Source organism: Salmo salar, unplaced genomic scaffold, assembly GCF_965601325.2.
Source record: "Salmo salar unplaced genomic scaffold, fSalSal1 ptg000378l, whole genome shotgun sequence".
Classification (NCBI taxonomy): Eukaryota; Metazoa; Chordata; class Actinopteri; order Salmoniformes; family Salmonidae; genus Salmo; species Salmo salar.
Window position 1 is genome coordinate 20,969 of NW_027675366.1, and position 136,759 is coordinate 157,727.

The 136,759-nt window shown below is 42.6% G+C and overlaps 4 protein-coding genes, 25 non-coding genes and 1 pseudogene across 33 annotated transcripts; 3 read left to right on the forward strand and 27 right to left on the reverse strand.

Annotated features, from left to right (window-relative positions):
* The first annotated feature begins 7,602 nt into the window (after positions 1-7,602).
* LOC145875868 (deoxynucleoside triphosphate triphosphohydrolase SAMHD1-like) lies at positions 7,603-10,038 on the forward strand. 2 transcript variants are annotated; one of them, XM_082971670.1, is made up of 6 exons: positions 7,603-7,796; positions 8,066-8,205; positions 8,330-8,425; positions 8,588-8,692; positions 8,790-8,927; positions 9,123-10,038. In XM_082971670.1, the coding sequence occupies exons 1-6, from the start codon at positions 7,742-7,744 to the stop codon at positions 9,153-9,155; spliced, it is 567 nt and encodes a 188-aa protein (XP_082827796.1). In that variant the 5' UTR covers positions 7,603-7,741; the 3' UTR covers positions 9,156-10,038. The 2 variants fall into 2 exon arrangements, with proteins under 2 accessions (XP_082827796.1, XP_082827795.1); XM_082971669.1 differs by lacking the exon at positions 7,603-7,796 and having other exon boundaries at positions 7,815-8,205.
* A 12,285-nt stretch (positions 10,039-22,323) lies between these two features.
* LOC145875869 (deoxynucleoside triphosphate triphosphohydrolase SAMHD1-like) lies at positions 22,324-24,759 on the forward strand. Of its 2 annotated transcripts, XM_082971672.1 has the most exons (6): positions 22,324-22,517; positions 22,787-22,926; positions 23,051-23,146; positions 23,309-23,413; positions 23,511-23,648; positions 23,844-24,759. In XM_082971672.1, the coding sequence occupies exons 1-6, from the start codon at positions 22,463-22,465 to the stop codon at positions 23,874-23,876; spliced, it is 567 nt and encodes a 188-aa protein (XP_082827798.1). In that variant the 5' UTR covers positions 22,324-22,462; the 3' UTR covers positions 23,877-24,759. The 2 variants fall into 2 exon arrangements, with proteins under 2 accessions (XP_082827798.1, XP_082827797.1); XM_082971671.1 differs by lacking the exon at positions 22,324-22,517 and having other exon boundaries at positions 22,536-22,926.
* A 7,828-nt stretch (positions 24,760-32,587) lies between these two features.
* On the reverse strand, positions 32,588-32,659 carry trnap-ugg (transfer RNA proline (anticodon UGG)). Its single transcript has one exon. It is a non-coding gene; the product is annotated as a tRNA-Pro (tRNA).
* Positions 32,660-33,980: 1,321 nt separating this feature from the next.
* On the reverse strand, positions 33,981-34,052 carry trnap-ugg (transfer RNA proline (anticodon UGG)). Its single transcript has one exon. It is a non-coding gene; the product is annotated as a tRNA-Pro (tRNA).
* Positions 34,053-35,373: 1,321 nt separating this feature from the next.
* Positions 35,374-35,445, reverse strand: trnap-ugg (transfer RNA proline (anticodon UGG)). Its single transcript has one exon. It is a non-coding gene; the product is annotated as a tRNA-Pro (tRNA).
* Positions 35,446-38,158: 2,713 nt separating this feature from the next.
* Positions 38,159-38,230, reverse strand: trnap-ugg (transfer RNA proline (anticodon UGG)). The gene has a single exon. It is a non-coding gene; the product is annotated as a tRNA-Pro (tRNA).
* Positions 38,231-39,550: 1,320 nt separating this feature from the next.
* trnap-ugg (transfer RNA proline (anticodon UGG)) lies at positions 39,551-39,622 on the reverse strand. The gene has a single exon. It is a non-coding gene; the product is annotated as a tRNA-Pro (tRNA).
* Positions 39,623-40,943: 1,321 nt separating this feature from the next.
* Positions 40,944-41,015, reverse strand: trnap-ugg (transfer RNA proline (anticodon UGG)). The gene has a single exon. It is a non-coding gene; the product is annotated as a tRNA-Pro (tRNA).
* Positions 41,016-42,336: 1,321 nt separating this feature from the next.
* Positions 42,337-42,408, reverse strand: trnap-ugg (transfer RNA proline (anticodon UGG)). The gene has a single exon. It is a non-coding gene; the product is annotated as a tRNA-Pro (tRNA).
* Positions 42,409-43,728: 1,320 nt separating this feature from the next.
* Positions 43,729-43,800, reverse strand: trnap-ugg (transfer RNA proline (anticodon UGG)). Its single transcript has one exon. It is a non-coding gene; the product is annotated as a tRNA-Pro (tRNA).
* A 1,321-nt stretch (positions 43,801-45,121) lies between these two features.
* trnap-ugg (transfer RNA proline (anticodon UGG)) lies at positions 45,122-45,193 on the reverse strand. Its single transcript has one exon. It is a non-coding gene; the product is annotated as a tRNA-Pro (tRNA).
* A 1,321-nt stretch (positions 45,194-46,514) lies between these two features.
* trnap-ugg (transfer RNA proline (anticodon UGG)) lies at positions 46,515-46,586 on the reverse strand. The gene has a single exon. It is a non-coding gene; the product is annotated as a tRNA-Pro (tRNA).
* A 1,320-nt stretch (positions 46,587-47,906) lies between these two features.
* On the reverse strand, positions 47,907-47,978 carry trnap-ugg (transfer RNA proline (anticodon UGG)). The gene has a single exon. It is a non-coding gene; the product is annotated as a tRNA-Pro (tRNA).
* Positions 47,979-49,298: 1,320 nt separating this feature from the next.
* Positions 49,299-49,370, reverse strand: trnap-ugg (transfer RNA proline (anticodon UGG)). The gene has a single exon. It is a non-coding gene; the product is annotated as a tRNA-Pro (tRNA).
* A 1,321-nt stretch (positions 49,371-50,691) lies between these two features.
* trnap-ugg (transfer RNA proline (anticodon UGG)) lies at positions 50,692-50,763 on the reverse strand. The gene has a single exon. It is a non-coding gene; the product is annotated as a tRNA-Pro (tRNA).
* Positions 50,764-53,475: 2,712 nt separating this feature from the next.
* On the reverse strand, positions 53,476-53,547 carry trnap-ugg (transfer RNA proline (anticodon UGG)). The gene has a single exon. It is a non-coding gene; the product is annotated as a tRNA-Pro (tRNA).
* A 1,325-nt stretch (positions 53,548-54,872) lies between these two features.
* Positions 54,873-54,944, reverse strand: trnap-ugg (transfer RNA proline (anticodon UGG)). The gene has a single exon. It is a non-coding gene; the product is annotated as a tRNA-Pro (tRNA).
* A 9,852-nt stretch (positions 54,945-64,796) lies between these two features.
* Positions 64,797-64,868, reverse strand: trnap-ugg (transfer RNA proline (anticodon UGG)). Its single transcript has one exon. It is a non-coding gene; the product is annotated as a tRNA-Pro (tRNA).
* Positions 64,869-70,483: 5,615 nt separating this feature from the next.
* trnap-ugg (transfer RNA proline (anticodon UGG)) lies at positions 70,484-70,555 on the reverse strand. The gene has a single exon. It is a non-coding gene; the product is annotated as a tRNA-Pro (tRNA).
* Positions 70,556-71,893: 1,338 nt separating this feature from the next.
* Positions 71,894-71,965, reverse strand: trnap-ugg (transfer RNA proline (anticodon UGG)). Its single transcript has one exon. It is a non-coding gene; the product is annotated as a tRNA-Pro (tRNA).
* A 1,338-nt stretch (positions 71,966-73,303) lies between these two features.
* trnap-ugg (transfer RNA proline (anticodon UGG)) lies at positions 73,304-73,375 on the reverse strand. Its single transcript has one exon. It is a non-coding gene; the product is annotated as a tRNA-Pro (tRNA).
* A 1,338-nt stretch (positions 73,376-74,713) lies between these two features.
* trnap-ugg (transfer RNA proline (anticodon UGG)) lies at positions 74,714-74,785 on the reverse strand. The gene has a single exon. It is a non-coding gene; the product is annotated as a tRNA-Pro (tRNA).
* A 1,338-nt stretch (positions 74,786-76,123) lies between these two features.
* On the reverse strand, positions 76,124-76,195 carry trnap-ugg (transfer RNA proline (anticodon UGG)). Its single transcript has one exon. It is a non-coding gene; the product is annotated as a tRNA-Pro (tRNA).
* Positions 76,196-77,533: 1,338 nt separating this feature from the next.
* On the reverse strand, positions 77,534-77,605 carry trnap-ugg (transfer RNA proline (anticodon UGG)). The gene has a single exon. It is a non-coding gene; the product is annotated as a tRNA-Pro (tRNA).
* A 1,338-nt stretch (positions 77,606-78,943) lies between these two features.
* On the reverse strand, positions 78,944-79,015 carry trnap-ugg (transfer RNA proline (anticodon UGG)). Its single transcript has one exon. It is a non-coding gene; the product is annotated as a tRNA-Pro (tRNA).
* Positions 79,016-80,353: 1,338 nt separating this feature from the next.
* trnap-ugg (transfer RNA proline (anticodon UGG)) lies at positions 80,354-80,425 on the reverse strand. Its single transcript has one exon. It is a non-coding gene; the product is annotated as a tRNA-Pro (tRNA).
* An 11,490-nt stretch (positions 80,426-91,915) lies between these two features.
* On the forward strand, positions 91,916-91,987 carry trnap-ugg (transfer RNA proline (anticodon UGG)). The gene has a single exon. It is a non-coding gene; the product is annotated as a tRNA-Pro (tRNA).
* A 3,783-nt stretch (positions 91,988-95,770) lies between these two features.
* Positions 95,771-96,389, reverse strand: LOC145875898 (uncharacterized; annotated as a pseudogene).
* Positions 96,390-113,779: 17,390 nt separating this feature from the next.
* Positions 113,780-116,652, reverse strand: LOC145875870 (deoxynucleoside triphosphate triphosphohydrolase SAMHD1-like). Of its 2 annotated transcripts, XM_082971673.1 has the most exons (6): positions 116,439-116,652; positions 116,025-116,164; positions 115,803-115,898; positions 115,532-115,636; positions 115,297-115,434; positions 113,780-115,101 (listed from the first exon to the last, which is right to left on the reverse strand). In XM_082971673.1, exons 1-6 carry the CDS (start codon positions 116,491-116,493, stop codon positions 115,000-115,002), a joined length of 636 nt encoding a protein of 211 aa, XP_082827799.1. In that variant the 5' UTR covers positions 116,494-116,652; the 3' UTR covers positions 113,780-114,999. The 2 variants fall into 2 exon arrangements, with proteins under 2 accessions (XP_082827799.1, XP_082827800.1); XM_082971674.1 differs by lacking the exon at positions 116,439-116,652 and having other exon boundaries at positions 116,025-116,304.
* Positions 116,653-127,943: 11,291 nt separating this feature from the next.
* Positions 127,944-130,373, reverse strand: LOC123741587 (deoxynucleoside triphosphate triphosphohydrolase SAMHD1). 2 transcript variants are annotated; one of them, XM_082971676.1, is made up of 6 exons: positions 130,187-130,373; positions 129,778-129,917; positions 129,558-129,653; positions 129,290-129,394; positions 129,055-129,192; positions 127,944-128,859 (listed from the first exon to the last, which is right to left on the reverse strand). In XM_082971676.1, exons 1-6 carry the CDS (start codon positions 130,239-130,241, stop codon positions 128,827-128,829), a joined length of 567 nt encoding a protein of 188 aa, XP_082827802.1. In that variant the 5' UTR covers positions 130,242-130,373; the 3' UTR covers positions 127,944-128,826. The 2 variants fall into 2 exon arrangements, with proteins under 2 accessions (XP_082827802.1, XP_082827801.1); XM_082971675.1 differs by lacking the exon at positions 130,187-130,373 and having other exon boundaries at positions 129,778-130,167.
* Between the last annotated feature and the right edge of the window lie 6,386 nt (positions 130,374-136,759).

Consider the following 136,759-nt stretch of genomic DNA (forward strand, 5'->3'; position numbering starts at 1 on the left):
AATGTTATTACCTTTCCTGTTCTTCGTCAGAATGCACTCCCAGGACTTCTACTTCAATGACAAATGTTGGTTTGGTCCAAAATAATCCATCGTTATATCCGAATAGCGGCGTTTTGTTCGTGCGTTCCAGACGCTATCCGAAATAGTAAAGAAGTGTCACGCGCTTGGCGCAATTCGTGACAATAAAATTCTAAGTATTCCATTACCGTACTTCGAAGCATGTCAACCGCTGTTTAAAATCAATTTTTACGACATTTTTCTCGTAGAAAAGCGATAATATTCCGACAGGGAATCTCCTTTTCGGCAAACAGAGGAAAAAATCCCAAAGGCGGGGGCGGTCGGGGTCACGCGCATAAGCCAGTGTCTCTTGATCGGCCACTTGAGAAAGGCGATAATGTGTTTCAGCCTGGGGCTGGAATGACGACATTCAGCTTTTTCCCGGGCTCTGAGAGCCTATGGAAGACGTGGGAAGTGTCACGTTAGAGCAGAGATCCTTAGTAAATGATAGAGATGGAAAACAAGTTCAACAAATGGTCAGACAGGCCACTTCCTGTAAAGGAATCTCTCAGGTTTTGACCTGCCATTTGAGTTCTGTTATACTCACAGACACCATTCAAACAGTTTTAGAAAATTTAGGGTGTTTTCTATCCATATGTAATAAGTATATGCATATTCTAGTTACTGAGTAGGAGTGGTAACCAGATTAAATCGGGTATGTTTTTTATCCAGCCGTGTCAATGCTGCCCCCTAGCCCTAACAGGTTAACACTGCTGGACTGGTCTCCTGGTGCTGGGGCTGGCCTCATTACTGCTTGGGGATCCTGCTGTGGAGTTGAAGTCCCTGCTGCGTCGAGCCTTTGTCGTCCTGGTGTTGGCAGACCCAATCTTGGGCTCTCACTGACGAGTTCCGCTTGGTGAGGAGCTGTGAGGATAGATTGGCGTAGGCCCCGAAACTCCTGCTTGAGGTCTTCGTCCCTCTTCTCAACCGGTAGTTCAAACAGTTCTGGTTGTGTTTGGCCCCTTGGTCGGGCTCCTAGTTTCTCATAATTAACCTCTTCACCAGAAGATTCCATGGTATTCCACCCAGTTTCAACTTCAATTACCTTTTATGACAGTTGATGCTGCTGCTGTGAACGCAATCCTGTACGCATTCCTTTACCTCTCTTGTTGGAATTCACTGATTTGCGGTGCGCCATCCCACTGCTGCCACCATATGTCACGTAGAGTAGGCCAGAAGGCTAAACTGGAAAACCTAACCTCTATAAAAAATAAAAAGATGGCGGAGCCGCAAAAGTTCTTCTGTGCAAAGGTGTTTATTTACATAGTGATTCCGGAACAAAACAACAGTACTGCCATCAAACATATACCTTATGGGACAGCTTAAAAACAAAGCTGCCCCACCCACAGCTCAATCCAAAATGCCTCCCCATGAACTGAAAGAGAGGCTCCTTTTGTAGGGGTAGCCCCTCCCCTCAGAACAATTAACACTAATTAATTAAGCAATTACCTATTCAACATACAGTTTCCATTTATCTAAACATACCAAAATATATACATTGCAACACGTTTATGAAACAACATCACAATATAACATTTACAAAATTACATCACTACTGACAGTGTCTTCCAATATGCCCGTTTACATTAATGAGCCATTCCGGACAGGCACTACAAAGTAAGCCCAATTCCCTTAGCTCGGGTCCTTATCCAGCATACCTGGAAGCTACAGAGATGGAGAGAGAGAGGAACAGAACAAACAACCGCGCTCATCCATAACATCGATAAGTATACTAAATATTGCTTATATTAAATATGAACACCTGTCTTTATTTCTTTATACCCTAACTGGTTACTGAAGTAAGTGTGAAATGTATGTACTAAGATAGAGACGTTAACCTCTATGGGCTAGGTGGGACGTATCAGGTCAAACACTATTTTTACAGAAGTTTACTAAGGGTTGGTAACAGGCTGATTGGTCGGCTATTTTAGCCAGTAAAGGGGGCTTTACTATTCTTAGGAAGCGGAAGGACTTTAACTTCCCTCCAGGCCTAAGGGCACACACTTTCTAGTAGGCTTAAATTGAAGATGTGGCAACATCATCCGCTGTTATCCACAGTAATCTTCCATCCAAGTTGTCAGACCTCAGTGGCTTGTCATTGTTGATAGACAACAATAATTTGTTCACCTCTTCCACACTCACTTTAAGGAATTCAAAAGTATAATTCTTGTCTTTCATAATTTGTCACATATACTTGGATGTGTAGTGTCAGCGTTTGTTGCTGGCATGTCACCCCTAAGTTTGTTCATCTTGCCAATGAAAAATAAATGAAAGTAGTTGTCAATATCAGTGGGTTTTGTGATAAATTAGTCATCTGATTCAATGAATGATGGAGCCGAGTAGGCATTGTTATCCTAAAGGGACATAGTCATGGTAGCCAAAATAATGGCCTGCCCAGCATGTTTGTTGCTTAATTAACTCAGAAACCACACCTGTGTGGAAGCACCTGCTTTAACCTCTCTAGGGTAGGTGGCACCAAATCGTCCCACCTACGCAACAGCCAGTCTAATCCCGTGGCGCGATATTCAAATACCTTAAAAATGCTATTACTTCAATTTCTCAAACATATAACTATTTTACACCATTTTAAAGACAGGACTCTCCTTTATCTAACCACACTGTCCGATTTCAAAAAGGCTTTACAACGAAAGAAAAACATTAGATTATGTTTGCAGAGTACCCAGCCAGAAATAATCAGACACCCATTTTTCAAGCTAGCATATAATGTCACATAAACCCAAACCACAGCTAAATGCAGCACTAACCTTTGATGATCTTCATCAGATGACAACCCTAGGACATTATGTTATACAATACATGCATGTTTTGTTCAATCAAGTTCATATTTATATCAAAAAACAGCTTTTTTACATTAGCATGTGACGTTCAGAACTAGCATACCCCCCGCAAACTTCCGGGGAATTTACTAACAATTTACTAAATTACTCACGATAAACGTTCACAAAAAGCATAACAATTATTTTAAGAATTATAGATACAGAACTCCTCTATGCACTCGATATGTCCGATTTTAAAATAGCTTTTTGGTGAAAGCACATTTTGCAATATTCTAAGTACATAGCCCAGCCATCACGGGCTAGCTATTTAGACACCCAGCAAGTTTAGCCTTCACCAAAATCAGATTTACTATAACAAAAATGTTATTACCTTTCCTGTTCTTCGTCAGAATGCACTCCCAGGACTTCTACTTCAATGACAAATGTTGGTTTGGTCCCAAATAATCCATCGTTATATCCAAACAGCGGCGTTTTGTTCGTGCGTTCAAGACACTATCCGAAATGGTAAATCAGGGTTACGAGCATGGCGCATTTCGTGACAAAAAAATTCTAAATATTCCATTACCGTACTTCGAAGCATGTCAACCGCTGTTTAAAATCAATTTTTATGCAATTTATCTCGTAAAAAAGCGATAATATTCCGACCGGGAATCTGCGTTTCGGTAAACAGAGGAAAAAAAAGAAAGATGGGGGCGACCAGTGCACGCCCCTAAGCCCACTGTCCCCTGATCGGCCACTTGACAAAGGCGATAATGTGTTTCAGCCTGGGGCTGGAATGACGACATTCAGCTTTTTCCCGGGCTCTGAGAGCCTATGGGAGCCGTGGGAAGTGTCACGTTACCGCAGAGATCCTTTGTTTTGGAAAGAGATGTCAAAGAAAGCCAATAAATGGTCAGACAGGCCACTTCCTGTAAAGGAATCTCTCAGGTTTTTGCCTGCCATATGAGTTCTGTTATACTCACAGACACCATTCAAACAGTTTTAGAAACTTTAGGGTGTTTTCTATCCATATCTAATAAGTATATGCATATTCTAGTTACTGGGTAGGAGTAGTAACCAGATTAAATCGGGTACGTTTTTTATCCGGCGGTGTAAATACTGCCCCCTAGCCCTAAGAGGTTAAATACACTTTACTCGAGTTTCCATAACTTTGTACGTTTTTTTAAGTTAAGAACAAATTCTTATTTACAATGACTGCCTACCCCCGGCCAAACCCAGACGACTCTGGGCCAATTGCCCGACGCCCTATGGGACTCCCAATCACGTCCGGTTGTGATACAACCTGGAATCGAACCAGGGTCTGTAGTGACGCCTCTAGCACTGAGATGTAGTGCATTAGACTGCTGCGCCACTCGGGAGCCCTACAGTACCAGTCAAAAGTTTGGACACACCAACTCATTCAAGGGTTTTTTACTATTTCTACATTGTAGAATAATAGTGAAGACATCAAAACTATGAAATAACACATATGGAATCATGTAGTAACCAAACAATGGTAAAACAAATCAAAATATATTTTAGATTCTTCAAAGTAGTCACCATTTGCCTTGATAATAGCGTTGCACACGTTTGGCATTCTCTCAACCAGCTTCACCTGGAATGCATTTCCAACTATCTTGAAGAAGTTCCCACATATGCTGAGCACTTGTTAGCTGCTTTTCCATCACTCTGTGGTCCAACTCATCCCAAACCATCTCAATTGGGTTGAGGTCGGGTGATTGTGGAGGCCAGGTCATCTGATACAGCACTCCATCACTCTCCTTCTTGGTCAAATAGCCCATACACAGCCTGGAGGTGTGTTGGATCATTGTCCTGCTGAAGATCAAATGATAATCCCACTAAGCGTAAACCAGATGGGATGGCATATCGCTGTGGTAGCCATGCTGGTTAAGTGTGCCTTGAATTCTAAATAAATCACAGACAGTGTCACCAGCAAAGCACCATCACACCTCCTCCTCCATGCTTCATGGTGGGAAATACACATGAGGAGATCATCCATTCACCTACTCTGCGTCTCACAAAGACATGGCAGTTGGAACCAAAAATCTTAAATTTGGACTCATCAGACCAAAGGACAGATTTCCACCGGTCTAATGTCCATTGCTCGTGTTTCTTGGCCCAAGCAAGTCTCTTCTTCTTATTGGTGTCCTTTAGTAGGGGTTTCTTTGCAGCGCTTAGACCATGAAGGCCTGATTCACGCTGTCTCCTCTGAACTGTTGATGTTGAACTCTGTGAAGCATTTATTTGGGCTGCAATCTGAGGTGCAGTTAACTCTAATGAACTTATCCTCTGCAGAAGAGGTAACTCTGGGTCTTCCTTTCCTGTGGCGGTCCTCATGAGAGCCAGTTTCATCATAGCGCTTGACGGTTAAACTTTTGAAGTTGTTGACATTTTCCATATTGACTGACTTTCATGTCTTAAAGTAATGATGAACTGACCTTCATGTCTTAAAGTAATGATGGACTGACCTTCATGTCTTAAAGTAATGATGGACTGACCTTCATGTCTTAAAGTAATGATGGACTGTCGTTTCTCTTTGCTTATTTGAGCTGTTCTTGCCATAATATGGACTTGGTATTTTACCAAAAAGGGCTATCTTCTGTATACCACCCCTACCTTGTCACAACACAACTGATTGGCTCAAACGCATTAACCTCTTGGGGCTAGGTGGGACGCTAGCGTGCCACCCGTGGTGCACTCCATCAACAGCAGGTGCATTTCAAGAGCGGCAAATTTGAATCCAAATAAATGTCAAAATTCAAATTTTTCAAAAATACAACTATGTTACACCATTTGAAAGATAAACATCTCCTTAATCTAACCACGTTTTACGATTTCAAAAAGGTTTTACGGCGAAAGCATAAATTTAGAGTATGTTAGGACAGTACATTTACAAGAGTTGTGTGTAATGTTTTGTCAAGTCAAAGACAGGGTCACCAAAACCATAAAACCAGCTAAAATGATACACTAACCTTTTACAATCTCCATCAGATGACACTCCTAGGACATTATGTTAGACAATGCATGCATTTTTAGTTCTATCAAGTTCATATTTATATACAAAAACAGCGTTTTACTATGGCATTGATGTTGAGGAAATCGTTTCCCTCCAATAACCGGCAGTCAAGTCAGCGTCACAAATTAAATAATTAAAATTAGAAAACATTGGTAAAATATTATATTGTCATTTAAAGAATTATAGATTTACATCTTTTGAACGCAATCAACTTGCCAGATTTAAAAATAACCTTACTGGGAAATCACACTTTGCAATAATCTGAGCACTGTGCCCAGAAAAATACGCGTTGCGATACAGACTAGACGTCATGTTGGGGAGATCTAAAATCGAAAATACTATGTAAATAATCCATTACCTTTGATTCTCTTCATCAGATGTCACTTCCAGGTATCACAGGTCCATAACGAATGTAGTTTTGTTCAAAAAAGCTCATCATTTATGTCCAAAAATCTCCGTCTCATTAGCACATGATGTAAGCCAGCCGGACTTCTCGTCATGAACGAGGGGAAAAAATATATTTCCGTTCGTTCAAACATGTCAAACGTTGTATAGCATAAATCATTAGGGCCTTTTTTAACCAGAACATGAATAATATTCAAGGTGGACGAATGCATAGCCTTTTATAACGTATTGGAACGAGGGTACCCAACATGAAGTAGCGCGCCAGGTGTCTAATGGGACATCACCGTTCCATGGCTCTTGTTCGGTCAGATCTCCCTCCAGAAGACTCAAAACACTTTGTAAAGGCTGGTGACATCTAGTGGAAGCAATAGGAAGTGCCAAAATATTCCTAAACCCCTGTGTTTTTCAATGGGATAGGTTTAAACTCAATACAACACATCAGGTATCCACTTCCTGTCAGAAAATGTCTCAGGGTTTTGCCTGCCAAATGAGTTCTGTTATACTCACAGACACCATTCAAACAGTTTTGGAAACTTTAGAGTGTTTTCTATCCATATATAATAAGTATATGCATATTCTAGTTACTGGGTAGGATTAGTAACCAGATTAAATCGGGTACATTTTTTTTATCCAGACGTGCAAATGCTGCCCCCTAGACCCAAGAGGTTAAGGAAAGAAATTCCACAAATGAACTTTTAACAAGGCACACCTTTTTTATTTGAATTGCAGTCCAGGTGACTACTGTTAGGTTCTAATTTTTCAGAGTAAGTAACTCACGGACACTAGAGAAGCTTAACCAAGTTGAATTCTCCCCAAAGGGTCGTTACAGCTGTAATTCAGACACAGACATGGCTTCCCCCGTGGTGGTATTCAGACCCCACTTTGGGTGGAGTCTCCTCCTCATCTCTAAACATTGCGTCATTCTCGCTAAGCAGGGAACTAAGTCATATGAACCTTCAGCGGTTTCTTCCCTTGTCAGTACTGTCACGGTTGGTTTCCCTGCACTCAGTCCCTCCCAAGCTTCATTATGGCATCCCTCATGTCTCCTTTGTAACTAATGTTCCTATACTCTGAGTATAACAATGTTCAACGTTTACCCCAGGATCCAAGAGTGTGCAAAGCTGTCATCAAGGCAAAGGGCGGCTACTTTGAAGAATCTCAAATATAAAATATATTTTGATTTGTTTAACATTTCTTAATTTTGATGTCTTCATTATCATTCTACAAAGTAGAAAACAAAGGGAAAAACCCTGGAATGAGTAGGTTTGTCCAAACTTTTGACTGGTACTGTGTATCTGTTTTATTTCCTATCTTTTATTCATTCATACAGGTTCTCAGAAATTGAGTTTTTTTTCTGCTGTATGTTATATGTTGAAAATGAGATGTTATATTGTCTTTTTTCAGGATCACAGAGGCCTTTATCAAGGCGAACCCCCACATCCAGATTCAAGGTTCAGGGGGAAAGATGTTCACCATCTCCGCAGCAATAGACGACATGGAGGCCTACACTAAACTCACTGGTCCGTTCAACCCCATAGAAATATAAAGTGTACAATGGCTCTGGTCTGTTCTACTTACCCAGACAACCAGAGCTTTGAGAGTTTTATGCGTCAAGGCTGTCCAAACAGGCTGGGTTTGCCATACCTGTTTTTTTTGTGTGGTACATTCCTGTCCATACAATTACTGCTGGGTTTGGTTTGCATGATTACCTCTCATCTTCCCACGCTCCTTATCACCTTGTCTCTCCCTCTCACCTGTCTCTCTCCCTTTCTCCTCCCTTCCCCTGTAGACAATATGTTTGAGCAGATTCTGTACTCGTCGTCCTCTAAGCTGGCTGAGGCCAGAGAGATCCTTCAAAACATCACCTGCAGACGCCTCTACAAGTGTGTGGGACAGACCCAGACTGAGGTGCGCGTGGAGGTTTCACAGGTGTGTGTGTGCGTGTGCGTGTGTGCGTGTGTTTGGAGAGAGGATATCCTTCCAGGGCTTACTAGCAGAGCTTTCTACGAGATTCATATTATGTGCCTCTCATCCTCGTCTTCTCTTCCCCCAGAAAAAGCTCCTGGAGTGGGCAGGCTGTGTGGCGAGGTCCAGGCCTCGGAATGACCTTAAACATGTTACTCTGCAGCCAGAGGACTTTGTTGTCCATGTGAGTGTCCAGTCTTTTCACCTCAATCAGGGAACTGATTGAATACATTTTACCATAGCCCCCCCGCCTTCTCTATAGGTAACCCTTTGTTACCAGTTGCTCTGTTGAAAATAGGTATCTCTTTGCATGTCCATCTCTCCCCCCTATCTTTCTCTCCATCAGATCATCAACATGGACTGGGGTATGAAGGAGAAGAACCCCATCAACAACATGCGTTTCTACTGTAAGAACGACCCAACCAAAGCTTACCAGATCAGCAAGGACCAGGTCACTACTTCAATGCACTTACGTATACCTATTTTAGAATTATCCAATCATTTTTGGAGCTTGGAAACATGATATAAGGCAATTGTTGTTCCTGTAGGTGTCCAAGCTGCTGCCAGAAAGGTTTGCTGAGCAGCTTATCAGGGTCTACTGTAAGAAGACTGATGAGAGGACCATGGAGGCAGCTAAGAAGAACTTTGCCCAGTGGTGTATGGATATGAACTTCTCCAAACCTCAGGTCAGGAGGCCTCGCTCTTTCCTTTATATATCATTTTATCTCAAGCTTTTAGCGTTTTTACATTGTGTGGGGAAGATGACAGTGCAAGGCCAAGCCAGCTAGCTATCACTATCTTACCTGCACCACACAGAGTATTTTTCCTATGTTTAAAATTGACACTGGTATCCCTGTGTGTTTGTGTTCACATTTGTTTAGGATGGAGATGTGATTACACCAGAGGTCACCTAGGACCAGGGGTTGGTGACCACCACCTCAAGAAAATGAGTCAGGCTTTCAGAAGAAGTCTCTTTACTCAGGGTTCTGTTCACTCTGATTCAGTTTTCCAGGGATTAGATCATGTAGTCTTTCTTTTATTTACTTTTGATGTTTTATTTCAAGCGTACATTTTAGGTTTGGTTATCTTAACGTTATGCTATTTCATGGTAAGAGAAGTGTAGGAGTATGTGAGTATACATACCTGTTCTCCCAGGCTATGCATGTTGACGTGCCACTATCACACATGGCTCTTTCAGATAGCCAAGCAACGACTTTTACATATTTATCCATCCTGGTGGAAGTTACTCTTTGGACAATCATGCTTTACCTTGTAATACTCCCAAAGCTGAATGGGAACTTATCCTTGGTGTTATATTGATCAACATGCAAACAAACAGGTAACCGTTGTTTGTGTTTCAGGGCATTGTCTTTCTTTTATGCATGGTTTCTACGCTGTTTTAGTTGTTATATACCCAGCTACCATAGTTAGCCTGGTCATGCATATCTACAGTATCTAGACTAAAGTAGGAGTTGGCTAAGCACATACAGATCAAAGATCAGGGTACAATGTAGCTTAATTATCTTCCGAAAAGACACCACTTTAACTGACAAACAATGTTAAGTTATCATATTATCTTTGTTTTCATCCATGTACCCTACTGAGGCAAGCAGCTATCTGTCTAGTGTTTGGTATCATTTGGGAGTCTCGTTATCTTCATTTAAACAACATGAACACAATGTTTACCCTAAAGTCTGCCTCGATGAGCCCACAGCTGTTGATCAGACAGACATGTTTGTTGATTTAAGTTATGCACTTTGTTTTAAATAAATAATATAATTTTGAATGAAAGACTAATGAGGTGGAGAGTCTCACTTTTTGAAGGGTTTTGTAATACAGAATGTAACCGGCCACATCTGCGAAATACAACCCTCTTCTCTGCCTGGCTATCTGAGTTCTGTTTCCTTAGAACTTTGTGTAGAAGACAGCTCTAGCATCCTGAATCCTCAATTTAACCATTATAGGGGTGAACAGAAAACAAATCTCGGTTAACCCAGAACAAAAATCTTGCGTTATTTGATCAGCTGCGTGATTTAGTTCTGGGTCCATACCTATTAGAAATTGGGAGTTCCGGTTTGCGAAGTCTCCACCTCACAAAAGGAAACTCTCAGCCGTAAACCAGATGTAACCTGGATATAGACGTTCCATAAATCGGCATGCGAAAGTGAGTAGATTACCTTGAAAACAATGGTCAGGCATCTTGGACGCAGTTTCCAGTTATTATTCCTCAGTGGAATTACTGCTGCTCCTTATACCAGAGACGGAAGAGGAAGCTGAGACATCCGACTCAATGTTTTCTGATCGGGGCGGGGCCACTCTGGTCTGCTTATTGCCCCTGACCCGCAGAGGTATCCCTGTGTGCTAACACTTACACAGACCGAGACCTTGGGGGGGGTCTATGGTAAACGGCTTGAGTCGTTCATCTTAGGTTATACTATGCATTCCATCCCGTTGTGAGAGGGTCAGTGCTGTCTGGGTTCCTTGGGACATTCCTACCCTAAACCTTAACCCCTAACCTTAACCCTTACCTTAACAATGCTGCTCGCTCAATAGGCCTATTTGGAAGTTGATAACTTGGTAGCCTACAGACAGAATAATCTTCTCTTTTCAGCAGGATCCATTTGCTTTCCAACCTGCAATTGTATTTGAAATATTGCGAAAGCCCTGTTGTAGCTGCATCACTGACAGATTTGCCACATGTTCCCAACTTGTAGGCATGCCTTGTGATTGGGCTACACACAATCCACAGCTATTTTTTTAAATAAGCTATTGATCCTCTCTGGCTAAATTACAGGCCTACTCCTGGTGTAGTAATCTGAATGATTTCATTTCTTTCTGAACAGACAGAAGTAATCTATCACTTAGGCAAATGTATTTTAATGTATCGGGTGCTGCACCAACTCAAGCACCCTTCCTGCGGGGCTATGATTCTATAAGGAAATAAATGATTAAGTGCAACTGCTGGAGAGATAAGAGTTGCAGGCTCGTTTCTATCAGAGCAGAGAGAGAGAGGGAGATTATAGAAACTGAATCTCCTAGTTCTCCCACCACAGCAATGGCCACTCCTTGGTCTATATAAAGTTGTGGCCAAAACTTTTGAGAATGACATAAATATAAATTTTCATAAAGTCTGCTGCCTCAGTTTGTATGATGGCAATTTGCATGTACTCTAGAATGTTATGAAGAGTGATCAGATGAATTGCAATTAATTGCAAAGTCCCTCTTTGCCATGCAAATGAACTGAATTCCCCCCCCAAAATTCCACTGCATTTCAGCCCTGCCACAAAAGGACCAGCTGACATCATGTCAGTGATGCTCTCGTTAACACAGGTGTGAGTGTTGACGAGGACAAGGCTGGAGATCACTCTCTCATGCTGATTGAGTTTGAATAACAGACTGGAAGCTTCAAAAGGAGGCTGGTGCTTGGAATCATTGTTCTTCCTTTGTCAACTAGGGTTAACTGCAAGGAAACACGTGCCGTCATCATTGCTTTGCACAAAAAGGGCTTCACAGGCAAGGATATTGTTGCCAGTAAGATTGCACCTAAATCAACCATTTATCGGATCATCAAGAACTTCAAGGAGAGCGGTTCAATTGTTGTGAAGAAGGCGAAGGGCAGCAAAGAACCACTTCTCTCATGGAAAAACATCAGGGACAGACTGATATTCTGCAAAAGGTACAGGGATTGGACTGCTGAGAACTGAGGTAAAGTCATTTTCTCTGATGAATCTCCTTTCCGATTGTTTGGGGCATCCGGAAAAAAGCTTGTCTGGAGAAGACAAGGTGAGCGCTACCATCAGTCCTGTGTCATGCCAACAGTAAAGCATCCTGAGACCATTCATGTGTGGGGTTGTTTCTCAGCCAAGGGAGTGGGCTCACTCACAATTTTTCCTAAGAACACAGCCATGAATAAAGAATGATACCAACACATCCTCCGAGAGCAACTTCTCCCAACCATCCAGGAACAGTTTGGTGACGAACAATGCCTTTTCCAGCATGATGGAGCACCTTGCCATAAGGCATAAGTGATAACTAAGTGTCTCGGAGAACAAAACATCGATATTTTGGGTCCATGGCACGGAAACTCCCCAGACCTTAATCCCATTGAGAACTTGTGGTCAATGCTCAAGAGGCAAATCCTGGCAAATGGTTTCCGGAACGAATCAGTCCAAAACTGAGAGGTGCTGGATCCTGTGCTGGCAGGATCCTGTGCTGGCAGGATCCTGTGCTGCTGGATCCTGTGCTGCTGGATCCTGTGCTGCTGGATCCTGTGCTGCTGGATCCTGTGCTGACAAGATCCTGTGCTGACAAGATCCTGTGCTGACAAGATCCTGTGCTGACAAGATCCTGTGCTGCTGGATCCTGTGCTGCTGGATCCTGTGCTGGCAGGATCCAGCAAAAATGAAGCACTGCTATCGGCTGCCTAGGCTAGTTCACCCCATGGTGAAACTAGCACTCCTATAGATCTGAAATAATTGGATGGTGAAACTTGCACTCCTGTAGATCTGAAATAATTGGATGGTGAAACTTGCACTCCTATAGATCTAAAATAATTGGATGGTGAAACTTGCCAGTCAATCAGAAATGCAAGTTGAAGCAATTTGGGAATTTTTGAAAGTGAGGACAATCCTTGTCCTGCAATGGAAAGAATGTATACTTGAAAAAATTGATTTAGAAAGAAATAGGCATTTTGAATTAAACGTAGAGTGGAGCTTAGGGGTCCATCTTACCTTCAAAAAATATTCAGCAGTCATAATGTTCCACTGTCAGGAGAGTCATGACAGTCCCCATCTGGTGGGTTCAACCTTGGAAGGATTCTGCAAGTTGCAACCCACCATAAAAATGACCACGGGATGTCCTGGTTGTGTATCATCATTGCGGTCCCCCTCTGGTGGTTTGCCCTAGCCTCCTCTCGGTACCGCTCCAGCCTGTCCCGCATCTGGAGAACGTACTGGACAATCCCCTGTCCTGAGGTAGCTACTGGGGAACCTTCCCAGCACTTCTTCAGCAGGTCCAGTGGTCCCTGCACTGGCCATCCATAGAGGAGTTCGAATGGTGAGAAACCTGTCGATGCCTGAGGCACCTCCCTGTAAGCAAAAAGCAGAAAGGGTAACCACTTATCCCAGTCTTTACCAGTGTCAGCCACAAACTTCCTCAGCATATTCTTGAGCGTTTGATTGAATCTCTCTACAAGCCCATCCGTTTGGGGATGGTAGGGAGTGGTCCTCAAGCCTTTAATGCCCAGCTGTCGGTGGAGTTGAACCATCAGTCGTGAAGTGAAGTTTGTGCCTTGGTCCGTCAGGATTTCATCTGGGATTCCTACACGAGAAAAGAGCTGAACAAGAGCACTGATTATTTTTGGAGTGGTTATGGAACGGAGTGGGAAGGCTTCTGGGAACCGGGTGGCATAGTCACAGATCACCAATATATACTGGTAACCTGCACTACTCTTCTCCAAGGGTCCAACAATGTCCATTGCAATTCTCTTGAATGGGGTAGAGATAACTGGCAGTGAACATAGAGGAGCCCGGTCAGACCTACGGACAGCACTGGTTTTCTGTCACGTGGGGCATGTTTTGCAGTATGTTTGTACATCAGTATACATGGAGGGCCAAAAGAAACGGGAGCCTAGCCTAAGATAGGTCTTATGTTGCCCTAGATGGCCTGCCCATGGAACTGTATGTGCAAGGTTGAGAACAAGTGGTCTACATGTAGATGGCACCACTAACTTCCTGCTATCTGCTTCTGACCCAAGGTAGAGTATGTGGTTGTCTACTGTGTATATTCCCCCACATGAAGATTGGCTGTCCCCAGCTAAGGCCTTATCAAATAAACCTTTCAAGGTTGCATCAGACTTCTGCAGTGTAGCAAAATTTTGTGGAACTTCCCATTGCACTTCTAACCCAGACACATCAGCAACAGGTACAGGGGTTCCCACATACTTCTCAAGACGCCGCTGGCGGCGTGACTTTCTGGGCCCTTTGTTTCCCCCCTCACACAGACTATCACACAAGTCAGGCAGAGGTTGTAAACCAGCTTTGGCCTGTGCACGAGTGACAACTGAACATGACACCTGAACATCAGACTGGCAAACTGACTGCTCATATAGCTGACCCCCCACACTTCCCAACAGATCAGAGAGTACAGGCACATCCCTCCCCAAAATCATCTCAAAAGGTAGCTTCTCCATTACCCCAACTTTGAGGAGGTATTTCTGACCCTGAATCTCCACTGTGAGTTCAGCTGTGGGCTGCTGTGACTGGTCACCATGGACACATTGGATCAGTGTCTGGTGACCGTAATCAATGTCATTAACAGGTACATTACATTTTCTGATCAACGACAGGGAACTGCCGGTGTCAATCATTGCAGTAAGACTTTTACCATTCACTTTTACAGGTACCAAGACTGACCCTTCCCCAGTCTGTCTATTCTGAACACCATCCCCCTCTCTGGGCACATAACAGTAACCTGAGAGCTTGGATTTACGTAGCGGACACATTGAAGCCTTGTGCCCCTGCTGTCGGCAGTAAAAACAGGTCAGACCCCTCCCATCAGAGCGAACTGCATAATCCCTTACCTCCCTCCTCCCAGACACATAACCCCCAGAGTTACCTCCACCATCTCGGGTATCTCTGATGTCCCTTGTGTCTCGGAGACTCCTTGGAGCGGGTGCTGCAGGTCGTGGTGGGCCCCCTTTACGTGCATTATGGTACTGCAGCGCAAGCTTGGCCGCCATAAGCCCGTCCTTGGGCTCGTGCTCTCGAACCCAGGTTCGAATGTCGTGTGGTAGAACTTGTAGAAGTTGCTCGAGGATGATGACCTCACCGATCTCGTCCTGTGTCTTCTCCTCTGGTTGAACCCATCATCGGTAGAGACCCTTGAGGCGGTGGTACGTCTCTGTCGGTGACTCACCCGATGGCGTCGATGCAGCTCTAAAGCGTTGACGGTAGGTCTCCGAGGAGATGTCGAACTTCACCAGCAGCGCTTCCTTCAAGCCCTTGTAGACGTTGGACAGCCCCTCATCCATTGCTGTGTAAGCCTCTAAGGCCTTGCCCGTGAGCAATGGGACAAGCCTGCAGGCCCACTCTACCTCCGGCCACTGCCACGTCTTGGCCATTCGCTCAAACCTCAGCAAGTAGTTTTCAATGTCCTCCCCCTGCTGGTATGAGGGCATCTTTGGCTCCTTCCTCAGGAATGCTGGAAGATGAACGTTAACCTCTCTAGGCTAGGCGGGACGAATTCGTCCCACCTACGTAACAGCCACGGCTATCCTGTGGCGCGATTTTCAAAACCTTAAAAATCCTATTACTTCAATTTCTCAAACATATGACTATTTTACAGCCATTTAAAGATAAGACTCTCGTTAATCTAACCACACTGTCCGATTTCAAAAAGGCTTTACAACGAAAGCAAAACATTAGATTATGTCAGCAGAGTACCAAGCCAGAAATAATCAGACACCCATTTTTCAAGCCAGCATATAATGTCACCAAAACCCAGAAGACAGCTAAATGCAGCACTCACCTTTGATGATCTTCATCAGATGACAACCCTAGGACATTATGTTATACAATACATGCATGTTTTGTTCAATCAAGTTCATATTTATATCAAAAACCAGCTTTTTACATTAGCATGTGACGTTCAGAACTAGCATACCCCCCGCAAACTTCCGGGGAATTCGCTAACATTTTACTAAATTACTCACGATAAACGTTCACAAAAAGCATAACAATTATTTTAAGAATTATAGATACAGACCTCCTCTATGCACTCGATATGTCCGATTTTAAAATAGCTTTTTGGTGAAAGCACATTTTGCAATATTCTAAGTACATAGCCCAGGCATCACGGGCTCGCTATTTAGACACCCGGCAAGTTTAGCACTCACCATAATCATATTTACTATTATAAAAATTTCATTACCTTTTGTTGTCTTCGTCAGAATACACACCCAGGACAGCTACTTCAATAACAAATGTTGGTTTGGTCCAAAATAATCCATCGTTATATCCGAATAGCGGCGTTTTGTTCGTGCGTTCCAGACGCTATCCGAAATAGTAAAGAAGTGTCACGCGCTTGGCGCAATTCGTGACAATAAAATTCTAAGTATTCCATTACCGTACTTCGAAGCATGTCAACCGCTGTTTAAAATCAATTTTTACAACATTTTTCTCGTAGAAAAGCGATAATATTCCGACAGGGAATCTCCTTTTCGGCAAACAGAGGAAAAAATCCCAAAGGCGGGGGCGGTCGGGGTCATGCGCATAAGCTAGTGTCTCTTGATGGGCCACTTGAGAAAGGCGATAATGTGTTTCAGCCTGGGGCTGGAATGACGACATTCTGTTTTTTCCCGGGCTCTGAGCGCCTATGGACGACGTGGGAAGTGTCACGTTAGAGCAGAGATCCTTAGTAAATGATAGAGATGGAAAAGAAGTTCAACAAATGGTCAGACAGGCCACTTCCTGTAAAGGAATCTCTCAGGTTTTGACCTGCCATTTGAGTTCTGTTATACTCACAGACACCATTCAAACAGTTTTAGAAAATTTAGGGTGTTTTCTATCCATATGTAATAAGTATATGCATATTCTAGTTACTGAGTAGGAGTGGTAACCAGATTAAATCGGGTATGTTTTTTATCCAGCCGTGTCAATGCTGCCCCCTAGCCCTAACAGGTTAACACTGCTGGACTGGTCTCCTGGTGCTGGGGCTGGCCTCATTACTGCTTGGGGATCCTGCTGTGGAGTTGAAGTCCCTGCTGCGTCGAGCCTTTGTCGTCCTGGTGTTGGCAGACCCAATCTTGGGCTCTCACTGACGAGTTCCGCTTGGTGAGGAGCTGTGAGGATAGATTGGCGTAGGCCCCGAAACTCCTGCTTGAGGTCTTCGTCCCTCTTCTCAACCGGTAGTTCAAACAGTTCTGGTTGTGTTTGGCCCCTTGGTCGGGCTCCTAGTTTCTCATAATTAACCTCTTCACCAGAAGATTCCATGGTATTCCACCCAGTTTCAACTTCAATGACCTTTTATGACAGTTGATGCTGCTGCTGTGAACGCAATCCTGTACGCATTCCTTTACCTCTCTTGTTGGAATTCACTGATTTGCGGTGCGCCATCCCACTGCTGCCACCATATGTCACGTAGAGTAGGCCAGAAGGCTAAACTGGAAAACCTAACCTCTATAAAAAATAAAAAGATGGCGGAGCCGCAAAAGTTCTTCTGTGCAAAGGTGTTTATTTACATAGTGATTCCGGAACAAAACAACAGTACTGCCATCAAACATATACCTTATGGGACAGCTTAAAAACAAAGCTGCCCCACCCACAGCTCAATCCAAAATGCCTCCCCATGAACTGAAAGAGAGGCTCCTTTTGTAGGGGTAGCCCCTCCCCTCAGAACAATTAACACTAATTAATTAAGCAATTACCTATTCAACATACAGTTTCCATTTATCTAAACATACCAAAATATATACATTGCAACACGTTTATGAAACAACATCACAATATAACATTTACAAAATTACATCACTACTGACAGTGTCTTCCAATATGCCCGTTTACATTAATGAGCCATTCCGGACAGGCACTACAAAGTAAGCCCAATTCCCTTAGCTCGGGTCCTTATCCAGCATACCTGGAAGCTACAGAGATGGAGAGAGAGAGGAACAGAACAAACAACCGCGCTCATCCATAACATCGATAAGTATACTAAATATTGCTTATATTAAATATGAACACCTGTCTTTATTTCTTTATACCCTAACTGGTTACTGAAGTAAGTGTGAAATGTATGTACTAAGATAGAGACGTTAACCTCTATGGGCTAGGTGGGACGTATCAGGTCAAACACTATTTTTACAGAAGTTTACTAAGGGTTGGTAACAGGCTGATTGGTCGGCTATTTTAGCCAGTAAAGGGGGCTTTACTATTCTTAGGAAGCGGAAGGACTTTAACTTCCCTCCAGGCCTAAGGGCACACACTTTCTAGTAGGCTTAAATTGAAGATGTGGCAACATCATCCGCTGTTATCCACAGTAATCTTCCATCCAAGTTGTCAGACCTCAGTGGCTTGTCATTGTTGATAGACAACAATAATTTGTTCACCTCTTCCACACTCACTTTAAGGAATTCAAAAGTATAATTCTTGTCTTTCATAATTTGTCACATATACTTGGATGTGTAGTGTCAGCGTTTGTTGCTGGCATGTCACCCCTAAGTTTGTTCATCTTGCCAATGAAAAATAAATGAAAGTAGTTGTCAATATCAGTGGGTTTTGTGATAAATTAGTCATCTGATTCAATGAATGATGGAGCCGAGTAGGCATTGTTATCCTAAAGGGACATAGTCATGGTAGCCAAAATAATGGCCTGCCCAGCATGTTTGTTTCTTAATTAACTCAGAAACCACACCTGTGTGGAAGCACCTGCTTTAACCTCTCTAGGGTAGGTGGCACCAAATCGTCCCACCTACGCAACAGCCAGTCTAATCCCGTGGCGCGATATTCAAATACCTTAAAAATGCTATTACTTCAATTTCTCAAACATATAACTATTTTACACCATTTTAAAGACAGGACTCTCCTTTATCTAACCACACTGTCCGATTTCAAAAAGGCTTTACAACGAAAGAAAAACATTAGATTATGTTTGCAGAGTACCCAGCCAGAAATAATCAGACACCCATTTTTCAAGCTAGCATATAATGTCACATAAACCCAAACCACAGCTAAATGCAGCACTAACCTTTGATGATCTTCATCAGATGACAACCCTAGGACATTATGTTATACAATACATGCATGTTTTGTTCAATCAAGTTCATATTTATATCAAAAAACAGCTTTTTTACATTAGCATGTGACGTTCAGAACTAGCATACCCCCCGCAAACTTCCGGGGAATTTACTAACAATTTACTAAATTACTCATGATAAACGTTCACAAAAAGCATAACAATTATTTTAAGAATTATAGATACAGAACTCCTCTATGCACTCGATATGTCCGATTTTAAAATAGCTTTTTGGTGAAAGCACATTTTGCAATATTCTAAGTACATAGCCCAGCCATCACGGGCTAGCTATTTAGACACCCAGCAAGTTTAGCCTTCACCAAAATCAGATTTACTATAACAAAAATGTTATTACCTTTCCTGTTCTTCGTCAGAATGCACTCCCAGGACTTCTACTTCAATGACAAATGTTGGTTTGGTCCCAAATAATCCATCGTTATATCCAAACAGCGGCGTTTTGTTCGTGCGTTCAAGACACTATCCGAAATGGTAAATCAGGGTTACGAGCATGGCGCATTTCGTGACAAAAAAATTCTAAATATTCCATTACCGTACTTCGAAGCATGTCAACTGCTGTTTAAAATCAATTTTTATGCAATTTATCTCGTAAAAAAGCGATAATATTCCGACCGGGAATCTGCGTTTCGGTAAACAGAGGAAAAAAAAGAAAGATGGGGGCGACCAGTGCACGCCCCTAAGCCCACTGTCCCCTGATCGGCCACTTGACAAAGGCGATAATGTGTTTCAGCCTGGGGCTGGAATGACGACATTCAGCTTTTTCCCGGGCTCTGAGAGCCTATGGGAGCCGTGGGAAGTGTCACGTTACCGCAGAGATCCTTTGTTTTGGAAAGAGATGTCAAAGAAAGCCAATAAATGGTCAGACAGGCCACTTCCTGTAAAGGAATCTCTCAGGTTTTTGCCTGCCATATGAGTTCTGTTATACTCACAGACACCATTCAAACAGTTTTAGAAACTTTAGGGTGTTTTCTATCCATATCTAATAAGTATATGCATATTCTAGTTACTGGGTAGGAGTAGTAACCAGATTAAATCGGGTACGTTTTTTATCCGGCGGTGTAAATACTGCCCCCTAGCCCTAAGAGGTTAAATACACTTTACTCGAGTTTCCATAACTTTGTACGTTTTTTTAAGTTAAGAACAAATTCTTATTTACAATGACTGCCTACCCCTGGCCAAACCCAGACGACTCTGGGCCAATTGCCCGACGCCCTATGGGACTCCCAATCACGTCCGGTTGTGATACAGCCTGGAATCGAACCAGGGTCTGTAGTGACGCCTCTAGCACTGAGATGTAGTGCATTAGACTGCTGCGCCACTCGGGAGCCCTACAGTACCAGTCAAAAGTTTGGACACACCAACTCATTCAAGGGTTTTTTACTATTTCTACATTGTAGAATAATAGTGAAGACATCAAAACTATGAAATAACACATATGGAATCATGTAGTAACCAAACAATGGTAAAACAAATCAAAATATATTTTAGATTCTTCAAAGTAGTCACCATTTGCCTTGATAATAGCGTTGCACACGTTTGGCATTCTCTCAACCAGCTTCACCTGGAATGCATTTCCAACTATCTTGAAGAAGTTCCCACATATGCTGAGCACTTGTTAGCTGCTTTTCCATCACTCTGTGGTCCAACTCATCCCAAACCATCTCAATTGGGTTGAGGTCGGGTGATTGTGGAGGCCAGGTCATCTGATACAGCACTCCATCACTCTCCTTCTTGGTCAAATAGCCCATACACAGCCTGGAGGTGTGTTGGATCATTGTCCTGCTGAAGATCAAATGATAATCCCACTAAGCGTAAACCAGATGGGATGGCATATCGCTGTGGTAGCCATGCTGGTTAAGTGTGCCTTGAATTCTAAATAAATCACAGACAGTGTCACCAGCAAAGCACCATCACACCTCCTCCTCCATGCTTCATGGTGGGAAATACACATGAGGAGATCATCCATTCACCTACTCTGCGTCTCACAAAGACATGGCAGTTGGAACCAAAAATCTTAAATTTGGACTCATCAGACCAAAGGACAGATTTCCACCGGTCTAATGTCCATTGCTCGTGTTTCTTGGCCCAAGCAAGTCTCTTCTTCTTATTGGTGTCCTTTAGTAGGGGTTTCTTTGCAGCGCTTAGACCATGAAGGCCTGATTCACGCTGTCTCCTCTGAACTGTTGATGTTGAACTCTGTGAAGCATTTATTTGGGCTGCAATCTGAGGTGCAGTTAACTCTAATGAACTTATCCTCTGCAGAAGAGGTAACTCTGGGTCTTCCTTTCCTGTGGCGGTCCTCATGAGAGCCAGTTTCATCATAGCGCTTGACGGTTAAACTTTTGAAGTTGTTGACATTTTCCATATTGACTGACTTTCATGTCTTAAAGTAATGATGAACTGACCTTCATGTCTTAAAGTAATGATGGACTGACCTTCATGTCTTAAAGTAATGATGGACTGACCTTCATGTCTTAAAGTAATGATGGACTGTCGTTTCTCTTTGCTTATTTGAGCTGTTCTTGCCATAATATGGACTTGGTATTTTACCAAAAAGGGCTATCTTCTGTATACCACCCCTACCTTGTCACAACACAACTGATTGGCTCAAACGCATTAAGGAAAGAAATTCCACAAATGAACTTTTAACAAGGCACACCTTTTTTATTTGAAATGCAGTCCAGGTGACTACTGTTAGGTTCTAATTTTTCAGAGTAAGTAACTCACGGACACTAGAGAAGCTTAACCAAGTTGAATTCTCCCCAAAGGGTCGTTACAGCTGTAATTCAGACACAGACATGGCTTCCCCCGTGGTGGTATTCAGACCCCACTTTGGGTGGAGTCTCCTCCTCATCTCTAAACATTGCGTCATTCTCGCTAAGCAGGGAACTAAGTCATATGAACCTTCAGCGGTTTCTTCCCTTGTCAGTACTGTCACGGTTGGTTTCCCTGCACTCAGTCCCTCCCAAGCTTCATTATGGCATCCCTCATGTCTCCTTTGTAACTAATGTTCCTATACTCTGAGTATAACAATGTTCAACGTTTACCCCAGGATCCAAGAGTGTGCAAAGCTGTCATCAAGGCAAAGGGCGGCTACTTTGAAGAATCTCAAATATAAAATATATTTTGATTTGTTTAACATTTCTTAATTTTGATGTCTTCATTATCATTCTACAAAGTAGAAAACAAAGGGAAAAACCCTGGAATGAGTAGGTTTGTCCAAACTTTTGACTGGTACTGTGTATCTGTTTTATTTCCTATCTTTTATTCATTCATACAGGTTCTCAGAAATTGAGTTTTTTTTCTGCTGTATGTTATATGTTGAAAATGAGATGTTATATTGTCTTTTTTCAGGATCACAGAGGCCTTTATCAAGGCGAACCCCCACATCCAGATTCAAGGTTCAGGGGGAAAGATGTTCACCATCTCCGCAGCAATAGACGACATGGAGGCCTACACTAAACTCACTGGTCCGTTCAACCCCATAGAAATATAAAGTGTACAATGGCTCTGGTCTGTTCTACTTACCCAGACAACCAGAGCTTTGAGAGTTTTATGCGTCAAGGCTGTCCAAACAGGCTGGGTTTGCCATACCTGTTTTTTTTGTGTGGTACATTCCTGTCCATACAATTACTGCTGGGTTTGGTTTGCATGATTACCTCTCATCTTCCCACGCTCCTTATCACCTTGTCTCTCCCTCTCACCTGTCTCTCTCCCTTTCTCCTCCCTTCCCCTGTAGACAATATGTTTGAGCAGATTCTGTACTCGTCGTCCTCTAAGCTGGCTGAGGCCAGAGAGATCCTTCAAAACATCACCTGCAGACGCCTCTACAAGTGTGTGGGACAGACCCAGACTGAGGTGCGCGTGGAGGTTTCACAGGTGTGTGTGTGCGTGTGCGTGTGTGTGTGTGTTTGGAGAGAGGATATCCTTCCAGGGCTTACTAGCAGAGCTTTCTACGAGATTCATATTATGTGCCTCTCATCCTCGTCTTCTCTTCCCCCAGAAAAAGCTCCTGGAGTGGGCAGGCTGTGTGGCGAGGTCCAGGCCTCGGAATGACCTTAAACATGTTACTCTGCAGCCAGAGGACTTTGTTGTCCATGTGAGTGTCCAGTCTTTTCACCTCAATCAGGGAACTGATTGAATACATTTTACCATAGCCCCCCCGCCTTCTCTATAGGTAACCCTTTGTTACCAGTTGCTCTGTTGAAAATAGGTATCTCTTTGCATGTCCATCTCTACCCCCTATCTTTCTCTCCATCAGATCATCAACATGGACTGGGGTATGAAGGAGAAGAACCCCATCAACAACATGCGTTTCTACTGTAAGAACGACCCAACCAAAGCTTACCAGATCAGCAAGGACCAGGTCACTACTTCAATGCACTTACGTATACCTATTTTAGAATTATCCAATCATTTTTGGAGCTTGGAAACATGATATAAGGCAATTGTTGTTCCTGTAGGTGTCCAAGCTGCTGCCAGAAAGGTTTGCTGAGCAGCTTATCAGGGTCTACTGTAAGAAGACTGATGAGAGGACCATGGAGGCAGCTAAGAAGAACTTTGCCCAGTGGTGTATGGATATGAACTTCTCCAAACCTCAGGTCAGGAGGCCTCGCTCTTTCCTTTATATATCATTTTATCTCAAGCTTTTAGCGTTTTTACATTGTGTGGGGAAGATGACAGTGCAAGGCCAAGCCAGCTAGCTATCACTATCTTACCTGCACCACACAGAGTATTTTTCCTATGTTTAAAATTGACACTGGTATCCCTGTGTGTTTGTGTTCACATTTGTTTAGGATGGAGATGTGATTACACCAGAGGTCACCTAGGACCAGGGGTTGGTGACCACCACCTCAAGAAAATGAGTCAGGCTTTCAGAAGAAGTCTCTTTACTCAGGGTTCTGTTCACTCTGATTCAGTTTTCCAGGGATTAGATCATGTAGTCTTTCTTTTATTTACTTTTGATGTTTTATTTCAAGCGTACATTTTAGGTTTGGTTATCTTAACGTTATGCTATTTCATGGTAAGAGAAGTGTAGGAGTATGTGAGTATACATACCTGTTCTCCCAGGCTATGCATGTTGACGTGCCACTATCACACATGGCTCTTTCAGATAGCCAAGCAACGACTTTTACATATTTATCCATCCTGGTGGAAGTTACTCTTTGGACAATCATGCTTTACCTTGTAATACTCCCAAAGCTGAATGGGAACTTATCCTTGGTGTTATATTGATCAACATGCAAACAAACAGGTAACCGTTGTTTGTGTTTCAGGGCATTGTCTTTCTTTTATGCATGGTTTCTACGCTGTTTTAGTTGTTATATACCCAGCTACCATAGTTAGCCTGGTCATGCATATCTACAGTATCTAGACTAAAGTAGGAGTTGGCTAAGCACATACAGATCAAAGATCAGGGTACAATGTAGCTTAATTATCTTCCGAAAAGACACCACTTTAACTGACAAACAATGTTAAGTTATCATATTATCTTTGTTTTCATCCATGTACCCTACTGAGGCAAGCAGCTATCTGTCTAGTGTTTGGTATCATTTGGGAGTCTCGTTATCTTCATTTAAACAACATGAACACAATGTTTACCCTAAAGTCTGCCTCGATGAGCCCACAGCTGTTGATCAGACAGACATGTTTGTTGATTTAAGTTATGCACTTTGTTTTAAATAAATAATATAATTTTGAATGAAAGACTAATGAGGTGGAGAGTCTCACTTTTTGAAGGGTTTTGTAATACAGAATGTAACCGGCCACATCTGCGAAATACAACCCTCTTCTCTGCCTGGCTATCTGAGTTCTGTTTCCTTAGAACTTTGTGTAGAAGACAGCTCTAGCATCCTGAATCCTCAATTTAACCATTATAGGGGTGAACAGAAAACAAATCTCGGTTAACCCAGAACAAAAATCTTGCGTTATTTGATCAGCTGCGTGATTTAGTTCTGGGTCCATACCTATTAGAAATTGGGAGTTCCGGTTTGCGAAGTCTCCACCTCACAAAAGGAAACTCTCAGCCGTAAACCAGATGTAACCTGGATATAGACGTTCCATAAATCGGCATGCGAAAGTGAGTAGATTACCTTGAAAACAATGGTCAGGCATCTTGGACGCAGTTTCCAGTTATTATTCCTCAGTGGAATTACTGCTGCTCCTTATACCAGAGACGGAAGAGGAAGCTGAGACATCCGACTCAATGTTTTCTGATCGGGGCGGGGCCACTCTGGTCTGCTTATTGCCCCTGACCCGCAGAGGTATCCCTGTGTGCTAACACTTACACAGACCGAGACCTTGGGGGGGGTCTATGGTAAACGGCTTGAGTCGTTCATCTTAGGTTATACTATGCATTCCATCCCGTTGTGAGAGGGTCAGTGCTGTCTGGGTTCCTTGGGACATTCCTACCCTAAACCTTAACCCCTAACCTTAACCCTTACCTTAACAATGCTGCTCGCTCAATAGGCCTATTTGGAAGTTGATAACTTGGTAGCCTACAGACAGAATAATCTTCTCTTTTCAGCAGGATCCATTTGCTTTCCAACCTGCAATTGTATTTGAAATATTGCGAAAGCCCTGTTGTAGCTGCATCACTGACAGATTTGCCACATGTTCCCAACTTGTAGGCATGCCTTGTGATTGGGCTACACACAATCCACAGCTATTTTTTTAAATAAGCTATTGATCCTCTCTGGCTAAATTACAGGCCTACTCCTGGTGTAGTAATCTGAATGATTTCATTTCTTTCTGAACAGACAGAAGTAATCTATCACTTAGGCAAATGTATTTTAATGTATCGGGTGCTGCACCAACTCAAGCACCCTTCCTGCGGGGCTATGATTCTATAAGGAAATAAATGATTAAGTGCAACTGCTGGAGAGATAAGAGTTGCAGGCTCGTTTCTATCAGAGCAGAGAGAGAGAGGGAGATTATAGAAACTGAATCTCCTAGTTCTCCCACCACAGCAATGGCCACTCCTTGGTCTATATAAAGTTGTGGCCAAAACTTTTGAGAATGACATAAATATACATTTTCATAAAGTCTGCTGCCTCAGTTTGTATGATGGCAATTTGCATGTACTCTAGAATGTTATGAAGAGTGATCAGATGAATTGCAATTAATTGCAAAGTCCCTCTTTGCCATGCAAATGAACTGAATTCCCCCCCCAAAATTCCACTGCATTTCAGCCCTGCCACAAAAGGACCAGCTGACATCATGTCAGTGATGCTCTCGTTAACACAGGTGTGAGTGTTGACGAGGACAAGGCTGGAGATCACTCTCTCATGCTGATTGAGTTTGAATAACAGACTGGAAGCTTCAAAAGGAGGCTGGTGCTTGGAATCATTGTTCTTCCTTTGTCAACTAGGGTTAACTGCAAGGAAACACGTGCCGTCATCATTGCTTTGCACAAAAAGGGCTTCACAGGCAAGGATATTGTTGCCAGTAAGATTGCACCTAAATCAACCATTTATCGGATCATCAGGAACTTCAAGGAGAGCGGTTCAATTGTTGTGAAGAAGGCGAAGGGCAGCAAAGAACCACTTCTCTCATGGAAAAACATCAGGGACAGACTGATATTCTGCAAAAGGTACAGGGATTGGACTGCTGAGAACTGAGGTAAAGTCATTTTCTCTGATGAATCTCCTTTCCGATTGTTTGGGGCATCCGGAAAAAAGCTTGTCTGGAGAAGACAAGGTGAGCGCTACCATCAGTCCTGTGTCATGCCAACAGTAAAGCATCCTGAGACCATTCATGTGTGGGGTTGTTTCTCAGCCAAGGGAGTGGGCTCACTCACAATTTTTCCTAAGAACACAGCCATGAATAAAGAATGATACCAACACATCCTCCGAGAGCAACTTCTCCCAACCATCCAGGAACAGTTTGGTGACGAACAATGCCTTTTCCAGCATGATGGAGCACCTTGCCATAAGGCATAAGTGATAACTAAGTGTCTCGGAGAACAAAACATCGATATTTTGGGTCCATGGCACGGAAACTCCCCAGACCTTAATCCCATTGAGAACTTGTGGTCAATGCTCAAGAGGCAAATCCTGGCAAATGGTTTCCGGAACGAATCAGTCCAAAACTGAGAGGTGCTGGATCCTGTGCTGGCAGGATCCTGTGCTGCTGGATCCTGTGCTGCTGGATCCTGTGCTGCTGGATCCTGTGCTGCTGGATCCTGTGCTGCTGGATCCTGTGCTGACAAGATCCTGTGCTGACAAGATCCTGTGCTGACAAGATCCTGTGCTGACAAGATCCTGTGCTGCTGGATCCTGTGCTGCTGGATCCTGTGCTGGCAGGATCCAGCAAAAATGAAGCACTGCTATCGGCTGCCTAGGCTAGTTCACCCCATGGTGAAACTAGCACTCCTATAGATCTGAAATAATTGGATGGTGAAACTTGCACTCCTGTAGATCTGAAATAATTGGATGGTGAAACTTGCACTCCTATAGATCTAAAATAATTGGATGGTGAAACTTGCCAGTCAATCAGAAATGCAAGTTGAAGCAATTTGGGAATTTTTGAAAGTGAGGACAATCCTTGTCCTGCAATGGAAAGAATGTATACTTGAAAAAATTGATTTAGAAAGAAATAGGCATTTTGAATTAAACGTAGAGTGGAGCTTAGGGGTCCATCTTACCTTCAAAAAATATTCAGCAGTCATAATGTTCCACTGTCAGGAGAGTCATGACAGTCCCCATCTGGTGGGTTCAACCTTGGAAGGATTCTGCAAGTTGCAACCCACCATAAAAATGACCACGGGATGTCCTGGTTGTGTATCATCATTGCGGTCCCCCTCTGGTGGTTTGCCCTAGCCTCCTCTCGGTACCGCTCCAGCCTGTCTCGCATCTGGAGAACGTACTGGACAATCCCCTGTCCTGAGGTAGCTACTGGGGAACCTTCCCAGCACTTCTTCAGCAGGTCCAGTGGTCCCTGCACTGGCCATCCATAGAGGAGTTCGAATGGTGAGAAACCTGTCGATGCCTGAGGCACCTCCCTGTAAGCAAAAAGCAGAAAGGGTAACCACTTATCCCAGTCTTTACCAGTGTCAGCCACAAACTTCCTCAGCATATTCTTGAGCGTTTGATTGAATCTCTCTACAAGCCCATCCGTTTGGGGATGGTAGGGAGTGGTCCTCAAGCCTTTAATGCCCAGCTGTCGGTGGAGTTGAACCATCAGTCGTGAAGTGAAGTTTGTGCCTTGGTCCGTCAGGATTTCATCTGGGATTCCTACACGAGAAAAGAGCTGAACAAGAGCACTGATTATTTTTGGAGTGGTTATGGAACGGAGTGGGAAGGCTTCTGGGAACCGGGTGGCATAGTCACAGATCACCAATATATACTGGTAACCTGCACTACTCTTTCCCACGGGTCCAACAATGTCCATTGCAATTCTCTTGAATGGGGTAGAGATAACTGGCAGTGAACATAGAGGAGCCCGGTCAGACCTACGGACAGCACTGGTTTTCTGTCACGTGGGGCATGTTTTGCAGTATGTTTGTACATCAGTATACATGGAGGGCCAAAAGAAACGGGAGCCTAGCCTAAGATAGGTCTTATGTTGCCCTAGATGGCCTGCCCATGGAACTGTATGTGCAAGGTTGAGAACAAGTGGTCTACATGTAGATGGCACCACTAACTTCCTGCTATCTGCTTCTGACCCAAGGTAGAGTATGTGGTTGTCTACTGTGTATATTCCCCCACATGAAGATTGGCTGTCCCCAGCTAAGGCCTTATCAAATAAACCTTTCAAGGTTGCATCAGACTTCTGCAGTGTAGCAAAATTTTGTGGAACTTCCCATTGCACTTCTAACCCAGACACATCAGCAACAGGTACAGGGGTTCCCACATACTTCTCAAGACGCCGCTGGCGGCGTGACTTTCTGGGCCCTTTGGTTCCCCCCTCACACAGACTATCACACAAGTCAGGCAGAGGTTGTAAACCAGCTTTGGCCTGTGCACGAGTGACAACTGAACATGACACCTGAACATCAGACTGGCAAACTGACTGCTCATATAGCTGACCCCCCACACTTCCCAACAGATCAGAGAGTACAGGCACATCCCTCCCCAAAATCATCTCAAAAGGTAGCTTCTCCATTACCCCAACTTTGAGGAGGTATTTCTGACCCTGAATCTCCACTGTGAGTTCAGCTGTGGGCTGCTGTGACTGGTCACCATGGACACATTGGATCAGTGTCTGGTGACCGTAATCAATGTCATTAACAGGTACATTACATTTTCTGATCAACGACAGGGAACTGCCGGTGTCAATCATTGCAGTAAGACTTTTACCATTCACTTTTACAGGTACCAAGACTGACCCTTCCCCAGTCTGTCTATTCTGAACACCATCCCCCTCTCTGGGCACATAACAGTAACCTGAGAGCTTGGATTTACGTAGCGGACACATTGAAGCCTTGTGCCCCTGCTGTCGGCAGTAAAAACAGGTCAGACCCCTCCCATCAGAGCGAACTGCATAATCCCTTACCTCCCTCCTCCCAGACACATAACCCCCAGAGTTACCTCCACCATCTCGGGTATCTCTGATGTCCCTTGTGTCTCGGAGACTCCTTGGAGCGGGTGCTGCAGGTCGTGGTGGGCCCCCTTTACGTGCATTATGGTACTGCAGCGCAAGCTTGGCCGCCATAAGCCCGTCCTTGGGCTCGTGCTCTCGAACCCAGGTTCGAATGTCGTGTGGTAGAACTTGTAGAAGTTGCTCGAGGATGATGACCTCACCGATCTCGTCCTGTGTCTTCTCCTCTGGTTGAACCCATCATCGGTAGAGACCCTTGAGGCGGTGGTACGTCTCTGTCGGTGACTCACCCGATGGCGTCGATGCAGCTCTAAAGCGTTGACGGTAGGTCTCCGAGGAGATGTCGAACTTCACCAGCAGCGCTTCCTTCAAGCCCTTGTAGACGTTGGACAGCCCCTCATCCATTGCTGTGTAAGCCTCTAAGGCCTTGCCCGTGAGCAATGGGACAAGCCTGCAGGCCCACTCTACCTCCGGCCACTGCCACGTCTTGGCCATTCGCTCAAACCTCAGCAAGTAGTTTTCAATGTCCTCCCCCTGCTGGTATGAGGGCATCTTTGGCTCCTTCCTCAGGAATGCTGGAAGATGAACGTTAAAAAAGAATGGAGCTCATTTATTTTGAGTCGATTGATGCATCAGTACGTGAATCAAAGTAAACGAACGTAAAAAATACCCATTCAAATCGATCAGTTTTCAACTAGAGAGATTGAAACGCGTCGTATCTGTCTCAAGCCTCCGTAACTGTTTATGTTACAACTCCACATCTGCAATAAATGGTGGTGGAGCTAGAGCGGTGTTTGTCAAACCATGAGACATACCAATAATCGGTATTCTCACAAAAACATATGTAGCATCTGAACCGTTTGACCTACAACATCGTATGACCACTCCCTGGAAAGGGGAGACCCTCACGAACACGGTGGTGTTCTCAATTTGTCTCTACGTCCCCCACAAGTGTCAGGGGACTCGTCTGAAGTCGGAACCCTCTATGTGCAAACATCTGTTTGTAGAATCCAAAATCTTTGGGCTACAAACTAATGTGACCCCACTTGTCACAATGTTCTCCGTTTTGCCCTACGTTTTCCACAAGTGTCACGGGACTAATCTGAAGGTAACAGGTACTGATTAAAATGATAGATTTTTTAACCAGGGACCTCTCGCACCCTAAGCCATAATAGTACAACTATACCAACGATCCGTTTGGTCAAAGAATTTTCACTTTCCACAAAAATGACGGTCAGGATTTTAATCGATGTCTCCATGTTGCTTAAGAGCTTCACATAGCATTGGTGGTATAGTGGTGAGCATAGCTGCCTTCCAAGCAGTTGACCAGGGTTCAATTCCCAGCCAATGCAGAGCATGAGATATTCACTAGGTTTAGGAGCTGGGTGTCATTTCAAGTGTATTACATTGGAATCAATGTCCTTGTTAGTGGAAGTCAGATTTGCTCTTAGTTTTTGCAGGTTTTCTAAATGAAGTGCGATATTGAGCCAACTAGTGAATATCCATCGCCTAAACCATTCAGCCACCTCGTCCTGCGCCCAAGAGGTGGCTGTTTGCAACCAGTGGCCAGAGATCTGCCTGTCTGAGCTTGTTAAAAGATCTGCAAAAGGGTTCATCCGGGATTTGAACCCGGGACCTCTCACACCCAAAGCGAGAATCATACCCCTAGACCAACGAGCCTTAGACAAGAATAAAATTGTTTTGCTTTCTGCGGCAATTACAATGAGGATATCAATTGTTCTTGTCCATGGTGCTTGGAAAGATTGAACCTCATGTGAGTGTTTGTGCTATACTTGTGAGCATAGCAGTCTTCCAAACTGTTGACCAGGCTTCAGTTCAAATCTTTTGTATTTCATCTGCTGTGTCTTTCACATTCTGTCTTCTTAAGCCGCGACAGCAAACTGATGATGAGTGTTGACAAATGAATATTGAGCAAAATGAGGTCAATTAATATTTTAAAAGAGAAAATGAAAAAATAAAACTTAAAAAAGAATGGAGCTCATTTATTTTGAGTCGATTGATGCATCAGTACGTGAATCAAAGTAAACGAACGTAAAAAATACCCATTCAAATCGATCAGTTTTCAACTAGAGAGATTGAAACGCGTCGTATCTGTCTCAAGCCTCCGTAACTGTTTATGTTACAACTCCACATCTGCAATAAATGGTGGTGGAGCTAGAGCGGTGTTTGTCAAACCATGAGACATACCAATAATCGGTATTCTCACAAAAACATCTGTAGCATCTGAACCGTTTGACCTACAACATCGTATGACCACTCCCTGGAAAGGGGAGACCCTCACGAACACGGTGGTGTTCTCAATTTGTCTCTACGTCCCCCACAAGTGTCAGGGGACTCGTCTGAAGTCGGAACCCTCTATGTGCAAACATCTGTTTGTAGAATCCAAAATCTTTGGGCTACAAACTAATGTGACCCCACTTGTCACAATGTTCTCCGTTTTGCCCTACGTTTTCCACAAGTGTCACGGGACTAATCTGAAGGTAACAGGTACTGATTAAAATGATAGATTTTTTAACCAGGGACCTCTCGCACCCTAAGCCATAATAGTACAACTATACCAACGATCCGTTTGGTCAAAGAATTTTCACTTTCCACAAAAATGACGGTCAGGATATTAATCGATGTCTCCATGTTGCTTAAGAGCTTCACATAGCATTGGTGGTATAGTGGTGAGCATAGCTGCCTTCCAAGCAGTTGACCAGGGTTCGATTCCCAGCCAATGCAGAGCATGAGATATTACCTAGGTTTAGGAGCTGGGTGTCATTTCAAGTGTATTACATTGGAATCAATGTCCTTGTTAGTGGAAGTCAGATTTGCTCTTAGTTTTTGCAGGTTTTCTAAATGAAGTGCGATATTGAGCCAACTAGTGAATATCCATCGCCTAAACCATTCAGCCACCTCGTCCTGCGCCCAAGAGGTGGCTGTTTGCAACCAGTGGCCAGAGATCTGCCTGTCTGAGCTTGTTAAAAGATCTGCAAAAGGGTTCATCCGGGATTTGAACCCGGGACCTCTCGCACCCAAAGCGAGAATCATACCCCTAGACCAACGAGCCTTAGACAAGAATAAAATTGTTTTGCTTTCTGCGGCAATTACAATGAGGATATCAATTGTTCTTGTCCATGGTGCTTGGAAAGATTGAACCTCATGTGAGTGTTTGTGCTATACTTGTGAGCATAGCAGTCTTCCAAACTGTTGACCAGGCTTCAGTTCAAATCTTTTGTATTTCATCTGCTGTGTCTTTCACATTCTGTCTTCTTAAGCCGCGACAGCAAACTGATGATGAGTGTTGACAAATGAATATTGAGCAAAATGAGGTCAATTAATATTTTAAAAGAGAAAATGAAAAAATAAAACTTAAAAAAGAATGGAGCTCATTTATTTTGAGTCGATTGATGCATCAGTACGTGAATCAAAGTAAACGAACGTAAAAAATACCCATTCAAATCGATCAGTTTTCAACTAGAGAGATTGAAACGCGTCGTATCTGTCTCAAGCCTCCGTAACTGTTTATGTTACAACTCCACATCTGCAATAAATGGTGGTGGAGCTAGAGCGGTGTTTGTCAAACCATGAGACATACCAATAATCGGTATTCTCACAAAAACATCTGTAGCATCTGAACCGTTTGACCTACAACATCGTATGACCACTCCCTGGAAAGGGGAGACCCTCACGAACACGGTGGTGTTCTCAATTTGTCTCTACGTCCCCCACAAGTGTCAGGGGACTCGTCTGAAGTCGGAACCCTCTATGTGCAAACATCTGTTTGTAGAATCCAAAATCTTTGGGCTACAAACTAATGTGACCCCACTTGTCACAATGTTCTCCGTTTTGCCCTACGTTTTCCACAAGTGTCACGGGACTAATCTGAAGGTAACAGGTACTGATTAAAATGATAGATTTTTTAACCAGGGACCTCTCGCACCCTAAGCCATAATAGTACAACTATACCAACGATCCGTTTGGTCAAAGAATTTTCACTTTCCACAAAAATGACGGTCAGGATATTAATCGATGTCTCCATGTTGCTTAAGAGCTTCACATAGCATTGGTGGTATAGTGGTGAGCATAGCTGCCTTCCAAGCAGTTGACCAGGGTTCAATTCCCAGCCAATGCAGAGCATGAGATATTCACTAGGTTTAGGAGCTGGGTGTCATTTCAAGTGTATTACATTGGAATCAATGTCCTTGTTAGTGGAAGTCAGATTTGCTCTTAGTTTTTGCAGGTTTTCTAAATGAAGTGCGATATTGAGCCAACTAGTGAATATCCATCGCCTAAACCATTCAGCCACCTCGTCCTGCGCCCAAGAGGTGGCTGTTTGCAACCAGTGGCCAGAGATCTGCCTGTCTGAGCTTGTTAAAAGATCTGCAAAAGGGTTCATCCGGGATTTGAACCCGGGACCTCTCGCACCCAAAGCGAGAATCATACCCCTAGACCAACGAGCCTTAGACAAGAATAAAATTGTTTTGCTTTCTGCGGCAATTACAATGAGGATATCAATTGTTCTTGTCCATGGTGCTTGGAAAGATTGAACCTCATGTGAGTGTTTGTGCTATACTTGTGAGCATAGCAGTCTTCCAAACTGTTGACCAGGCTTCAGTTCAAATCTTTTGTATTTCATCTGCTGTGTCTTTCACATTCTGTCTTCTTAAGCCGCGACAGCAAACTGATGATGAGTGTTGACAAATGAATATTGAGCAAAATGAGGTCAATTAATATTTTAAAAGAGAAAATGAAAAAATAAAACTTAAAAAAGAATGGAGCTCATTTATTTTGAGTCGATTGATGCATCAGTACGTGAATCAAAGTAAACGAACGTAAAAAATACCCATTCAAATCGATCAGTTTTCAACTAGAGAGATTGAAACGCGTCGTATCTGTCTCAAGCCTCCGTAACTGTTTATGTTACAACTCCACATCTGCAATAAATGGTGGTGGAGCTAGAGCGGTGTTTGTCAAACCATGAGACATACCAATAATCGGTATTCTCACAAAAACATCTGTAGCATCTGAACCGTTTGACCTACAACATCGTATGACCACTCCCTGGAAAGGGGAGACCCTCACGAACACGGTGGTGTTCTCAATTTGTCTCTACGTCCCCCACAAGTGTCAGGGGACTCGTCTGAAGTCGGAACCCTCTATGTGCAAACATCTGTTTGTAGAATCCAAAATCTTTGGGCTACAAACTAATGTGACCCCACTTGTCACAATGTTCTCCGTTTTGCCCTACGTTTTCCACAAGTGTCACGGGACTAATCTGAAGGTAACAGGTACTGATTAAAATGATAGATTTTTTAACCAGGGACCTCTCGCACCCTAAGCCATAATAGTACAACTATACCAACGATCCGTTTGGTCAAAGAATTTTCACTTTCCACAAAAATGACGGTCAGGATATTAATCGATGTCTCCATGTTGCTTAAGAGCTTCACATAGCATTGGTGGTATAGTGGTGAGCATAGCTGCCTTCCAAGCAGTTGACCAGGGTTCAATTCCCAGCCAATGCAGAGCATGAGATATTCACTAGGTTTAGGAGCTGGGTGTCATTTCAAGTGTATTACATTGGAATCAATGTCCTTGTTAGTGGAAGTCAGATTTGCTCTTAGTTTTTGCAGGTTTTCTAAATGAAGTGCGATATTGAGCCAACTAGTGAATATCCATCGCCTAAACCATTCAGCCACCTCGTCCTGCGCCCAAGAGGTGGCTGTTTGCAACCAGTGGCCAGAGATCTGCCTGTCTGAGCTTGTTAAAAGATCTGCAAAAGGGTTCATCCGGGATTTGAACCCGGGACCTCTCGCACCCAAAGCGAGAATCATACCGCTAGACCAACGAGCCTTAGACAAGAATAAAATTGTTTTGCTTTCTGCGGCAATTACAATGAGGATATCAATTGTTCTTGTCCATGGTGCTTGGAAAGATTGAACCTCATGTGAGTGTTTGTGCTATACTTGTGAGCATAGCAGTCTTCCAAACTGTTGACCAGGCTTCAGTTCAAATCTTTTGTATTTCATCTGCTGTGTCTTTCACATTCTGTCTTCTTAAGCCGCGACAGCAAACTGATGATGAGTGTTGACAAATGAATATTGAGCAAAATGAGGTCAATTAATATTTTAAAAGAGAAAATGAAAAAATAAAACTTAAAAAAGAATGGAGCTCATTTATTTTGAGTCGATTGATGCATCAGTACGTGAATCAAAGTAAACGAACGTAAAAAATACCCATTCAAATCGATCAGTTTTCAACTAGAGAGATTGAAACTCGTCGTATCTGTCTCAAGCTTCTGTAACTGTTTATGTTACAACTCCACATCTGCAATAAATGGTGGTGGAGCTAGAGCGGTGTTTGTCAAACCATGAGACATACCAATAATCGGTATTCTCACAAAAACATCTGTAGCATCTGAACCGTTTGACCTACAACATCGTATGACCACTCCCTGGAAAGGGGAGACCCTCACGAACACGGTGGTGTTCTCAATTTGTCTCTACGTCCCCCACAAGTGTCAGGGGACTCGTCTGAAGTCGGAACCCTCTATGTGCAAACATCTGTTTGTAGAATCCAAAATCTTTGGGCTACAAACTAATGTGACCCCACTTGTCACAATGTTCTCCGTTTTGCCCTACGTTTTCCACAAGTGTCACGGGACTAATCTGAAGGTAACAGGTACTGATTAAAATGATAGATTTTTTAACCAGGGACCTCTCGCACCCTAAGCCATAATAGTACAACTATACCAACGATCCGTTTGGTCAAAGAATTTTCACTTTCCACAAAAATGACGGTCAGGATATTAATCGATGTCTCCATGTTGCTTAAGAGCTTCACATAGCATTGGTGGTATAGTGGTGAGCATAGCTGCCTTCCAAGCAGTTGACCAGGGTTCGATTCCCAGCCAATGCAGAGCATGAGATATTCACTAGGTTTAGGAGCTGGGTGTCATTTCAAGTGTATTACATTGGAATCAATGTCCTTGTTAGTGGAAGTCAGATTTGCTCTTAGTTTTTGCAGGTTTTCTAAATGAATTGCGATATTGAGCCAACTAGTGAATATCCATCGCCTAAACCATTCAGCCACCTCGTCCTGCGCCCAAGAGGTGGCTGTTTGCAACCAGTGGCCAGAGATCTGCCTGTCTGAGCTTGTTAAAAGATCTGCAAAAGGGTTCATCCGGGATTTGAACCCGGGACCTCTCGCACCCAAAGCGAGAATCATACCCCTAGACCAAGGAGCCTTAGACAAGAATAAAATTGTTTTGCTTTCTGCGGCAATTACAATGAGGATATCAATTGTTCTTGTCCATGGTGCTTGGAAAGATTGAACCTCATGTGAGTGTTTGTGCTATACTTGTGAGCATAGCAGTCTTCCAAACTGTTGACCAGGCTTCAGTTCAAATCTTTTGTATTTCATCTGCTGTGTCTTTCACATTCTGTCTTCTTAAGCCGCGACAGCAAACTGATGATGAGTGTTGAAAATTAATATTGAGCAAAATGAGGTCAATTAATATTTTAAAAGAGAAAATGAAAAAATAAAACTTAAAAAAGAATGGAGCTCATTTATTTTGAGTCGATTGATGCATCAGTACGTGAATCAAAGTAAACGAACGTAAAAAATACCCATTCAAATCGATCAGTTTTCAACTAGAGAGATTGAAACGCGTCGTATCTGTCTCAAGCCTCCGTAACTGTTTATGTTACACCTCCACATCTGCAATAAATGGTGGTGGAGCTAGAGCGGTGTTTGTCAAACCATGAGACATACCAATAATCGGTATTCTCACAAAAACATCTGTAGCATCTGAACCGTTTGACCTACAACATCGTATGACCACTCCCTGGAAAGGGGAGACCCTCACGAACACGGTGGTGTTCTCAATTTGTCTCTACGTCCCCCACAAGTGTCAGGGGACTCGTCTGAAGTCGGAACCCTCTATGTGCAAACATCTGTTTGTAGAATCCAAAATCTTTGGGCTACAAACTAATGTGACCCCACTTGTCACAATGTTCTCCGTTTTGCCCTACGTTTTCCACAAGTGTCACGGGACTAATCTGAAGGTAACAGGTACTGATTAAAATGATAGATTTTTTAACCAGGGACCTCTCGCACCCTAAGCCATAATAGTACAACTATACCAACGATCCGTTTGGTCAAAGAATTTTCACTTTCCACAAAAATGACGGTCAGGATATTAATCGATGTCTCCATGTTGCTTAAGAGCTTCACATAGCATTGGTGGTATAGTGGTGAGCATAGCTGCCTTCCAAGCAGTTGACCAGGGTTCGATTCCCAGCCAATGCAGAGCATGAGATATTCACTAGGTTTAGGAGCTGGGTGTCATTTCAAGTGTATTACATTGGAATCAATGTCCTTGTTAGTGGAAGTCAGATTTGCTCTTAGTTTTTGCAGGTTTTCTAAATGAAGTGCGATATTGAGCCAACTAGTGAATATCCATCGCCTAAACCATTCAGCCACCTCGTCCTGCGCCCAAGAGGTGGCTGTTTGCAACCAGTGGCCAGAGATCTGCCTGTCTGAGCTTGTTAAAAGATCTGCAAAAGGGTTCATCCGGGATTTGAACCCGGGACCTCTCGCACCCAAAGCGAGAATCATACCCCTAGACCAACGAGCCTTAGACAAGAATAAAATTGTTTTGCTTTCTGCGGCAATTACAATGAGGATATCAATTGTTCTTGTCCATGGTGCTTGGAAAGATTGAACCTCATGTGAGTGTTTGTGCTATACTTGTGAGCATAGCAGTCTTCCAAACTGTTGACCAGGCTTCAGTTCAAATCTTTTGTATTTCATCTGCTGTGTCTTTCACATTCTGTCTTCTTAAGCCGCGACAGCAAACTGATGATGAGTGTTGAAAATTAATATTGAGCAAAATGAGGTCAATTAATATTTTAAAAGAGAAAATGAAAAAATAAAACTTAAAAAAGAATGGAGCTCATTTATTTTGAGTCGATTGATGCATCAGTACGTGAATCAAAGTAAACGAACGTAAAAAATACCCATTCAAATCGATCAGTTTTCAACTAGAGAGATTGAAACGCGTCGTATCTGTCTCAAGCCTCCGTAACTGTTTATGTTACACCTCCACATCTGCAATAAATGGTGGTGGAGCTAGAGCGGTGTTTGTCAAACCATGAGACATACCAATAATCGGTATTCTCACAAAAACATCTGTAGCATCTGAACCGTTTGACCTACAACATCGTATGACCACTCCCTGGAAAGGGGAGACCCTCACGAACACGGTGGTGTTCTCAATTTGTCTCTACGTCCCCCACAAGTGTCAGGGGACTCGTCTGAAGTCGGAACCCTCTATGTGCAAACATCTGTTTGTAGAATCCAAAATCTTTGGGCTACAAACTAATGTGACCCCACTTGTCACAATGTTCTCCGTTTTGCCCTACGTTTTCCACAAGTGTCACGGGACTAATCTGAAGGTAACAGGTACTGATTAAAATGATAGATTTTTTAACCAGGGACCTCTCGCACCCTAAGCCATAATAGTACAACTATACCAACGATCCGTTTGGTCAAAGAATTTTCACTTTCCACAAAAATGACGGTCAGGATATTAATCGATGTCTCCATGTTGCTTAAGAGCTTCACATAGCATTGGTGGTATAGTGGTGAGCATAGCTGCCTTCCAAGCAGTTGACCAGGGTTCGATTCCCAGCCAATGCAGAGCATGAGATATTCACTAGGTTTAGGAGCTGGGTGTCATTTCAAGTGTATTACATTGGAATCAATGTCCTTGTTAGTGGAAGTCAGATTTGCTCTTAGTTTTTGCAGGTTTTCTAAATGAAGTGCGATATTGAGCCAACTAGTGAATATCCATCGCCTAAACCATTCAGCCACCTCGTCCTGCGCCCAAGAGGTGGCTGTTTGCAACCAGTGGCCAGAGATCTGCCTGTCTGAGCTTGTTAAAAGATCTGCAAAAGGGTTCATCCGGGATTTGAACCCGGGACCTCTCGCACCCAAAGCGAGAATCATACCCCTAGACCAACGAGCCTTAGACAAGAATAAAATTGTTTTGCTTTCTGCGGCAATTACAATGAGGATATCAATTGTTCTTGTCCATGGTGCTTGGAAAGATTGAACCTCATGTGAGTGTTTGTGCTATACTTGTGAGCATAGCAGTCTTCCAAACTGTTGACCAGGCTTCAGTTCAAATCTTTTGTATTTCATCTGCTGTGTCTTTCACATTCTGTCTTCTTAAGCCGCGACAGCAAACTGATGATGAGTGTTGACAAATGAATATTGAGCAAAATGAGGTCAATTAATATTTTAAAAGAGAAAATGAAAAAATAAAACTTAAAAAAGAATGGAGCTCATTTATTTTGAGTCGATTGATGCATCAGTACGTGAATCAAAGTAAACGAACGTAAAAAATACCCATTCAAATCGATCAGTTTTCAACTAGAGAGATTGAAACGCGTCGTATCTGTCTCAAGCCTCCGTAACTGTTTATGTTACAACTCCACATCTGCAATAAATGGTGGTGGAGCTAGAGCGGTGTTTGTCAAACCATGAGACATACCAATAATCGGTATTCTCACAAAAACATCTGTAGCATCTGAACCGTTTGACCTACAACATCGTATGACCACTCCCTGGAAAGGGGAGACCCTCACGAACACGGTGGTGTTCTCAATTTGTCTCTACGTCCCCCACAAGTGTCAGGGGACTCGTCTGAAGTCGGAACCCTCTATGTGCAAACATCTGTTTGTAGAATCCAAAATCTTTGGGCTACAAACTAATGTGACCCCACTTGTCACAATGTTCTCCGTTTTGCCCTACGTTTTCCACAAGTGTCACGGGACTAATCTGAAGGTAACAGGTACTGATTAAAATGATAGATTTTTTAACCAGGGACCTCTCGCACCCTAAGCCATAATAGTACAACTATACCAACGATCCGTTTGGTCAAAGAATTTTCACTTTCCACAAAAATGACGGTCAGGATATTAATCGATGTCTCCATGTTGCTTAAGAGCTTCACATAGCATTGGTGGTATAGTGGTGAGCATAGCTGCCTTCCAAGCAGTTGACCAGGGTTCGATTCCCAGCCAATGCAGAGCATGAGATATTCACTAGGTTTAGGAGCTGGGTGTCATTTCAAGTGTATTACATTGGAATCAATGTCCTTGTTAGTGGAAGTCAGATTTGCTCTTAGTTTTTGCAGGTTTTCTAAATGAAGTGCGATATTGAGCCAACTAGTGAATATCCATCGCCTAAACCATTCAGCCACCTCGTCCTGCGCCCAAGAGGTGGCTGTTTGCAACCAGTGGCCAGAGATCTGCCTGTCTGAGCTTGTTAAAAGATCTGCAAAAGGGTTCATCCGGGATTTGAACCCGGGACCTCTCGCACCCAAAGCGAGAATCATACCCCTAGACCAACGAGCCTTAGACAAGAATAAAATTGTTTTGCTTTCTGCGGCAATTACAATGAGGATATCAATTGTTCTTGTCCATGGTGCTTGGAAAGATTGAACCTCATGTGAGTGTTTGTGCTATACTTGTGAGCATAGCAGTCTTCCAAACTGTTGACCAGGCTTCAGTTCAAATCTTTTGTATTTCATCTGCTGTGTCTTTCACATTCTGTCTTCTTAAGCCGCGACAGCAAACTGATGATGAGTGTTGACAAATGAATATTGAGCAAAATGAGGTCAATTAATATTTTAAAAGAGAAAATGAAAAAATAAAACTTCAAAAAGAATGGAGCTCATTTATTTTGAGTCGATTGATGCATCAGTACGTGAATCAAAGTAAACGAACGTAAAAAATACCCATTCAAATCGATCAGTTTTCAACTAGAGAGATTGAAACTCGTCGTATCTGTCTCAAGCTTCTGTAACTGTTTATGTTACAACTCCACATCTGCAATAAATGGTGGTGGAGCTAGAGCGGTGTTTGTCAAACCATGAGACATACCAATAATCGGTATTCTCACAAAAACATCTGTAGCATCTGAACCGTTTGACCTACAACATCGTATGACCACTCCCTGGAAAGGGGAGACCCTCACGAACACGGTGGTGTTCTCAATTTGTCTCTACGTCCCCCACAAGTGTCAGGGGACTCGTCTGAAGTCGGAACCCTCTATGTGCAAACATCTGTTTGTAGAATCCAAAATCTTTGGGCTACAAACTAATGTGACCCCACTTGTCACAATGTTCTCCGTTTTGCCCTACGTTTTCCACAAGTGTCACGGGACTAATCTGAAGGTAACAGGTACTGATTAAAATGATAGATTTTTTAACCAGGGACCTCTCGCACCCTAAGCCATAATAGTACAACTATACCAACGATCCGTTTGGTCAAAGAATTTTCACTTTCCACAAAAATGACGGTCAGGATATTAATCGATGTCTCCATGTTGCTTAAGAGCTTCACATAGCATTGGTGGTATAGTGGTGAGCATAGCTGCCTTCCAAGCAGTTGACCAGGGTTCGATTCCCAGCCAATGCAGAGCATGAGATATTCACTAGGTTTAGGAGCTGGGTGTCATTTCAAGTGTATTACATTGGAATCAATGTCCTTGTTAGTGGAAGTCAGATTTGCTCTTAGTTTTTGCAGGTTTTCTAAATGAAGTGCGATATTGAGCCAACTAGTGAATATCCATCGCCTAAACCATTCAGCCACCTCGTCCTGCGCCCAAGAGGTGGCTGTTTGCAACCAGTGGCCAGAGATCTGCCTGTCTGAGCTTGTTAAAAGATCTGCAAAAGGGTTCATCCGGGATTTGAACCCGGGACCTCTCGCACCCAAAGCGAGAATCATACCCCTAGACCAACGAGCCTTAGACAAGAATAAAATAGTTTTGCTTTCTGCGGCAATTACAATGAGGATATCAATTGTTCTTGTCCATGGTGCTTGGAAAGATTGAACCTCATGTGAGTGTTTGTGCTATACTTGTGAGCATAGCAGTCTTCCAAACTGTTGACCAGGCTTCAGTTCAAATCTTTTGTATTTCATCTGCTGTGTCTTTCACATTCTGTCTTCTTAAGCCGCGACAGCAAACTGATGATGAGTGTTGAAAATTAATATTGAGCAAAATGAGGTCAATTAATATTTTAAAAGAGAAAATGAAAAAATAAAACTTAAAAAAGAATGGAGCTCATTTATTTTGAGTCGATTGATGCATCAGTACGTGAATCAAAGTAAACGAACGTAAAAAATACCCATTCAAATCGATCAGTTTTCAACTAGAGAGATTGAAACGCGTCGTATCTGTCTCAAGCCTCCGTAACTGTTTATGTTACACCTCCACATCTGCAATAAATGGTGGTGGAGCTAGAGCGGTGTTTGTCAAACCATGAGACATACCAATAATCGGTATTCTCACAAAAACATCTGTAGCATCTGAACCGTTTGACCTACAACATCGTATGACCACTCCCTGGAAAGGGGAGACCCTCACGAACACGGTGGTGTTCTCAATTTGTCTCTACGTCCCCCACAAGTGTCAGGGGACTCGTCTGAAGTCGGAACCCTCTATGTGCAAACATCTGTTTGTAGAATCCAAAATCTTTGGGCTACAAACTAATGTGACCCCACTTGTCACAATGTTCTCCGTTTTGCCCTACGTTTTCCACAAGTGTCACGGGACTAATCTGAAGGTAACAGGTACTGATTAAAATGATAGATTTTTTAACCAGGGACCTCTCGCACCCTAAGCCATAATAGTACAACTATACCAACGATCCGTTTGGTCAAAGAATTTTCACTTTCCACAAAAATGACGGTCAGGATATTAATCGATGTCTCCATGTTGCTTAAGAGCTTCACATAGCATTGGTGGTATAGTGGTGAGCATAGCTGCCTTCCAAGCAGTTGACCAGGGTTCGATTCCCAGCCAATGCAGAGCATGAGATATTCACTAGGTTTAGGAGCTGGGTGTCATTTCAAGTGTATTACATTGGAATCAATGTCCTTGTTAGTGGAAGTCAGATTTGCTCTTAGTTTTTGCAGGTTTTCTAAATGAAGTGCGATATTGAGCCAACTAGTGAATATCCATCGCCTAAACCATTCAGCCACCTCGTCCTGCGCCCAAGAGGTGGCTGTTTGCAACCAGTGGCCAGAGATCTGCCTGTCTGAGCTTGTTAAAAGATCTGCAAAAGGGTTCATCCGGGATTTGAACCCGGGACCTCTCGCACCCAAAGCGAGAATCATACCCCTAGACCAACGAGCCTTAGACAAGAATAAAATTGTTTTGCTTTCTGCGGCAATTACAATGAGGATATCAATTGTTCTTGTCCATGGTGCTTGGAAAGATTGAACCTCATGTGAGTGTTTGTGCTATACTTGTGAGCATAGCAGTCTTCCAAACTGTTGACCAGGCTTCAGTTCAAATCTTTTGTATTTCATCTGCTGTGTCTTTCACATTCTGTCTTCTTAAGCCGCGACAGCAAACTGATGATGAGTGTTGACAAATTAATATTGAGCAAAATGAGGTCAATTAATATTTTAAAAGAGAAAATGAAAAAATAAAACTTAAAAAAGAATGGAGCTCATTTATTTTGAGTCGATTGATGCATCAGTACGTGAATCAAAGTAAACGAACGTAAAAAATACCCATTCAAATCGATCAGTTTTCAACTAGAGAGATTGAAACGCGTCGTATCTGTCTCAAGCCTCCGTAACTGTTTATGTTACAACTCCACATCTGCAATAAATGGTGGTGGAGCTAGAGCGGTGTTTGTCAAACAATGAGACATACCAATAATCGGTATTCTCACAAAAACATATGTAGCATCTGAACCGTTTGACCTACAACATCGTATGACCACTCCCTGGAAAGGGGAGACCCTCACGAACACGGTGGTGTTCTCAATTTGTCTCTACGTCCCCCACAAGTGTCAGGGGACTCGTCTGAAGTCGGAACCCTCTATGTGCAAACATCTGTTTGTAGAATCCAAAATCTTTGGGCTACAAACTAATGTGACCCCACTTGTCACAATGTTCTCCGTTTTGCCCTACGTTTTCCACAAGTGTCACGGGACTAATCTGAAGGTAACAGGTACTGATTAAAATGATAGATTTTTTAACCAGGGACCTCTCGCACCCTAAGCCATAATAGTACAACTATACCAACGATCCGTTTGGTCAAAGAATTTTCACTTTCCACAAAAATGACGGTCAGGATATGAATCGATGTCTCCATGTTGCTTAAGAGCTTTACATATCATTGGTGGTATAGTGGTGAGCATAGCTGCCTTCCAAGCAGTTGACCAGGGTTCGATTCCCAGCCAATGAAGAGCATGAGATATTCACTAGGTTTAGGGGCTGGGTGTCATTTTAAGTGTATTACATTGGAATCAATGTCCTTGTTAGTGGAAGTCAGATTTGCTCTTAGTTTTTGCAGGTTTTCTAAATGAAGTGCGATATTGAGCCAACTAGTGAATATCCATCGCCTAAACCATTCAGCCACCTCGTCCTGCGCCCAAGAGGTGGCTGTTTGCAACCAGTGGCCAGAGATCTGCCTGTCTGAGCTTGTTAAAAGATCTGCAAAAGGGTTCATCCGGGATTTGAACCCGGGACCTCTCGCACCCAAAGCGAGAATCATACCCCTAGACCAACGAGCCTTAGACAAGAATAAAATTGTTTTGCTTTCTGCGGCAATTACAATGAGGATATCAATTGTTCTTGTCCATGGTGCTTGGAAAGATTGAACCTCATGTGAGTGTTTGTGCTATACTTGTGAGCATAGCAGTCTTCCAAACTGTTGACCAGGCTTCAGTTCAAATCTTTTGTATTTCATCTGCTGTGTCTTTCACATTCTGTCTTCTTAAGCCGCGACAGCAAACTGATGATGAGTGTTGACAAATGAATATTGAGCAAAATGAGGTCAATTAATATTTTAAAAGAGAAAATGAAAAAATAAAACTTCAAAAAGAATGGAGCTCATTTATTTTGAGTCGATTGATGCATCAGTACGTGAATCAAAGTAAACGAACGTAAAAAATACCCATTCAAATCGATCAGTTTTCAACTAGAGAGATTGAAACTCGTCGTATCTGTCTCAAGCTTCTGTAACTGTTTATGTTACAACTCCACATCTGCAATAAATGGTGGTGGAGCTAGAGCGGTGTTTGTCAAACCATGAGACATACCAATAATCGGTATTCTCACAAAAACATCTGTAGCATCTGAACCGTTTGACCTACAACATCGTATGACCACTCCCTGGAAAGGGGAGACCCTCACGAACACGGTGGTGTTCTCAATTTGTCTCTACGTCCCCCACAAGTGTCAGGGGACTCGTCTGAAGTCGGAACCCTCTATGTGCAAACATCTGTTTGTAGAATCCAAAATCTTTGGGCTACAAACTAATGTGACCCCACTTGTCACAATGTTCTCCGTTTTGCCCTACGTTTTCCACAAGTGTCACGGGACTAATCTGAAGGTAACAGGTACTGATTAAAATGATAGATTTTTTAACCAGGGACCTCTCGCACCCTAAGCCATAATAGTACAACTATACCAACGATCCGTTTGGTCAAAGAATTTTCACTTTCCACAAAAATGACGGTCAGGATATTAATCGATGTCTCCATGTTGCTTAAGAGCTTCACATAGCATTGGTGGTATAGTGGTGAGCATAGCTGCCTTCCAAGCAGTTGACCAGGGTTCGATTCCCAGCCAATGCAGAGCATGATATATTCACTAGGTTTAGGAGCTGGGTGTCATTTCAAGTGTATTACATTGGAATCAATGTCCTTGTTAGTGGAAGTCAGATTTGCTCTTAGTTTTTGCAGGTTTTCTAAATGAAGTGCGATATTGAGCCAACTAGTGAATATCCATCGCCTAAACCATTCAGCCACCTCGTCCTGCGCCCAAGAGGTGGCTGTTTGCAACCAGTGGCCAGAGATCTGCCTGTCTGAGCTTGTTAAAAGATCTGCAAAAGGGTTCATCCGGGATTTGAACCCGGGACCTCTCGCACCCAAAGCGAGAATCATACCCCTAGACCAACGAGCCTTAGACAAGAATAAAATAGTTTTGCTTTCTGCGGCAATTACAATGAGGATATCAATTGTTCTTGTCCATGGTGCTTGGAAAGATTGAACCTCATGTGAGTGTTTGTGCTATACTTGTGAGCATAGCAGTCTTCCAAACTGTTGACCAGGCTTCAGTTCAAATCTTTTGTATTTCATCTGCTGTGTCTTTCACATTCTGTCTTCTTAAGCCGCGACAGCAAACTGATGATGAGTGTTGAAAATTAATATTGAGCAAAATGAGGTCAATTAATATTTTAAAAGAGAAAATGAAAAAATAAAACTTAAAAAAGAATGGAGCTCATTTATTTTGAGTCGATTGATGCATCAGTACGTGAATCAAAGTAAACGAACGTAAAAAATACCCATTCAAATCGATCAGTTTTCAACTAGAGAGATTGAAACGCGTCGTATCTGTCTCAAGCCTCCGTAACTGTTTATGTTACACCTCCACATCTGCAATAAATGGTGGTGGAGCTAGAGCGGTGTTTGTCAAACCATGAGACATACCAATAATCGGTATTCTCACAAAAACATCTGTAGCATCTGAACCGTTTGACCTACAACATCGTATGACCACTCCCTGGAAAGGGGAGACCCTCACGAACACGGTGGTGTTCTCAATTTGTCTCTACGTCCCCCACAAGTGTCAGGGGACTCGTCTGAAGTCGGAACCCTCTATGTGCAAACATCTGTTTGTAGAATCCAAAATCTTTGGGCTACAAACTAATGTGACCCCACTTGTCACAATGTTCTCCGTTTTGCCCTACGTTTTCCACAAGTGTCACGGGACTAATCTGAAGGTAACAGGTACTGATTAAAATGATAGATTTTTTAACCAGGGACCTCTCGCACCCTAAGCCATAATAGTACAACTATACCAACGATCCGTTTGGTCAAAGAATTTTCACTTTCCACAAAAATGACGGTCAGGATATGAATCGATGTCTCCATGTTGCTTAAGAGCTTTACATATCATTGGTGGTATAGTGGTGAGCATAGCTGCCTTCCAAGCAGTTGACCAGGGTTCGATTCCCAGCCAATGAAGAGCATGAGATATTCACTAGGTTTAGGGGCTGGGTGTCATTTTAAGTGTATTACATTGGAATCAATGTCCTTGTTAGTGGAAGTCAGATTTGCTCTTAGTTTTTGCAGGTTTTCTAAATGAAGTGCGATATTGAGCCAACTAGTGAATATCCATCGCCTAAACCATTCAGCCACCTCGTCCTGCGCCCAAGAGGTGGCTGTTTGCAACCAGTGGCCAGAGATCTGCCTGTCTGAGCTTGTTAAAAGATCTGCAAAAGGGTTCATCCGGGATTTGAACCCGGGACCTCTCGCACCCAAAGCGAGAATCATACCCCTAGACCAACGAGCCTTAGACAAGAATAAAATTGTTTTGCTTTCTGCGGCAATTACAATGAGGATATCAATTGTTCTTGTCCATGGTGCTTGGAAAGATTGAACCTCATGTGAGTGTTTGTGCTATACTTGTGAGCATAGCAGTCTTCCAAACTGTTGACCAGGCTTCAGTTCAAATCTTTTGTATTTCATCTGCTGTGTCTTTCACATTCTGTCTTCTTAAGCCGCGACAGCAAACTGATGATGAGTGTTGAAAATTAATATTGAGCAAAATGAGGTCAATTAATATTTTAAAAGAGAAAATGAAAAAATAAAACTTCAAAAAGAATGGAGCTCATTTATTTTGAGTCGATTGATGCATCAGTACGTGAATCAAAGTAAACGAACGTAAAAAATACCCATTCAAATCGATCAGTTTTCAACTAGAGAGATTGAAACGCGTCGTATCTGTCTCAAGCCTCCGTAACTGTTTATGTTACAACTCCACATCTGCAATAAATGGTGGTGGAGCTAGAGCGGTGTTTGTCAAACCATGAGACATACCAATAATCGGTATTCTCACAAAAACATCTGTAGCATCTGAACCGTTTGACCTACAACATCGTATGACCACTCCCTGGAAAGGGGAGACCCTCACGAACACGGTGGTGTTCTCAATTTGTCTCTACGTCCCCCACAAGTGTCAGGGGACTCGTCTGAAGTCGGAACCCTCTATGTGCAAACATCTGTTTGTAGAATCCAAAATCTTTGGGCTACAAACTAATGTGACCCCACTTGTCACAATGTTCTCCGTTTTGCCCTACGTTTTCCACAAGTGTCACGGGACTAATCTGAAGGTAACAGGTACTGATTAAAATGATAGATTTTTTAACCAGGGACCTCTCGCACCCTAAGCCATAATAGTACAACTATACCAACGATCCGTTTGGTCAAAGAATTTTCACTTTCCACAAAAATGACGGTCAGGATATGAATCGATGTCTCCATGTTGCTTAAGAGCTTTACATATCATTGGTGGTATAGTGGTGAGCATAGCTGCCTTCCAAGCAGTTGACCAGGGTTCGATTCCCAGCCAATGAAGAGCATGAGATATTCACTAGGTTTAGGGGCTGGGTGTCATTTTAAGTGTATTACATTGGAATCAATGTCCTTGTTAGTGGAAGTCAGATTTGCTCTTAGTTTTTGCAGGTTTTCTAAATGAAGTGCGATATTGAGCCAACTAGTGAATATCCATCGCCTAAACCATTCAGCCACCTCGTCCTGCGCCCAAGAGGTGGCTGTTTGCAACCAGTGGCCAGAGATCTGCCTGTCTGAGCTTGTTAAAAGATCTGCAAAAGGGTTCATCCGGGATTTGAACCCGGGACCTCTCGCACCCAAAGCGAGAATCATACCCCTAGACCAACGAGCCTTAGACAAGAATAAAATTGTTTTGCTTTCTGCGGCAATTACAATGAGGATATCAATTGTTCTTGTCCATGGTGCTTGGAAAGATTGAACCTCATGTGAGTGTTTGTGCTATACTTGTGAGCATAGCAGTCTTCCAAACTGTTGACCAGGCTTCAGTTCAAATCTTTTGTATTTCATCTGCTGTGTCTTTCACATTCTGTCTTCTTAAGCCGCGACAGCAAACTGATGATGAGTGTTGACAAATTAATATTGAGCAAAATGAGGTCAATTAATATTTTAAAAGAGAAAATGAAAAAATAAAACTTCAAAAAGAATGGAGCTCATTTATTTTGAGTCGATTGATGCATCAGTACGTGAATCAAAGTAAACGAACGTAAAAAATACCCATTCAAATCGATCAGTTTTCAACTAGAGAGATTGAAACGCGTCGTATCTGTCTCAAGCCTCCGTAACTGTTTATGTTACAACTCCACATCTGCAATAAATGGTGGTGGAGCTAGAGCGGTGTTTGTCAAACCATGAGACATACCAATAATCGGTATTCTCACAAAAACATCTGTAGCATCTGAACCGTTTGACCTACAACATCGTATGACCACTCCCTGGAAAGGGGAGACCCTCACGAACACGGTGGTGTTCTCAATTGGTCTCTACGTCCCCCACAAGTGTCAGGGGACTCGTCTGAAGTCGGAACCCTCTATGTGCAAACATCTGTTTGTAGAATCCAAAATCTTTGGGCTACAAACTAATGTGACCCCACTTGTCACAATGTTCTCCGTTTTGCCCTACGTTTTCCACAAGTGTCACGGGACTAATCTGAAGGTAACAGGTACTGATTAAAATGATAGATTTTTTAACCAGGGACCTCTCGCACCCTAAGCCATAATAGTACAACTATACCAACGATCCGTTTGGTCAAAGAATTTTCACTTTCCACAAAAATGACGGTCAGGATATGAATCGATGTCTCCATGTTGCTTAAGAGCTTTACATATCATTGGTGGTATAGTGGTGAGCATAGCTGCCTTCCAAGCAGTTGACCAGGGTTCGATTCCCAGCCAATGAAGAGCATGAGATATTCACTAGGTTTAGGGGCTGGGTGTCATTTTAAGTGTATTACATTGGAATCAATGTCCTTGTTAGTGGAAGTCAGATTTGCTCTTAGTTTTTGCAGGTTTTCTAAATGAAGTGCGATATTGAGCCAACTAGTGAATATCCATCGCCTAAACCATTCAGCCACCTCGTCCTGCGCCCAAGAGGTGGCTGTTTGCAACCAGTGGCCAGAGATCTGCCTGTCTGAGCTTGTTAAAAGATCTGCAAAAGGGTTCATCCGGGATTTGAACCCGGGACCTCTCGCACCCAAAGCGAGAATCATACCCCTAGACCAACGAGCCTTAGACAAGAATAAAATTGTTTTGCTTTCTGCGGCAATTACAATGAGGATATCAATTGTTCTTGTCCATGGTGCTTGGAAAGATTGAACCTCATGTGAGTGTTTGTGCTATACTTGTGAGCATAGCAGTCTTCCAAACTGTTGACCAGGCTTCAGTTCAAATCTTTTGTATTTCATCTGCTGTGTCTTTCACATTCTGTCTTCTTAAGCCGCGACAGCAAACTGATGATGAGTGTTGAAAATTAATATTGAGCAAAATGAGGTCAATTAATATTTTAAAAGAGAAAATGAAAAAATAAAACTTAAAAAAGAATGGAGCTCATTTATTTTGAGTCGATTGATGCATCAGTACGTGAATCAAAGTAAACGAACGTAAAAAATACCCATTCAAATCGATCAGTTTTCAACTAGAGAGATTGAAACGCGTCGTATCTGTCTCAAGCCTCCGTAACTGTTTATGTTACACCTCCACATCTGCAATAAATGGTGGTGGAGCTAGAGCGGTGTTTGTCAAACCATGAGACATACCAATAATCGGTATTCTCACAAAAACATCTGTAGCATCTGAACCGTTTGACCTACAACATCGTATGACCACTCCCTGGAAAGGGGAGACCCTCACGAACACGGTGGTGTTCTCAATTTGTCTCTACGTCCCCCACAAGTGTCAGGGGACTCGTCTGAAGTCGGAACCCTCTATGTGCAAACATCTGTTTGTAGAATCCAAAATCTTTGGGCTACAAACTAATGTGACCCCACTTGTCACAATGTTCTCCGTTTTGCCCTACGTTTTCCACAAGTGTCACAGGACTAATCTGAAGGTAACAGGTACTGATTAAAATGATAGATTTTTTAACCAGGGACCTCTCGCACCCTAAGCCATAATAGTACAACTATACCAACGATCCGTTTGGTCAAAGAATTTTCACTTTCCACAAAAATGACGGTCAGGATATGAATCGATGTCTCCATGTTGCTTAAGAGCTTTACATATCATTGGTGGTATAGTGGTGAGCATAGCTGCCTTCCAAGCAGTTGACCAGGGTTCGATTCCCAGCCAATGAAGAGCATGAGATATTCACTAGGTTTAGGGGCTGGGTGTCATTTTAAGTGTATTACATTGGAATCAATGTCCTTGTTAGTGGAAGTCAGATTTGCTCTTAGTTTTTGCAGGTTTTCTAAATGAAGTGCGATATTGAGCCAACTAGTGAATATCCATCGCCTAAACCATTCAGCCACCTCGTCCTGCGCCCAAGAGGTGGCTGTTTGCAACCAGTGGCCAGAGATCTGCCTGTCTGAGCTTGTTAAAAGATCTGCAAAAGGGTTCATCCGGGATTTGAACCCGGGACCTCTCACACCCAAAGCGAGAATCATACCCCTAGACCAACGAGCCTTAGACAAGAATAAAATTGTTTTGCTTTCTGCGGCAATTACAATGAGGATATCAATTGTTCTTGTCCATGGTGCTTGGAAAGATTGAACCTCATGTGAGTGTTTGTGCTATACTTGTGAGCATAGCAGTCTTCCAAACTGTTGACCAGGCTTCAGTTCAAATCTTTTGTATTTCATCTGCTGTGTCTTTCACATTCTGTCTTCTTAAGCCGCGACAGCAAACTGATGATGAGTGTTGAAAATTAATATTGAGCAAAATGAGGTCAATTAATATTTTAAAAGAGAAAATGAAAAAATAAAACTTCAAAAAGAATGGAGCTCATTTATTTTGAGTCGATTGATGCATCAGTACGTGAATCAAAGTAAACGAACGTAAAAAATACCCATTCAAATCGATCAGTTTTCAACTAGAGAGATTGAAACGCGTCGTATCTGTCTCAAGCCTCCATAACTGTTTATGTTACAACTCCGCATCTGCAATAAATGGTGGTGGAGCTAGAGCGGTGTTTGTCAAACCATGAGACATACCAATAATCGGTATTCTCACAAAAACATCTGTAGCATCTGAACCGTTTGACCTACAACATCGTATGACCACTCCCTGGAAAGGGGAGACCCTCACGAACACGGTGGTGTTCTCAATTTGTCTCTACGTCCCCCACAAGTGTCAGGGGACTCGTCTGAAGTCGGAACCCTCTATGTGCAAACATCTGTTTGTAGAATCCAAAATCTTTGGGCTACAAACTAATGTGACCCCACTTGTCACAATGTTCTCCGTTTTGCCCTACGTTTTCCACAAGTGTCACGGGACTAATCTGAAGGTAACAGGTACTGATTAAAATGATAGATTTTTTAACCAGGGACCTCTCGCACCCTAAGCCATAATAGTACAACTATACCAACGATCCGTTTGGTCAAAGAATTTTCACTTTCCACAAAAATGACGGTCAGGATATGAATCGATGTCTCCATGTTGCTTAAGAGCTTTACATATCATTGGTGGTATAGTGGTGAGCATAGCTGCCTTCCAAGCAGTTGACCAGGGTTCGATTCCCAGCCAATGAAGAGCATGAGATATTCACTAGGTTTAGGGGCTGGGTGTCATTTTAAGTGTATTACATTGGAATCAATGTCCTTGTTAGTGGAAGTCAGATTTGCTCTTAGTTTTTGCAGGTTTTCTAAATGAAGTGCGATATTGAGCCAACTAGTGAATATCCATCGCCTAAACCATTCAGCCACCTCGTCCTGCGCCCAAGAGGTGGCTGTTTGCAACCAGTGGCCAGAGATCTGCCTGTCTGAGCTTGTTAAAAGATCTGCAAAAGGGCTCATCCGGGATTTGAACCCGGGACCTCTCGCACCCAAAGCGAGAATCATACCCCTAGACCAACGAGCCTTAGACAAGAATAAAATTGTTTTGCTTTCTGCGGCAATTACAATGAGGATATCAATTGTTCTTGTCCATGGTGCTTGGAAAGATTGAACCTCATGTGAGTGTTTGTGCTATACTTGTGAGCATAGCAGTCTTCCAAACTATTGACCAGGCTTCAGTTCAAATCTTTTGTATTTCATCTGCTGTGTCTTTCACATTCTGTCTTCTTAAGCCGCGACAGCAAACTGATGATGAGTGTTGACAAATGAATATTGAGCAAAATGAGGTCAATTAATATTTTAAAAGAGAAAATGAAAAAATAAAACTTAAAAAAGAATGGAGCTCATTTATTTTGAGTCGATTGATGCATCAGTACGTGAATCAAAGTAAACGAACGTAAAAAATACCCATTCAAATCGATCAGTTTTCAACTAGAGAGATTGAAACGCGTCGTATCTGTCTCAAGCCTCCGTAACTGTTTATGTTACAACTCCACATCTGCAATAAATGGTGGTGGAGCTAGAGCGGTGTTTGTCAAACCATGAGACATACCAATAATCGGTATTCTCACAAAAACATCTGTAGCATCTGAACCGTTTGACCTACAACATCGTATGACCACTCCCTGGAAAGGGGAGACCCTCACGAACACGGTGGTGTTCTCAATTTGTCTCTACGTCCCCCACAAGTGTCAGGGGACTCGTCTGAAGTCGGAACCCTCTATGTGCAAACATCTGTTTGTAGAATCCAAAATCTTTGGGCTACAAACTAATGTGACCCCACTTGTCACAATGTTCTCCGTTTTGCCCTACGTTTTCCACAAGTGTCACGGGACTAATCTGAAGGTAACAGGTACTGATTAAAATGATAGATTTTTTAACCAGGGACCTCTCGCACCCTAAGCCATAATAGTACAACTATACCAACGATCCGTTTGGTCAAAGAATTTTCACTTTCCACAAAAATGACGGTCAGGATATGAATCGATGTCTCCATGTTGCTTAAGAGCTTTACATATCATTGGTGGTATAGTGGTGAGCATAGCTGCCTTCCAAGCAGTTGACCAGGGTTCGATTCCCAGCCAATGAAGAGCATGAGATATTCACTAGGTTTAGGGGCTGGGTGTCATTTTAAGTGTATTACATTGGAATCAATGTCCTTGTTAGTGGAAGTCAGATTTGCTCTTAGTTTTTGCAGGTTTTCTAAATGAAGTGCGATATTGAGCCAACTAGTGCCAATCCATCCATCGCCTAAACCATTCAGCCACCTCGTCCTGCGCCCAAGAGGTGGCTGTTTGCAACCAGTGGCCAGAGATCTGCCTGTCTGAGCTTGTTAAAAGATCTGCAAAAGGGTTCATCCGGGATTTGAACCCGGGACCTCTCGCACCCAAAGCGAGAATCATACCCCTAGACCAACGAGCCTTAGACAAGAATAAAATTGTTTTGCTTTCTGCGGCAATTACAATGAGGATATCAATTGTTCTTGTCCATGGTGCTTGGAAAGATTGAACCTCATGTGAGTGTTTGTGCTATACTTGTGAGCATAGCAGTCTTCCAAACTGTTGACCAGGCTTCAGTTCAAATCTTTTGTATTTCATCTGCTGTGTCTTTCACATTCTGTCTTCTTAAGCCGCGACAGCAAACTGATGATGAGTGTTGACAAATGAATATTGAGCAAAATGAGGTCAATTAATATTTTAAAAGAGAAAATGAAAAAATAAAACTTAAAAAAGAATGGAGCTCATTTATTTTGAGTCGATTGATGCATCAGTACGTGAATCAAAGTAAACGAACGTAAAAAATACCCATTCAAATCGATCAGTTTTCAACTAGAGAGATTGAAACGCGTCGTATCTGTCTCAAGCCTCCGTAACTGTTTATGTTACAACTCCACATCTGCAATAAATGGTGGTGGAGCTAGAGCGGTGTTTGTCAAACCATGAGACATACCAATAATCGGTATTCTCACAAAAACATCTGTAGCATCTGAACCGTTTGACCTACAACATCGTATGACCACTCCCTGGAAAGGGGAGACCCTCACGAACACGGTGGTGTTCTCAATTTGTCTCTACGTCCCCCACAAGTGTCAGGGGACTCGTCTGAAGTCGGAACCCTCTATGTGCAAACATCTGTTTGTAGAATCCAAAATCTTTGGGCTACAAACTAATGTGACCCCACTTGTCACAATGTTCTCCGTTTTGCCCTACGTTTTCCACAAGTGTCACGGGACTAATCTGAAGGTAACAGGTACTGATTAAAATGATAGATTTTTTAACCAGGGACCTCTCGCACCCTAAGCCATAATAGTACAACTATACCAACGATCCGTTTGGTCAAAGAATTTTCACTTTCCACAAAAATGACGGTCAGGATATGAATCGATGTCTCCATGTTGCTTAAGAGCTTCACATAGCATTGGTGGTATAGTGGTGAGCATAGCTGCCTTCCAAGCAGTTGACCAGGGTTCGATTCCCAGCCAATGCAGAGCATGAGATATTCACTAGGTTTAGGGGCTGGGTGTCATTTCAAGTGTATTACATTGGAATCAATGTCCATGTTAGTGGAAGTCAGATTTGCTCTTAGTTTTTGCAGGTTTTCTAAATGAAGTGCGATATTGAGCCAACTAGTGAATATCACAATAGATACGCAGTCCATCGCCTAAACCATTCAGCCACCTCGTCCTGCGCCCAAGAGGTGGCTGTTTGCAACCAGTGGCCAGAGATCTGCCTGTCTGAGCTTGTTAAAAGATCTGCAAAAGGGCTCATCCGCGATTTGAACCCGGGACCTCTCGCACCCAAAGCGAGAATCATACCCCTAGACCAACGAGCCTTAGACAAGAATAAAATTGTTTTGCTTTCTGCGGCAATTACAATGAGGATATCAATTGTTCTTGTCCATGGTGCTTGGAAAGATTGAACCTCATGTGAGTGTTTGTGCTATACTTGTGAGCATAGCAGTCTTCCAAACTGTTGACCAGGCTTCAGTTCAAATCTTTTGTATTTCATCTGCTGTGTCTTTCACATTCTGTCTTCTTAACCTGTTAGGGCTAGGGGGCAGCATTTGCACGTCTGGATAAAAAAATGTACCCGATTTAATCTGGTTACTAATCCTACCCAGTAACTAGAATATGCATATACTTATTATATATGGATAGAAAACACTCTAAAGTTTCTAAAACTGTTTGAATGGTGTCTGTGAGTATAACAGAACTCATTTGGCAGGCAAAACCCTGAGACATTTTCTGACAGGAAGTTGAAACCTGATGTGTTGTATTACCTTTAAACCTATCCCATTGAAAAACACAGGGGCTGAGGAATATTTTGGCACTTCCTATTGCTTCCACTAGATGTCACCAGCCTTTACAAAGTGTTTTGAGTCTTCTGGAGGGAGATCTGACCGAACAAGAGCCATGGAACGATGATGTCCCATTAGACACCTGGCGCGCGAGTTCATGTTGGGTACCCTCGTTCCAATACGCTATAAAAGAGTATGCATTCGTCCACCTTGAATATTATTCATGTTCTGGTTAAAAAAGGCCCTAATGATTTATGCTATACAACGTTTGACATGTTTGAACGAACGTAAATATATTTTTTCCCCTCGTTCATGACGAGAAGTCCGGCTGGCTTAGATCATGTGCTAACAAGACGGAGATTTTTGGACATAAATGATGAGCTTTTTTGAACAAAACTACATTCGTTATGGACCTGTGATACCTGGAAGTGACATCTGATGAAGAGAATCAAAGGTAATGGATTATTTACATAGTATTTTCGATTTTAGATCTCCCCAACATGACGTCTAGTCTGTATCGCAACGCGTATTTTTCTGGGCGCAGTGCTCAGATTATTGCAAAGTGTGATTTCCCAGTAAGGTTATTTTTAAATCTGGCAAGTTGATTGCGTTCAAGAGATGTAAATCTATAATTCTTTAAATGACAATATAATATTTTACCAATGTTTTCTAATTTTAATTATTTAATTTGTGACGCTGACTTGACTGCCGGTTATTGGAGGGAAACGATTTCCTCAACATCAATGCCATAGTAAAACGCTGTTTTTGGATATAAATATGAACTTGATAGAACTAAAAATGCATGCATTGTGTAACATAATGTCCTAGGAGTGTCATCTGATGGAGATTGTAAAAGGTTAGTGCATCATTTTAGCTGGTTTTATGGTTTTGGTGACCCTGTCTTTGACTTGACAAAACATTACACACAACTCTTGTAAATGTACTGTCCTAACATACTCTAAATTTATGCTTTCGCCGTAAAACCTTTTTGAAATCGTAAAACGTGGTTAGATTAAGGAGATGTTTATCTTTCAAAGGGTGTAAAATAGTTGTATGTTTGAAAAATTTGAATTTTGACATTTATTTGGATTCAAATTTGCCGGTCTTGAAATGCACCTGCTGTTGATGGAGTGCACCACGGGTGGCACGCTAGCGTCCCACCTAGCCCATAGAGGTTAAGCCGCGACAGCAAACTGATGATGAGTGTTGACAAATGAATATTGAGCAAAATGAGGTCAATTAATATTTTAAAAGAGAAAATGAAAAAATAAAACTTAAAAAAGAATGGAGCTCATTTATTTTGAGTCGATTGATGCATCAGTACGTGAATCAAAGTAAACGAACGTAAAAAATACCCATTCAAATCGATCAGTTTTCAACTAGAGAGATTGAAACGCGTCGTATCTGTCTCAAGCCTCCGTAACTGTTTATGTTACAACTCCACATCTGCAATAAATGGTGGTGGAGCTAGAGCGGTGTTTGTCAAACCATGAGACATACCAATAATCGGTATTCTCACAAAAACATCTGTAGCATCTGAACCGTTTGACCTACAACATCGTATGACCACTCCCTGGAAAGGGGAGACCCTCACGAACACGGTGGTGTTCTCAATTTGTCTCTACGTCCCCCACAAGTGTCAGGGGACTCGTCTGAAGTCGGAACCCTCTATGTGCAAACATCTGTTTGTAGAATCCAAAATCTTTGGGCTACAAACTAATGTGACCCCACTTGTCACAATGTTCTCCGTTTTGCCCTACGTTTTCCACAAGTGTCACGGGACTAATCTGAAGGTAACAGGTACTGATTAAAATGATAGATTTTTTAACCAGGGACCTCTCGCACCCTAAGCCATAATAGTACAACTATACCAACGATCCGTTTGGTCAAAGAATTTTCACTTTCCACAAAAATGACGGTCAGGATATGAATCGATGTCTCCATGTTGCTTAAGAGCTTCACATAGCATTGGTGGTATAGTGGTGAGCATAGCTGCCTTCCAAGCAGTTGACCAGGGTTCGATTCCCAGCCAATGCAGAGCATGAGATATTCACTAGGTTTAGGGGCTGGGTGTCATTTCAAGTGTATTACATTGGAATCAATGTCCATGTTAGTGGAAGTCAGATTTGCTCTTAGTTTTTGCAGGTTTTCTAAATGAAGTGCGATATTGAGCCAACTAGTGAATATCACAATAGATACGCAGTCCATCGCCTAAACCATTCAGCCACCTCGTCCTGCGCCCAAGAGGTGGCTGTTTGCAACCAGTGGCCAGAGATCTGCCTGTCTGAGCTTGTTAAAAGATCTGCAAAAGGGCTCATCCGCGATTTGAACCCGGGACCTCTCGCACCCAAAGCGAGAATCATACCCCTAGACCAACGAGCCTTAGACAAGAATAAAATTGTTTTGCTTTCTGCGGCAATTACAATGAGGATATCAATTGTTCTTGTCCATGGTGCTTGGAAAGATTGAACCTCATGTGAGTGTTTGTGCTATACTTGTGAGCATAGCAGTCTTCCAAACTGTTGACCAGGCTTCAGTTCAAATCTTTTGTATTTCATCTGCTGTGTCTTTCACATTCTGTCTTCTTAAGCCGCGACAGCAAACTGATGATGAGTGTTGACAAATGAATATTGAGCAAAATGAGGTCAATTAATATTTTAAAAGAGAAAATGAAAAAATAAAACTTAAAAAAGAATGGAGCTCATTTATTTTGAGTCGATTGATGCATCAGTACGTGAATCAAAGTAAACGAACGTAAAAAATACCCATTCAAATCGATCAGTTTTCAACTAGAGAGATTGAAACGCGTCGTATCTGTCTCAAGCCTCCGTAACTGTTTATGTTACAACTCCACATCTGCAATAAATGGTGGTGGAGCTAGAGCGGTGTTTGTCAAACCATGAGACATACCAATAATCGGTATTCTCACAAAAACATCTGTAGCATCTGAACCGTTTGACCTACAACATCGTATGACCACTCCCTGGAAAGGGGAGACCCTCACGAACACGGTGGTGTTCTCAATTTGTCTCTACGTCCCCCACAAGTGTCAGGGGACTCGTCTGAAGTCGGAACCCTCTATGTGCAAACATCTGTTTGTAGAATCCAAAATCTTTGGGCTACAAACTAATGTGACCCCACTTGTCACAATGTTCTCCGTTTTGCCCTACGTTTTCCACAAGTGTCACGGGACTAATCTGAAGGTAACAGGTACTGATTAAAATGATAGATTTTTTAACCAGGGACCTCTCGCACCCTAAGCCATAATAGTACAACTATACCAACGATCCGTTTGGTCAAAGAATTTTCACTTTCCACAAAAATGACGGTCAGGATATGAATCGATGTCTCCATGTTGCTTAAGAGCTTCACATAGCATTGGTGGTATAGTGGTGAGCATAGCTGCCTTCCAAGCAGTTGACCAGGGTTCGATTCCCAGCCAATGCAGAGCATGAGATATTCACTAGGTTTAGGGGCTGGGTGTCATTTCAAGTGTATTACATTGGAATCAATGTCCATGTTAGTGGAAGTCAGATTTGCTCTTAGTTTTTGCAGGTTTTCTAAATGAAGTGCGATATTGAGCCAACTAGTGAATATCACAATAGATACGCAGTCCATCGCCTAAACCATTCAGCCACCTCGTCCTGCGCCCAAGAGGTGGCTGTTTGCAACCAGTGGCCAGAGATCTGCCTGTCTGAGCTTGTTAAAAGATCTGCAAAAGGGCTCATCCGCGATTTGAACCCGGGACCTCTCGCACCCAAAGCGAGAATCATACCCCTAGACCAACGAGCCTTAGACAAGAATAAAATTGTTTTGCTTTCTGCGGCAATTACAATGAGGATATCAATTGTTCTTGTCCATGGTGCTTGGAAAGATTGAACCTCATGTGAGTGTTTGTGCTATACTTGTGAGCATAGCAGTCTTCCAAACTGTTGACCAGGCTTCAGTTCAAATCTTTTGTATTTCATCTGCTGTGTCTTTCACATTCTGTCTTCTTAACCTGTTAGGGCTAGGGGGCAGCATTTGCACGTCTGGATAAAAAAATGTACCCGATTTAATCTGGTTACTAATCCTACCCAGTAACTAGAATATGCATATACTTATTATATATGGATAGAAAACACTCTAAAGTTTCTAAAACTGTTTGAATGGTGTCTGTGAGTATAACAGAACTCATTTGGCAGGCAAAACCCTGAGACATTTTCTGACAGGAAGTTGAAACCTGATGTGTTGTATTACCTTTAAACCTATCCCATTGAAAAACACAGGGGCTGAGGAATATTTTGGCACTTCCTATTGCTTCCACTAGATGTCACCAGCCTTTACAAAGTGTTTTGAGTCTTCTGGAGGGAGATCTGACCGAACAAGAGCCATGGAACGATGATGTCCCATTAGACACCTGGCGCGCGAGTTCATGTTGGGTACCCTCGTTCCAATACGCTATAAAAGAGTATGCATTCGTCCACCTTGAATATTATTCATGTTCTGGTTAAAAAAGGCCCTAATGATTTATGCTATACAACGTTTGACATGTTTGAACGAACGTAAATATATTTTTTCCCCTCGTTCATGACGAGAAGTCCGGCTGGCTTAGATCATGTGCTAACAAGACGGAGATTTTTGGACATAAATGATGAGCTTTTTTGAACAAAACTACATTCGTTATGGACCTGTGATACCTGGAAGTGACATCTGATGAAGAGAATCAAAGGTAATGGATTATTTACATAGTATTTTCGATTTTAGATCTCCCCAACATGACGTCTAGTCTGTATCGCAACGCGTATTTTTCTGGGCGCAGTGCTCAGATTATTGCAAAGTGTGATTTCCCAGTAAGGTTATTTTTAAATCTGGCAAGTTGATTGCGTTCAAGAGATGTAAATCTATAATTCTTTAAATGACAATATAATATTTTACCAATGTTTTCTAATTTTAATTATTTAATTTGTGACGCTGACTTGACTGCCGGTTATTGGAGGGAAACGATTTCCTCAACATCAATGCCATAGTAAAACGCTGTTTTTGGATATAAATATGAACTTGATAGAACTAAAAATGCATGCATTGTGTAACATAATGTCCTAGGAGTGTCATCTGATGGAGATTGTAAAAGGTTAGTGCATCATTTTAGCTGGTTTTATGGTTTTGGTGACCCTGTCTTTGACTTGACAAAACATTACACACAACTCTTGTAAATGTACTGTCCTAACATACTCTAAATTTATGCTTTCGCCGTAAAACCTTTTTGAAATCGTAAAACGTGGTTAGATTAAGGAGATGTTTATCTTTCAAAGGGTGTAAAATAGTTGTATGTTTGAAAAATTTGAATTTTGACATTTATTTGGATTCAAATTTGCCGGTCTTGAAATGCACCTGCTGTTGATGGAGTGCACCACGGGTGGCACGCTAGCGTCCCACCTAGCCCATAGAGGTTAAGCCGCGACAGCAAACTGATGATGAGTGTTGACAAATGAATATTGAGCAAAATGAGGTCAATTAATATTTTAAAAGAGAAAATGAAAAAATAAAACTTAAAAAAGAATGGAGCTCATTTATTTTGAGTCGATTGATGCATCAGTACGTGAATCAAAGTAAACGAACGTAAAAAATACCCATTCAAATCGATCAGTTTTCAACTAGAGAGATTGAAACGCGTCGTATCTGTCTCAAGCCTCCGTAACTGTTTATGTTACAACTCCACATCTGCAATAAATGGTGGTGGAGCTAGAGCGGTGTTTGTCAAACCATGAGACATACCAATAATCGGTATTCTCACAAAAACATTTGTAGCATCTGAACCGTTTGACCTACAACATCGTATGACCACTCCCTGGAAAGGGGAGACCCTCACGAACACGGTGGTGTTCTCAATTTGTCTCTACGTCCCCCACAAGTGTCAGGGGACTCGTCTGAAGTCGGAACCCTCTATGTGCAAACATCTGTTTGTAGAATCCAAAATCTTTGGGCTACAAACTAATGTGACCCCACTTGTCACAATGTTCTCCGTTTTGCCCTACGTTTTCCACAAGTGTCACGGGACTAATCTGAAGGTAACAGGTACTGATTAAAATGATAGATTTTTTAACCAGGGACCTCTCGCACCCTAAGCCATAATAGTACAACTATACCAACGATCCGTTTGGTCAAAGAATTTTCACTTTCCACAAAAATGACGGTCAGGATATGAATCGATGTCTCCATGTTGCTTAAGAGCTTCACATAGCATTGGTGGTATAGTGGTGAGCATAGCTGCCTTCCAAGCAGTTGACCAGGGTTCGATTCCCAGCCAATGCAGAGCATGAGATATTCACTAGGTTTAGGGGCTGGGTGTCATTTCAAGTGTATTACATTGGAATCAATGTCCATGTTAGTGGAAGTCAGATTTGCTCTTAGTTTTTGCAGGTTTTCTAAATGAAGTGCGATATTGAGCCAACTAGTGAATATCACAATAGATACGCAGTCCATCGCCTAAACCATTCAGCCACCTCGTCCTGCGCCCAAGAGGTGGCTGTTTGCAACCAGTGGCCAGAGATCTGCCTGTCTGAGCTTGTTAAAAGATCTGCAAAAGGGCTCATCCGCGATTTGAACCCGGGACCTCTCGCACCCAAAGCGAGAATCATACCCCTAGACCAACGAGCCTTAGACAAGAATAAAATTGTTTTGCTTTCTGCGGCAATTACAATGAGGATATCAATTGTTCTTGTCCATGGTGCTTGGAAAGATTGAACCTCATGTGAGTGTTTGTGCTATACTTGTGAGCATAGCAGTCTTCCAAACTGTTGACCAGGCTTCAGTTCAAATCTTTTGTATTTCATCTGCTGTGTCTTTCACATTCTGTCTTCTTAAGCCGCGACAGCAAACTGATGATGAGTGTTGACAAATGAATATTGAGCAAAATGAGGTCAATTAATATTTTAAAAGAGAAAATGAAAAAATAAAACTTAAAAAAGAATGGAGCTCATTTATTTTGAGTCGATTGATGCATCAGTACGTGAATCAAAGTAAACGAACGTAAAAAATACCCATTCAAATCGATCAGTTTTCAACTAGAGAGATTGAAACGCGTCGTATCTGTCTCAAGCCTCCGTAACTGTTTATGTTACAACTCCACATCTGCAATAAATGGTGGTGGAGCTAGAGCGGTGTTTGTCAAACCATGAGACATACCAATAATCGGTATTCTCACAAAAACATCTGTAGCATCTGAACCGTTTGACCTACAACATCGTATGACCACTCCCTGGAAAGGGGAGACCCTCACGAACACGGTGGTGTTCTCAATTTGTCTCTACGTCCCCCACAAGTGTCAGGGGACTCGTCTGAAGTCGGAACCCTCTATGTGCAAACATCTGTTTGTAGAATCCAAAATCTTTGGGCTACAAACTAATGTGACCCCACTTGTCACAATGTTCTCCGTTTTGCCCTACGTTTTCCACAAGTGTCACGGGACTAATCTGAAGGTAACAGGTACTGATTAAAATGATAGATTTTTTAACCAGGGACCTCTCGCACCCTAAGCCATAATAGTACAACTATACCAACGATCCGTTTGGTCAAAGAATTTTCACTTTCCACAAAAATGACGGTCAGGATATGAATCGATGTCTCCATGTTGCTTAAGAGCTTCACATAGCATTGGTGGTATAGTGGTGAGCATAGCTGCCTTCCAAGCAGTTGACCAGGGTTCGATTCCCAGCCAATGCAGAGCATGAGATATTCACTAGGTTTAGGGGCTGGGTGTCATTTCAAGTGTATTACATTGGAATCAATGTCCTTGTTAGTGGAAGTCAGATTTGCTCTTAGTTTTTGCAGGTTTTCTAAATGAAGTGCGATATTGAGCCAACTAGTGAATATCACAATAGATACGCAGTCCATCGCCTAAACCATTCAGCCACCTCGTCCTGCGCCCAAGAGGTGGCTGTTTGCAACCAGTGGCCAGAGATCTGCCTGTCTGAGCTTGTTAAAAGATCTGCAAAAGGGCTCATCCGGGATTTGAACCCGGGACCTCTCGCACCCAAAGCGAGAATCATACCCCTAGACCAACGAGCCTTAGACAAGAATAAAATTGTTTTGCTTTCTGCGGCAATTACAATGAGGATATCAATTGTTCTTGTCCATGGTGCTTGGAAAGATTGAACCTCATGTGAGTGTTTGTGCTATACTTGTGAGCATAGCAGTCTTCCAAACTATTGACCAGGCTTCAGTTCAAATCTTTTGTATTTCATCTGCTGTGTCTTTCACATTCTGTCTTCTTAACCTGTTAGGGCTAGGGGGCAGCATTTGCACGTCTGGATAAAAAAATGTACCCGATTTAATCTGGTTACTAATCCTACCCAGTAACTAGAATATGCATATACTTATTATATATGGATAGAAAACACTCTAAAGTTTCTAAAACTGTTTGAATGGTGTCTGTGAGTATAACAGAACTCATTTGGCAGGCAAAACCCTGAGACATTTTCTGACAGGAAGTTGAAACCTGATGTGTTGTATTACCTTTAAACCTATCCCATTGAAAAACACAGGGGCTGAGGAATATTTTGGCACTTCCTATTGCTTCCACTAGATGTCACCAGCCTTTACAAAGTGTTTTGAGTCTTCTGGAGGGAGATCTGACCGAACAAGAGCCATGGAACGATGATGTCCCATTAGACACCTGGCGCGCGAGTTCATGTTGGGTACCCTCGTTCCAATACGCTATAAAAGAGTATGCATTCGTCCACCTTGAATATTATTCATGTTCTGGTTAAAAAAGGCCCTAATGATTTATGCTATACAACGTTTGACATGTTTGAACGAACGTAAATATATTTTTTCCCCTCGTTCATGACGAGAAGTCCGGCTGGCTTAGATCATGTGCTAACAAGACGGAGATTTTTGGACATAAATGATGAGCTTTTTTGAACAAAACTACATTCGTTATGGACCTGTGATACCTGGAAGTGACATCTGATGAAGAGAATCAAAGGTAATGGATTATTTACATAGTATTTTCGATTTTAGATCTCCCCAACATGACGTCTAGTCTGTATCGCAACGCGTATTTTTCTGGGCGCAGTGCTCAGATTATTGCAAAGTGTGATTTCCCAGTAAGGTTATTTTTAAATCTGGCAAGTTGATTGCGTTCAAGAGATGTAAATCTATAATTCTTTAAATGACAATATAATATTTTACCAATGTTTTCTAATTTTAATTATTTAATTTGTGACGCTGACTTGACTGCCGGTTATTGGAGGGAAACGATTTCCTCAACATCAATGCCATAGTAAAACGCTGTTTTTGGATATAAATATGAACTTGATAGAACTAAAAATGCATGCATTGTGTAACATAATGTCCTAGGAGTGTCATCTGATGGAGATTGTAAAAGGTTAGTGCATCATTTTAGCTGGTTTTATGGTTTTGGTGACCCTGTCTTTGACTTGACAAAACATTACACACAACTCTTGTAAATGTACTGTCCTAACATACTCTAAATTTATGCTTTCGCCGTAAAACCTTTTTGAAATCGTAAAACGTGGTTAGATTAAGGAGATGTTTATCTTTCAAAGGGTGTAAAATAGTTGTATGTTTGAAAAATTTGAATTTTGACATTTATTTGGATTCAAATTTGCCGGTCTTGAAATGCACCTGCTGTTGATGGAGTGCACCACGGGTGGCACGCTAGCGTCCCACCTAGCCCATAGAGGTTAAGCCGCGACAGCAAACTGATGATGAGTGTTGACAAATGAATATTGAGCAAAATGAGGTCAATTAATATTTTAAAAGAGAAAATGAAAAAATAAAACGTAAAAAAGAATGGAGCTCATTTATTTTGAGTCGATTGATGCATCAGTACGTGAATCAAAGTAAACGAACGTAAAAAATACCCATTCAAATCGATCAGTTTTCAACTAGAGAGATTGAAACGCGTCGTATCTGTCTCAAGCCTCCGTAACTGTTTATGTTACACCTCCACATCTGCAATAAATGGTGGTGGAGCTAGAGCGGTGTTTGTCAAACCATGAGACATACCAATAATCGGTATTCTCACAAAAACATCTGTAGCATCTGAACCGTTTGACCTACAACATCGTATGACCACTCCCTGGAAAGGGGAGACCCTCACGAACACGGTGGTGTTCTCAATTTGTCTCTACGTCCCCCACAAGTGTCAGGGGACTCGTCTGAAGTCGGAACCCTCTATGTGCAAACATCTGTTTGTAGAATCCAAAATCTTTGGGCTACAAACTAATGTGACCCCACTTGTCACAATGTTCTCCGTTTTGCCCTACGTTTTCCACAAGTGTCACGGGACTAATCTGAAGGTAACAGGTACTGATTAAAATGATAGATTTTTTAACCAGGGACCTCTCGCACCCTAAGCCATAATAGTACAACTATACCAACGATCCGTTTGGTCAAAGAATTTTCACTTTCCACAAAAATGACGGTCAGGATATGAATCGATGTCTCCATGTTGCTTAAGAGCTTCACATAGCATTGGTGGTATAGTGGTGAGCATAGCTGCCTTCCAAGCAGTTGACCAGGGTTCGATTCCCAGCCAATGCAGAGCATGAGATATTCACTAGGTTTAGGGGCTGGGTGTCATTTCAAGTGTATTACATTGGAATCAATGTCCGTGGAAGTCAGATTTGCTCTTAGTTTTTGCAGGTTTTCTAAATGAAGTGCGATATTGAGCCAACTAGTGAATATCACAATAGATACGCAGTCCATCGCCTAAACCATTCAGCCACCTCGTCCTGCGCCCAAGAGGTGGCTGTTTGCAACCAGTGGCCAGAGATCTGCCTGTCTGAGCTTGTTAAAAGATCTGCAAAAGGGCTCATCCGCGATTTGAACCCGGGACCTCTCGCACCCAAAGCGAGAATCATACCCCTAGACCAACGAGCCTTAGACAAGAATAAAATTGTTTTGCTTTCTGCGGCAATTACAATGAGGATATCAATTGTTCTTGTCCATGGTGCTTGGAAAGATTGAACCTCATGTGAGTGTTTGTGCTATACTTGTGAGCATAGCAGTCTTCCAAACTGTTGACCAGGCTTCAGTTCAAATCTTTTGTATTTCATCTGCTGTGTCTTTCACATTCTGTCTTCTTAACCTGTTAGGGCTAGGGGGCAGCATTTGCACGTCTGGATAAAAAAATGTACCCGATTTAATCTGGTTACTAATCCTACCCAGTAACTAGAATATGCATATACTTATTATATATGGATAGAAAACACTCTAAAGTTTCTAAAACTGTTTGAATGGTGTCTGTGAGTATAACAGAACTCATTTGGCAGGCAAAACCCTGAGACATTTTCTGACAGGAAGTTGAAACCTGATGTGTTGTATTACCTTTAAACCTATCCCATTGAAAAACACAGGGGCTGAGGAATATTTTGGCACTTCCTATTGCTTCCACTAGATGTCACCAGCCTTTACAAAGTGTTTTGAGTCTTCTGGAGGGAGATCTGACCGAACAAGAGCCATGGAACGATGATGTCCCATTAGACACCTGGCGCGCGAGTTCATGTTGGGTACCCTCGTTCCAATACGCTATAAAAGAGTATGCATTCGTCCACCTTGAATATTATTCATGTTCTGGTTAAAAAAGGCCCTAATGATTTATGCTATACAACGTTTGACATGTTTGAACGAACGTAAATATATTTTTTCCCCTCGTTCATGACGAGAAGTCCGGCTGGCTTAGATCATGTGCTAACAAGACGGAGATTTTTGGACATAAATGATGAGCTTTTTTGAACAAAACTACATTCGTTATGGACCTGTGATACCTGGAAGTGACATCTGATGAAGAGAATCAAAGGTAATGGATTATTTACATAGTATTTTCGATTTTAGATCTCCCCAACATGACGTCTAGTCTGTATCGCAACGCGTATTTTTCTGGGCGCAGTGCTCAGATTATTGCAAAGTGTGATTTCCCAGTAAGGTTATTTTTAAATCTGGCAAGTTGATTGCGTTCAAGAGATGTAAATCTATAATTCTTTAAATGACAATATAATATTTTACCAATGTTTTCTAATTTTAATTATTTAATTTGTGACGCTGACTTGACTGCCGGTTATTGGAGGGAAACGATTTCCTCAACATCAATGCCATAGTAAAACGCTGTTTTTGGATATAAATATGAACTTGATAGAACTAAAAATGCATGCATTGTGTAACATAATGTCCTAGGAGTGTCATCTGATGGAGATTGTAAAAGGTTAGTGCATCATTTTAGCTGGTTTTATGGTTTTGGTGACCCTGTCTTTGACTTGACAAAACATTACACACAACTCTTGTAAATGTACTGTCCTAACATACTCTAAATTTATGCTTTCGCCGTAAAACCTTTTTGAAATCGTAAAACGTGGTTAGATTAAGGAGATGTTTATCTTTCAAAGGGTGTAAAATAGTTGTATGTTTGAAAAATTTGAATTTTGACATTTATTTGGATTCAAATTTGCCGGTCTTGAAATGCACCTGCTGTTGATGGAGTGCACCACGGGTGGCACGCTAGCGTCCCACCTAGCCCATAGAGGTTAAGCCGCGACAGCAAACTGATGATGAGTGTTGACAAATGAATATTGAGCAAAATGAGGTCAATTAATATTTTAAAAGAGAAAATGAAAAAATAAAACTTAAAAAAGAATGGAGCTCATTTATTTTGAGTCGATTGATGCATCAGTACGTGAATCAAAGTAAACGAACGTAAAAAATACCCATTCAAATCGATCAGTTTTCAACTAGAGAGATTGAAACGCGTCGTATCTGTCTCAAGCCTCCGTAACTGTTCATGTTACAACTCCACATCTGCAATAAATGGTGGTGGAGCTAGAGCGGTGTTTGTCAAACCATGAGACATACCAATAATCGGTATTCTCACAGAAACATCTGTAGCATCTGAACCGTTTGACCTACAACATCGTATGACCACTCCCTGGAAAGGGGAGACCCTCACGAACACGGTGGTGTTCTCAATTTGTCTCTACATCCTCCACAAGTGTCAGGGGACTCGTCTGAAGTCGGAACCCTCTATGTGCAAACATCTGTTTGTAGAATCCAAAATCTTTGGGCTACAAACTAATGTGACCCCACTTGTCACAATGTTCTCCGTTTTGCCCTACGTTTTCCACAAGTGTCACGGGACTAATCTGAAGGTAACAGGTACAGATTAAAATGATCGATTTTTTAACCAGGGACCTCTCGCACCCTAAGCCATAATAGTACAACTATACCAACGATCCGTTTGGTCAAAGAATTTTCACTTTCCACAAAAATGACGGTCAGGATATGAATCGATGTCTCCATGTTGCTTAAGAGCTTCACATAGCATTGGTGGTATAGTGGTGAGCATAGCTGCCTTCCAAGCAGTTGACCAGGGTTCGATTCCCAGCCAATGCAGAGCATGAGATATTCACTAGGTTTAGGGGCTGGGTGTCATTTCAAGTGTATTACATTGGAATCAATGTCCTTGTTAGTGGAAGTCAGATTTGCTCTTAGTTTTTGCAGGTTTTCTAAATGAAGTGCGATATTGAGCCAACTAGTGAATATCACAATAGATAGCAGTCCATCGCCTAAACCATTCAGCCACCTCGTCCTGCGCCCAAGAGGTGGCTGTTTGCAACCAGTGGCCAGAGATCTGCCTGTCTGAGCTTGTTAAAAGATCTGCAAAAGGGTTCATCCGGGATTTGAACCCGGGACCTCTCGCACCCAAAGCGAGAATCATACCCCTAGACCAACGAGCCTTAGACAAGAATAAAATTGTTTTGCTTTCTGCGGCAATTACAATGAGGATATCAATTGTTCTTGTCCATGGTGCTTGGAAAGATTGAACCTCATGTGAGTGTTTGTGCTATACTTGTGAGCATAGCAGTCTTCCAAACTGTTGACCAGGCTTCAGTTCAAATCTTTTGTATTTCATCTGCTGTGTCTTTCACATTCTGTCTTCTTAAGCCGCGACAGCAAACTGATGATGAGTGTTGACAAATGAATATTGAGCAAAATGAGGTCAATTAATATTTTAAAAGAGAAAATGAAAAAATAAAACTTAAAAAAGAATGGAGCTCATTTATTTTGAGTCGATTGATGCATCAGTACGTGAATCAAAGTAAACGAACGTAAAAAATACCCATTCAAATCGATCAGTTTTCAACTAGAGAGATTGAAACGCGTCGTATCTGTCTCAAGCCTCCGTAACTGTTTATGTTACAACTCCACATCTGCAATAAATGGTGGTGGAGCTAGAGCGGTGTTTGTCAAACCATGAGACATACCAATAATCGGTATTCTCACAAAAACATTTGTAGCATCTGAACCGTTTGACCTACAACATCGTATGACCACTCCCTGGAAAGGGGAGACCCTCACGAACACGGTGGTGTTCTCAATTTGTCTCTACGTCCCCCACAAGTGTCAGGGGACTCGTCTGAAGTCGGAACCCTCTATGTGCAAACATCTGTTTGTAGAATCCAAAATCTTTGGGCTACAAACTAATGTGACCCCACTTGTCACAATGTTCTCCGTTTTGCCCTACGTTTTCCACAAGTGTCACGGGACTAATCTGAAGGTAACAGGTACTGATTAAAATGATAGATTTTTTAACCAGGGACCTCTCGCACCCTAAGCCATAATAGTACAACTATACCAACGATCCGTTTGGTCAAAGAATTTTCACTTTCCACAAAAATGACGGTCAGGATATGAATCGATGTCTCCATGTTGCTTAAGAGCTTCACATAGCATTGGTGGTATAGTGGTGAGCATAGCTGCCTTCCAAGCAGTTGACCAGGGTTCGATTCCCAGCCAATGCAGAGCATGAGATATTCACTAGGTTTAGGGGCTGGGTGTCATTTCAAGTGTATTACATTGGAATCAATGTCCTTGTTAGTGGAAGTCAGATTTGCTCTTAGTTTTTGCAGGTTTTCTAAATGAAGTGCGATATTGAGCCAACTAGTGAATATCACAATAGATAAGCAGTCCATCGCCTAAACCATTCAGCCACCTCGTCCTGCGCCCAAGAGGTGGCTGTTTGCAACCAGTGGCCAGAGATCTGCCTGTCTGAGCTTGTTAAAAGATCTGCAAAAGGGTTCATCCGGGATTTGAACCCGGGACCTCTCGCACCCAAAGCGAGAATCATACCCCTAGACCAACGAGCCTTAGACAAGAATAAAATTGTTTTGCTTTCTGCGGCAATTACAATGAGGATATCAATTGTTCTTGTCCATGGTGCTTGGAAAGATTGAACCTCATGTGAGTGTTTGTGCTATACTTGTGAGCATAGCAGTCTTCCAAACTGTTGACCAGGCTTCAGTTCAAATCTTTTGTATTTCATCTGCTGTGTCTTTCACATTCTGTCTTCTTAAGCCGCGACAGCAAACTGATGATGAGTGTTGACAAATGAATATTGAGCAAAATGAGGTCAATTAATATTTTAAAAGAGAAAATGAAAAAATAAAACTTAAAAAAGAATGGAGCTCATTTATTTTGAGTCGATTGATGCATCAGTACGTGAATCAAAGTAAACGAACGTAAAAAATACCCATTCAAATCGATCAGTTTTCAACTAGAGAGATTGAAACGCGTCGTATCTGTCTCAAGCCTCCGTAACTGTTTATGTTACAACTCCACATCTGCAATAAATGGTGGTGGAGCTAGAGCGGTGTTTGTCAAACCATGAGACATACCAATAATCGGTATTCTCACAAAAACATTTGTAGCATCTGAACCGTTTGACCTACAACATCGTATGACCACTCCCTGGAAAGGGGAGACCCTCACGAACACGGTGGTGTTCTCAATTTGTCTCTACGTCCCCCACAAGTGTCAGGGGACTCGTCTGAAGTCGGAACCCTCTATGTGCAAACATCTGTTTGTAGAATCCAAAATCTTTGGGCTACAAACTAATGTGACCCCACTTGTCACAATGTTCTCCGTTTTGCCCTACGTTTTCCACAAGTGTCACGGGACTAATCTGAAGGTAACAGGTACTGATTAAAATGATAGATTTTTTAACCAGGGACCTCTCGCACCCTAAGCCATAATAGTACAACTATACCAACGATCCGTTTGGTCAAAGAATTTTCACTTTCCACAAAAATGACGGTCAGGATATGAATCGATGTCTCCATGTTGCTTAAGAGCTTCACATAGCATTGGTGGTATAGTGGTGAGCATAGCTGCCTTCCAAGCAGTTGACCAGGGTTCGATTCCCAGCCAATGCAGAGCATGAGATATTCACTAGGTTTAGGGGCTGGGTGTCATTTCAAGTGTATTACATTGGAATCAATGTCCTTGTTAGTGGAAGTCAGATTTGCTCTTAGTTTTTGCAGGTTTTCTAAATGAAGTGCGATATTGAGCCAACTAGTGAATATCACAATAGATAAGCAGTCCATCGCCTAAACCATTCAGCCACCTCGTCCTGCGCCCAAGAGGTGTCTGTTTGCAACCAGTGGCCAGAGATCTGCCTGTCTGAGCTTGTTAAAAGATCTGCAAAAGGGTTCATCCGGGATTTGAACCCGGGACCTCTCGCACCCAAAGCGAGAATCATACCCCTAGACCAACGAGCCTTAGACAAGAATAAAATTGTTTTGCTTTCTGCGGCAATTACAATGAGGATATCAATTGTTCTTGTCCATGGTGCTTGGAAAGATTGAACCTCATGTGAGTGTTTGTGCTATACTTGTGAGCATAGCAGTCTTCCAAACTGTTGACCAGGCTTCAGTTCAAATCTTTTGTATTTCATCTGCTGTGTCTTTCACATTCTGTCTTCTTAAGCCGCGACAGCAAACTGATGATGAGTGTTGACAAATGAATATTGAGCAAAATGAGGTCAATTAATATTTTAAAAGAGAAAATGAAAAAATAAAACTTAAAAAAGAATGGAGCTCATTTATTTTGAGTCGATTGATGCATCAGTACGTGAATCAAAGTAAACGAACGTAAAAAATACCCATTCAAATCGATCAGTTTTCAACTAGAGAGATTGAAACGCGTCGTATCTGTCTCAAGCCTCCGTAACTGTTTATGTTACAACTCCACATCTGCAATAAATGGTGGTGGAGCTAGAGCGGTGTTTGTCAAACCATGAGACATACCAATAATCGGTATTCTCACAAAAACATTTGTAGCATCTGAACCGTTTGACCTACAACATCGTATGACCACTCCCTGGAAAGGGGAGACCCTCACGAACACGGTGGTGTTCTCAATTTGTCTCTACGTCCCCCACAAGTGTCAGGGGACTCGTCTGAAGTCGGAACCCTCTATGTGCAAACATCTGTTTGTAGAATCCAAAATCTTTGGGCTACAAACTAATGTGACCCCACTTGTCACAATGTTCTCCGTTTTGCCCTACGTTTTCCACAAGTGTCACGGGACTAATCTGAAGGTAACAGGTACTGATTAAAATGATAGATTTTTTAACCAGGGACCTCTCGCACCCTAAGCCATAATAGTACAACTATACCAACGATCCGTTTGGTCAAAGAATTTTCACTTTCCACAAAAATGACGGTCAGGATATGAATCGATGTCTCCATGTTGCTTAAGAGCTTCACATAGCATTGGTGGTATAGTGGTGAGCATAGCTGCCTTCCAAGCAGTTGACCAGGGTTCGATTCCCAGCCAATGCAGAGCATGAGATATTCACTAGGTTTAGGGGCTGGGTGTCATTTCAAGTGTATTACATTGGAATCAATGTCCTTGTTAGTGGAAGTCAGATTTGCTCTTAGTTTTTGCAGGTTTTCTAAATGAAGTGCGATATTGAGCCAACTAGTGAATATCACAATAGATAAGCAGTCCATCGCCTAAACCATTCAGCCACCTCGTCCTGCGCCCAAGAGGTGGCTGTTTGCAACCAGTGGCCAGAGATCTGCCTGTCTGAGCTTGTTAAAAGATCTGCAAAAGGGTTCATCCGGGATTTGAACCCGGGACCTCTCGCACCCAAAGCGAGAATCATACCCCTAGACCAACGAGCCTTAGACAAGAATAAAATTGTTTTGCTTTCTGCGGCAATTACAATGAGGATATCAATTGTTCTTGTCCATGGTGCTTGGAAAGATTGAACCTCATGTGAGTGTTTGTGCTATACTTGTGAGCATAGCAGTCTTCCAAACTGTTGACCAGGCTTCAGTTCAAATCTTTTGTATTTCATCTGCTGTGTCTTTCACATTCTGTCTTCTTAAGCCGCGACAGCAAACTGATGATGAGTGTTGACAAATGAATATTGAGCAAAATGAGGTCAATTAATATTTTAAAAGAGAAAATGAAAAAATAAAACTTAAAAAAGAATGGAGCTCATTTATTTTGAGTCGATTGATGCATCAGTACGTGAATCAAAGTAAACGAACGTAAAAAATACCCATTCAAATCGATCAGTTTTCAACTAGAGAGATTGAAACGCGTCGTATCTGTCTCAAGCCTCCGTAACTGTTTATGTTACAACTCCACATCTGCAATAAATGGTGGTGGAGCTAGAGCGGTGTTTGTCAAACCATGAGACATACCAATAATCGGTATTCTCACAAAAACATTTGTAGCATCTGAACCGTTTGACCTACAACATCGTATGACCACTCCCTGGAAAGGGGAGACCCTCACGAACACGGTGGTGTTCTCAATTTGTCTCTACGTCCCCCACAAGTGTCAGGGGACTCGTCTGAAGTCGGAACCCTCTATGTGCAAACATCTGTTTGTAGAATCCAAAATCTTTGGGCTACAAACTAATGTGACCCCACTTGTCACAATGTTCTCCGTTTTGCCCTACGTTTTCCACAAGTGTCACGGGACTAATCTGAAGGTAACAGGTACTGATTAAAATGATAGATTTTTTAACCAGGGACCTCTCGCACCCTAAGCCATAATAGTACAACTATACCAACGATCCGTTTGGTCAAAGAATTTTCACTTTCCACAAAAATGACGGTCAGGATATGAATCGATGTCTCCATGTTGCTTAAGAGCTTCACATAGCATTGGTGGTATAGTGGTGAGCATAGCTGCCTTCCAAGCAGTTGACCAGGGTTCGATTCCCAGCCAATGCAGAGCATGAGATATTCACTAGGTTTAGGGGCTGGGTGTCATTTCAAGTGTATTACATTGGAATCAATGTCCTTGTTAGTGGAAGTCAGATTTGCTCTTAGTTTTTGCAGGTTTTCTAAATGAAGTGCGATATTGAGCCAACTAGTGAATATCACAATAGATAAGCAGTCCATCGCCTAAACCATTCAGCCACCTCGTCCTGCGCCCAAGAGGTGGCTGTTTGCAACCAGTGGCCAGAGATCTGCCTGTCTGAGCTTGTTAAAAGATCTGCAAAAGGGTTCATCCGGGATTTGAACCCGGGACCTCTCGCACCCAAAGCGAGAATCATACCCCTAGACCAACGAGCCTTAGACAAGAATAAAATTGTTTTGCTTTCTGCGGCAATTACAATGAGGATATCAATTGTTCTTGTCCATGGTGCTTGGAAAGATTGAACCTCATGTGAGTGTTTGTGCTATACTTGTGAGCATAGCAGTCTTCCAAACTGTTGACCAGGCTTCAGTTCAAATCTTTTGTATTTCATCTGCTGTGTCTTTCACATTCTGTCTTCTTAAGCCGCGACAGCAAACTGATGATGAGTGTTGACAAATGAATATTGAGCAAAATGAGGTCAATTAATATTTTAAAAGAGAAAATGAAAAAATAAAACTTAAAAAAGAATGGAGCTCATTTATTTTGAGTCGATTGATGCATCAGTACGTGAATCAAAGTAAACGAACGTAAAAAATACCCATTCAAATCGATCAGTTTTCAACTAGAGAGATTGAAACGCGTCGTATCTGTCTCAAGCCTCCGTAACTGTTTATGTTACAACTCCACATCTGCAATAAATGGTGGTGGAGCTAGAGCGGTGTTTGTCAAACCATGAGACATACCAATAATCGGTATTCTCACAAAAACATTTGTAGCATCTGAACCGTTTGACCTACAACATCGTATGACCACTCCCTGGAAAGGGGAGACCCTCACGAACACGGTGGTGTTCTCAATTTGTCTCTACGTCCCCCACAAGTGTCAGGGGACTCGTCTGAAGTCGGAACCCTCTATGTGCAAACATCTGTTTGTAGAATCCAAAATCTTTGGGCTACAAACTAATGTGACCCCACTTGTCACAATGTTCTCCGTTTTGCCCTACGTTTTCCACAAGTGTCACGGGACTAATCTGAAGGTAACAGGTACTGATTAAAATGATAGATTTTTTAACCAGGGACCTCTCGCACCCTAAGCCATAATAGTACAACTATACCAACGATCCGTTTGGTCAAAGAATTTTCACTTTCCACAAAAATGACGGTCAGGATATGAATCGATGTCTCCATGTTGCTTAAGAGCTTCACATAGCATTGGTGGTATAGTGGTGAGCATAGCTGCCTTCCAAGCAGTTGACCAGGGTTCGATTCCCAGCCAATGCAGAGCATGAGATATTCACTAGGTTTAGGGGCTGGGTGTCATTTCAAGTGTATTACATTGGAATCAATGTCCTTGTTAGTGGAAGTCAGATTTGCTCTTAGTTTTTGCAGGTTTTCTAAATGAAGTGCGATATTGAGCCAACTAGTGAATATCACAATAGATAAGCAGTCCATCGCCTAAACCATTCAGCCACCTCGTCCTGCGCCCAAGAGGTGGCTGTTTGCAACCAGTGGCCAGAGATCTGCCTGTCTGAGCTTGTTAAAAGATCTGCAAAAGGGTTCATCCGGGATTTGAACCCGGGACCTCTCGCACCCAAAGCGAGAATCATACCCCTAGACCAACGAGCCTTAGACAAGAATAAAATTGTTTTGCTTTCTGCGGCAATTACAATGAGGATATCAATTGTTCTTGTCCATGGTGCTTGGAAAGATTGAACCTCATGTGAGTGTTTGTGCTATACTTGTGAGCATAGCAGTCTTCCAAACTGTTGACCAGGCTTCAGTTCAAATCTTTTGTATTTCATCTGCTGTGTCTTTCACATTCTGTCTTCTTAAGCCGCGACAGCAAACTGATGATGAGTGTTGACAAATGAATATTGAGCAAAATGAGGTCAATTAATATTTTAAAAGAGAAAATGAAAAAATAAAACTTAAAAAAGAATGGAGCTCATTTATTTTGAGTCGATTGATGCATCAGTACGTGAATCAAAGTAAACGAACGTAAAAAATACCCATTCAAATCGATCAGTTTTCAACTAGAGAGATTGAAACGCGTCGTATCTGTCTCAAGCCTCCGTAACTGTTTATGTTACAACTCCACATCTGCAATAAATGGTGGTGGAGCTAGAGCGGTGTTTGTCAAACCATGAGACATACCAATAATCGGTATTCTCACAGAAACATCTGTAGCATCTGAACCGTTTGACCTACAACATCGTATGACCACTCCCTGGAAAGGGGAGACCCTCACGAACACGGTGGTGTTCTCAATTTGTCTCTACATCCTCCACAAGTGTCAGGGGACTCGTCTGAAGTCGGAACCCTCTATGTGCAAACATCTGTTTGTAGAATCCAAAATCTTTGGACTACAAACTAATGTGACCCCACTTGTCACAATGTTCTCCGTTTTGCCCTACGTTTTCCACAAGTGTCACGGGACTAATCTGAAGGTAACAGGTACAGATTAAAATGATCGATTTTTTAACCAGGGACCTCTCGCACCCTAAGCCATAATAGTACAACTATACCAACGATCCGTTTGGTCAAAGAATTTTCACTTTCCACAAAAATGACGGTCAGGATATGAATCGATGTCTCCATGTTGCTTAAGAGCTTCACATAGCATTGGTGGTATAGTGGTGAGCATAGCTGCCTTCCAAGCAGTTGACCAGGGTTCGATTCCCAGCCAATGCAGAGCATGAGATATTCACTAGGTTTAGGGGCTGGGTGTCATTTCAAGTGTATTACATTGGAATCAATGTCCTTGTTAGTGGAAGTCAGATTTGCTCTTAGTTTTTGCAGGTTTTCTAAATGAAGTGCGATATTGAGCCAACTAGTGAATATCACAATAGATAAGCAGTCCATCGCCTAAACCATTCAGCCACCTCGTCCTGCGCCCAAGAGGTGGCTGTTTGCAACCAGTGGCCAGAGATCTGCCTGTCTGAGCTTGTTAAAAGATCTGCAAAAGGGTTCATCCGGGATTTGAACCCGGGACCTCTCGCACCCAAAGCGAGAATCATACCCCTAGACCAACGAGCCTTAGACAAGAATAAAATTGTTTAGCTTTCTGCGGCAATTACAATGAGGATACCAATTGTTCTTGTCCATGGTGCTTGGAAAGATTGAACCTCATGTGAGTGTTTGTGCTATACTTGTGAGCATAGCAGTCTTCCAAACTGTTGACCAGGCTTCAGTTCAAATCTTTTGTATTTCATCTGCTGTGTCTTTCACATTCTGTCTTCTTAAGCCGTGACAGCAAACTGATGATGAGTGTTGACAAATGAATATTGAGCAAAATGAGGTCAATTAATATTTTAAAAGAGAAAATGAAAAAATAAAACTTAAAAAAGAATGGAGCTCATTTATTTTGAGTCGATTGATGCATCAGTACGTGAATCAAAGTAAACGAACGTAAAAAATACCCATTCAAATCGATCAGTTTTCAACTAGAGAGATTGAAACGCGTCGTATCTGTCTCAAGACTCCGTAACTGTTCATGTTACAACTCCACATCTGCAATAAATGGTGGTGGAGCTAGAGCGGTGTTTGTCAAACCATGAGACATACCAATAATCGGTATTCTCACAAAAACATCTGTAGCTTCTGAACCGTTTGACCTACAACATCGTATGACCACTCCCTGGAAAGGGGAGACCCTCACGAACACGGTGGTGTTCTCAATTTGTCTCTACGTCCCCCACAAGTGTCAGGGGACTCGTCTGAAGTCGGAACCCTCTATGTGCAAACATCTGTTTGTAGAATCCAAAATCTTTGGGCTACAAACTAATGTGACCCCACTTGTCACAATGTTCTCCGTTTTGCCCTACGTTTTCCACAAGTGTCACGGGACTAATCTGAAGGTAACAGGTACAGATTAAAATGATCGATTTTTTAACCAGGGACCTCTCGCACCCTAAGCCATAATAGTACAACTATACCAACGATCTGTTTGGTCAAAGAATTTTCACTTTCCACAAAAATGACGGTCAGGATATGAATCGATGTCTCCATGTTGCTTAAGAGCTTCACATAGCATTTGTGGTATAGTGGTGAGCATAGCTGCCTTCCAAGCAGTTGACCAGGGTTCGATTCCCAGCCAATGCAGAGCATGAGATATTCACTAGGTTTAGGGGCTGGGTGTCATTTCAAGTGTATTACATTGGAATCAATGTCCTTGTTAGTGGAAGTCAGATTTGCTCTTAGTTTTTGCAGGTTTTCTAAATGAAGTGCGATATTGAGCCAACTAGTGAATATCACAATAGATAAGCAGTCCATCGCCTAAACCATTCAGCCACCTCGTCCTGCGCCCAAGAGGTGGCTGTTTGCAACCAGTGGCCAGAGATCTGCCTGTCTGAGCTTGTTAAAAGATCTGCAAAAGGGTTCATCCGGGATTTGAACCCGGGACCTCTCGCACCCAAAGCGAGAATCATACCCCTAGACCAACGAGCCTTAGACAAGAATAAAATTGTTTTGCTTTCTGCGGCAATTACAATGAGGATATCAATTGTTCTTGTCCATGGTGCTTGGAAAGATTGAACCTCATGTGAGTGTTTGTGCTATACTTGTGAGCATAGCAGTCTTCCAAACTGTTGACCAGGCTTCAGTTCAAATCTTTTGTATTTCATCTGCTGTGTCTTTCACATTCTGTCTTCTTAAGCCGCGACAGCAAACTGATGATGAGTGTTGACAAATGAATATTGAGCAAAATGAGGTCAATTAATATTTTAAAAGAGAAAATGAAAAAATAAAACTTAAAAAAGAATGGAGCTCATTTATTTTGAGTCGATTGATGCATCAGTACGTGAATCAAAGTAAACGAACGTAAAAAATACCCATTCAAATCGATCAGTTTTCAACTAGAGAGATTGAAACGCGTCGTATCTGTCTCAAGACTCCGTAACTGTTTATGTTACAACTCCACATCTGCAATAAATGGTGGTGGAGCTCAGTCCATCATTACTTTAAGACATGAAGGTCAGTCCATCATTACTTTAAGACATGAAGGTCAGTTCATCATTACTTTAAGACATGAAAGTCAGTCAATATGGAAAATGTCAACAACTTCAAAAGTTTAACCGTCAAGCGCTATGATGAAACTGGCTCTCATGAGGACCGCCACAGGAAAGGAAGACCCAGAGTTACCTCTTCTGCAGAGGATAAGTTCATTAGAGTTAACTGCACCTCAGATTGCAGCCCAAATAAATGCTTCACAGAGTTCAACATCAACAGTTCAGAGGAGACAGCGTGAATCAGGCCTTCATGGTCTAAGCGCTGCAAAGAAACCCCTACTAAAGGACACCAATAAGAAGAAGAGACTTGCTTGGGCCAAGAAACACGAGCAATGGACATTAGACCGGTGGAAATCTGTCCTTTGGTCTGATGAGTCCAAATTTAAGATTTTTGGTTCCAACTGCCATGTCTTTGTGAGACGCAGAGTAGGTGAATGGATGATCTCCTCATGTGTATTTCCCACCATGAAGCATGGAGGAGGAGGTGTGATGGTGCTTTGCTGGTGACACTGTCTGTGATTTATTTAGAATTCAAGGCACACTTAACCAGCATGGCTACCACAGCGATATGCCATCCCATCTGGTTTACGCTTAGTGGGATTATCATTTGATCTTCAGCAGGACAATGATCCAACACACCTCCAGGCTGTGTATGGGCTATTTGACCAAGAAGGAGAGTGATGGAGTGCTGTATCAGATGACCTGGCCTCCACAATCACCCGACCTCAACCCAATTGAGATGGTTTGGGATGAGTTGGACCACAGAGTGATGGAAAAGCAGCTAACAAGTGCTCAGCATATGTGGGAACTTCTTCAAGATAGTTGGAAATGCATTCCAGGTGAAGCTGGTTGAGAGAATGCCAAACGTGTGCAACGCTATTATCAAGGCAAATGGTGACTACTTTGAAGAATCTAAAATATATTTTGATTTGTTTTACCATTGTTTGGTTACTACATGATTCCATATGTGTTATTTCATAGTTTTGATGTCTTCACTATTATTCTACAATGTAGAAATAGTAAAAAACCCTTGAATGAGTTGGTGTGTCCAAACTTTTGACTGGTACTGTAGGGCTCCCGAGTGGCGCAGCAGTCTAATGCACTACATCTCAGTGCTAGAGGCGTCACTACAGACCCTGGTTCGATTCCAGGCTGTATGACAACCGGACGTGATTGGGAGTCCCATAGGGCGTCGGGCAATTGGCCCAGAGTCGTCTGGGTTTGGCCAGGGGTAGGCAGTCATTGTAAATAAGAATTTGTTCTTAACTTAAAAAAACGTACAAAGTTATGGAAACTCGAGTAAAGTGTATTTAACCTCTTAGGGCTAGGGGGCAGTATTTACACCGCCGGATAAAAAACGTACCCGATTTAATCTGGTTACTACTCCTACCCAGTAACTAGAATATGCATATACTTATTAGATATGGATAGAAAACACCCTAAAGTTTCTAAAACTGTTTGAATGGTGTCTGTGAGTATAACAGAACTCATATGGCAGGCAAAAACCTGAGAGATTCCTTTACAGGAAGTGGCCTGTCTGACCATTTATTGGCTTTCTTTGACATCTCTTTCCAAAACAAAGGATCTCTGCGGTAACGTGACACTTCCCACGGCTCCCATAGGCTCTCAGAGCCCGGGAAAAAGCTGAATGTCGTCATTCCAGCCCCAGGCTGAAACACATTATCGCCTTTGTCAAGTGGCCGATCAGGGGACAGTGGGCTTAGGGGCGTGCACTGGTCGCCCCATCTTTCTTTTTTTTCCTCTGTTTACCGAAACGCAGATTCCCGGTCGGAATATTATCGCTTTTTGACGAGATAAATTGCATAAAAATTGATTTTAAACAGCAGTTGACATGCTTCGAAGTACGGTAATGGAATATTTAGAATTTTTTTGTCACGAAATGCGCCATGCTCGTAACCCTGATTTACCATTTCGGATAGTGTCTTGAACGCACGAACAAAACGCCGCTGTTTGGATATAACGATGGATTATTTGGGACCAAACCAACATTTGTCATTGAAGTAGAAGTCCTGGGAGTGCATTCTGACGAAGAACAGGAAAGGTAATAACATTTTTGTTATAGTAAATCTGATTTTGGTGAAGGCTAAACTTGCTGGGTGTCTAAATAGCTAGCCCGTGATGGCTGGGCTATGTACTTAGAATATTGCAAAATGTGCTTTCACCAAAAAGCTATTTTAAAATCGGACATATCGAGTGCATAGAGGAGTTCTGTATCTATAATTCTTAAAATAATTGTTATGCTTTTTGTGAACGTTTATCATGAGTAATTTAGTAAATTGTTAGTAAATTCCCCGGAAGTTTGCGGGGGGTATGCTAGTTCTGAACGTCACATGCTAATGTAAAAAAGCTGTTTTTTGATATAAATATGAACTTGATTGAACAAAACATGCATGTATTGTATAACATAATGTCCTAGGGTTGTCATCTGATGAAGATCATCAAAGGTTAGTGCTGCATTTAGCTGTGGTTTGGGTTTATGTGACATTATATGCTAGCTTGAAAAATGGGTGTCTGATTATTTCTGGCTGGGTACTCTGCAAACATAATCTAATGTTTTTCTTTCGTTGTAAAGCCTTTTTGAAATCGGACAGTGTGGTTAGATAAAGGAGAGTCCTGTCTTTAAAATGGTGTAAAATAGTTATATGTTTGAGAAATTGAAGTAATAGCATTTTTAAGGTATTTGAATATCGCGCCACGGGATTAGACTGGCTGTTGCGTAGGTGGGACGATTTGGTGCCACCTACCCTAGAGAGGTTAAAGCAGGTGCTTCCACACAGGTGTGGTTTCTGAGTTAATTAAGCAACAAACATGCTGGGCAGGCCATTATTTTGGCTACCATGACTATGTCCCTTTAGGATAACAATGCCTACTCGGCTCCATCATTCATTGAATCAGATGACTAATTTATCACAAAACCCACTGATATTGACAACTACTTTCATTTATTTTTCATTGGCAAGATGAACAAACTTAGGGGTGACATGCCAGCAACAAACGCTGACACTACACATCCAAGTATATGTGACAAATTATGAAAGACAAGAATTATACTTTTGAATTCCTTAAAGTGAGTGTGGAAGAGGTGAACAAATTATTGTTGTCTATCAACAATGACAAGCCACTGAGGTCTGACAACTTGGATGGAAGATTACTGTGGATAACAGCGGATGATGTTGCCACATCTTCAATTTAAGCCTACTAGAAAGTGTGTGCCCTTAGGCCTGGAGGGAAGTTAAAGTCCTTCCGCTTCCTAAGAATAGTAAAGCCCCCTTTACTGGCTAAAATAGCCGACCAATCAGCCTGTTACCAACCCTTAGTAAACTTCTGTAAAAATAGTGTTTGACCTGATACGTCCCACCTAGCCCATAGAGGTTAACGTCTCTATCTTAGTACATACATTTCACACTTACTTCAGTAACCAGTTAGGGTATAAAGAAATAAAGACAGGTGTTCATATTTAATATAAGCAATATTTAGTATACTTATCGATGTTATGGATGAGCGCGGTTGTTTGTTCTGTTCCTCTCTCTCTCCATCTCTGTAGCTTCCAGGTATGCTGGATAAGGGCCCGAGCTAAGGGAATTGGGCTTACTTTGTAGTGCCTGTCCGGAATGGCTCATTAATGTAAACGGGCATATTGGAAGACACTGTCAGTAGTGATGTAATTTTGTAAATGTTATATTGTGATGTTGTTTCATAAACGTGTTGCAATGTATATATTTTGGTATGTTTAGATAAATGGAAACTGTATGTTGAATAGGTAATTGCTTAATTAATTAGTGTTAATTGTTCTGAGGGGAGGGGCTACCCCTACAAAAGGAGCCTCTCTTTCAGTTCATGGGGAGGCATTTTGGATTGAGCTGTGGGTGGGGCAGCTTTGTTTTTAAGCTGTCCCATAAGGTATATGTTTGATGGCAGTACTGTTGTTTTGTTCCGGAATCACTATGTAAATAAACACCTTTGCACAGAAGAACTTTTGCGGCTCCGCCATCTTTTTATTTTTTATAGAGGTTAGGTTTTCCAGTTTAGCCTTCTGGCCTACTCTACGTGACATATGGTGGCAGCAGTGGGATGGCGCACCGCAAATCAGTGAATTCCAACAAGAGAGGTAAAGGAATGCGTACAGGATTGCGTTCACAGCAGCAGCATCAACTGTCATAAAAGGTCATTGAAGTTGAAACTGGGTGGAATACCATGGAATCTTCTGGTGAAGAGGTTAATTATGAGAAACTAGGAGCCCGACCAAGGGGCCAAACACAACCAGAACTGTTTGAACTACCGGTTGAGAAGAGGGACGAAGACCTCAAGCAGGAGTTTCGGGGCCTACGCCAATCTATCCTCACAGCTCCTCACCAAGCGGAACTCGTCAGTGAGAGCCCAAGATTGGGTCTGCCAACACCAGGACGACAAAGGCTCGACGCAGCAGGGACTTCAACTCCACAGCAGGATCCCCAAGCAGTAATGAGGCCAGCCCCAGCACCAGGAGACCAGTCCAGCAGTGTTAACCTGTTAGGGCTAGGGGGCAGCATTGACACGGCTGGATAAAAAACATACCCGATTTAATCTGGTTACCACTCCTACTCAGTAACTAGAATATGCATATACTTATTACATATGGATAGAAAACACCCTAAATTTTCTAAAACTGTTTGAATGGTGTCTGTGAGTATAACAGAACTCAAATGGCAGGTCAAAACCTGAGAGATTCCTTTACAGGAAGTGGCCTGTCTGACCATTTGTTGAACTTCTTTTCCATCTCTATCATTTACTAAGGATCTCTGCTCTAACGTGACACTTCCCACGTCGTCCATAGGCGCTCAGAGCCCGGGAAAAAACAGAATGTCGTCATTCCAGCCCCAGGCTGAAACACATTATCGCCTTTCTCAAGTGGCCCATCAAGAGACACTAGCTTATGCGCGTGACCCCGACCGCCCCCGCCTTTGGGATTTTTTCCTCTGTTTGCCGAAAAGGAGATTCCCTGTCGGAATATTATCGCTTTTCTACGAGAAAAATGTCGTAAAAATTGATTTTAAACAGCGGTTGACATGCTTCGAAGTACGGTAATGGAATACTTAGAATTTTATTGTCACGAATTGCGCCAAGCGCGTGACACTTCTTTACTATTTCGGATAGCGTCTGGAACGCACGAACAAAACGCCGCTATTCGGATATAACGATGGATTATTTTGGACCAAACCAACATTTGTTATTGAAGTAGCTGTCCTGGGTGTGTATTCTGACGAAGACAACAAAAGGTAATGAAATTTTTATAATAGTAAATATGATTATGGTGAGTGCTAAACTTGCCGGGTGTCTAAATAGCGAGCCCGTGATGCCTGGGCTATGTACTTAGAATATTGCAAAATGTGCTTTCACCAAAAAGCTATTTTAAAATCGGACATATCGAGTGCATAGAGGAGGTCTGTATCTATAATTCTTAAAATAATTGTTATGCTTTTTGTGAACGTTTATCGTGAGTAATTTAGTAAAATGTTAGCGAATTCCCCGGAAGTTTGCGGGGGGTATGCTAGTTCTGAACGTCACATGCTAATGTAAAAAGCTGGTTTTTGATATAAATATGAACTTGATTGAACAAAACATGCATGTATTGTATAACATAATGTCCTAGGGTTGTCATCTGATGAAGATCATCAAAGGTGAGTGCTGCATTTAGCTGTCTTCTGGGTTTTGGTGACATTATATGCTGGCTTGAAAAATGGGTGTCTGATTATTTCTGGCTTGGTACTCTGCTGACATAATCTAATGTTTTGCTTTCGTTGTAAAGCCTTTTTGAAATCGGACAGTGTGGTTAGATTAACGAGAGCCTTATCTTTAAATGGCTGTAAAATAGTCATATGTTTGAGAAATTTAAGTAATAGGATTTTTAAGGTTTTGAAAATCGCGCCACAGGATAGCCGTGGCTGTTACGTAGGTGGGACGAATTCGTCCCGCCTAGCCTAGAGAGGTTAACCTGTTAGGGCTAGGGGGCAGCATTGACACGGCTGGATAAAAAACATACCCGATTTAATCTGGTTACCACTCCTACTCAGTAACTATAATATGCATATACTTATTACATATGGATAGAAAACACCCTAAATTTTCTAAAACTGTTTGAATGGTGTCTGTGAGTATAACAGAACTCAAATGGCAGGTCAAAACCTGAGAGATTCCTTTACAGGAAGTGGCCTGTCTGACCATTTCTGGAACTTCTTTGCCATCTCTATCATTTACTAAGGATCTCTGCTCTAACGTGACACTTCCCACGTCGTCCATAGGCTCTCATAGCCCGGGAAAAAAGAGAATGTCGTCATTCCAGCCCCAGGCTGAAACACATTATCGCCTTTCTCAAGTGGCCCATCAAGAGACACTAGCTTATGCGCGTGACCCCGACCGCCCCCGCCTTTGGGATTTTTTCCTCTGTTTGCCGAAAAGGAGATTCCCTGTCGGAATTTTACCGCTTTTCTACGAGAAAAATGACGTAAAAATTGATTTTAAACAGCGGTTGACATGCTTCGACGTACGGCAATTGAATACTTTGAATTTTATTGTCAGGAATTGCGCCAAGCGCGCGACACTTCTTTACTATTTCGGATAGTGTCTGGAACGCACGAACAAAACGACGCTATTCGGATATAACGATGGATTATTTTGGACCAAACCAACATTTGTTATTGAAGTAGACGTCCTGGGTGTGCATTCTGACGAAGACAACAAAAGGTAATGACATTTTTATAATAGTAAATATGATTATGGTGAGTGCTAAACTTGCCGGGTGTCTAAATAGCGAGCCCGTGATGCCTGGGCTATATACTTAGAATATTGCAAAATGTGCTTTCACCAAAAAGCTATTTTAAAATCGGACATATCGAGTGCATAGAGGAGGTCTGTATCTATAATTCTTAAAATAATTGTTATGCTTTTTGTGAACGTTTATCGTGAGTAATTTAGTAAAATGTTAGCGAATTCCCCGTAAGTTTGCGGGGGGTATGCTAGTTCTGAACGTCACATGCTAATGTAAAAAGCTGGTTTTTGATATAAATATGAACTTGATTGAACAAAACATGCATGTATTGTATAACATAATGTCCTAGGGTTGTCATCTGATGAAGATCATCAAAGGTGAGTGCTGCATTTAGCTGTCTTCTGGGTTTTGGTGACATTATATGCTGGCTTGAAAAATGGGTGTCTGATTATTTCTGGCTTGGTACTCTGCTGACATAATCTAATGTTTTGCTTTCGTTGTAAAGCCTTTTTGAAATCGGACAGTGTGGTTAGATTAACGAGAGTCTTATCTTTAAATGGCTGTAAAATAGTCATATGTTTGAGAAATTGAAGTAATAGGATTTTGAAGATTTTGAAAATCGCGCCACAGGCTGGCAGTGGATGTTACGTAGGTGGGACGAATTCGTCCCGCCGGTCCCATAGAGGTTAAGTTTTATTTTTTCATTTTCTCTTTTAAAATATTAATTGACCTCATTTTGCTCAATATTCATTTGTCAACACTCATCATCAGTTTGCTGTCGCGGCTTAAGAAGACAGAATGTGAAAGACACAGCAGATGAAATACAAAAGATTTGAACTGAAGCCTGGTCAACAGTTTGGAAGACTGCTATGCTCACAAGTATAGCACAAACACTCACATGAGGTTCAATCTTTCCAAGCACCATGGACAAGAACAATTGATATCCTCATTGTAATTGCCGCAGAAAGCAAAACAATTTTATTCTTGTCTAAGGCTCGTTGGTCTAGGGGTATGATTCTCGCTTTGGGTGCGAGAGGTCCCGGGTTCAAATCCCGGATGAACCCTTTTGCAGATCTTTTAACAAGCTCAGACAGGCAGATCTCTGGCCACTGGTTGCAAACAGCCACCTCTTGGGCGCAGGACGAGGTGGCTGAATGGTTTAGGCGATGGATATTCACTAGTTGGCTCAATATCGCACTTCATTTAGAAAACCTGCAAAAACTAAGAGCAAATCTGACTTCCACTAACAAGGACATTGATTCCAATGTAATACACTTGAAATGACACCCAGCTCCTAAACCTAGGTAATATCTCATGCTCTGCATTGGCTGGGAATCGAACCCTGGTCAACTGCTTGGAAGGCAGCTATGCTCACCACTATACCACCAATGCTATGTGAAGCTCTTAAGCAACATGGAGACATCGATTAATATCCTGACCGTCATTTTTGTGGAAAGTGAAAATTCTTTGACCAAACGGATCGTTGGTATAGTTGTACTATTATGGCTTAGGGTGCGAGAGGTCCCTGGTTAAAAAATCTATCAATATCCTGACCGTCATTTTTGTGGAAAGTGAAAATTCTTTGACCAAACGGATCGTTGGTATAGTTGTACTATTATGGCTTAGGGTGCGAGAGGTCCCTGGTTAAAAAATCTATCATTTTAATCAGTACCTGTTACCTTCAGATTAGTCCCGTGACACTTGTGGAAAACGTAGGGCAAAACGGAGAACATTGTGACAAGTGGGGTCACATTAGTTTGTAGCCCAAAGATTTTGGATTCTACAAACAGATGTTTGCACATAGAGGGTTCCGACTTCAGACGAGTCCCCTGACACTTGTGGGGGACGTAGAGACAAATTGAGAACACCACCGTGTTCGTGAGGGTCTCCCCTTTCCAGGGAGTGTAAGTCAAACGGTTCAGATGCTACAGATGTTTTTGTGAGAAGACCGATTATTGGTATGTCTCATGGTTTGACAAACACCGCTCTAGCTCCACCACCATTTATTGCAGATGTGGAGTTGTAACATAAACAGTTACGGAGGCTTGAGACAGATACGACGCGTTTCAATCTCTCTAGTTGAAAACTGATCGATTTGAATGGGTATTTTTTACGTTCGTTTACTTTGATTCACGTACTGATGCATCAATCGACTCAAAATAAATGAGCTCCATTCTTTTTGAAGTTTTATTTTTTCATTTTCTCTTTTAAAATATTAATTGACCTCATTTTGCTCAATATTCATTTGTCAACACTCATCATCAGTTTGCTGTCGCGGTTTAAGAAGACAGAATGTGAAAGACACAGCAGATGAAATACAAAAGATTTGAACTGAAGCCTGGTCAACAGTTTGGAAGACTGCTATGCTCACAAGTATAGCACAAACACTCACATGAGGTTCAATCTTTCCAAGCACCATGGACAAGAACAATTGATATCCTCATTGTAATTGCCGCAGAAAGCAAAACAATTTTATTCTTGTCTAACTCTCGTTGGTCTAGGGGTATGATTCTCGCTTTGGGTGCGAGAGGTCCCGGGTTCAAATCCCGGATGAGGCCTTTTGCAGATCTTTTAACAAGCTCAGACAGGCAGATCTCTGGCCACTGGTTGCAAACAGCCACCTCTTGGGCGCAGGACGAGGTGGCTGAATGGTTTAGGCGATGGACTGCGTATCTATTGTGATATTCACTAGTTGGCTCAATAAAGCACTTCATTTAGAAAACCTGCAAAAACTAAGAGCAAATCTGACTTCCACGAACAAGGACATTGATTCCAATGTAATACACTTGAAATGACACCCAGCCCCTAAAACTAGTGAATATCTCATGCTCTGCATTGGCCGAGAATCGAACCCGGGTCAATTGCTTGGAAGGCAGCTATGCTCACCACTATACCACCAATGCTATGTGAAGCTCGTAAGCAACATGGAGACATCGATTCATATCCTGACCGTCATTTTTGTGGAAAGTGAAAATTCTTTGACCAAACGGATCGTTGGTATAGTTGTACTATTATGGCTTAGGGTGCGAGAGGTCCCTGGTTAAAAAATCTATCATTTTAATCAGTACCTGTTACCTTCAGATTAGTCCCGTGACACTTGTGGAAAACGTAGGGCAAAACGGAGAACATTGTGACAAGTGGGGTCACATTAGTCTGTAGCCCAAAGATTTTGGATTCTACAAACAGATGTTTGCACATAGAGGGTTCCGACTTCAGACGAGTCCCCTGACACTTGTGGGGGACGTAGAGACAAATTGAGAACACCACCGTGTTCGTGAGGGTCTCCCCTTTCCAGGGAGTGGTCATACGATGTTGTAGGTCAAACGGTTCAGATGCTACAGATGTTTTTGTGAGAAGACCGATTATTGGTATGTCTCATGGTTTGACAAACACCGCTCTAGCTCCACCACCATTTATTGCAGATGTGGAGTTGTAACATAAACAGTTACGGAGGCTTGAGACAGATACGACGCGTTTCAATCTCTCTAGTTGAAAACTGATCGATTTGAATGGGTATTTTTTACGTTCGTTTACTTTGATTCACGTACTGATGCATCAATCGACTCAAAATAAATGAGCTCCATTCGTCAAACGGTTCAGATGCTACAGATGTTTTTGTGAGAAGACCGATTATTGGTATGTCTCATGGTTTGACAAACACCGCTCTAGCTCCACCACCATTTATTGCAGATGTGGAGTTGTAACATAAACAGTTACGGAGGCTTGAGACAGATACGACGCGTTTCAATCTCTCTAGTTGAAAACTGATCGATTTGAATGGGTATTTTTTACGTTCGTTTACTTTGATTCACGTACTGATGCATCAATCGACTCAAAATAAATGAGCTCCATTCTTTTTTAAGTTTTATTTTTTCATTTTCTCTTTTAAAATATTAATTGACCTCATTTTGCTCAATATTCATTTGTCAACACTCATCATCAGTTTGCTGTCGCGGCTTAAGAAGACAGAATGTGAAAGACACAGCAGATGAAATACAAAAGATTTGAACTGAAGCCTGGTCAACAGTTTGGAAGACTGCTATGCTCACAAGTATAGCACAAACACTCACATGAGGTTCAATCTTTCCAAGCACCATGGACAAGAACAATTGATATCCTCATTGTAATTGCCGCAGAAAGCAAAACAATTTTATTCTTGTCTGAGGCTCATTGGTCTAGGGGTATGATTCTTGCTTTGGGTGCGAGAGGTCCCGGGTTCAAATCCCGGATGAGCCCTTTTGCAGATCTTTTAACAAGTTCAGACAGGCAGATCTCTGGCCACTGGTTGCAAACAGCCACCTCTTGGGCGCAGGACAAGGTGGCTGAATGGTTTAGGCGATGGACTGCGTATCTATTGTGATATTCACTAGTTGGCTCAATATCGCACTTCATTTCGAAAACCTGCAAAAACTAAGAGCAAATCTGACTTCCACGAACAAGGACATTGATTCCAATGTAATACACTTGAAATGACACCCAGCCCCTAAAACTAGTGAATATCTCATGCTCTGCATTGGCCGAGAATCAAACCCGGGTCAATTGCTTGGAAGGCAGCTATGCTCACCACTATACCACCAATGCTATGCGAAGCTCGTAAGCAACATGGAGACATCGATTCATATCCTGACCGTCATTTTTGTGGAAAGTGAAAATTCTTTGACCAAACGGATCGTTGGTATAGTTGTACTATTATGGTTTAGGGTGCGAGAGGTCCCTGGTTAAAAAATCTATCATTTTAATCAGTACCTGTTACCTTCAGATTAGTCCCGTGACACTTGTGGAAAACGTAGGGCAAAACGGAGAACATTGTGACAAGTGGGGTCACATTAGTCTGTAGCCCAAAGATTTTGGATTCTACAAACAGATGTTTGCACATAGAGGGTTCCGACTTCAGACGAGTCCCCTGACACTTGTGGGGGACGTAGAGACAAATTGAGAACACCACCGTGTTCGAGAGGGTCTCCCCTTTCCAGGGAGTGTAAGTCAAACGGTTCAGATGCTACAGATGTTTTTGTGAGAAGACCGATTATTGGTATGTCTCATGGTTTGACAAACACCGCTCTAGCTCCACCACCATTTATTGCAGATGTGGAGTTGTAACATAAACAGTTACGGAGGCTTGAGACAGATACGACGCGTTTCAATCTCTCTAGTTGAAAACTGATCGATTTGAATGGGTATTTTTTACGTTCGTTTACTTTGATTCACGTACTGATGCATCAATCGACTCAAAATAAATGAGCTCCATTCTTTTTTAAGTTTTATTTTTTCATTTTCTCTTTTAAAATATTAATTGACCTCATTTTGCTCAATATTCATTTGTCAACACTCATCGTCAGTTTGCTGTCGCGGCTTAACCTGTTTAGGATAGGGGGCAGTATTGACACGGCTGGATAAAAAACATACCCGATTTAATCTGGTTACCACTCCTACCCAGTAACTAGAATATGCATATACTTATTACATATGGATAGAAAACACCCTAAATTTTCTAAAACTGTTTGAATGGTGTCTGTGAGTATAACAGAACTCAAATGGCAGGTCAAAACCTGAGAGATTCCTTTACAGGAAGTGGCCTGTCTGACCATTTCTTGAACCTCTTTTCCATCTCTATCATTTACTAAGGATCTCTGCTCTAACGTGACACTTCCCACGTCGTCCATAGGCGCTCAGAGCCCGGGAAAAAACAGAATGTCGTCATTCCAGCCCCAGGCTGAAACACATTATCGCCTTTCTCAAGTGGCCGATCAAGGGACACTGGGCTTATGCTCGTGACCCCGACCGCCCCCGCCTTTGGGATTTTTTCCTCTGTTTGCCGAAAAGGAGATTCCCTGTCGGAATATTATCGCTTTTCTACGAGAAAAATGTCGTAAAAATTGATTTTAAACAGCAGTTGACATGCTTCGAAGTACGGTAATGGAATATTTAGAATTTTATTGTCACGAATTGCGCCATGCGCGCGACACTTCTTTACTATTTCGGATAGTGTCTGGAACGCACGAACAAAACGCCACTATTCGGATATAACGATGGATTATTTTGGACCAAACCAACATTTGTTATTGAAGTAGCAGTCCTGGGTGTGCATTCTGACGAAGACAACAAAATTTAATGAAACTTTTATAATAGTAAATATGATTATGGTGAGTGCTAAACTTGCCGGGTGTCTAAATAGCGAGCCCGTGATGCCTGGGCTATGTACTTAGAATATTGCAAAATGTGCTTTCACCAAAAAGCTATTTTAAAATCGGACATATCGAGTGCATAGAGGAGGTCTGTATCTATAATTCTTAAAATAATTGTTATGCTTTTTTGTGAACGTTTATCGTGAGTAATTTAGTAAAATGTTAGCGAATTCCCCGGAAGTTTGCGGGGGGTATGCTAGTTCTGAACGTCACATGCTAATGTAAAAAGCTGGTTTTTGATATAAATATGAACTTGATTGAACAAAACATGCATGTATTGTATAACATAATGTCCTAGGGTTGTCATCTGATGAAGATCATCAAAGGTGAGTGCTGCATTTAGCTGTCTTCTGGGTTTTGGTGACATTATATGCTGGCTTGAAAAATGGGTGTCTGATTATTTCTGGCTTGGTACTCTGCTGACGCAAGCGTCCCACCTAGCCCATAGAGGTTAAGGGCCCAAGCAATATACCAGCCTTAGTAAAGTTGAACATTTACTTCTAGGCCTTTGACTCTACAGCACTCACCAGTTATCTAACCAGAAGTCCATAGGTCATCCCTGTAGACTGCCCAAAACTAGTGCATTACAGCTGTAGACTTATCATATAGTTAAACTTAGGATAGCGCCTAAGCAACACACCAAGTAGGAAAAACCCTAGATATGTCATTAGAGACAATGCCATGATAATCATTTTGCCAGAACATTGGACATATATAGAATACAGTCCAATTAGATGATTTTTTTTTGTGTGAGAACTATATTTTGTATATTTTTTTGTTTTGTTTATGCTTTCATTCCTTTTCGGTTCAGTTCCTTTGACACTTAGGAAGTGATAGAGCCATAAACAAAGTCCCCATACAACCATCACTTATTGCCACAACGCCGCTCATTGGGGAATGAATGTAATTATATATATTTCATGAGTGTGTGTGCGTTGTTAACATCTGCCTAAGTTACTGCCCAGATCTTCCAGTCTGGACGATGGGTCCGGAACAGCGACCCCAAATCCGGACACCCACAGCCTATCCTTGTGGCGGCATGCCCGCTGTCAGAGAGCCCACCAAGGTAAACCACCAGAGGGGGGGACCGCAACGGCGATCACCAACCAGGACATCCCCTGGCCCTTCCTGGGGTACTTTGCAGCTTCCAGGGAACCTACCAAGGTACACCACTAGAGGAGACCGCAACGGCGATCACCAACCGGACATCAACTGCCCATCCTTGTGGTGGACTGCTCCGCTTCCAGAGAGCCTATAACAGTTCTACCAACGGGACATCACGTGGTCATGATTTTATGTTGATTTGTAACTTGCAGGATAAACAAGATCCAAACCACCAGGGGGGGTATGTCATGACGTTGGCCTTTTTGAGTACAGGGAGGACAGTTGACCCCCTCCCCCCCTTTGCACCATCCCCCAACCTACCTTCCCTCACCCAGTCCCTGTGTGAAGGAGTGGTAAAATTCCAGGAGAGTCTCTGGCCACATGGCCCATAGAGAGACACAGGAAATTCTTCCAACTCACAGAATTGGGGAGCCAAGCGACATTTGTGTTCTGGAGAAGGTATGGAAGACTGGTGAAGAATCCAGCTACGAACTGGTCTGCTTGGTACAATTTTGTGATACTCAGAAGAGACAATATAGCCATATTACCATAAAACTGTTTATATAATAGCCTCAGCTTGAGACTTGCATCCACATGGTTGTATAGAATGTATTAAGAGCATCGAGGGGCGCCGAGAGGCAGGGGCTGGGACAGGTGGTAGCTCGCCTCGCGGCGGACCGCCAGCTCGATCCCGAGATCCAACTACGAGCTTTTTAACTGCAGAAACTTTAAGATACGCTATTGGAGCTGGAATTACCGCGGCTGCTGGCACCAGACTTGCCCTCCAATGGATCCTCGTTAAAGGATTTAAAGTGTACTCATTCCAATTACAGGGCCTCGAAAGAGTCCTGTATTGTTATTTTTCATCACTACCTCCCCGAGTCGGGAGTGGGTAATTTGCGCGCCTGCTGCCTTCCTTGGATGTGGTAGCCGTTTCTCAGGCTCTCTCTCCGGAATCGAACCCTGATTCCCCGTTACCCGTGGTCACCATGGTAGGCACAGAAAGTACCATCGAAAGTTGATAGGGCAGACATTCGAATGAGACGTCACCGCCATAAAGGGCGCGCGATCGGCTCGAGGTTATCTAGAGTCACCAAAGCGGCCGGGGCAACCGAGATTGGCCCGCATGGGTTTTGGGTCTGATAAATGCACGCATCCCCGGAGGTCAGCGCTCGTCTGCATGTATTAGCTCTAGAAATGCCACAGTTATCCAAGTAACGTTGGAGCGATCAAAGGAACCATAACTGATTTAATGAGCCATTCGCAGTTTCACTGTACCGGCCGTGTGTACTTAGACTTGCATGGCTTAATCTTTGAGACAAGCATATGCTACTGGCAGGATCAACCAGAAAGCCACTCACAACATAGAGGTTGTACCTGGGCACACTAAGCGGAGAACAGCCAGGGACCACTCCTATCCCGTGAGGGGAGGAGGCCCTAGGTCAATCCACCGTGCGCCCAGCGGGAGGCCCTGAACTGCCCGTGGCCAGAGCCACAGGTGCCGGGGCACCGCTTAATCAGGTATCTTGTCTTAGCTGGAGGGTTTATTCGGAACACCATCAACGTGGATAAAAGACAGGGTTTGAGAAATACATGTGTTTCTGGCGCCGGTACGGCATGGGTGAACGTCATCCGCAGGCATAGCTACCTGGGTACTCCACTCCCCGAACCGGAACACCAATGTAGGGCCACTGAGACAGACGGGTCGGCTAGATCTCGCACGAACGGAGCGCGGCTGAAGCTTGTCATCAAGGCGTGGATAACCGTCTCCGACAGGGGCTCCCCCGATAGAGGCAATTCCACGTGGGGCGGGAGGAACCGTCCGTCTGAACACCGACCAAAGGCCAATATTCAATTACCATACTTCGAAGCATGACAACCGCTGTTTAAAATCAATTTTTATGCCATTTTTCTCGTAAAAATGCGATAATATTCCGACCGGGAATCTGCGTTTAGGTAAACAGACGAAAGAAAACAAAGCATGGGGTCGACGCGGGCACGAGCCTGAGTCTCACAGTACTGTGACCAGCCACTACCCAAACGCGCTACTTTTTTTCAGCCAGAGCCTGCAAAGCCACGATTCAGCTTTTTGCCGCCTTCTGAGAGCCCATGGGAGCCGTAGGAAGTGTCACGTAACAGCAGAGATCCTCTGTAATGGATAGAGATAATCAAGAAGGGCAAGAAATTGTCAGACGGGACACTTCCTGCATGGAATCTTCTCAAATGAGTTCTGTTATACTCACAGACACCATTCAAACAGTTTTAGAAACTTTGGAGTGTTTTCTATCCAAAGCTAATAATTACATGCATATTCTAGTTTCTGGGCAGGAGTAATAATCAGATTAAATCGGGTACGTTTTTTATCCGGCTGTGAAAATACTGCCCCCTAGCCATAACAGGTTAACCATCCCTTAACCTCTATGGGCTAGGTGGGACGCTTGTGTCCCACCTACTCAACAGCCAGTTGAATCCTGTGGCGCGTTATTCAAATACCTTAGATATGATATTACTTAAATTTTTCAAAAATATGACTATTTTACACCATTTTAAAGATAAGACTCTCGTTAATCTAACCACACTGTCCGATTTCAAAAAGGCTTTACAACGAAAGCAAAACATTAGATTATGTCAGCAGAGTACCGAGCCAGAAATAAATCAGACACCCATTTTTCAAGCTAGCATATAATGTCACAAAAACCAAAACCACAGCTAAATGCAGCACTAACCTTTGATGATCTTCATCAGATGACAACCCTAGGACATTATGTTATACAATACATGCATGTTTTGTTCAATCAAGTTCATATTTATATCAAAAACCAGCTTTTTACATTAGCAGGTGACTAGCATGTTACTAGCATTCCCACCGAACACTGCCGGTGAATTTACTAAATTACTCACGATAAACGTTCACAAAAAGCACAACAATTATTTTAAGAATTATAGATACAGAACTCCTCTATGCACTCGATATGTCCGATTTTAAAATAGCTTTTCGGTGAAAGCACATTTTGCAATATTCTCAGTAGATAGCCCGGCATCACAGGAAAAGGTCTTTCCCGCCTGGCATGATGAAGCAGGTGGTGAGACTTACGGCTTTTATCAAACCTTCCTCACCCAATCCCACTGTTTTGGAACTGGTAAAGGAGAATACGGACCACTGGATGGACACTAATATGTGCATCTTAGTGGACCACTATGATTCAGTTCTGGCAGCAGGGCTACAGGAGGTGGGGAGATTCGATACTAACTCCTTTGATCGAGCGGTTTCTTGGGCAAGGGTAAGATGTAGACTTAAGTTTAGAGTCCTCAGTGGCAACGTTACAGGCTATGCTCCCAAAGGCAAGTGCTAGCGAGGTGGTAGGTCCAGGCCAATTGACTATGGAGGCCTTCCCGCCCTTGTCGGGTGTCCTGTCTCCAGCCCCCAGTAATGTGGTGGGAGTGGGAAATGGTAGTCCAGCAAGTGGTTTAGTTAAGGGTGGGGCTAAGAACGGACCAAAGAGGAGCACCCCTAGGATGCCCCCAAGTCTACCAGCTTTAGAGCTGGATTCAGTCTCCCAGAGGGGGAAAACTATCTCGGTTATGGCTGAAACATATTCCCCTAGACCCCAAGCATTGGCTGGAGATCCATTAACAATAGAGTTGGTCCCAAGGGGGGTGGAGATTGGAAAACAAACACAGGTGAGGCAGGCTCTTGTTAATGGCCCTGAGAGGTTCTTATATAGCAATGTTGTCCTACAATGGAGTAATACTATTGCCTCTGTCTGACTCTGGCCAGGAGGAACCTGGAGTTGGAGGGGAGCGGGACCCGTGTGAGGTTGCGATTGGGAACCTAGAGGGGGAGGAACAGATGATGATAAGTGACGACAAAACTGAACTTTTCCTGAATACGTCCTTGTCTGAGCCCCCAGGGCGGTCCCAATTTACCGCCGCTCCGGTTTCCCCGCTGTTACTCCCCTCGGGGACTTCTCCTCTTGGCCGAGGTAAGAGTAAAATAGTGGGACTCATATCAGCCGAAGCCTACCCAGGGGTTTCCTCCTCTTCCTCCTCTATCCCGGTGATTAATTTACCTGTTAGGAGGCCGGGATCAATTAACCTTGAACCAGTTAGACACCCAAATTCTACCAGGAACATTTTGGATTGGGAACTTACAATTAGAAAACCAATTGTTATAATTGGAGACTCTAATATTTCACGGATACCTGGGTTTACCGATTCCAGAGTGCAAGCAGATGGCTTCCCTGGGGCTACATTCCACCACTTAAAAGGAGTAGTAGAAAAACTAGAACAACATCCAACAGTGGAGAAGGTGGTGTTATCAGGAGGGCTAAACAACTGCCTGTTGAAACAGCTGGCGTTGACCTCCTGGAAGCAACTACAACAACTGTTGAAAGTGGCAGAAAGTACATTTCCTAATGCAATACTCTGTGCCTATTATTAACTACTCAGATAGACTGGAAAAACAGCAACAGTCACTCTTGGATCAACTTAATCGAAGGATCCTAGAGCAATGTAATTATTTACCTGAGATTAGTAAACTTAGGTTTCACACATTGCCACGGGACCCAGTACATTGGACACCTGAAACAGGACATACCATCTTAAATTTTTAGTTGGATAATTTAAACAGGTAAGGGGAGAACAGTGCTTTAATACAGCTCCACCTTCAAACATTACTAATCTCTCGCACTCATATATGCTTTCTGAGATAGAAAGAAATGTATTGGAACGGGGATTGTCTTTTATCCCCACTCCCGGAATTTTAGACCGGATGGAGCTTCGTAGGGACTTACACATATATCATAGGAGGCTGAAATTGTTGGATCATTTTAATTATGATACTGACATTCCGTTTGTACCGTTTACAGATCCCTCGGTTTGGGAACCCAGAATACAATCGATATCTCCATCCATCTAAACATTGATTAGGAAGGATCTCGAGGCATTTAGGCGCTTCCGACCTGGGCCGGTAACTGGGGGGAATATGACGGTATCGGAGTCAGACACTATTAAATTGTTGGGGTCAAACCGGAATATAGTTATTAAGCCTGCAGATAAAGGATCACATATTGTAATCATGGATAGAGTACAGTACTTATTGGAAGCTAACAGACAACTGAATAACCCGAAAAATTATGTTGCATTAGATCACTCTATTCAATCTGAAACCAAAAACATGATTAAGATGATATTGTTGGAATTGCTTGAAAAAAAGTTTATCATTTCAAAGCAATATACCTATCTTCTGGGCCCAGATGTACCTAGACCGCGACAATTTTATCTCCTCCCAAAAATCCATAAACCTTTGGAAGAGTGGTCGGTGCCATTTCAGATCCCTAGTGGACGCCCAATTGTTAGTGACTGTGGATCGGAATCATATCGAATTGCTGAATATATTGATTATTTCATCAATCCACTATCACAGAAGCATGCTTCCTATGTAAAAGATACATATGATTTTGTTGGTAAACTTAAAGGTCTTGAACTACCATTGGGGGCGTTTTTATTTCAATAGATATCAACTCACTATACACAAATATTGATACCCCTTTGGGACTGCGGGCAGTTAAACGGGCCTTTGATAGGTTTCCTGACCCTCAGCGCCCGGATAAAGAAATCTTAGATTTGTTGGAGTTGAGTTTTTGAGGAATGATTTTAATTTTAATGATAAGTTTTATCTTCAGATCCATGGAACGGCCATGGGGAAGAAGTTTGCCCCAGCCTTTGCCAACTTATATATGTGTTTTTGGAAGAGACAGTGTTTGTGAAGTGTAAGACCCTCCCCTCTTTGTATCTTAGGTATTTGGATGACATCTTTGGGATTTGGGTGAATTCTATGAGGGAGTTTGAGTGTTTCTTGGAATCCCTAAATACACATCATCCTGCAATTACAATATCCCACAATATACAAAGAGACAAACTAGAGTTTTAGACAATCAGGTTTTCTTTGTACCTTCTGAGGGGCAGACTAAATCATTGGCTACTAAAGTCTTCTTTAAGGAGACAGATAGGCATGCTTTGCTACATAAGGCAAGTTATCATCCAAAACATACCTTTAGAGGGATAATTAAATCCCAGTTGATCCGGTTCAACAGAATTTGTACATTGGGTGAGCATGTGGAGGAGGCAACAACCATTCTTTTTGAAGCTTTGAGGCCACGGGGATATTCAAAACGTTTCCTTAGGGAGATAAAAGCAGAGGTAGGAAAATTATTCGGAATGGAAGAAGGTTACAATAAAACAGCAGAAACACATAATCTGATACCATTTGTTGCTACATACTCTGGGAGTCTGGGTGGATTTAGCAGGACGTTGAGGTCTAACTTCCGGGAAGCGCAACAAGCGGTGGATGGGCTGTTGAATTGTAGAATAATCTCAGCATATAGGAAAAATAAAAACCTTGGGGATAAATTAGTCCACTCTGCCTTCCGGCCGAAAGAGGTACCCAACAAATTGGAAAAATATCTGGAGAGACCAAAATATATTACTAATGCCTTCTCGGGCTTGGGGTTCCCTATAAGACAGAGAATCGAATTGTCAACGGTAAACTTGATTTATGTAATTAAGTGCAAATTGTGCCAAAAGATGTATATAGGAGAAACCAAGAATGCACTACAGGCTAGACTAAAACAACACCTATACAATATGGCTAAAGGTAATAAGAGCACTGTGTTGTATTTACATTTTAGCCTACATGCAATTGATCATTTGAGTATCTTTGGTCTGGAGACAAACGGGGGCTGGTCTAGGAAACAACGACAGGGGATGGAAAGAATTTGGATTGGGCGCCTCCAAACAATAGATCCCAAGGGCCTGAATGAAAAATATTAAATTTATTCTGGCTTATTTACCTGGTGGGAGGTGCCATCTCTGGTGGGGTTGGATGAGTGGAGTTTTTGGTTGGGGGATAGGATAGTGGGGGGCTGTGGGAGAACCGCGCAAGATAAATGTTAGTTTACCAAATAATTTAATTATTTATTTATTTTTTATATATGTTTTCAAGCACTTATTATTAATATTATGGCACTTATTTTATTTATATGATTAGATTTATGTTATTATTATTTATTTATTGTGGCGTGGTCTTACCTTATCTTTTTTATATACCCCCATAGCACTTATTTTGAGTTGAAAGCACTTGTATATTTAGTGGGGTATGTTTGTCTATTTATTTATCAAAGCATTTATTTTTATACTTAATTATGTCTCTTTTTAATCGTTTATTTATGATTTATATATATTTTTATATGCTTTTTTAGCATTTATGATGGTATTTATTTTATGTATATTAATTTTCTGTATCTTTTAGTGTGGCGTGGTTTTATTTTACTTTTTTTGAGCACTTATCTGAATTTGATAGCACTTATTTTTACACTCAGTGTGGGACGTTGATCCGTTTATTGTGGTCTTGCCTTTGTGTAGTAGCACTTATTATTGCCCTGTATCGGTACTTTTTATTTGTGTGTTTGTCGGGCGGTTCCCCACTCCTGAAATTCTACTCCTCGAAATCCTGATTCCCTATCCTAGACCCTTATATTCAACCCTAATTCTAAAATCCTAATTATCTACCCTAATTTATAGATCCTCATGCCTAACCCTAACCTCTAGACCCTATATCTGACCCTGATTCTTGGGTTGATCTTAACTCTAACTCCAAGCCCCAGTTCTCAGGTCCCAACCCTAATCTTTCACTTTCACCTCAACCTCTGCACCTTTCTTACCTAACCCCTACCCTAACCCTCATATCCCTTTATCTAACCCTAATCCTCATACCCCCTTATTCAACCCTAACCTTTATACCCCCTTATCTAACCCTAAGCTCAACCCTTTATATCCCTATATTTAACCCTTACATCCCCTTATTTCTAACCCTAACCCTTATATCCTCTTATCTAACCCTAACCTAATCCTAACCTTTATACCCCCTTATCTAACCCTAACCCTTATACCCCTTTATCTAACCCTAACCTCAACCCTTTATATCGCTTTATTTAACACTTACATCCCATTAGTTCTAACCTTAACCTTTATACCCCCTTATCTAACCCTAACCTTTATACCCCCTTATCTAACCCTAACCTTTATACCCCCTTATCTAACCCTAACCCTTATAACCCCTTATCTAACCCTAACCTCAACCCTTTATATCCCTTTATTTAACCCTTACATCCCTTTAGTTCTAACCCTAAATACCTTTTTATCTAACCCTAACCTTTATACCCCCTCATCTAACCCTAACCTTTATACCCCCTCATCTAACCCTAACCTTTATACCCCCTCATCTAACCCTTTATACCCCCTCATCTAACCCCTTATACCCCCTCATCTAACCCCTTATACCCCCTCATCTAACCCTTATATCCTCTTATCTAACCCTTATATCCCCTCATCTAACCCTAACCTTTATACCCCCTCATCTAACCCCTTATACCCCCTTATCTAACCCCTTATACCCCCTCATCTAACCCCTTATACCCCCTCATCTAACCCTAACCTTTATACCCCCTCATCTAACCCTAACCTTTATACCCCCTCATCTAACCCCTTATACCCCCTCATCTAACCCCTCATACCCCCTTATCTGACCCTTATATCCCCTCGTCTGGCCCTAACTCTTGGAGCTGGCGTGCCGAACTCCAACCTCTGGACTTTTATGACCATCCTAATTTCAGGTTTGTTGTGTTGACCTTGGGTTTTGGCCTCTATCCCTTAGGGATTGCATCTCGGGTTGTGAACCCAGGCTTTATTTTCCGGGCAATCTTTTTATCAATCTTTTTATTATTTATTTTTTATTTGTATTTTTTTCCCCCCTCCCTCCCCCCCTTTTTTTTCTTCTCCCTCCCCTGTTTTTAATTAAGGTATTTTATACTATGGTTTTACCATTTATTTAAAGTTTTGCCTGTGCCAGTGCATATCAGATTCGTCTGTTTTTTTTCAAACCTAACCCTAACCCTAACCCCTAACCCTAACCCTAACCCTAACCCCTAACCCTAACCCCTAACCCCTAACCCTAACCCCTAACCTTAACCCTAACCTTAACCCTAACCCAACCCTAACCCTAACCCTAACCCACCCCAGGTAAGTATCAATATTCAACACCGGTGCCCCCCCCCAGGTAAGTATCAATATTCAACACCGGTGCCCACCCCAGGTAAGTATCAGTATTCACCCCAGGTAAGTATCAATATTCAACACCGGTGCCCACCCCAGGTAAGTATCAGTATTCAACACCGGTGCCCCCCCCAGGTAAGTATCAGTATTCAACACCGGTGCCCCCCCCCAGGTAAGTATCAATATTCACCCCAGGTAAGTATCCCCCTTATAGGATGGGTAGGATCAACTTCGGATGAAAATATTACTGGAAATACCTCAAAAAGTTTTTTCGGGCCCATACTTCCCATTCCTCAAAGAGGATTTGAACACATCAAAACGGGACACTCAACCGCAATTACGGGAACCCTAATGCAGCTGAACACGATAATACCAACTCCGCTAAAATGCATCAGCAAAGACGATAAAAAGCACCTTTTAAATCTTTAAAAGGGAACACTTCTCTGGGACCCCAACCTACAATTACCCCTTAAAAATGAAACCAGGATCAAGATCTTTAGCATCACAAAGGAAAAAATACCATGGATACAACCTCTCTCTGCACATCGCACCCTACTGTAATACGGCCTCCAAGTGACGCTACTCCAATAGCGGAGGAAAAACTGTCCAACTATAATGGTAGACCCATAACCAGACCTGTCGGATACCACATACCTCCTACTACAAATCCATTATAACCTACAGATGTCCACTCTACCATCCACCCCCTCTGGACCCACAGAATTCCACATGGGATTTTACAGCCAAAATCCCTAAACCGGAGCCGACCATTCTCCACGTTAACATACAAGTCAATGGCAGAGCAGAGGTCAAACACACCACCTTCTACACATCACAGGAACTTCCCGAATGGCTCATTCTAACCCTTCGGACTTCTAGTCTTTTCTGCAATTCACCCGGAACCTCTCGGACACCCACAACGCAAATGGTACCCCAAAATGCAAGGGGCTACCACCCCATACAATTCCCCATAGAAATCAACGGAGGAGGCCTCTACCAACACGAACAGGTTAAAGACCCTTCATCTAAAGCAACGCAGCAATCTCATTGGATGATCATGGCCATACCCCTCACATGTACGCTGCATGCACGCCTCATGCACCAATAGGATTTCACTCACCTTGTGACCACGCCCCCTTCCTTTCCTATAAAAGAAGAGCATCCCTCAGTCTCAGCACCATTGGGTGGAAAAACTTTTTGAAGACACTTGCACCTGGACAACATGCAATTTTGATCTTCCAACTTCCAGCGAATACATTTCACTTTGGACCACCATTTCTTACTAAACCACCAGGCACCAGCCTCATGCTACACCCGGAATTTTGATATCTTCAACCCGTTTCAATCCTTGCGTCCACGGCCTTTTTGGGGGGGATTCCTTCATCACGGAGCTTATACTCCCACGAATCAACGCCCTTTTGCAATCATCACGATACTTCATCGAACTTCAGACCATAGAGTCTCAACCTCCACGACACTCACCCACATACACACACACACACATAAACCATTTTTCCGGTCCAAAACGGCTTTTTCCCGTATCACGACCGAGTGCACATTTTGGCACACTTTTACCTTTCATCTCCCTGCTACCTGATGAAGCCGAGTAAGGCAGAAACGCGTCGTGGCTGGGATACCTCTAGATCCGTTGTGTAGCTGTAAGGAAGGCAGGATCCACACGGACGTCAGAGGTATCTCCTTTTGGCTACCTATTTACTTTGTACTTTTCTTTTCCCTTACTTTGAGTTTTACACAGGGACACATAACATGGAAGATTCACGACATAGCTGGGACTCTAACGCTTCTACCACGTCGATACAAGAGCACCACAAAACAGGCCCAAAAATTTAGACGGGGCAGAAACACTCATTTAAGCCCTCTACATCTTTTAAGAGGAGACGCATAGAGGGGTCAGCCGAAAAAAGTTTTGACTGGCAACCGAGTCTCACTGTGAATACGTCGTCTCCGTTACGTACAGAGCCACATTTTCAGGCTACAACATACCAAGAAACTCATCCCACACCGGATGAATCTTACCCCTGCCAGGACCAATATTTTTACCTACGTACAGAGACTCATGAGACTCAGCAATCCAATTACAACACCCCAACATCATCTAACATTGGATAGCACTCATAAGAAGAGAACTAAAACAATTAGAACGCAAGAATCACATCACCTCCAGACAACAGGATTACCTCACAGGTTACAAACCCACTAGAAGCAGGAGCTTCTACCTACTTCCGAAAATCCATAAGGACCCCTTCTCTTGGCCTCTCCCCTTCGAAGTCCCACCAGGGAGACGGATCATCTCGGATTGTGCTATCGAAACATATGGAATATCACAATGGATCGATATACACCTACGCCCATTGGCATCAAAACATAATAGTTATATCAAAGACACCTCCGACATTCTCGGCAAAGTTGCCAACACACCTGTAACCACGGAAGACTTCCTCTTTACCATGGACATCCAGAGCCTCTACAACAACATTGAAGTGGAACAAGGCCTCGCAGCAGTAAGAACCTATCTACTACGATACCCACAACCAGGAAGACCAGATCATCACCTCCTACGTCTTCTTGAAATAGCACAACAACTTTGAATTCAACGGCAGCACCTATCTACAGGTAAAAGGAGTGGCAATGGATAAAAGATTTGCACCGGCCTACGCAGACATCTACCTAGCAGAATGGGAAAACACTGTCTACCCCCTATGCCAACTCAAACCATTCCGCTTCTACCGATACCTGGATGACATATGGGGCATATGGAAACAGAGCGTAGAAGAATTCTTATAATTCACTGCCATCCTAAATAACCACCATCCCTCCATCCACCTGACGCACAAAATAAATCGCTCTGAAGTACACTTCCTGGATACCATAACCTACAAAGGACCCAACCTTCTCAAGAAAGGCAGATTGGATACAAAAATGTACTTCAAGAAAACAGACACACATGCCCTCCTGCATGCTACCAGCTTCCACCCTCCACACACCAGTGGAGGCATACTGAAATCTCAATTCCTGAGATACAAAAGGATATGCACTCAACCAAAAGACCTTAAAACTGCAACTCACACCCTCTCCAAGGCTTTAAGAAGAAAAAGAGGATATACCCGCACAGCCCTTAACAAAGCAAAACATAACCTCAGGACACACTCATGGAGAGGCAAACCCAAAGAAAACAACAAAATCATACCAATCATCATTACCTACAACTCACCAAGCTGTCAGGTGGCGACTAAACTTAAGAAGAGGCTACTCTCAAAGCAACTACTCCCTCTCCACACACCCATTCTGGCATTCAAAAGAAATACCAACCTGAGGGATATCTTGGTACGCAGCCGTCTCTAAAGCTCCCGCAAAGAACCAAAGAATCTCACCGGGACCTACAGCCTTAGGATGGATCTCGAACCTCCCTTTGGATATTAATACCACTACCACAAGCTGGATCATCACCCAAACTTTAACAACAAGGCACTCCCGGACATATACTACACATACACAACCCAAACCCCACATCCCACAAAAAAAGGGGGTCATTAGGACCATAAAAATAGATCTTTAATAACATTTCAGAGTTACCGTGACCACGGACCCACCAAAAATATCCTCTCACCAACCTACCATCTTCCTTTTGTGTATATATATATATTTTTTTTTATATATATACCCACCTACACCCCCAATGGACGAGAAATATTTTTTCTCCAACTACTCTGGGGACCCTGACCCAGGGGACTCCCCCGCAGCGATTGCTTCCTAAGCAACATAGGCCCTTCCACGCCCTGAATGAGACTGCCGGTTAAGGTGGAAAGACCGGTCTCCTTCGGGACCTCTCCAGGTCCTGTTGTGCAGACCAATAGGCCAACATCTCCGCCCCGTCCAATGAAGACTCACGTACCGCGCTGGACGACTACCTACCCCAATTTAGAATTGGATTGGTAGTATGTCCAGTAGCGCGTGTTTTCTCTGAGTGTGGTGGGAGTTTTTTTTAAATAAAGTAAAAAGGTGCTTTGGGAGGTGGGCGGTGCCGCTGGAATTATCCCCGGGCCGGGAGATCCCTGGGGTGCTCAGATGATGTCTGGCGGAGCATTGGATCCCACAAAGCAACTTTTCACTGGGGGACCCCTCCTTCTGCCGTACTCAGCCTGGACAGCCAAACCACTTTTTGACCTTTTGACTATGAAATAAATTCACTGTCTAGGGATGACATACAACTGGAACGCTACGATCCTGGAAGGGAGTAGCCCCATGGGTCACTGCCACCCGAACCACTGGATTGACCAAGGACTACACTTGGGGCGGATGCATGACAGCCGTATAGGCGGTTTCCTCCTTGGGGTTTTTGTCTGCCAAAACTCGCAAGCGTGACAGACTGACATGGCTGGTATGGACACATGGCAACCAACCGAGAAACCGGACCCTCATACGGTACGCAACTCGAGGAGTTTGCCTGATCCTGAACCCACCATGTATCTACAAGGATGCGGGACGGAACTCCAAGGGCGGATGCATGACAACCGTAGAGAGGGTTGTGAGTTCGATTCCCACGGGGGGCCAGTACAACAACAAAAAAATGCATGAAATGAAATGTATGCGTTCACTACTGTAAATCGCTCTGGATAAAGGCGTCTGCTAAATGACTAAAATGTAAAAATGTAATAAAATGATCCTACGTCGAGTTTACCCAAAACAGACCAGCTGGATTTGACTAGACATGGGATAATTCCTGGATCCTGGACGGGAATAACTCTCAAATTTTACTTATGAATGAAAACATCCAGGACTAGAGACAGATGGACATGGAGTAAATACATAGACAACGTGGAGATAAAAAGAAGGATCCGATGGGGAGTAACTCCTAGATTGAACTATGCTTTCCACTTCCGTTGACAAACAGACCCTTGAAAAGACTCACCTAAACCTAACTCTAACCCCAACCTTAACCCTAACCTTAACCTCTCTAACCCTAACCCTAACCTATGCTTTCCACTTCCGTTGACAAACAGACCTTGAAAGACCTACCTAAACCTAACTCTAACCCTAACCTTAACCTTAACCATTCTAACCCTAACCCCAACCTTAACCCTAACCTTAACCACTCCAACCCTAACCTTAACCATCTCTAACCCTAACCCTAACCTTAACCATTCTAACCCTAACCCCAACCCTAACCTTAACCATCCCTTAACCATACGGACGGACGGTTTTAAGCCCAACCAACAAACCCTAGGGCATTTCTACAAGTGGGCAACAATGGGGTCTACAACTTTGGCCGGGTGCTCCCGGACCCCCCCTGGCCCGCGCGTCAATGCTATGTTGTGCACCCATTCCCCTTCCCCCTTCGGCTTCCATGTGTCAGAGATGGAAGTGGATCAACCGACTCAAAACTAGAAACCTAACCCTACCCTAACCCTGACCCTAACCCTAACCCTCTAACCCTACCCTTGACCCTAACCCCTGACCCTAACCCCTGACCCTAACCCCTAACCCTAACCCCTAACTGGACTTAAAATGGATGAAAGCCCAAGGATGAAGACACCTAAAACCAACGCACCCCAAAACCAGCTCTACTAAAGTCGGAAACTATAGGGTTCTACAACCTGGGCGGATCTGTGCCCGGACCCCTCGACTCCTCGGCAAGCAGAGTGCAACCCTCCCCCTGGTCTCTGCTTGAAGGAATCAGATCGACCTTGTGGATTCCTTACAAACACAACCCTAACCCCTAACCCTAACCCCAACCCCTAACCCCTAACCCCAACCCTCCCCCTGGTCTCGAAATTAGCTTGAAGGAATCAGATCGACCTTGTGGATTCCTTAACAAACCTAACCCTAAAACCCTAACCCCCTAACCCTAAACACTAACCCTACCACCTAACCCCTAAACCCTAAACCTAACCCTAAACCCTAGTAGGATTAACCCTAACCCTACCCTAACCCTGACCCTAACCCTACCACCTAACCCCTAAACCCTAAACCTAACCCTAAACCCTAGTAGGATTGAGGTTAAGGTTAGGAGAGGTGGATGATTGTATGTGGTCTGTGAGTGTTGGGTGAATGGGAGGGAGGGCAACCAATGTGTTTTTAACCTGTTAGGGCTAGGGGGCAGTATTTGCACGGCTGGATAAAAAAAATGTACCCGATTTAATCTGGTTACTAATCCTACCCAGTAACTAGAATATGCATATACTTATTACATATGGATAGAAAACACTCTAAATTTTCTAAAACTGTTTGAATGGTGTCTGTGAGTATAACAGAACTCATTTGGCAGGCAAAACCCTGAGACATTTGACAGGAAGTGGATACCTGATGTGTTGTATTACCTTTAAACCTATCCCATTGAAAAACACAGGGGCTGAGGAATATTTTGGCACTTCCTATTGCTTCCACTAGATGTCACCAGCCTTTACAAAGTGTTTTGAGTCTTCTGGAGGGAGATCTGACCGAACAAGAGCCATGGAACGATGATGGCCCATTAGACACCTGGCGCGCGAGTTCATGTTGGGTACCCTCGTTCCAATACGTTATAAAAGAGTATGCATTCGTCCACCTTGAATATTATTCATGTTCTGGTTAAAAAAGGCCCTAATGATTTATGCTACACAACGTTTGACATGTTTGAACGAACGTAAATATATTTTTTCCCCTCGTTCATGACGAGAAGTCCGGCTGGCTTAGATCATGTGCTAACAAGACGGAGATTTTTGGACATAAATGATGAGCTTTTTTGAACAAAACTACATTCGTTATGGACCTGTGATACCTGGAAGTGACATCTGATGAAGAGAATCAAAGGTAATGGATTATTTACATAGTATTTTCGATTTTAGATCTCCCCAACATGACGTCTAGTCTGTATCGCAACGCGTATTTTTCTGGGCGCAGTGCTCAGATTATTGCAAAGTGTGATTTCCCAGTAAGGTTATTTTTAAATCTGGCAAGTTGATTGCGTTCAAGAGATGTAAATATATAATTCTTTAAATGACAATATAATATTTTACCAATGTTTTCTAATTTTAATTATTTAATTTGTGGTGTTGACTTGACTGCCGGTTATTGGAGGGAAACGATTTCCTCAACATCAATGCCATAGTAAAACGCTGTTTTTGGATATAAATATGAACTTGATAGAACTAAAAATGCATGCATTGTCTAACATAATGTCCTAGGAGTGTCATCTGATGGAGATTGTAAAAGGTTAGTGCATCATTTTAGCTGGTTTTATGGTTTTGGTGACCCTGTCTTTGAATTGACAAAACATTACACACAACTCTTGTAAATGTACTGTCCTAACATACTCTAAATTTATGCTTTCGCCGTAAAACCTTTTTGAAATCGTAAAACGTGGTTAGATTAAGGAGATGTTTATCTTTCAAAGGGTGTAAAATAGTTGTATGTTTGAAAAATTTGAATTTTGACATTTATTTGGATTCAAATTTGCCGCTCTTGAAATGCACCTGCTGTTGATGGAGTGCACCACGGGTGGGACGCTAGCGTCCCACCTAGCCCATAGAGGTTAAGAGAAGTGGTTCTTTGCTGCCCTTCTTGACACCAGGCCATCCTCCAAAAGTCTTCACCTCACTGTGCATGCAGATGCACTCACACCTGCCTGCTGCCATTCCTGAGCAAGCTCTGTATTGGTGGTGCCCTGATCCCGCAGCTGAATCAACTTTAGGTGATGGTCCTGGCACTTGCTGGACTTTCTTGGGCACCTTGAAGCCTTCTTCACAACAATTGAACCGCTCTCCTTGAAAGTCTTGATGATCCAATAAATGGTTGATTTAGGTGCAATCTTACTGGCAGCAATATCCTTGCCTGTGAAGCCCTTTTTGTGCAAAGCAATGATGACGGCACATGTTTCCTTGCAGTTAACCATAGTTGACAGAGGAAGAACAATGATTCCAAGCACCACCCTCCTTTTGAAGCTTCCAGTCTGTTATTCGAACTCAATCAGCATGAGAGAGTGATCTCCAGCCTTGTCCTCGTCAACACTCACACCTGTGTTAACGAGAGAATCACTGACATGATGTCAGCTGGTCCTTTTGTGGCAGGGCTGAAATGCAGTGGAATTTTGGGGGGGGAATTCAGTTCATTTGCATGGCAAAGAGGGACTTTGCAATTAATTGCAATTCATCTGATCACTCTTCATAACATTCTGGAGTATATGCAAATTGCCATCATACAAACTGAGGCAGCAGACTTTATGAAAATTAATATTTGTGTCATTCTCAAAAGTTTTGGCCACAACTTTATATAGACCAACGAGTGGCCATTGCTGTGGTGAGAGAACTAGGAGATTCAGTTTCTATAATCTCCCTCACTCTCTGTGTTCTGACACAAACGAGCCTGCAACTCTTCTCTCCAGCAGTTGCACTTAATCATTTATTTCCTTATAGAATCATAGCCCCGCAGGAAGGGTTAGGGTTAGGGGTTAGGGGTTATGGTTAGGGGCTAGGGTTAGGGGTTAGGGGTTATGGTTAGGGGTTATGGTTAGGGGTTGGGGTTAGGGTTATGGTCTAACCCTAATCATTTATTTCCTTATAGAATCATAGCCCCGCAGGAAGGGTTAGGGTTATGGTTAGGGTTATGGTTAGGGTTATGGTCTAACCCTAACCCTAATCATTTATTTCCTTATAGAATCATCGGCCCGCAGGAAGGGTGCTTGAGTTGGTGCAGCACCCGATACATTAAAATACATTTGCCAAAGTGATAGAATTACTTCTGTCTGTTCAGAAAGAAATGAAATCATTCAGATTACTACACCAGGAGTAGGCCTGTAATTTAGCCACAGAGGAGCAATAGCTTATATTTTTAAAATAGCTGTGGATTGTGTGTAGCCCAATCACAAGGCATGCCTACAAGTTGGGAACATGCGGCAAATCTGTCAGTGATGCAGCTACAACAGGGCTTTCGCAATATTTCAAATACAATCGCAGGTTGTTAAGCAAATGGATCCTGCTGAAAAGAGAAGATTATTCTGTCTGTAGGCTACCAAGTTATGAACTTCCAAATAGGCCTATTGAGCGAGCAGCATTGTTAAGGTAAGGGTTAAGGTTTAGGGTAGGAATGTGACTTCCGGGTTTGGAGCGAGTAGTCGTGCTGCACTTCGCTCCGCAGGTAATATTACATTTCATTACATTACATTGATCTGAGCAATTGTTTTTTAGCTAGCTACATAGGCGTCTTTGTATCAAAGATAATTGTGTAGTTTAGAGTAATTATCGAGGTTAGCTAGCCAGCTATTTTCGTAAGGTAAGGGTTAAGGTTAGGGGTTAAGGTTAGGGGTTAAGGTTAGGGGTTAAGGTTTAGGGTAGGGATGTCCCAAGGAACCCAGACAGCACTGACCCTCTCACAACGGGATGGAATGCATAGTATAACCTAAGATGAACGACTCAAGCAATTTACCATAGACCATGGGTTAACCGAGATTTGTTTTGTTTTCACCCCTATAATTAAATTGAGGATTCAGGATGCTAGAGCTGTCTTCTACACAAAGTTCTAAGGAAACAGAACTCAGATAGCTAGGCAGAGAAGAGGGTCGTATTTCGCAGATGATGTGGCCGGTTACATTCTGTATTACAAAACCCTTCAAATGGTGAGACTCTCCACCCCATTAGTCTTTCATTCAAAATTATATTATTTATTTAAAACAAAGTGCATAACTTAAATCAACAAACATATCTGATCAACAGCTGTGGGCTCATCGAGGCAGACTTTAGGGTAAACATTGTGTTCATGTTGTTTAAATGAAGATAACATAACGAGACTCCCAAATGATACCAAACACTAGACAGATAGCTGCTTGCCTCAGTAGGGTACATGGATGAAGATAATATGATAACTTAACATTGTTTGTCAGTTAAAGTGGTGGCTTTTCTGAAGATAATTAAGCTACATTGTACCCTGATCTTTGATCTGTATGTGCTTAGCCAACTCCTACTTTAGCCTACATACTGTAGATATGCATGACCAGGCTAACTATGGTAGCTGGGTATATAACAACTAAAACAGCGTAGAAACCATGCATAAAAGAAAGACAATGCCCTGAAACACAAACAACGGTTACCTGTTTGTTTGCATGTTGATCAAATATAACACTAAGGATAAGTTCACATTCAGCTTTGGGAGTATTACGAGGTAAAGCATGATTGTCCAAAGAGTAACTTCCACCAGGATGGATAAATATGTAAAAGTCGTTGCTTGGCTATCTGAAAGAGCCATGTGTGAGAGTGGCACGTCAACATGCATAGCCTGGGAGAACAGGTATGTATACTCACATACTCCTACACTTATCTTATCATGAAATAGCATAACGTTAAGATAACCAAACCTAAAATGTACGCTTGAAATAAAACATCAAAAGTAAATAAAAGAAAGACTACATGATCTAATCCCTGGAAAACTGAATCAGAGTGAACAGAACCCTGAGTAAAGTGACTTCTTTCGAAAGCCTGACTCACATTTTCTTGAGGTGGTGGTCACCAACCCCTGGTCCTAGGGAGCAACAGGGTGTGCAGGCTTTTGTTCCAACCCATCGTGAACACACCTGATTCAGCTAGTCAGTTCATCTTAATGACCTAGATTAGCTGAACCAAGTGTGTTAGTGCTGGGTTGGAACAAAACCTTGCATACCCTGTGGCCCTCAAAGACCATGATTGGTAACCACTGCCGTAAACAGAAGGATTCTCTGTTGTTTCTCATCTTCCTCTTAAAAGAGTCTGGTCATCATTGATTGCAGCCCAGCCTCTTCCTCCCCTCATTATCCTCAGTGGCCCAGCCTCTTCCTCCCCTCATTATCCTCAGTGGCCCAGCCTCTTCCTCCCCTCATTATCCTCAGTGGCCCAGCCTCTTCCTCCCCTCATTATCCTCAGTGTCATTGTTGTGTGCCCAGCTTGCCTTAAGAGGGGTGAGCTCTGGTGCAATCACATCTCCATCCTAAACAAATGTGAACACAAACACACAGGGATACCAGTGTAAATTTTAAACATTGGGAAAATACTCTGTGTGGTGCAGGTAAGATGGTGATAGCTAGCTGGCTTGGCCTTGCACTGTCATCTTCCCCACACAATGTAAAAACGCTAAAAGCTTGAGGTAAAATGATATATAAAGGAAAGAGCGAGGCCTCCTGACCTGAGGTTTGGAGAAGTTCATATCCATACACCACTGGACAAAGTTCTTCTTAGCTGCCTCCATGGTCCTCTCATCAGTCTTCTTACAGTAGACCCTGATAAGCTGCTCAGCAAACCTTTCTGGCAGCAGCTTGGACACCTACAGGAACAACAATTGCCTTATATCATGTTTCCAAGCTCCAAAAATGATTGGATAATTCTAAAATAGGTATACGTAAGTGCATTGAAGTAGTGACCTGGTCCTTGCTGATCTGGTAAGCTTTGGTTGGGTCGTTCTTACAGTAGAAACGCATGTTGTTGATGGGGTTCTTCTCCTTCATACCCCAGTCCATGTTGATGATCTGATGGAGAGAAAGATAGGGAGGAGAGATGGACATGCAAAGAGATACCCATTTTCAACAGAGCAACTGGTAACAAAGGGTTACCTATAGAGAAGGCGGGGGGGGATGGTATGGTAAAATGTATTCAATCAGTTCCCTGATTGAGGTGAAAAGACTGGACACTCACATGGACAACAAAGTCCTCTGGCTGCAGAGTAACATGTTTAAGGTCATTCCGAGGCCTGGACCTCGCCACACAGCCTGCCCACTCCAGGAGCTTTTTCTGGGGGAAGAGAAGACGAGGATGAGAGGCACATAATATGAATCTCGTAGAAAGCTCTGCTAGTAAGCCCTGGAAGGATATCCTCTCTCCAAACACACGCACACACACGCACACGCACACACACACCTGTGAAACCTCCACGCGCACCTCAGTCTGGGTCTGTCCCACACACTTGTAGAGGCGTCTGCAGGTGATGTTTTGAAGGATCTCTCTGGCCTCAGCCAGCTTAGAGGACGACGAGTACAGAATCTGCTCAAACATATTGTCTACAGGGGAAGGGAGGAGAAAGGGAGAGAGACAGGTGAGAGGGAGAGACAAGGTGATAAGGAGCGTGGGAAGATGAGAGGTAATCATGCAAACCAAACCCAGCAGTAATTGTATGGACAGGAATGTACCACACAAAAAAAACAGGTATGGCAAACCCAGCCTGTTTGGACAGCCTTGACACCTGGCATAAAACTCTCAAAGCTCTGGTTGTCTGGGTAAGTAGAACAGACCAGAGCCATTGTACACTTTATATTTCTATGGGGTTGAACGGACCAGTGAGTTTAGTGTAGGCCTCCATGTCGTCTATTGCTGCGGAGATGGTGAACATCTTTCCCCCTGAACCTTGAATCTGGATGTGGGGGTTCGCCTTGATAAAGGCCTCTGTGATCCTGAAAAAAGACAATATAACATCTCATTTTCAACATATAACATACAGCAGAAAAAAAACTCAATTTCTGAGAACCTGTATGAATGAATAAAAGATAGGAAATAAAACAGATACACAGTACCAGTCAAAAGTTTGGACAAACCTACTCATTCCAGGGTTTTTCCCTTTGTTTTCTACTTTGTAGAATGATAATGAAGACATCAAAATTAAGAAATGTTAAACAAATCAAAATATATTTTATATTTGAGATTCTTCAAAGTAGCCGCCCTTTGCCTTGATGACAGCTTTGCACACTCTTGGATCCTGGGGTAAACGTTGAACATTGTTATACTCAGAGTATAGGAACATTAGTTACAAAGGAGACATGAGGGATGCCATAATGAAGCTTGGGAGGGACTGAGTGCAGGGAAACCAACCGTGACAGTACTGACAAGGGTAGAAACCGCTGAAGGTTCATATGACTTAGTTCCCTGCTTAGCGAGAATGACGCAATGTTTAGAGATGAGGAGGAGACTCCACCCAAAGTGGGGTCTGAATACCACCACGGGGGAAGCCATGTCTGTGTCTGAATTACAGCTGTAACGACCCTTTGGGGAGAATTCAACTTGGTTAAGCTTCTCTAGTGTCCGTGAGTTACTTACTCTGAAAAATTAGAACCTAACAGTAGTCACCTAGACTGCATTTCAAATAAAAAAGGTGTGCCTTGTTAAAAGTTCATTTGTGGAATTTCTTTCCTTAATGCGTTTGAGCCAATCAGTTGTGTTGTGACAAGGTAGGGGTGGTATACAGAAGATAGCCCTTTTTGGTAAAATACCAAGTCCATATTATGGCAAGAACAGCTCAAATAAGCAAAGAGAAACGACAGTCCATCATTACTTTAAGACATGAAGGTCAGTCCATCATTACTTTAAGACATGAAGGTCAGTCCATCATTACTTTAAGACATGAAGGTCAGTCCATCATTACTTTAAGACATGAAGGTCAGTTCATCATTACTTTAAGACATGAAAGTCAGTCAATATGGAAAATGTCAACAACTTCAAAAGTTTAACCGTCAAGCGCTATGATGAAACTGGCTCTCATGAGGACCGCCACAGGAAAGGAAGACCCAGAGTTACCTCTTCTGCAGAGGATAAGTTCATTAGAGTTAACTGCACCTCAGATTGCAGCCCAAATAAATGCTTCACAGAGTTCAACATCAACAGTTCAGAGGAGACAGCGTGAATCAGGTCTTCATGGTCTAAGCGCTGCAAAGAAACCCCTACTAAAGGACACCAATAAGAAGAAGAGACTTGCTTGGGCCAAGAAACACGAGCAATGGACATTAGACCGGTGGAAATCTGTCCTTTGGTCTGATGAGTCCAAATTTAAGATTTTTGGTTCCAACTGCCATGTCTTTGTGAGACGCAGAGTAGGTGAATGGATGATCTCCTCATGTGTATTTCCCACCATGAAGCATGGAGGAGGAGGTGTGATGGTGCTTTGCTGGTGACACTGTCTGTGATTTATTTAGAATTCAAGGCACACTTAACCAGCATGGCTACCACAGCGATATGCCATCCCATCTGGTTTACGCTTAGTGGGATTATCATTTGATCTTCAGCAGGACAATGATCCAACACACCTCCAGGCTGTGTATGGGCTATTTGACCAAGAAGGAGAGTGATGGAGTGCTGTATCAGATGACCTGGCCTCCACAATCACCCGACCTCAACCCAATTGAGATGGTTTGGGATGAGTTGGACCACAGAGTGATGGAAAAGCAGCTAACAAGTGCTCAGCATATGTGGGAACTTCTTCAAGATAGTTGGAAATGCATTCCAGGTGAAGCTGGTTGAGAGAATGCCAAACGTGTGCAACGCTATTATCAAGGCAAATGGTGACTACTTTGAAGAATCTAAAATATATTTTGTTTTGTTTTACCATTGTTTGGTTACTACATGATTCCATATGTGTTATTTCATAGTTTTGATGTCTTCACTATTATTCTACAATGTAGAAATAGTAAAAAACCCTTGAATGAGTTGGTGTGTCCAAACTTTTGACTGGTACTGTAGGGCTCCCGAGTGGCGCAGCAGTCTAATGCACTACATCTCAGTGCTAGAGGCGTCACTACAGACCCTGGTTCGATTCCAGGCTGTATCACAACCGGACGTGATTGGGAGTCCCATAGGGCGTCGGGCAATTGGCCCAGAGTCGTCTGGGTTTGGCCGGGGGTAGGCAGTCATTGTAAATAAGAATTTGTTCTTAACTTAAAAAAACGTACAAAGTTATGGAAACTCGAGTAAAGTGTATTTAACCTCTTAGGGCTAGGGGGCAGTATTTACACCGCCGGATAAAAAACGTACCCGATTTAATCTGGTTACTACTCCTACCCAGTAACTAGAATATGCATATACTTATTAGATATGGATAGAAAACACCCTAAAGTTTCTAAAACTGTTTGAATGGTGTCTGTGAGTATAACAGAACTCATATGGCAGGCAAAAACCTGAGAGATTCCTTTACAGGAAGTGGCCTGTCTGACCATTTATTGGCTTTCTTTGACATCTCTTTCCAAAACAAAGGATCTCTGCGGTAACGTGACACTTCCCACGGCTCCCATAGGCTCTCAGAGCCCGGGAAAAAGCTGAATGTCGTCATTCCAGCCCCAGGCTGAAACACATTATCGCCTTTGTCAAGTGGCCGATCAGGGGACAGTGGGCTTAGGGGCGTGCACTGGTCGCCCCCATCTTTCTTTTTTTTCCTCTGTTTACCGAAACGCAGATTCCCGGTCGGAATATTATCGCTTTTTTACGAGATAAATTGCATAAAAATTGATTTTAAACAGCGGTTGACATGCTTCGAAGTACGGTAATGGAATATTTAGAATTTTTTTGTCACGAAATGCGCCATGCTCGTAACCCTGATTTACCATTTCGGATAGTGTCTTGAACGCACGAACAAAACGCCGCTGTTTGGATATAACGATGGATTATTTGGGACCAAACCAACATTTGTCATTGAAGTAGAAGTCCTGGGAGTGCATTCTGACGAAGAACAGGAAAGGTAATAACATTTTTGTTATAGTAAATCTGATTTTGGTGAAGGCTAAACTTGCTGGGTGTCTAAATAGCTAGCCCGTGATGGCTGGGCTATGTACTTAGAATATTGCAAAATGTGCTTTCACCAAAAAGCTATTTTAAAATCGGACATATCGAGTGCATAGAGGAGTTCTGTATCTATAATTCTTAAAATAATTGTTATGCTTTTTGTGAACGTTTATTGTGAGTAATTTAGTAAATTGTTAGTAAATTCCCCGGAAGTTTGCGGGGGGTATGCTAGTTCTGAACGTCACATGCTAATGTAAAAAAGCTGTTTTTTGATATAAATATGAACTTGATTGAACAAAACATGCATGTATTGTATAACATAATGTCCTAGGGTTGTCATCTGATGAAGATCATCAAAGGTTAGTGCTGCATTTAGCTGTGGTTTGGGTTTATGTGACATTATATGCTAGCTTGAAAAATGGGTGTCTGATTATTTCTGGCTGGGTACTCTGCAAACATAATCTAATGTTTTTCTTTCGTTGTAAAGCCTTTTTGAAATCGGACAGTGTGGTTAGATAAAGGAGAGTCCTGTCTTTAAAATGGTGTAAAATAGTTATATGTTTGAGAAATTGAAGTAATAGCATTTTTAAGGTATTTGAATATCGCGCCACGGGATTAGACTGGCTGTTGCGTAGGTGGGACGATTTGGTGCCACCTACCCTAGAGAGGTTAAAGCAGGTGCTTCCACACAGGTGTGGTTTCTGAGTTAATTAAGCAACAAACATGCTGGGCAGGCCATTATTTTGGCTACCATGACTATGTCCCTTTAGGATAACAATGCCTACTCGGCTCCATCATTCATTGAATCAGATGACTAATTTATCACAAAACCCACTGATATTGACAACTACTTTCATTTATTTTTCATTGGCAAGATGAACAAACTTAGGGGTGACATGCCAGCAACAAACGCTGACACTACACATCCAAGTATATGTGACAAATTATGAAAGACAAGAATTATACTTTTGAATTCCTTAAAGTGAGTGTGGAAGAGGTGAACAAATTATTGTTGTCTATCAACAATGACAAGCCACTGAGGTCTGACAACTTGGATGGAAGATTACTGTGGATAACAGCGGATGATGTTGCCACATCTTCAATTTAAGCCTACTAGAAAGTGTGTGCCCTTAGGCCTGGAGGGAAGTTAAAGTCCTTCCGCTTCCTAAGAATAGTAAAGCCCCCTTTACTGGCTAAAATAGCCGACCAATCAGCCTGTTACCAACCCTTAGTAAACTTCTGTAAAAATAGTGTTTGACCTGATACGTCCCACCTAGCCCATAGAGGTTAACGTCTCTATCTTAGTACATACATTTCACACTTACTTCAGTAACCAGTTAGGGTATAAAGAAATAAAGACAGGTGTTCATATTTAATATAAGCAATATTTAGTATACTTATCGATGTTATGGATGAGCGCGGTTGTTTGTTCTGTTCCTCTCTCTCTCCATCTCTGTAGCTTCCAGGTATGCTGGATAAGGACCCGAGCTAAGGGAATTGGGCTTACTTTGTAGTGCCTGTCCGGAATGGCTCATTAATGTAAACGGGCATATTGGAAGACACTGTCAGTAGTGATGTAATTTTGTAAATGTTATATTGTGATGTTGTTTCATAAACGTGTTGCAATGTATATATTTTGGTATGTTTAGATAAATGGAAACTGTATGTTGAATAGGTAATTGCTTAATTAATTAGTGTTAATTGTTCTGAGGGGAGGGGCTACCCCTACAAAAGGAGCCTCTCTTTCAGTTCATGGGGAGGCATTTTGGATTGAGCTGTGGGTGGGGCAGCTTTGTTTTTAAGCTGTCCCATAAGGTATATGTTTGATGGCAGTACTGTTGTTTTGTTCCGGAATCACTATGTAAATAAACACCTTTGCACAGAAGAACTTTTGCGGCTCCGCCATCTTTTTATTTTTTATAGAGGTTAGGTTTTCCAGTTTAGCCTTCTGGCCTACTCTACGTGACATATGGTGGCAGCAGTGGGATGGCGCACCGCAAATCAGTGAATTCCAACAAGAGAGGTAAAGGAATGCGTACAGGATTGCGTTCACAGCAGCAGCATCAACTGTCATAAAAGGTAATTGAAGTTGAAACTGGGTGGAATACCATGGAATCTTCTGGTGAAGAGGTTAATTATGAGAAACTAGGAGCCCGACCAAGGGGCCAAACACAACCAGAACTGTTTGAACTACCGGTTGAGAAGAGGGACGAAGACCTCAAGCAGGAGTTTCGGGGCCTACGCCAATCTATCCTCACAGCTCCTCACCAAGCGGAACTCGTCAGTGAGAGCCCAAGATTGGGTCTGCCAACACCAGGACGACAAAGGCTCGACGCAGCAGGGACTTCAACTCCACAGCAGGATCCCCAAGCAGTAATGAGGCCAGCCCCAGCACCAGGAGACCAGTCCAGCAGTGTTAACGTTCATCTTCCAGCATTCCTGAGGAAGGAGCCAAAGATGCCCTCATACCAGCAGGGGGAGGACATTGAAAACTACTTGCTGAGGTTTGAGCGAATGGCCAAGACGTGGCAGTGGCCGGAGGTAGAGTGGGCCTGCAGGCTTGTCCCATTGCTCACGGGCAAGGCCTTAGAGGCTTACACAGCAATGGATGAGGGGCTGTCCAACGTCTACAAGGGCTTGAAGGAAGCGCTGCTGGTGAAGTTCGACATCTCCTCGGAGACCTACCGTCAACGCTTTAGAGCTGCATCGACGCCATCGGGTGAGTCACCGACAGAGACGTACCACCGCCTCAAGGGTCTCTACCGATGATGGGTTCAACCAGAGGAGAAGACACAGGACGAGATCGGTGAGGTCATCATCCTCGAGCAACTTCTACAAGTTCTACCACACGACATTCGAACCTGGGTTCGAGAGCACGAGCCCAAGGACGGGCTTATGGCGGCCAAGCTTGCGCTGCAGTACCATAATGCACGTAAAGGGGGCCCACCACGACCTGCAGCACCCGCTCCAAGGAGTCTCCGAGACACAAGGGACATCAGAGATACCCGAGATGGTGGAGGTAACTCTGGGGGTTATGTGTCTGGGAGGAGGGAGGTAAGGGATTATGCAGTTCGCTCTGATGGGAGGGGTCTGACCTGTTTTTACTGCCGACAGCAGGGGCACAAGGCTTCAATGTGTCCGCTACGTAAATCCAAGCTCTCAGGTTACTGTTATGTGCCCAGAGAGGGGGATGGTGTTCAGAATAGACAGACTGGGGAAGGGTCAGTCTTGGTACCTGTAAAAGTGAATGGTAAAAGTCTTACTGCAATGATTGACACCGGCAGTTCCCTGTCGTTGATCAGAAAATGTAATGTACCTTCCTCAACATCAATGCCATAGTAAAACGCTGTTTTTGGATATAAATATGAACTTGATAGAACTAAAAATGCATGCATTGTCTAACATAATGTCCTAGGAGTGTCATCTGATGGAGATTGTAAAAGGTTAGTGCATCATTTTAGCTGGTTTTATGGTTTTGGTGACCCTGTCTTTGACTTGACAAAACATTACACACAACTCTTGAAAATGTACTGTCCTAACATACTCTAAATTTATGCTTTCGCCGTAAAACCTTTTTGAAATCATAAAACGTGGTTAGATTAAGGAGATGTTTATCTTTCAAATGGTGTAACATAGTTGTATTTTTGAAAAATTTGAATTTTGACATTTATTTGGATTCAAATTTGCCGCTCTTGAAATGCACCTGCTGTTGATGGAGTGCACCACGGGTGGCACGCTAGCGTCCCACCTAGCCCCAAGAGGTTAATGACATTGATTACGGTCACCAGACACTGATCCAATGTGTCCATGGTGACCAGTCACAGCAGCCCACAGCTGAACTCACAGTGGAGATTCAGGGTCAGAAATACCTCCTCAAAGTTGGGGTAATGGAGAAGCTACCTTTTGAGATGATTTTGGGGAGGGATGTGCCTGTACTCTCTGATCTGTTGGGAAGTGTGGGGGGTCAGCTATATGAGCAGTCAGTTTGCCAGTCTGATGTTCAGGTGTCATGTTCAGTTGTCACTCGTGCACAGGCCAAAGCTGGTTTACAACCTCTGCCTGACTTGTGTGATAGTCTGTGTGAGGGGGGAACCAAAGGGCCCAGAAAGTCACGCCGCCAGCGGCGTCTTGAGAAGTATGTGGGAACCCCTGTACCTGTTGCTGATGTGTCTGGGTTAGAAGTGCAATGGGAAGTTCCACAAAATTTTGCTACACTGCAGAAGTCTGATGCAACCTTGAAAGGTTTATTTGATAAGGCCTTAGCTGGGGACAGCCAATCTTCATGTGGGGGAATATACACAGTAGACAACCACATACTCTACCTTGGGTCAGAAGCAGATAGCAGGAAGTTAGTGGTGCCATCTACATGTAGACCACTTGTTCTCAACCTTGCACATACAGTTCCATGGGCAGGCCATCTAGGGCAACATAAGACCTATCTTAGGCTAGGCTCCCGTTTCTTTTGGCCCTCCATGTATACTGATGTACAAACATACTGCAAAACATGCCCCACGTGACAGAAAACCAGTGCTGTCCGTAGGTCTGACCGGGCTCCTCTATGTTCACTGCCAGTTATCTCTACCCCATTCAAGAGAATTGCAATGGACATTGTTTGGACCCTTGGAGAAGAGTAGTGCAGGTTACCAGTATATATTGGTGATCTGTGACTATGCCACCCGGTTCCCAGAAGCCTTCCCACTCCGTTCCATAACCACTCCAAAAATAATCAGTGCTCTTGTTCAGCTCTTTTCTCGTGTAGGAATCCCAGATGAAATCCTGACGGACCAAGGCACAAACTTCACTTCACGACTGATGGTTCAACTCCACCGAGAGCTGGGCATTAAAGGCTTGAGGACCACTCCCTACCATCCCCAAACGGATGGGCTTGTAGAGAGATTCAATCAAACGCTCAAGAATATGCTGAGGAAGTTTGTGGCTGACACTGGTAAAGACTGGGATAAGTGGTTACCCTTTCTGCTTTTTGCTTACAGGGAGGTGCCTCAGGCATCGACAGGTTTCTCACCATTCGAACTCCTCTATGGATGGCCAGTGCAGGGACCACTGGACCTGCTGAAGAAGTGCTGGGAAGGTTCCCCAGTAGCTACCTCAGGACAGGGGATTGTCCAGTACGTTCTCCAGATGCGGGACAGGCTGGAGCGGTACCGAGAGGAGGCTAGGGCAAACCACCAGAGGGGGACCGCAATGATGATACACAACCAGGACATCCCGTGGTCATTTTTATGGTGGGTTGCAACTTGCAGAATCCTTCCAAGGTTGAACCCACCAGATGGGGACTGTCATGACTCTCCTGACAGTGGAACATTATGACTGCTGAATATTTTTTGAAGGTAAGATGGACCCCTAAGCTCCACTCTACGTTTAATTCAAAATGCCTATTTCTTTCTAAATCAATTTTTTCAAGTATACATTCTTTCCATTGCAGGACAAGGATTGTCCTCACTTTCAAAAATTCCCAAATTGCTTCAACTTGCATTTCTGATTGACTGGCAAGTTTCACCATCCAATTATTTTAGATCTATAGGAGTGCAAGTTTCACCATCCAATTATTTCAGATCTACAGGAGTGCAAGTTTCACCATCCAATTATTTCAGATCTATAGGAGTGCTAGTTTCACCATGGGGTGAACTAGCCTAGGCAGCCGATAGCAGTGCTTCATTTTTGCTGGATCCTGCCAGCACAGGATCCAGCAGCACAGGATCCAGCAGCACAGGATCTTGTCAGCACAGGATCTTGTCAGCACAGGATCTTGTCAGCACAGGATCTTGTCAGCACAGGATCTTGTCAGCACAGGATCCAGCAGCACAGGATCCAGCAGCACAGGATCCAGCAGCACAGGATCCAGCCAGCACAGGATCCTGCCAGCACAGGATCCTGCCAGCACAGGATCCAGCACCTCTCAGTTTTGGACTGATTCGTTCCGGAAACCATTTGCCAGGATTTGCCTCTTGAGCATTGACCACAAGTTCTCAATGGGATTAAGGTCTGGGGAGTTTCCGTGCCATGGACCCAAAATATCGATGTTTTGTTCTCCGAGACACTTAGTTATCACTTATGCCTTATGGCAAGGTGCTCCATCATGCTGGAAAAGGCATTGTTCGTCACCAAACTGTTCCTGGATGGTTGGGAGAAGTTGCTCTCGGAGGATGTGTTGGTATCATTCTTTATTCATGGCTGTGTTCTTAGGAAAAATTGTGAGTGAGCCCACTCCCTTGGCTGAGAAACAACCCCACACATGAATGGTCTCAGGATGCTTTACTGTTGGCATGACACAGGACTGATGGTAGCGCTCACCTTGTCTTCTCCAGACAAGCTTTTTTCCGGATGCCCCAAACAATCGGAAAGGAGATTCATCAGAGAAAATGACTTTACCTCAGTTCTCAGCAGTCCAATCCCTGTACCTTTTGCAGAATATCAGTCTGTCCCTGATGTTTTTCCATGAGAGAAGTGGTTCTTTGCTGCCCTTCGCCTTCTTCACAACAATTGAACCGCTCTCCTTGAAGTTCTTGATGATCCGATAAATGGTTGATTTAGGTGCAATCTTACTGGCAACAATATCCTTGCCTGTGAAGCCCTTTTTGTGCAAAGCAATGATGACGGCACGTGTTTCCTTGCAGTTAACCCTAGTTGACAAAGGAAGAACAATGATTCCAAGCACCAGCCTCCTTTTGAAGCTTCCAGTCTGTTATTCAAACTCAATCAGCATGAGAGAGTGATCTCCAGCCTTGTCCTCGTCAACACTCACACCTGTGTTAACGAGAGCATCACTGACATGATGTCAGCTGGTCCTTTTGTGGCAGGGCTGAAATGCAGTGGAATTTTGGGGGGGGAATTCAGTTCATTTGCATGGCAAAGAGGGACTTTGCAATTAATTGCAATTCATCTGATCACTCTTCATAACATTCTAGAGTACATGCAAATTGCCATCATACAAACTGAGGCAGCAGACTTTATGAAAATTTATATTTATGTCATTCTCAAAAGTTTTGGCCACAACTTTATATAGACCAAGGAGTGGCCATTGCTGTGGTGGGAGAACTAGGAGATTCAGTTTCTATAATCTCCCTCTCTCTCTCTGCTCTGATAGAAACGAGCCTGCAACTCTTATCTCTCCAGCAGTTGCACTTAATCATTTATTTCCTTATAGAATCATAGCCCCGCAGGAAGGGTGCTTGAGTTGGTGCAGCACCCGATACATTAAAATACATTTGCCTAAGTGATAGATTACTTCTGTCTGTTCAGAAAGAAATGAAATCATTCAGATTACTACACCAGGAGTAGGCCTGTAATTTAGCCAGAGAGGATCAATAGCTTATTTAAAAAAATAGCTGTGGATTGTGTGTAGCCCAATCACAAGGCATGCCTACAAGTTGGGAACATGTGGCAAATCTGTCAGTGATGCAGCTACAACAGGGCTTTCGCAATATTTCAAATACAATTGCAGGTTGGAAAGCAAATGGATCCTGCTGAAAAGAGAAGATTATTCTGTCTGTAGGCTACCAAGTTATCAACTTCCAAATAGGCCTATTGAGCGAGCAGCATTGTTAAGGTAAGGGTTAAGGTTAGGGGTTAAGGTTTAGGGTAGGAATGTCCCAAGGAACCCAGACAGCACTGACCCTCTCACAACGGGATGGAATGCATAGTATAACCTAAGATGAACGACTCAAGCCGTTTACCATAGACCCCCCCCAAGGTCTCGGTCTGTGTAAGTGTTAGCACACAGGGATACCTCTGCGGGTCAGGGGCAATAAGCAGACCAGAGTGGCCCCGCCCCGATCAGAAAACATTGAGTCGGATGTCTCAGCTTCCTCTTCCGTCTCTGGTATAAGGAGCAGCAGTAATTCCACTGAGGAATAATAACTGGAAACTGCGTCCAAGATGCCTGACCATTGTTTTCAAGGTAATCTACTCACTTTCGCATGCCGATTTATGGAACGTCTATATCCAGGTTACATCTGGTTTACGGCTGAGAGTTTCCTTTTGTGAGGTGGAGACTTCGCAAACCGGAACTCCCAATTTCTAATAGGTATGGACCCAGAACTAAATCACGCAGCTGATCAAATAACGCAAGATTTTTGTTCTGGGTTAACCGAGATTTGTTTTCTGTTCACCCCTATAATGGTTAAATTGAGGATTCAGGATGCTAGAGCTGTCTTCTACACAAAGTTCTAAGGAAACAGAACTCAGATAGCCAGGCAGAGAAGAGGGTTGTATTTCGCAGATGTGGCCGGTTACATTCTGTATTACAAAACCCTTCAAAAAGTGAGACTCTCCACCTCATTAGTCTTTCATTCAAAATTATATTATTTATTTAAAACAAAGTGCATAACTTAAATCAACAAACATGTCTGTCTGATCAACAGCTGTGGGCTCATCGAGGCAGACTTTAGGGTAAACATTGTGTTCATGTTGTTTAAATGAAGATAACGAGACTCCCAAATGATACCAAACACTAGACAGATAGCTGCTTGCCTCAGTAGGGTACATGGATGAAAACAAAGATAATATGATAACTTAACATTGTTTGTCAGTTAAAGTGGTGTCTTTTCGGAAGATAATTAAGCTACATTGTACCCTGATCTTTGATCTGTATGTGCTTAGCCAACTCCTACTTTAGTCTAGATACTGTAGATATGCATGACCAGGCTAACTATGGTAGCTGGGTATATAACAACTAAAACAGCGTAGAAACCATGCATAAAAGAAAGACAATGCCCTGAAACACAAACAACGGTTACCTGTTTGTTTGCATGTTGATCAATATAACACCAAGGATAAGTTCCCATTCAGCTTTGGGAGTATTACAAGGTAAAGCATGATTGTCCAAAGAGTAACTTCCACCAGGATGGATAAATATGTAAAAGTCGTTGCTTGGCTATCTGAAAGAGCCATGTGTGATAGTGGCACGTCAACATGCATAGCCTGGGAGAACAGGTATGTATACTCACATACTCCTACACTTCTCTTACCATGAAATAGCATAACGTTAAGATAACCAAACCTAAAATGTACGCTTGAAATAAAACATCAAAAGTAAATAAAAGAAAGACTACATGATCTAATCCCTGGAAAACTGAATCAGAGTGAACAGAACCCTGAGTAAAGAGACTTCTTCTGAAAGCCTGACTCATTTTCTTGAGGTGGTGGTCACCAACCCCTGGTCCTAGGTGACCTCTGGTGTAATCACATCTCCATCCTAAACAAATGTGAACACAAACACACAGGGATACCAGTGTCAATTTTAAACATAGGAAAAATACTCTGTGTGGTGCAGGTAAGATAGTGATAGCTAGCTGGCTTGGCCTTGCACTGTCATCTTCCCCACACAATGTAAAAACGCTAAAAGCTTGAGATAAAATGATATATAAAGGAAAGAGCGAGGCCTCCTGACCTGAGGTTTGGAGAAGTTCATATCCATACACCACTGGGCAAAGTTCTTCTTAGCTGCCTCCATGGTCCTCTCATCAGTCTTCTTACAGTAGACCCTGATAAGCTGCTCAGCAAACCTTTCTGGCAGCAGCTTGGACACCTACAGGAACAACAATTGCCTTATATCATGTTTCCAAGCTCCAAAAATGATTGGATAATTCTAAAATAGGTATACGTAAGTGCATTGAAGTAGTGACCTGGTCCTTGCTGATCTGGTAAGCTTTGGTTGGGTCGTTCTTACAGTAGAAACGCATGTTGTTGATGGGGTTCTTCTCCTTCATACCCCAGTCCATGTTGATGATCTGATGGAGAGAAAGATAGGGGGGAGAGATGGACATGCAAAGAGATACCTATTTTCAACAGAGCAACTGGTAACAAAGGGTTACCTATAGAGAAGGCGGGGGGGGCTATGGTAAAATGTATTCAATCAGTTCCCTGATTGAGGTGAAAAGACTGGACACTCACATGGACAACAAAGTCCTCTGGCTGCAGAGTAACATGTTTAAGGTCATTCCGAGGCCTGGACCTCGCCACACAGCCTGCCCACTCCAGGAGCTTTTTCTGGGGGAAGAGAAGACGAGGATGAGAGGCACATAATATGAATCTCGTAGAAAGCTCTGCTAGTAAGCCCTGGAAGGATATCCTCTCTCCAAACACACGCACACACGCACACGCACACACACACCTGTGAAACCTCCACGCGCACCTCAGTCTGGGTCTGTCCCACACACTTGTAGAGGCGTCTGCAGGTGATGTTTTGAAGGATCTCTCTGGCCTCAGCCAGCTTAGAGGACGACGAGTACAGAATCTGCTCAAACATATTGTCTACAGGGGAAGGGAGGAGAAAGGGAGAGAGACAGGTGAGAGGGAGAGACAAGGTGATAAGGAGCGTGGGAAGATGAGAGGTAATCATGCAAACCAAACCCAGCAGTAATTGTATGGACAGGAATGTACCACACAAAAAAAACAGGTATGGCAAACCCAGCCTGTTTGGACAGCCTTGACGCATAAAACTCTCAAAGCTCTGGTTGTCTGGGTAAGTAGAACAGACCAGAGCCATTGTACACTTTATATTTCTATGGGGTTGAACGGACCAGTGAGTTTAGTGTAGGCCTCCATGTCGTCTATTGCTGCGGAGATGGTGAACATCTTTCCCCCTGAACCTTGAATCTGGATGTGGGGGTTCGCCTTGATAAAGGCCTCTGTGATCCTGAAAAAAGACAATATAACATCTCATTTTCAACATATAACATACAGCAGAAAAAAAACTCAATTTCTGAGAACCTGTATGAATGAATAAAAGATAGGAAATAAAACAGATACACAGTACCAGTCAAAAGTTTGGACAAACCTACTCATTCCAGGGTTTTTCCCTTTGTTTTCTACTTTGTAGAATGATAATGAAGACATCAAAATTAAGAAATGTTAAACAAATCAAAATATATTTTATATTTGAGATTCTTCAAAGTAGCCGCCCTTTGCCTTGATGACAGCTTTGCACACTCTTGGATCCTGGGGTAAACGTTGAACATTGTTATACTCAGAGTATAGGAACATTAGTTACAAAGGAGACATGAGGGATGCCATAATGAAGCTTGGGAGGGACTGAGTGCAGGGAAACCAACCGTGACAGTACTGACAAGGGAAGAAACCGCTGAAGGTTCATATGACTTAGTTCCCTGCTTAGCGAGAATGACGCAATGTTTAGAGATGAGGAGGAGACTCCACCCAAAGTGGGGTCTGAATACCACCACGGGGGAAGCCATGTCTGTGTCTGAATTACAGCTGTAACGACCCTTTGGGGAGAATTCAACTTGGTTAAGCTTCTCTAGTGTCCGTGAGTTACTTACTCTGAAAAATTAGAACCTAACAGTAGTCACCTGGACTGCATTTCAAATAAAAAAGGTGTGCCTTGTTAAAAGTTCATTTGTGGAATTTCTTTCCTTAATGCGTTTGAGCCAATCAGTTGTGTTGTGACAAGGTAGGGGTGGTATACAGAAGATAGCCCTTTTTGGTAAAATACCAAGTCTATATTATGGCAAGAACAGCTCAAATAAGCAAAGAGAAACGACAGTCCATCATTACTTTAAGACATGAAGGTCAGTCCATCATTACTTTAAGACATGAAGGTCAGTCCATCATTACTTTAACCTCTATGGGACCGGCGGGACGAATTCGTCCCACCTACGTAACATCCACTGCCAGCCTGTGGCGCGATTTTCAAAATCTTCAAAATCCTATTACTTCAATTTCTCAAACATATGACTATTTTACAGCCATTTAAAGATAAGACTCTCGTTAATCTAACCACACTGTCCGATTTCAAAAAGGCTTTACAACGAAAGCAAAACATTAGATTATGTCAGCAGAGTACCAAGCCAGAAATAATCAGACACCCATTTTTCAAGCCAGCATATAATGTCACCAAAACCCAGAAGACAGCTAAATGCAGCACTCACCTTTGATGATCTTCATCAGATGACAACCCTAGGACATTATGTTATACAATACATGCATGTTTTGTTCAATCAAGTTCATATTTATATCAAAAACCAGCTTTTTACATTAGCATGTGACGTTCAGAACTAGCATACCCCCCGCAAACTTCCGGGGAATTCGCTAACATTTTACTAAATTACTCACGATAAACGTTCACAAAAAGCATAACAATTATTTTAAGAATTATAGATACAGACCTCCTCTATGCACTCGATATGTCCGATTTTAAAATAGCTTTTTGGTGAAAGCACATTTTGCAATATTCTAAGTATATAGCCCAGGCATCACGGGCTCGCTATTTAGACACCCGGCAAGTTTAGCACTCACCATAATCATATTTACTATTATAAAAATGTCATTACCTTTTGTTGTCTTCGTCAGAATGCACACCCAGGACGTCTACTTCAATAACAAATGTTGGTTTGGTCCAAAATAATCCATCGTTATATCCGAATAGCGGCGTTTTGTTCGTGCGTTCCAGACACTATCCGAAATAGTAAAGAAGTGTCGCGCGCTTGGCGCAATTCCTGACAATAAAATTCAAAGTATTCAATTGCCGTACGTCGAAGCATGTCAACCGCTGTTTAAAATCAATTTTTACGTCATTTTTCTCGTAGAAAAGCGGTAAAATTCCGACAGGGAATCTCCTTTTCGGCAAACAGAGGAAAAAATCCCAAAGGCGGGGGCGGTCGGGGTCACGCGCATAAGCTAGTGTCTCTTGATGGGCCACTTGAGAAAGGCGATAATGTGTTTCAGCCTGGGGCTGGAATGACGACATTCTCTTTTTTCCCGGGCTATGAGAGCCTATGGACGACGTGGGAAGTGTCACGTTAGAGCAGAGATCCTTAGTAAATGATAGAGATGGCAAAGAAGTTCCAGAAATGGTCAGACAGGCCACTTCCTGTAAAGGAATCTCTCAGGTTTTGACCTGCCATTTGAGTTCTGTTATACTCACAGACACCATTCAAACAGTTTTAGAAAATTTAGGGTGTTTTCTATCCATATGTAATAAGTATATGCATATTCTAGTTACTGAGTAGGAGTGGTAACCAGATTAAATCGGGTATGTTTTTTATCCAGCCGTGTCAATGCTGCCCCCTAGCCCTAACAGGTTAAGACATGAAGGTCAGTCCATCATTACTTTAAGACATGAAGGTCAGTTCATCATTACTTTAAGACATGAAAGTCAGTCAATATGGAAAATGTCAACAACTTCAAAAGTTTAACCGTCAAGCGCTATGATGAAACTGGCTCTCATGAGGACCGCCACAGGAAAGGAAGACCCAGAGTTACCTCTTCTGCAGAGGATAAGTTCATTAGAGTTAACTGCACCTCAGATTGCAGCCCAAATAAATGCTTCACAGAGTTCAACATCAACAGTTCAGAGGAGACAGCGTGAATCAGGCCTTCATGGTCTAAGCGCTGCAAAGAAACCCCTACTAAAGGACACCAATAAGAAGAAGAGACTTGCTTGGGCCAAGAAACACGAGCAATGGACATTAGACCGGTGGAAATCTGTCCTTTGGTCTGATGAGTCCAAATTTAAGATTTTTGGTTCCAACTGCCATGTCTTTGTGAGACGCAGAGTAGGTGAATGGATGATCTCCTCATGTGTATTTCCCACCATGAAGCATGGAGGAGGAGGTGTGATGGTGCTTTGCTGGTGACACTGTCTGTGATTTATTTAGAATTCAAGGCACACTTAACCAGCATGGCTACCACAGCGATATGCCATCCCATCTGGTTTACGCTTAGTGGGATTATCATTTGATCTTCAGCAGGACAATGATCCAACACACCTCCAGGCTGTGTATGGGCTATTTGACCAAGAAGGAGAGTGATGGAGTGCTGTATCAGATGACCTGGCCTCCACAATCACCCGACCTCAACCCAATTGAGATGGTTTGGGATGAGTTGGACCACAGAGTGATGGAAAAGCAGCTAACAAGTGCTCAGCATATGTGGGAACTTCTTCAAGATAGTTGGAAATGCATTCCAGGTGAAGCTGGTTGAGAGAATGCCAAACGTGTGCAACGCTATTATCAAGGCAAATGGTGACTACTTTGAAGAATCTAAAATATATTTTGATTTGTTTTACCATTGTTTGGTTACTACATGATTCCATATGTGTTATTTCATAGTTTTGATGTCTTCACTATTATTCTACAATGTAGAAATAGTAAAAAACCCTTGAATGAGTTGGTGTGTCCAAACTTTTGACTGGTACTGTAGGGCTCCCGAGTGGCGCAGCAGTCTAATGCACTACATCTCAGTGCTAGAGGCGTCACTACAGACCCTGGTTCGATTCCAGGTTGTATCACAACCGGACGTGATTGGGAGTCCCATAGGGCGTCGGGCAATTGGCCCAGAGTCGTCTGGGTTTGGCCGGGGGTAGGCAGTCATTGTAAATAAGAATTTGTTCTTAACTTAAAAAAACGTACAAAGTTATGGAAACTCGAGTAAAGTGTATTTAACCTCTTAGGGCTAGGGGGCAGTATTTACACCGCCGGATAAAAAACGTACCCGATTTAATCTGGTTACTACTCCTACCCAGTAACTAGAATATGCATATACTTATTAGATATGGATAGAAAACACCCTAAAGTTTCTAAAACTGTTTGAATGGTGTCTGTGAGTATAACAGAACTCATATGGCAGGCAAAAACCTGAGAGATTCCTTTACAGGAAGTGGCCTGTCTGACCATTTATTGGCTTTCTTTGACATCTCTTTCCAAAACAAAGGATCTCTGCGGTAACGTGACACTTCCCACGGCTCCCATAGGCTCTCAGAGCCCGGGAAAAAGCTGAATGTCGTCATTCCAGCCCCAGGCTGAAACACATTATCGCCTTTGTCAAGTGGCCGATCAGGGGACAGTGGGCTTAGGGGCGTGCACTGGTCGCCCCCATCTTTCTTTTTTTTCCTCTGTTTACCGAAACGCAGATTCCCGGTCGGAATATTATCGCTTTTTTACGAGATAAATTGCATAAAAATTGATTTTAAACAGCGGTTGACATGCTTCGAAGTACGGTAATGGAATATTTAGAATTTTTTTGTCACGAAATGCGCCATGCTCGTAACCCTGATTTACCATTTCGGATAGTGTCTTGAACGCACGAACAAAACGCCGCTGTTTGGATATAACGATGGATTATTTGGGACCAAACCAACATTTGTCATTGAAGTAGAAGTCCTGGGAGTGCATTCTGACGAAGAACAGGAAAGGTAATAACATTTTTGTTATAGTAAATCTGATTTTGGTGAAGGCTAAACTTGCTGGGTGTCTAAATAGCTAGCCCGTGATGGCTGGGCTATGTACTTAGAATATTGCAAAATGTGCTTTCACCAAAAAGCTATTTTAAAATCGGACATATCGAGTGCATAGAGGAGTTCTGTATCTATAATTCTTAAAATAATTGTTATGCTTTTTGTGAACGTTTATCGTGAGTAATTTAGTAAATTGTTAGTAAATTCCCCGGAAGTTTGCGGGGGGTATGCTAGTTCTGAACGTCACATGCTAATGTAAAAAAGCTGTTTTTTGATATAAATATGAACTTGATTGAACAAAACATGCATGTATTGTATAACATAATGTCCTAGGGTTGTCATCTGATGAAGATCATCAAAGGTTAGTGCTGCATTTAGCTGTGGTTTGGGTTTATGTGACATTATATGCTAGCTTGAAAAATGGGTGTCTGATTATTTCTGGCTGGGTACTCTGCAAACATAATCTAATGTTTTTCTTTCGTTGTAAAGCCTTTTTGAAATCGGACAGTGTGGTTAGATAAAGGAGAGTCCTGTCTTTAAAATGGTGTAAAATAGTTATATGTTTGAGAAATTGAAGTAATAGCATTTTTAAGGTATTTGAATATCGCGCCACGGGATTAGACTGGCTGTTGCGTAGGTGGGACGATTTGGTGCCACCTACCCTAGAGAGGTTAAAGCAGGTGCTTCCACACAGGTGTGGTTTCTGAGTTAATTAAGCAACAAACATGCTGGGCAGGCCATTATTTTGGCTACCATGACTATGTCCCTTTAGGATAACAATGCCTACTCGGCTCCATCATTCATTGAATCAGATGACTAATTTATCACAAAACCCACTGATATTGACAACTACTTTCATTTATTTTTCATTGGCAAGATGAACAAACTTAGGGGTGACATGCCAGCAACAAACGCTGACACTACACATCCAAGTATATGTGACAAATTATGAAAGACAAGAATTATACTTTTGAATTCCTTAACCTGTTAGGGCTAGGGGGCAGCATTGACACGGCTGGATAAAAAACATACCCGATTTAATCTGGTTACCACTCCTACTCAGTAACTAGAATATGCATATACTTATTACATATGGATAGAAAACACCCTAAATTTTCTAAAACTGTTTGAATGGTGTCTGTGAGTATAACAGAACTCAAATGGCAGGTCAAAACCTGAGAGATTCCTTTACAGGAAGTGGCCTGTCTGACCATTTCTGGAACTTCTTTGCCATCTCTATCATTTACTAAGGATCTCTGCTCTAACGTGACACTTCCCACGTCGTCCATAGGCTCTCATAGCCCGGGAAAAAAGAGAATGTCGTCATTCCAGCCCCAGGCTGAAACACATTATCGCCTTTCTCAAGTGGCCCATCAAGAGACACTAGCTTATGCGCGTGACCCCGACCGCCCCCGCCTTTGGGATTTTTTCCTCTGTTTGCCGAAAAGGAGATTCCCTGTCGGAATTTTACCGCTTTTCTACGAGAAAAATGACGTAAAAATTGATTTTAAACAGCGGTTGACATGCTTCGACGTACGGCAATTGAATACTTTGAATTTTATTGTCAGGAATTGCGCCAAGCGCGCGACACTTCTTTACTATTTCGGATAGTGTCTGGAACGCACGAACAAAACGCCGCTATTCGGATATAACGATGGATTATTTTGGACCAAACCAACATTTGTTATTGAAGTAGACGTCCTGGGTGTGCATTCTGACGAAGACAACAAAAGGTAATGACATTTTTATAATAGTAAATATGATTATGGTGAGTGCTAAACTTGCCGGGTGTCTAAATAGCGAGCCCGTGATGCCTGGGCTATGTACTTAGAATATTGCAAAATGTGCTTTCACCAAAAAGCTATTTTAAAATCGGACATATCGAGTGCATAGAGGAGGTCTG

Coding starts and splice junctions, on each gene's coding strand:
- LOC145875868 (XM_082971669.1), top strand. CDS start 7,831: ATGGCTCTGGTCTGTTCTACTTACCCAGACAACCAGAGCTTTGAGAGT. Junction 8,206..8,329: donor TGCGCGTGGAGGTTTCACAG/GTGTGTGTGTGC, acceptor CTCTTCCCCCAG/AAAAAGCTCCTGGAGTGGGC. Junction 8,928..9,122: donor TGAACTTCTCCAAACCTCAG/GTCAGGAGGCCT, acceptor ACATTTGTTTAG/GATGGAGATGTGATTACACC.
- LOC145875869 (XM_082971671.1), top strand. CDS start 22,552: ATGGCTCTGGTCTGTTCTACTTACCCAGACAACCAGAGCTTTGAGAGT. Junction 22,927..23,050: donor TGCGCGTGGAGGTTTCACAG/GTGTGTGTGTGC, acceptor CTCTTCCCCCAG/AAAAAGCTCCTGGAGTGGGC. Junction 23,414..23,510: donor ACCAGATCAGCAAGGACCAG/GTCACTACTTCA, acceptor TTGTTCCTGTAG/GTGTCCAAGCTGCTGCCAGA.
- LOC145875870 (XM_082971674.1), bottom strand. CDS start 116,252: ATGATTACCTCTCATCTTCCCACGCTCCTTATCACCTTGTCTCTCCCT. Junction 115,637..115,802: donor CAGAGGACTTTGTTGTCCAT/GTGAGTGTCCAG, acceptor TCTCTCCATCAG/ATCATCAACATGGACTGGGG. Junction 115,102..115,296: donor TGAACTTCTCCAAACCTCAG/GTCAGGAGGCCT, acceptor ACATTTGTTTAG/GATGGAGATGTGATTGCACC.
- LOC123741587 (XM_082971675.1), bottom strand. CDS start 130,152: ATGGCTCTGGTCTGTTCTACTTACCCAGACAACCAGAGCTTTGAGAGT. Junction 129,654..129,777: donor TGCGCGTGGAGGTTTCACAG/GTGTGTGTGTGC, acceptor CTCTTCCCCCAG/AAAAAGCTCCTGGAGTGGGC. Junction 129,395..129,557: donor CAGAGGACTTTGTTGTCCAT/GTGAGTGTCCAG, acceptor TCTCTCCATCAG/ATCATCAACATGGACTGGGG.